Source organism: Coregonus clupeaformis, chromosome 20, assembly GCF_020615455.1.
Source record: "Coregonus clupeaformis isolate EN_2021a chromosome 20, ASM2061545v1, whole genome shotgun sequence".
In the NCBI taxonomy this organism is placed as follows: Eukaryota; Metazoa; Chordata; class Actinopteri; order Salmoniformes; family Salmonidae; genus Coregonus; species Coregonus clupeaformis.
The window spans coordinates 12651168-12795346 of NC_059211.1; the positions used below are offsets into that span (position 1 = coordinate 12651168).

Sequence of the window (144179 nt, forward strand, 5' to 3'; positions counted from 1 at the left end):
TTGAGTGGCTGGAGTCTTTGACAATTCTTTGGGCGTTCCTCTGACACTGCCTGGTGTAGAGGTCCTGGATGGCAGGGAGCTCGATCCTAGTGATGTACCGGGCCGTACACACTACCCTCTATAGCGCCTTGCTGTCTGGTGCCTTGCAGTTGCCATACCAAGTGGTAATGCAGCCAGTCAAGATGCTCTCAATGGCGCAGCTGTATAACGTTTTGAGGATCTGAGGGCCCATGCCAAGTCTTTTCAGCCTCCTGAGGGGGAAGAAGCACTGACGTGCCCTCTTCACAACTGTGTGGGTGTGTGTGGACCATGTTAATTACTTAGTGATGTGGACACAGAGGAACTTGAAGCTCTCGACCCGCTCCACTACAGCCCTGTCGATGTGGATGGGGGCATGCTCACACCGTTTCCTGTAGTCCACGATCAGCTCATTTGTCTTGCTGACGTTGAGGGAGAGGTTGTTGTCCTTGCACTACACTGCCAGGTCTCTGACCTCCTCCCTATAGGCTGCCTCATCGTCGTTGGTGATCAGTCCTACCACTGTTGTGTCATCAGCAAACTTGATGATGGTGTTGGAGTCGTGCTCAGCCACGCAGTCGTGGGTGAACAGGGAGTACAGGAGGGGACTAAGCACGCACCCCTGAGGAGCCCCCGTGTTGATGGTCAGCGTGGCGGATGTGTTGTTGCCTAACCTCACCGCCTGAGGGCGGCCCCTCAAGAAGTCCAGGATCCAGTTGCAGAGGGAGGTGTTCAGTCCCAGGGTCCTGAGCTTGGTGTTGAGCTTGGAGGGGACTATGGTGTTGAATGCTGAGCTGTACTCAATAAACAGCATTCTTACATCTTGCCTCGGTGTGTGAAGAATATGATGGTAAAGGTCCATTACGTGGATTCTATCAGCCGTCACTATTACAACAAAGACAACGCGGAGCGGAGTGGAGAATTTCCATGCATTGTTAAAAAGGTCTAGAGGTTTTAGTTGTTGCACAGCAACGCTATTAAACTCAACCATAAATAACAAGCATGGACATATCTTAACACTTATTCAGGGTTACTTATTTCCGCCACTCAGGAATGTTTCCAATTGTCCTCCAAACCCTGATATGCTTTAGCGATCTAATCTGGTGAATAATGTGGGAATTTGTATGGCTGTCTGACAGTGGTGCCACAACGAGTTTGACAGAAAGCTTGTCTACGTGGTAGAGGGGATTAAAGGTAATTCTCCGCTCTGCATCGCTCTCCCTCATCTGCATACATCCATTCTAGCCCTCCTCTCTATTCAGCTGCACCTACAGGCAGTGGCGGCTCCTGAAAAAATTCTCAGGGGGGGCAATTTTTCTGATGATTTAGGTGACCTACACACATTTTAAAAAAGATATGTCCAGCAACAACATGAAGACAGGGGCAGCATATAAGTCAATACCAGAAGCATTTATTGACTGATCTCAAAAGTGTTGGCTTACCAGGGTTGGTGGAGCCCTCAGTTTCATCTTTGCCTCGCAAAGCTAACTCAAACACTCCGCAAAACTTCACACACTGGATTAGCCGGCTGAGGATGTGGCGGTTCTTGCTAATGTCGTAGTAAATATATTTGTTATAGTGAATATGGAATATGATATGTTGAGTAAAATGTTGTGCTAAGATCTATTTAGGTCAGGAGCTGGTTATAAGTTCTGTTCCTATCCAATAACAATGGACAAAAGGGTCCTATCTTGTCAGCCTTGTCAGCAGGTGGCCAAGGACAACACCCACGCCATAGGCCTCTCAGTTCTTCCAACTCACGAGTTCTTGCTCTGAGGACACACACACACACACACACAAACACACACACACACACATCATCACTGTTAAACACACACACACACACACACACACACACACACACACACACACACATCATCACTGTTAAACACACACACACACACACACACACAAAAATCCCCTCTCTTAGGCTGAACATTTGAAGACAGAGAACCCGACTCAGAGCCAATGCAACAGTGACAGTAGCCTGGAGGGGACCTCGCCCAACTCATCAGGACCAATCAGAAGATCAGAACTACTAGATTCAACCTACTTCATTTATTGCATAAAATGTCTGCACACAATGTTTCGGGGCTCTCTTCAGATAATAATAATAATAATAATAATAATAATTGCCATTTAGCAGACGCTTTTATCCAAAGCGACTTACAGTCATGCGTGCATACATTTTTGTGTATGGGTGGTCCCGGGGATCGAACCCACTACCTTGGCGTTACAAGCGCCGTGCTCTACCAGCTGAGCTACAGAAAGTGGATACTCATGGATGCGCATCGCAATTGTAAAAATGTCAACACAATTGGAGACACCACGTCATTTTTGGAGACATGTTATTGACAGTAAACTATTGTAGATGCGACTGCTAACTAAATAAAACATTTTAGCTGGCTAGCTAATCATCTTAGCTAAATGTGGGGCAAACAATTCAGTTATTTACCGTTAATTTGAAGGATTGGGGTGAAAGAAATCGAGTTACATAGTGATACTTTACGATATACTGTATTGACAATATCGCAATATTTTAGCGCTAGTTGGCTGTACCTGCACCAAAACACCATTATTGTTCCTTCATAGCTTGTTCTCAATCTTTTCACATTGGGAGCCAATTTGTTTTCAGCACTTTTATTTCCATGACTGATCAAAACTCGTTCTCATGGCTTTCTGATCCCTCTGCAACAGACATATGGTGCGCAATAAAATCACAGTATCGAATCGCAATATGTATAGAATCATGAGACTCGCAATGCATATATCTTATCGTGAGGTTCCTGGCAATTCCCAGCCCAAGTTCATTTGCCACAACAAATCTCTTCGCTAGCAAACGCGATGTCTTCTCCAAAACGGCAATGTGTCTCCAGCAATGTTTACTTTTTTGACGTTCTATGGCATCTCCACTTTCCAAGCATATATGACCACATGTAATATTTTGGTAAGTGATGCAAATAGTGAACTATGTAGGGCCAGGATGTAAAATATATGTAGCTGCAGCAATTTCTCTTATCTGATATGGTAAGTAATGGGGCTTAATGTATAGCTCCCTAAGAGTTTGACGAACGGGTCCGTGCACGCGATTCCAGATATCTTTACCTCTGAATAAACTGCCTTTATTATACCATATCCACCCTGTCCAAAGTCTCTACTTGGTCTCAGTTCTCCAGTAAACTTGTGATTATAAACACTAACCTCATCGTTGTGGCGGCGGACAGCTAGCCTGTATCCCTCATCCAGTTGAGTGGCAATGTTATTTTTTTCGTTCAGACCAATTTTTGGAAAATCCTCGGGTGTAGGACTTTCCGCCTTTAGTAGAAACCTGTTGAATTATTAAATTTGGTCTGGGAGGTCCTAATTGTTTCGTTGCCAATTTATCTTGATTTGTTCGCCGACAAAAAGGAACTTCTTTCAAAGAGACAATCGAGTTGCACTGCCATTTTGACAGTAATAGTGAATTGATTGATGAGGCTACCCGCTCTTTTCTTAGTTACGTTCATGGTTATGTTACGTATGACGAAAGCGCGTAAGTGCAAGCCCTCAGACACCCATAGAGATTGTATTGAAAGCTCTGATATTTGAAAAAATAGATTTTACATGGGAGTCTATGACAGACTTCTGGGCGATTTTCAACCTGACTGAAATCGCCCCAAAAGGGGGGGTGGCCATTTGAAGCACGACTTTAGCCTGATTGGACAGATTAGTGGCAGATCACACCAGACGTCTAGATTACAACACTGATAACTACTGTTGCCGTGATATAATTGATTAGAAAAAAAATCCCTTCCTTTTCCCGTTTGGCAGTGCGTCGCCCATATCGCCCTATTGAACACATCGCCCCTGCCTACAGGGCTCTGTGTTGCACAACCACAACTTGATAGCCTCCTCGCCCTGTGGCTAGATTAGCGAGCCGGCGCTGTTATTATTCCATTATTCCATCAAATTGAACGGTGGAGAGCTTAATTTCCAAGAGTGTCTAGTGTGGAGGAAACTAAATGTGTCTGTGTGGAGGAATAGAAGGGGATCAAAGGGCTCTCATTGAGGTGTCACAAAGAGTTACATCACTCCCCGGAGACAAGATGGCTGCCAGTATAGAGATAGTGCCTCTCAGTCGTCACCAGGATGATAATTGGACGATTACCACTGGCTCAGTAATGTGAAAGATGTTCAAGTTGATATCGCTACCTTGAGGTTTTGTTTCAACAAGGTGTGGAACATTGTCACGACTTCCTCCGAGCTGCCTCCCCTCCTTGTTCGGGCAGGCTCCGGCGTTCGTCGTCACCGGCCTTCTAGCCACTGCCGCTCCATATCTCATCATTCCATTTGTCTTGTCTTGTCAATTACACACACCTGGTTCATATTCCCCTCATTAGTACGTATTTACAGTGAGGGAAAAAAGGATTTGATCCCCTGCTGATTTTGTACGTTTGCCCACTGACAAAGACATGATCAGTCTATAATTTTAATGGTAGGTTTATTTGAACAGTGAGAGACAGAATAACAACAACACAAATCCAGAAAAATGCATGTCAAAAATGTTATAAATTGATTTGCATTTTAATGAGGGAAATAAGTATTTGACCCCTCTGCAAAACATGACTTAGTACTTGGTGGCAAAACCCTTGTTGGCAATCACAGAGGTCAGACGTTTCTTGTAGTTGGCCACCAGGTTTGCACACATCTCAGGAGGGATTTTGTTCCACTCCTCTTTGCAGATCATCTCCAAGTCATTAAGGTTTCGAGGCTGACGTTTGGCAACTCGAACCTTCAGCTTTTCCACAGATTGTCTATGGGATTAAGGTCTGGAGACTGACTAGGCCACTCCAGGACCTTAATGTGCTTCTTCTTGAGCCACTCCTTTGTTGCCTTGGCTGTGTGTTTTGGGTCATTGTCATGCTGGAATAAACATCCACGACCCATTTTCAATGCACTGGCTGAGGGTAAGAGGTTCTCACACAAGATTTGATGGTACATGGCCCCGTCCATCGTCCCTTTGATGCGGTGAAGTTGTCCTGTCCCCTTAGCAGAAAAACACCCCCAAAGCATAATGTTTCCACCTCCATGTTTGACGGTGGGGATGGTGTTCTTGGGGTCATAGGCAGCATTCCTCCTCCTCCAAACATGGCGAGTTGAGTTGATGCCAAAGAGCTCGATTTTGGCCTCATTTGACCACAACACTTTCACCCAGTTCTCCCCTGAATCATTCAGATGTTCATTGGCAAACTTCAGACGGCCCTGTATATGTGCTTTCTTCAGCAGGGGGACCTTGCGGCACTGCAGGATTTCAGTCCTTCACGGCGTAGTGTGTTACCAATTGTTTTCTTGGTGACTATGGTCCCAGCTGCCTTGAGATCATTGACAAGATCCTCCCGTGTAGTTCTGGGCTGATTCCTCACCGTTCTCATGATCATTGCAACTCCACAAGGTGAGATCTTGCATGGAGCCCCAGGCCGAGGGAGATTGACAATTATTTTGTGTTTCTTCCATTTGCGAATAATCGCACCAACTGTTGTCACCTTCTCACCAAGCTGCTTGGCGAGGATCTTGTAGCCCATTCCAGCCTTGTGTAGGTCTACAATCTTGTCCCTGACATCCTTGGAGAGCTCTTTGGTCTTGGCCATGGTGGAGAGTTTGGAATCTGATTGATTGATTGCTTCTGTGGACAGGTGTCTTTTATACAGGTAACAAGCTGAGATTAGGAGCACTCCCTTTAAGAGTGTGCTCCTAATCTCAGCTCGTTGCCTGTATAAAAGACACCTGGGAGCCAGAAATCTTTCTGATTGAGAGGTGGTCAAATACTTATTTCCCTCATTAAAATGCAAATCAATTTATAAAGTTTTTGACATGCGTTTTTCTGGATTTTTTTGTTGTTATTCTGTCTCTCACTGTTCAAATAAACCTACCATTAAAATTATAGACTGATCATTTCTTTGTCATTGGGCAAACTTACAAAATCAGCAATGGATCAAATACTTTTTTCCCTCACTGTAAGTGTTCCCCTTGTCCTTGTGGGTGATTGTTTATTGTGAGGATTAGTAGCTCGGTTGAGCTCAGTATTTTGTATTGCCAGGGTATTTTTCCCTGTGTGCATGTTTGTTCCAGTGCGCCTGTTTTGCGCACTGGACTGGTTACGCTGGATTACGGAATAAACTCTGTATACTTTGATTTAACCTCCTGCGTCTGACTTCTTCAAATCACGCATCACAGAATCACCCACCCAAAATGGAGTCAGCGGGAGAGGAGTGCATGCCTGGAGTCGTGGCACGGGTCCAGGAGCATTCAACAATGCTATCCAGCTTGGGAGAAGCGATGGATCGGGTTCTCCAGGTCGTCCAATGCCTGGAGATGAGAGGACCCAATCTGTCGAGAACAGCTGGGCAACCGGATCCAGCCACCCACACCCCAGCACCCAGAGGGATCCATATATCCCGACCACGGGAGTTCGACGGGACAGCTGCTCTCTGCCAGGGATTCCTCCTCCAACTGGAGCTCTACTTCTCAAGCATCAGCCCGGCCCCATCGGTGCGGGAGAAGGTGTCCGCCCTCGTCTCCTGTCTCTCGGGGAAAGCCCTGGAATGGGCCTACGGGGTCTGGAACGAAGGAGGAGCCACGTTGGACAACTACAGGGAGTTCGCTTGCCTCTTTCGGGCTGTCTTCGGACTCAAGCAGCTGGGTCCGGGTGGAACGAACGGGCCCTTATTGACCACTTCCGGTGCAGTCTGTGGGAGGACATCTGAAGGGAGCAAGCCTGCCGGGACACCATGTTGTCCATCACACAGCTGGCCAACCGTTTGGACAACCTGCTGGCGGCCAGAGGATGTCCTGGAGGGGGTCTGCCTGTTCCAACCCCTGCCAACTCGGATCACGAGCTGATGGAGCTGGGTGGAGCCGCGATCCGAGAGAGCGAAGGACAACAGTGCCACTGCACGAAGGGACATTACACCGCACAATGTCGTCAGCGTTATTTTGGGTCTGGAGGCGGCAGGCAGGGCACTCTCGCATCACCTCAAGTATCGAACACCCACACTTGTTCAGAGCCCTCTGCTGCACACTGTACCCTACCCATCCACTTTCCTGATCACATTGTAGTTCCCCAGTATAAGGTGCTAGTCGATTCATGCGCAGCTGGGAACTTTGTGGACAGGGCATTCTCACACAGTCTAGGCATTTCATTGGTTCCCCTATCCATTCCACTCCCCATCAGAGCACTTGACACTCGACTATTAGGGTCCGGGTTTGTTAGGGAAGTTACCGCACCAATCACCTTGGTTGCCCACGAGACTCATTGCGAGCAAGTCACGTTTTTTATTATTGAGTCTCCTGCTTTCTCTGTGGTACTATGTATCCCTTGGTTAGCACTCCACAACCCCACATTCTCATGGCCACACAGGGTTCTCACGGGGTGGTCGTGAGAGTGTCAGGGTAGGTGTCTCAGTGTTTCTGTTGGTGCAACCACGGTGGAAAGTCCAGACAGTACCTCCACCGTGCGCATTCCTCCTGAATACCTCGATTTGGCGCACGCGTTTTCCAAAACGCAGACGACCAAGTTTGCCTCCTCATCGGGCGGGGGATTGCGCGATAAACCTCCGGGTAGACACTGTGCCTCCCAGGAGTCATGTGTATCCCCTGTCACAGGCTGAAACGGAGGCTATGGAAACATACGTCACAGAGTCCCTGTGCCAGGGGTTTATCCTTCCCTCCACTTCACCCGCCTTCTCAAGTAAATTTTTTGTGAAGAAGAAAGACGGCGGTCTGCGCCCTTGCATTGATCATTGATCACTGAACAAGGAGACGATACGATTTAGTTATCCTCTCCTCCTCATTCCTTCAGTGATCGAGTCAATGCATGGGGTGCGCTTCTTCACCAAATTAGATCTCCGGAGTGCATACAACCTGGTGCGTGTCCAAGAGGGGGATGAGTGGAAGACAGCATTCAGCACAACCACGGGGCATTATAAATACTTGGTGATGCCGTACGGTTTGATGAATGCTCCATCTGTCTTCCAATCCTTTGTGAACGAGGTGTTTAAGGACATGCTTGGTCGCGGAGCAATGGTCTACATCGATGACATTCTGGTGTATTCCACTATGTACGCCGAGCATGTGTCCCTGGTTCGTAAAGTGCTGAGCCGACTGTTGAAAAATGACCTTTATGCCAAGGCAGAAAAGTGTCTGTTTTTCCAGAAGTCAGTCTCCTTCCTCAGATACCGCATTACAACCTCAGGTGTGGAGATCGCATTTCAGCCGTGCGTAATTGGCCGACTCCAACCACGGTTAAGGAGGTGCAGCGCTTTATTGGCTTCGCCAACTACTATCGGAGGTTTATCTGGGGCTTTGGCAAGGTCGCAGCTCCCAGTACATCTCTGTTGAAAGGTGGGCTGTCCCGGCTCCGCTGGTCTGCTGAGGCTGACAGAGCTTTCAGTAACCTGAGGGGTCTGTTCACATCAGCCCCGGTACTGGCCCACCCCGATCCATCACTACCGTTTGTAGTGGAGGTGGATGCGTCCGAGGTAGGGATGCACAATGTCCTATCTCAACGCTCGGGCACACCAACCAAGCTCCGCCCCTGTGCCTTCTTCTCTAAGAAGCTCAGCCCGGCGGAGCAGAACTACGACATTGGTGATCGGGAGCTGTTGGCTGTTGTCCGAGCCCTGACCGTGTGGAGGCATTGGCTCGAAGGGGCGAAACACCTTTTCCTCATCTGGACGGACCACCGTAACCTGGAGTACATCCAGGCAGCGAGGAGGCTGAATCCTCGCCAGGCCAGGTGGGCCCTATTCTTCACCCGGTTTGATTTCACACTATCTTACATCCCGGGTACGAAGAACGTGAAGGCAGATGCATTGACACGGCTGTATGACACAGAGGAGAGGCCCAGAGACAACACCCCCATACCCATACTGCATTGTGGCGCCGGCAGTATGGGCAATGGTCACGGATATAGAGCAGGCGTTACGCACAGAGCCATCTCCACCTCAGTGTCCAGCTGGGCAGCAGTACGTGCCTGCTCTTATCCGTGACCGTCTGATCTAGTGAGCACACATATGACCCTCCTCTGGTCACCCAGGTATCAGTCGTACAGTGCGCTGCCTGACCGGAACGTACTGGTGGCCTACTTTGGCTAAGGACGTGAGGGTGTATGTCTCCTCCTGCTCGGTGTGCACCCAGTGTAAGATACCTAGGCACCTCCCAGCTGGTAAGTTACAACCGTTACCATTTCCACAACGACCATGGTCTCACCTGAGTGTTGATTTCCTTACCGATCTTCCCCTCTCCCATGGTAACACCATCATCCTGGCCGTTGTGGACCGCTCAGTCAGCCTGACCTCTGGTTTCCACCCAGAGTCTAATGGGCAGGTGGAACGGGTAAATCAGGATGTGGGTAGCTTCCTGCGGTCCTACAGCCAGGACCGGCCGGGGGAGTGGTCGGTGTTCTTGCCATGGGCCGAATATGCCCAGAACTCTCTCCGTCACTCCTCCACTAACCTAACACCATTCCAATGTGTTTTAGGTTACCAAACGGTTCTGGCACTGTGGCACCAGAGCCAGACCGAGGCTCCTGCGGTGGATGACTGGTTTTGGCACACGGAGGAGACGTGGGACGCTGCCCACGTCCACCTCCAACGCGCCATGCGTCGTCAGAAGGCCAACACTGACCGCCACCGCAGTGAGGCCCCGGTCTTCGTACGGGGTGATCGGGTCTGGCTCTCGACCCGGAATCTACCCCTCTGCCTGCCCTGCTGGAAGCTGAGCCCGCGGTTTGTGGGGCCGTTCAATGTCCTGACGATAATCAACGAGGTTACCTACAGGTTATTACTCCCCCATGATTACCGTATTAACCCCTCGTTTAATGTGTCTCTCCTCAGGCCGGTGATGGCTGGTCCGCTCCAGGAGTCTGAGGTGTGGGAGGTCCCTCCACCTCCTCTGGACATCGAGGGGGCCCTGGCGTACTCCGTCCGTTCCATCCTGGATTCGAGGCGTCGGGTGGGGGGCTTTCAGTACCTCGTGGAGTGGGATGGGTACGGTCCGGAGGAACGGTGCTGGGTCCCGGTGAGGGATATCCTCGATCCCTCCCTGTTGCGGGATTTCAACTGTCGCCTTCCGGCTCGCCCTGCTCCGCGTCCTCCTGGCTGTCCCCGATGTCGGGGTCGGCACACTGCTGGAGCTGCGCGTCAAGTGGGGGTTACTGTCACGACTTCCTCCGAAGCTGCCTCTCCTCCTTGTTCGGGCAGGCTTCGGCGTTCATCGTCACCGGCCTTCTAGCCACTGCCGCTCCAGATCTCATCATTCCATTTGTCTTGTCTTCTCAATTACACACACCTGGTTCATATTCCCCTCATTAGTACGTGTTTAAGTGTTCCCTCTGCCCCCTTGTCCTTGTGGGTGATTGTTTATTGTAAGGATTAGTAGCTCGGTTGAGCTCAGTATTTTGTATTGCCGGGGTATTTTTCCCCGTGTGCATGTTTGTTCCAGTGCGCCTGTTTTGCGCACCGGACTGGTTACGCTGGATTACGGAATAAACTCTGTATACTGTGATTTACCCTCCTGCGCCTGACTCCTTCAAATACGCATCACAAACATATTATCAAAGCGAGACGCTGTTCTATTATAGCTGTTTGTATGTACTCTAAAATGCGTCAGCCATTAGATAAATACGACATACAGAATTATTGGCTTTTAAAGGTCATTGATGAGAGCGCTCGATATCGAGAGGTGCGAGTTCACATGCAGTTTTAGATGGTAGACTAACCCTGATCCCCAAAATGGATGATTATCATGCCTGATTCCTTCCCTGTCAGATATGTCACTTCTATTCAAAGTTCATCAAGATGCCAGTGGTGTAAGTCTTCATCACCTCAACTGTCTATGCATCATTCTACATATTATACTTGTATAGGCTTAATAAAGCATGCATGACAAGAAACTATGCATAGCCATCTTGCTGAGCAGTACTTTCTACAATCAACCTCCATCAGTGCTCCTTAATTAGATAAGGTGACCTGTAAATCCAAACAATAAGAGCTCCCTGAAATGGAAGTCATGCTAGCTGTATTATCAAATTGTTCCTAATAAGCTAGTCCTTATGGTCTGCCAGATGTCCAGAGTCTCACAGTCTGACTCATGTTATTACCAGGCCCAAATGAAGTTAAATGTATGTCAAATGCCACAGCGTGACCATGTTGTTGGCCGGTGATTCCCACACTGTCAAGGGTTCTTTAATCGGTGGCACAGCGACATCTGTATCACAGGGCTTCCATTTGGAGAATGCGATTGTCTCAAAATAGCTCCTTTAAAAAAAAAAAAATGTTTTACCTCATTCCACCGGGCCAAGACGACGCGGTGACCCAAGGGCCGTATCTGATCATTACAGCGGTGGTGACAGACAGTGGCCTGAACTCTGGGTCAACCCCTGTTGGCCAGCTTTTTATGTCTATTAAGGCTGTCAAATTCAATTTGAGTCGAAGGGACGGGTGTTGTTCAACATCCTATTATGTCTGCAAAAGGGGCTTTAACAAAATCTGCCGCAGAGGAAACTGAACATACTATTCCAACCTATTACGACTGCTGGTAATCACTGGGTTCCTGCATAGGTGTGTGTGTGTGTGTGCGCGTTTAGTTACATGAACGTGTTAAATGTATGGCTAGCCCAGGACAGGGAACAAACTAAGAGCTAGAAAAAAATAAAAAATAGAAACGTTGTCATGGATGAACCTGCTCACCTCTGACACGACAGCTTTTCATGCCTCAGACAACTTCCCACTAAACACCACCTCGTGCTCTTGGAAAGCTAGCGGCCCTCGCTGACATGCAGTGAGTGAAGACACTTGAGATTATAAAATAACTCTAAATGTCATTTATCCTTTCACTGTGTCAGGGAGGAGGTAGAAACCTACATTTACTGTAGAAACCACTTCTCTGGTGAGTCGTGACAAAATCAAACAATTATAACATCTACAGTGTACAGTGTGTGATAAGAAATGGCAATATATGACAAAACACTTCTACGATTGGGCATACAGTAGCACTGTTGCTAACGGTGTAAAAAGGACACACTTTGAGGCTTGATTTTAAAAGTAACTTCACTGAACAAGAGCTGGAGAGAGCAACAACCCAGCAATCGTAGCTGTGACCAAGGAGAACATAGCCACAGAATCATCAGGACTCTTTTCCCACATTGATCCAACTGTCAGGGTTGACTCGAACACAATCAATGGCATTGTACTTGTATATCCCAGAGTGACCAACAGAGTCTATTATATCATCCATCCAGTGTGTGCTCTATCCATTCTCTGCCATGATAGCAATGCTATGCTGAAGACCTCACACACATGTTCTGGCTGTACCATTTCATCTGATAACAAACTATTCTTAGAAATAGTTTTTTCTTCTTAATTCTGCTAACCCAATGCAATACAAACAAAGGAAAGAGCCTTCAAGGTCCATTGATTATACTGTGGTATAAATATCCTTTCTATGGAAAAAAGACCAAGGTCTTGTGTTTGTAGCTGCTGCTACTACTACTACTACTACTACAACACGTCCATTTAGATAGAAATCACATTTTATTTGTCACATGCTTTGTAAACAGATGTAGACTAACAGTGAAATGCTTACTTACGGGCCCGTCCCTACAATGCAGAGAGGGAAAAAAGGAGAAATATTATACAAAATAATAAAACAAGGAATAAAAACACAATGAGTAACGATAACTTGGCTATATACATGGTACCCGAGTCGATGTGCAGTGTTACAAGGTAATTAAGGTAGGTACAGTGCATTCGGAAAGTATTCAGACCCATTGACTTTTTCCACATTTTGTTATGTTACAGCCTTATTCTAAAATGGATTAAATTGTTTTTTTCCCTCATCAATCTACACACAATACTCCATAATGACAAAGCAAAAACAGGTTCTTAGACATTTTCACAAATGTATCAGAAATAAAAAACTGAAATGTGACATTTACATAAGTATTCAGACCGTTTACTCAGTACTTTGTTGAAGCACCTTTTGGCAGCTTGGGTATGACGGTACAAGCTTGGCACACCTGTATTTGGGGAGTTTCTCTCATTCGTCTCTGCAGATACTCTCAAGCTCTGTTAGGTTGGATGGGGAGCATCGCTGCACAGCTATTTTCAGGTCTCTCCAGAGATGTTCGATCGGGTTCAAGTCCGGGCTCTGGCTGGGCCACTCAAGGACATTCAGAGACTTGTACCGAAGCCACTCCTGCATTGTGTAGGCTGTGTGCTTAGGGTCATTGTCCTGTTGGAAGGTGAACCTTCGCCCCAGTCTGAGGTCCTGAGCGCTCAGGAGAAGGTTTTCATCAAGGATCTCTCTGTTCTTTGCTCCGTTCATCTTTCCCTCGATACTGACTAGTCTCCCAGTCCCTGCCGCTGAAAAACATCCCCACAGCATGATGCTGCCACCACCATGCTTCACCGTAGGAATGGTGCCAAGTTACTTCCAGACGTGACGCTTGGCATTCAGGCCAAAGAGTTCAATCTTGGTTTCATCAGACCAGATAATCTTGTTTCTTATGGTCTGAGAGTCCTTTAGGGGCCTTTTGGAAATCTCCAAACGGGCTGTCATGTGCCTTTTACTGAGAAGTGGCTTCTGTCTGGCCATTCTACCATAAAGGCCTGATTGGTGAAGTGCTGCAGAGATGGTTGTCCTTCTGGAAGGTTCTCCCATCTCCACAGAGGAACTCTGGAGCTCTGTCAGAATGACCATCGGGTTCTTGGTTACCTCCCTGACCAAGGCCTTTCTCTCCTCGATTGCTCAGTTTGGCTGGGCGGCCAGGTTTAGTCTTGGTGGTTCCAAACTTCTTCCATTGAAGAATGATTCCAGACTTGGTCCAAACTTCTTCCATTTAAGAATGATTCCAGACTTGGTGCATCGGTACCGCTTGCCATGCGGTAGCAGAGAGAACAGTCTATGACTTAGGTGGCTGGAGTCTTTCACAATTTTTAGGGCCTTCCTCTGACACCGTCTGGTATAGAGGTCCTGAAATGCAGGGATCTTGGCCCCAGGGATGTACTGGGCCGTACACATTACCCTCTTAAGCGCCTTGCAGTTGGATGCCAAGCAGTTGCCATACCAAGTGGTGATGCAGCCAGTCAAGATGCTCTCAATGGTGCAGCTCTTCGAATAGTCTATTGGTATAAGAAATGCGTTTCCTGCATGGGACTCCAAGAGCTAAGGAGAGTTTAATAAGGAGAGAGGCCAGCGGAGCAGAGGTGTGTGCGTATTGCGCAAAAGACAGACGCTACAAGTTAGAAGCTTATCATGCATAACCCATCATTAATTAGCTAAATGTAAAGCTAATACTGCATTTAATTTATTACCTGAAAGAGGTAGGCTAGGACATCTGTATATAGGGCTATACAGTATATAAATATAGAACAAGATTATCTATTTTGGATGCAATTTGAATGGGGTTGATGGAGAGAGAGAAAGCGCTTGTTTGCTGAATGTTAAATACAGCAGTCAATAGCACTCATTGGTAGTTTGATAAGAAGAGTGAACACGCAATAGTGGTAGGCTATTGCAGTTATCTATTCAGACCCATAACCATTTAATCTTCGTGAAGAGAAGTGAAAGCCTTCTGCATCTAATTCTAGTCCTATATTATTCAAGGATGTCATTAGAATGATGAAGATAAGGACAATGAAACTTATTTCATTTAACTGTTGAAAACGAGGAAGGAATGAAGCAACAATAGAGAGAGAAAGAGGAGGTAGGCTAATAACATTAGGGGATGTATTATGAAGGGTATACATGCGTCAGCCGACTAATTAAACAAATAGGCCCTATTATATTTCCCAATTAAAATCAAATTTGCTAGCCTATACTTGTAACTTTGTAGGCCGCATGTGCTGCACCAGAATCGCATGTTCTCTCTCTGCTTTATCTTGGTTTGAACAATGTGCATAATTCCAGTCCATATAATACAGTATAATACAATACAGAACAGTAATGCAGTTCACACTCAAAAAGATTAGCCTACTGGAGCTACTTTTTATTTATTTACCCAAGAGAGCATATAGCTAGCTACATCTATGGGTTTTTATGTTTTTCTGTTGTGCGTTTTTGGGCTTGGGCTCATTAAATGTCTTTAATGTAGGGCTCATAAAATGTATTTAATGTATGGCTAATCAGGCTCAGGAGGATCAGGCTTCAATTTTTGATCAAAGCTCTAATCAAATCCAGACATAAGCCTATTTATATGCTTTATAATGCTTTATAATGCTTTGAATGACATTTCTGGTTTTAGAGGGAAATACCGGGTTACCCGGTAGAAAAGTGATTTATTCTTGGGATGGAACCTTTGTAAAATACCGGGAAAATATTCAACCCTAAACCAAATAACTACTCGGACTATCTGTATTGACCCTTTTTGCACTAACTCTTTTGACTCCAGCATGACAACGACCCGAAACACACAGCCAGGGCAACTAAGGAGTGGCTCCGTAAGAAGCATCTCAAGGTCCTGGAGTGGCCAAGCCAGTCTCCAGACCTGAACCCAATAGAAAATCTTTGGAGGGAGCTGAAAGTCCGTATAGCCCAGCGACAGCCCCGAAACCTGAAGGATCTGGAGAAGGTCTGTATGGAGGAGTGGGCCAAAATCCCTGCTGCAGTGTGTGCAAACCTGGTCAAGACCTACAGGAAACGTATGATCTCTGTAATTGCAAACAAAGGTTTCTGTACCAAATATTAAAGTTCTGCTTTTCTGATGTATCAAATACTTATGTCATGCAATAAAATGCAAATTAATTACTTAAAAATCATACAATGTGATTTTCAGGATTTTTGTTTGAAGTGTACCTATGATAAAAATTACAGACCTCTACATGCTTTGTAAGTAGGAAAACCTGCAAAATCGGCAGTGTATCAAATTATTGTTCTCCCCACTGTAAGTAAGCATTTCAATGTTTTTTTTTTATTTGTTCGGAGGACACATGTATTTTTTGTTTTTACAGCTTTTCTGCTACATATGCATGCATTTTACATATACATTTTACATACATGGTACTTTAATATACAGCAATCACATAAAAATAATACAATTACCAAACATAGACTCTCTAATCCCACCCCTCAGCCACTCTCAGCCCATCCCCCTATCACCATAGACCACCCTCATTTGGTTTCCATTTGCCATATATTTTTCAATTGTGCTGTGATGTTTTACAATAATTTTGAACCTTTCTAATCAAATAGTATTCACACGTGAGATAAAGATGAAAACCTTTCCTACGAGTATTATTATAATATTGATGGATTGACTGTGACTTTCCAAGTCGCCCAAAACTGCTATTTGTAAGGTTAATTTCAAGTGAATGTTGTGATTTTGTAACCATTCCTGAACCTGTGACCAGAAACAAGCTACATAGGGGCAATACCAGAATAAATTATCTAGCGATTCTGTCTCTTCGCAGCAAAATCTACAGAGCTGAGATTGTTGTATACCTGATATATATATATATATATATATACAGTGGGGAAAAAAAGTATTTAGTCAGCCACCAATTGTGCAAGTTCTCCCACTTAAAAAGATGAGAGAGGCCTGTACTTTTCATCATAGGTACACGTTAACTATGACAGACAAAATGAGAAAAAAAATTCCAGAAAATCACATTGTAGGATTTTTAATTACTTTGGTCCCAGCTCTCTGCAGGTCATTCACTAGGTCCCCCCGTGTGGTTATGGGATTTTTGCTCACCGTTCTTGTGATCATTTTGACCCCACAGGGTGAGATCTAGCGTGGAGCCCCAGATCGAAGGAGATTATCAGTGGTCTTGTATGTCTTCCATTTCCTAATAATTGCTCCCACAGTTGATTTCTTCAAACCAAGCTGCTGACCTATTGCAGATTCAGTCTTCCCAGCCTGGTGCAGGTCTACAATTTTGTTTCTGGTGTCCTTTGTCAGCTCTTTGGTCTTGGCCATAGTGGAGTTTAGAGTGTGACTGTTTGAGGTTGTGGACAGGTGTCTTTTATACTGATAACAAGTTCAAACAGGTGCCATTAATACAGGTAACGAGTGGAGGACAGAGGAGCCTCTTAAAGAAGAAGTTACAGGTCTGTGAGAGCCAGAAATCTTGCTTGTTTGTAGGTGACCAAATACTTATTTTCCACCATAATTTGCAAATAAATTCATTAAAAATCCTACAATGTGATTTTCTGGATTTTTTTTCCTAAATGTGTCTGTCATTGTTGACGTGTACCTATGATGAAAATTACAGGCCTCTCTCATCTTTTTAAGTGGGAGAACTTGCACAATTGGTGGCTGACTAAATACTTGTTTTCCCCACTGTATATATATATATATATATATATACACAGTGGCTTGCGAAAGTATTCACCCCCCTTGGCATTTTTCCTATTTTGTTGCCTTACAACCTGGAATTAAAATGGATTTTTTGGGGGTTTGTATCATTTGATTTACACAACATAACTACCACTTTGAAGATGCAAAATATGTTTTATTGTGAAACAAACAAGAAATAGGACAAAAAAACAGAAAACTTGAGCGTGCATAACTATTCTTCCATATGTTTGGGGAGTCTCCCACATGCCTTTTGGCGAACACCAAACGTGTTTGCTTATTATTTTCTTTAAGCAATGGCTTTTTTCTGGCCACTCTTCCGTAAAGCCCAGCTCTGTGGAGTGTATGGCTTAAAGTGGTCCTATGGACAGATACTCCAATCTCCGCTGTGGAGCTTTGCAGCTCCTTCAGGGTTATCTTTGGTCTCTTTGTTGCCTCTCTGATTAATGCCCTCCTTGCCTGGTCCGTGAGTTTTGGTGGGTGGCCCTCTCTTGGCAGGTTTGTTGTGGTGCCATATTCTTTAATTTTTTTTATAATGGATTTAATGGTGCTCTGTGGGATGTTCAAAGTTTCAGATATTTTTTATAACCCAACCCTGATCTGTACTTCTCCACAACTTTGTCCCTGACCTGTTTGGAGAGCTCCTGGATCTTCATGGTGCTGCTTGCTTGGTGGTGCCCCTTGCTTAGTGGTGTTGCAGACTCTGGGGCCTTTCAGAACAGGTGTATATATACTGAGATCATGTGACAGATCATGTGACACTTAGATTGCACACAGGTGGACTTTATTTAACTAATTATGTGACTTCTGAAGGTAATTGGTAACACCAGATCTTATTTAGAGGCTTTATAGCAAAGGGGGTGAATACATTTGCACGCACCACTTTTCCGTATTTTTTTTTTTTCATTTCACTTCACCAATTTTGACCATTTTGAGTATGTCCATTACATGAAATCCAAATAAAAATCAATTTCAATTACAGGTTGTAATGCAACAAAATAGGAAAAATGCCAAGGGGGATGAATACTTTTGCAAGGTACCAGTCAAACGTTTGGACACACCTACTCATTTAAGGGTTTTTCTTTATTTTTACTATTTTCTACATTGTAGAATAATAGTGAAGACATCAAAACTATGAAATAACACATATGGAATCATGTAGTAACCAAAAAAGTGTTAAACAAATCAAAACATATTTTATATTTGAGATTCTTTAAAGTAGCCACCCTTTGCCTTGATGACAGCTTTGCACACTCTTGGCATTCTCTCAACCAGCTTCATGAGGTTTACCTTGTTAAAAGTTAATTGGTGGAATTTCTATCCTTCTTAATATGTTTGAGCCAATCAGTTGTGTTGTGACAAGGTAGGGGGGGTATACCCTATTTGGTAAAAGACCAAGTCCAAAATATGGCAAGAACAGATCAAATAAGTAAAGAGAAACGACAGTACATCATTACTTTAAGACATGAAGGTCAGTCAATACGTAACATTTCAAGAACTTTGAAAGTTTCTTCATGTGCAGTCCCAAAAACCATCAAGAGTTATGAAGAAACTGGCTCTCATGAGGACCGCCACATGAATAATAATATGCCATTTAGCAGACGCTTTTATCCAAAGCGACTTACAGTCATGTGAGCATACATTTTTACGTATGGGTGGTCCCGGGGATCGAACCCACTACCCTGGATTTACAAGCGCCATGCTCTACCAATTGAGCTACAGAGGACCACAGAGTGGAAGACCCAGAATTACCTCTGCTGCAGAGGATAAGTTCATTAGAGTTACCAGCCTCAGAAATTGCAGCCCAAATAAATGCTTCACAGAGTTCAAGTAACAGACACATCTCAACATCAACTGTTCAGAGGCGACTGTGTGAATCAGGCCTTCATGGTCGAATTGCTGCAAAGAAACCATTACTAAAGGACACCAAGAAGAAGAAGAGACGTGCTTGGGCCAAGAAACACGAGCAATGGACATTAGACCGGTGGAAATGTGTGCTTTGGTCTGGAGTCCAAATTGTAGATTTTTGGTTCCAACCGCCGTGTCTTTGTGAGACGTGGTGTGGGTGAATTGATGATCTCTGCATATGTATTTCCCACTGTAAAGCATGGAGGAGGAGGTGTTGTGTTGTGCGGGTGCTTTGCTGGTGACACTGTCTGTGATTTATTTAGATTTCAAGGCACACTTAACCAGCATGGCTACCACAGCATTCTGCAGCGATACGCCAAACCATCTGGTTTGGGCTTAGTGGGAATATCATTTGTTTTTCAACAGGACAATGACCCAACACACCTCCAGGCTGTGTAAGGGCTATTTTACCAAGAAGGAGAGTGATGGAGTGCTGCATCAGATGACCTGGCCTCCACAATCCCCCGACCTCAACCCAATTGAGATGGTTTGGGATGAGTTGGACCGCAGAGTGAAGGAAAAGCAGCCAACAAGTGCTCAGCTATTTGAAGAATCTAAAATATATGTTTTATGTCGTAGTTTTTATGTCTTCACTATTATTCTACAATTTAAAATATAGTAAAAATGAAGAAAAATCCTTGAATGATTAGGTGTGTCCAAACTTTTGACTGGTAATGTATATATATTATATAGCATTCTGTTGGTGGTAAGAATTTTGTACAATAATTGAAATTCTCAAAGTGTTGAATCAAGTGTTGTTTGTATCAGTTTTGCAACCTGCATAGCACAGCTATCAACATTTTTGTCATCAAATGAAACTGTCACGATTCTCTAAAGCAGAACCCAGAAGCAGACCAGGACAAGGTGAGTTGAATGAAGGTGAGTATTTATTTAAAGACTTAAATGTGGAAGCAGGAGAATCCAGGTGACGGAGCTGGCAGTGGGGGTGAGTTGGTGGGAGTGAATGGGCAGATCCAATGATGTCTCTGAAGCCACAGACGACCAGGAAGCGGTGGAGTGAATGTTCCGGGAGAGTAACTGTAGACAGAGTAAACGAAGGTGAGTTCACAGCAAGCAAAAAGTACAGAACAGCAAAACTAACTCTTAGTAATCTGAGGCTGATACGCAGGCACAACATACTGTTCATGGCTAATGATCCGGCAGGGAATGGATGTCAGGTCAGAGCTTATGAAGTGGAGAGGTGATGATCAGGACCAGGTGTGCAGATAGCTGATGAGAAACAGGTGCGGTTAATAGAGAGATCTCCCGCCTAGCTTCGTCGCCCGGCAACCAGACAGGGTGCGTTCAGGAACCTCAGGAAAAAAGACTCCAGGACAGAAAACAGGCAACTCAGGCAGAAACAGAGTCAGGAAGCGGGATTCATGACAGAAACTGGTATATTTTTCTATTTATGCCAATCCTTTTCAGCCAATTTGTATCTTTAATACATGGCAGACAAACAAGTTCCCTACCTTCTCCCTCTTCCACTTGCCTCTTCCATTTCTGTGGTAATGCTGCAAACAGTTGGTTGTAACTTTGGATTGAGCAGACATTCCCATATATTTTCAATAGCTGCATATGTGACATACAGTGGGGAAAAAAAGTATTTAGTCAGCCACCAATTGTGCAAGTTCTCCCACTTAAAAATATGAGAGAGGCCTGTAATTTTCATGATAGGTACACGTCAACTATGACAGACAAAACGAGAAAAAATAAGTATTTGGTCAATAACAAAAGTTTCTCAATACTTTGTTATATACCCTTTGTTGGCAATGACACAGGTCAAACGTTTTCTGTAAGTCTTCACAAGATTTTCACACACTGTTGCTGGTATTTTGGCCCATTCCTCCATGCAGATCTCCTCTAGAGCAGTGATGTTTTGAGGCTGTCAGTGGGCAAACGTACAAAATCAGCAGGGGATTAAATACCTTTTTCCCTCACTGTATGGAGGCTGAAAAATTCTGACCAAGTGAGATATACATGGAGGAGGCTTAATCAAACTAGCTGTCTTGACTACTTCCTGGTCTCATTCTTGCTGGCATCAAAAGTTTAAAAGTAGAAATAGGAGACCAAATGAAATCGGACCACCGATCTATTTGGCCTCCACATAACTCTAACAGAATTTCCACATGGACGGGGATATTGGAAATGTAATTAAAGCCTACTGGATGACAATTTTTTCTTAACTATGTCACGGTTTCGGCCGAGGCGGCCCCTCCTCCTTGTTCGGGCAGGTTTCGGCGGTCGTCGTCTCCGGAGTACTAGCTGCCACCGTTCTATGTTTCATGTTTGATTGGTTTTGTCTGTTTGTCACACCTGTTTTGTGTTATGTCTCATTAAGCACCCTATTTAGTTCCTTGTTGTGAGTTTAGGTGTTGTGTGTAATTGTTCCCGTTGTCGTGTTGTTGCGCTACCCGTTTCGGTGCGCTATTTGTAGCTTTCCTCCTTGTTTAATTTAGGAGAGGATTTTCGCACATGTTTTGTGCGCTCGTTTGTTTACGCCTGTGTGCGCTTTTCTCGCCTCCGGGCTGTTTGGATTGTATTTTTGTGTGCTCTACTAAACGTATTTGTTGGACTTAACTTCTGCGTCCTGCGCCTGATTCCACACCACACCAATCTACAGCAACACCTGACAAACTAAGACAAAATATTTTATAATTTACTTTTTTCTGCACATCTTAGGTACAGCAGATCTCCCCTTATTGAATGGGACACTTTTAAATGTACTTTTAGAGGCTATTCAATAGAATACTCATCATTAAAACAAAAGCAGTTTAGGTCAAAATAGATTGGACTGATAAAAACAATAGAAGAAATAACAGCACAGGTAGATGGTAATGGAAACTATTATAGAGGCACAAAATAGGTTAGAGGTAAAACAAAAATAATTGGAGGAAATTTTTCAAAAACGATCAAGTGTAATTCATTACAAAAATAAAGCGAATTGGATGGAACATTTTGAAAAAAATTCACAAAAATGTTCTTGAATCATCAACATAGAAATGCTACCAAAAATAATTTACAGAAACAATTTACAAATGACGGAGTCATCCATGATTCACCAAATGATGTTTTGAAAGAGGAAGCTAAATATTTGAAGGATACGTTTTCGTTTCAGTCTACTCCATCTCCACTGAATGATGTTAACTGTAAGGATTTATTTCCTAATAATAATAATGTAAAATTAACAAATGTACAGAATGACCTGTGTGAAGACAACTTACAGAGGAGGAAGTTTTGAGGCAATTAAATATTTTCAGTCTGGAAAAACACCAGGGATTGATGGTATACCAGTGGAGGTATATCAGACCTTTTTTTGTTCCATATTAGCATGTTTTAATTAGCTCTAAAAAAATGGTAGACTTTCACGTACTCAACAAGAAGGTCTGATTTCATTACTACTGAAACAGGACCCAGGTGGTAAGTATTAAGATCCGGTCCATTTAAAAAACTGGAGGCCTCTTACACTTCAATGTTGTGATGCAAAAATCCTGGCGAAATGCATAGCACATAAAATAAAAAAGGGTTTACAGATATTGTTCATGCTGAACAAAGGACTGTCAAAGGACTCCTGAGTGGCGCAGTGGTCTAAGGCACTGCATCGCAGTGCTAACTGTGTCACTAGAGATCCTGGTTCGAATCCAGGCTCTGTCGCAGCCGGCCGCGACCGGGAGACTCATGGGCGGCGCACAATTGGCCCAGCATCGTCCAGGGTAGGGGAGGGAATGGCCGGCAGGGATGTAGCTCAGTTGATAGAGCATGGCGTTTGCAACGCCAGGGTTGTGGGTTTGATTCCCACGGGGGGCCAGTATAAAAAAATAAATAAAAAAATATATATATATTGTATTCACTAACTGTAAGTCGCTCTGGATAAGAGCGTCTGCTAAATGACTTAAATGTAAATGAACAGACAGGTTTTTTACATTGTCAATATATTGGAGATAATATACGACAATTACTTAAAACAGTTGAACATTATGAAACATCATAGATACCAGGCCTCGTCTTCATAGCAGATTTCAAAAAGGCATTTGATAAAGTATGACTAGAATTTACAGTGGGGGAAAAAAGTATTTAGTCAGCCACCAATTGTGCAAGTTCTCCCACTTAAAAAGATGAGAGAGGCCTGTCATTTTCATCGTAGATACACGTCAACTATGACAGACAAAATGAGAAAAAAATATCCAGAAAATCACATTGTAGGATTTTTAATGAATTTATTTGCAAATTATGGTGGAAAATACGTATTTGGTCAATAACAAAAGTTTCTCAATACTTTGTTATATACCCTTTGTTGGCAATGACACAGGTCAAACGTTTTCTGTAAGTCTTCACAAGGTTTTCACACACTGTTGCTGGTATTTTGGCCCATTCCTCCATGCAGATCTCCTCTAGAGCAGTGATGTTTTGGGGCTATCGCTGGGCAACACGGACTTTCAACTCCCTCCAAAGATTTTCTATGGGGTTGAGATCTGGAGACTGGCTAGGCCACTCCAGGACCTTGAAATGCTTCTTACGAAGCCATTCCTTCGTTGCCCGGGCGGTGTGTTTGGGATCATTGTCATGCTGAAAGACCCAGCCACGTTACATATTCAATGGCCTTGCTGATGGAAGGAGGTTTTCACTCAAAATCTCACGATACATGGCCCCATTCATTCTTTCCTTTACACGGATCAGTCGTCCTGGTCCCTTTGCAGAAAAACAGCCCCAAAGCATGATGTTTCCACCCCCATGCTTCACAGTAGGTATGGTGTTCTTTGGATGCAACTCAGCATTCTTTGTCCTCCAAACACGACAAGTTGAGTTTTTACCAAAAAGTTCTATTTTGGTTTCATCTGACCATATGACATTCTCCCAATCCTCTTCTGGATCATCCAAATGCACTCTAGCAAACTTCAGATGGGCCTGGACATGTACTGGCTTAAGCAGGGGGGACAAGTCTGGCACTGCAGGATTTGAGTCCCTGGCGGCGTAGTGTGTTACTGATGGTAGGCTTTGTTACTTTGGTCCCAGCTCTCTGCAGGTCATTCACTAGGTCCCCCCGTGTGGTTCTGGGATTTTTGCTCACCGTTCTTGTGATAATTTTGACCCCACGGGGTGAGATCTTGCGTGGAGCCCCAGATCGAGGGAGATTATCAGTGGTCTTGTATGTCTTCCATTTCCTAATAATTGCTCCCACAGTTGATTTCTTCAAACCAAGCTGCTTACCTATTGCAGATTCAGTCTTCCCAGCCTGGTGCAGGTCTACAATTTTGTTTCTGGTGTCCTTTGACAGCTCTTTGGTCTTGGCCATAGTGGAGTTTGGAGTGTGACTGTTTGAGGTTGTGGACAGGTGTCTTTTATACTGATAACAAGTTCAAACAGGTGCCATTAATACAGGTAACGAGTGGAGGACAGAGGAGCCTCTTAAAGAAGAAGTTACAGGTCTGTGAGAGCCAGAAATCTTGCTTGTTTGTAGGTGACCAAATACTTATTTTCCACCATAATTTGCAAATAAATTCATTAAAAATCCTACAATGTGATTTTCTGGAATTTTTTTTCTCAATTTGTCTGTCATAGTTGACGTGTACCTGTGATGAAAATTACAGGCCTCTCTCATCTTTTTAAGTGGGAGAACTTGCACAATTGGTGGCTGACTAAATACTTTTTTTCCCCACTGTAAATTCTAGTCATACTTTATCAAATGCCTTTTTGAAATCTGCTATGAAGACGAGGCCTACCATCTATGATGTTTCATAATGTTCAACTGTTTTAAGTAATTGTCGTATATTATCTCCAATATATTGTCAATGTAAAAAACCTGTCTGTTCAGCATGAACAATATCTGTAAAACCTTTTTAATTTTATGTGCTATGCATTTCGCCAGGATTTTTGCATCACAACATTGAAGTGTAAGAGGCCTCCAGTTTTTTAAATGGACCCGATCTTTATACTTACCACCTGGGTCCTGTTTCAGTAGTAATGAAATCAGACCTTCTTGTTGAGTACATGAAAGTCTACAATTTTTTTAGGACTAATTAAAACATGCTAATATGGAACAAAAAAAGGTCTGATATACCTCCACTGGTATACAATCAATCCCTGGTGTTTTTCCAGACTGAAAATATTTAATTGCCTCAAAACTTCCTCCTCTGTAAGTTGTCTTCACACAGGTCATTCTGTACATTTGTTAATTTTACATTATTATTATTAGGAAATAAATCCTTACAGTTAACATCATTCAGTGGAGATGGAGTAGACTGAAAATAAAACGTATCCTTCAAATATTTAGCTTCCTCTTTCAAACATCATTTGGTGAATCATGGATGACTCCGTCATTTGTAAATTGTTTCTGTAAATTATTTTTGGTAGCATTTCTATGTTGATGATTCAAGAACATTTTTGTGAATTTTTTTCAAAATGTTCCATCCAATTCGCTTTATTTTTGTAATGAATTACACTTGATCGTTTTTGAAAAAGTTCCTCCAATTATTTTTGTTTTTCCTCTAACCTATTTTGTGCCTCTATAATAGTTTCCATTACCATCTACCTGTGCTGTTATTTCTTCGATTGCCTTTATCAGTCCAATCTATTTTGACCTAAACTGCTTTTGTTTGAATGATGAGTATTCTATTGAATGGCCTCTAAAAGTACATTTAAAAGTGTCCCATTCAATAAGGGGAGATCTGCTGTACCTAAGATGTGCAGAAAAAAGTAAATTATAAAATATTTTGTCTTAGTTAAGAAAAAATTGTCATCCAGTAGGCTTTAATTACATTTCCAATATCCCCGTCCATGTGGAAATTCTGTTAGAGTTATGTGGAGGCCAAATAGATCGGTGGTCCGATTTCATTTGGTCTCCTATTTCTACTTTTAAACTTTTGATGCCAGCAAGAATGAGACCAGGAAGTAGTCAAGACAGCTAGTTTGATTAAGCCTCCTCCATGTATATCTCACTTGGTCAGAATTTTTCAGCCTCCATACAGTGAGGGAAAAAGGTATTTAATCCCCTGCTGATTTTGTACGTTTGCCCACTGACAAAGAAATGATCAGTCTATAATTTTAATGGTAGGTTTATTTGAACAGTGAGAGACAGAATAACAACAAAAAAATCCAGAAAAATGCATGTCAAAAATGTTATAAATTGATTTGCATTTTAATGAGGGAAATAAGTATTTGACCCCCTCTCAATCAGATAGATTTCTGGCTCCCAGGTGTCTTTTATACAGGTAACGAGCTGAGATTAGGAGCACACTGTTAAAGGGAGTGCTCCTAATCTCAGCTTGTTACCTGTATAAAAGACACCTGTCCACGGAAGCAATCAATCAATCAGATTCCAAACTCTCCACCATGGCCAAGACCAAAGAGCTCTCAAAGGATGTCAGGGACAAGATTGTAGACCTACACAAGGCTGGAATGGGCTACAAGACCATCGCCAAGCAGTTTGGTGAGAAGGTGACAACAGTTGGTGCGATTATTGGCAAATGGAAGAAACACAAAAGAACTGTCAATCTCCGTCGGCCAGGGGCTCTATGCAAGATCTCACCTCGTGGAGTTGTAATGATCATGAGAACGGTAAGGAATCAGCCCAGAACTACACGGGAGGATCTTGTCAATGATCTCAAGGCAGCTGGGACCTTAGTCACCAAGAAAACAATTGGTAACAATTGGTAACACACTACGCCGTGAAGGACTGAAATCCTGCAGCACCCGCAAGGTCCCCCTGCTCAAGAAAGCACATATACAGGCCCGTCTGAAGTTTGCCAATTAACATCTGAATGATTCAGAGGAGAACTGGGTGAAAGTGTTGTGGTCAGCTGAGACCAAAATCGAGCTCTTTGGCATCAACTCAACTCGCCGTGTTTGGAGGAGGAGGAATGCTGCCTAAGACCCTAAGAACACCATCCCCACCGTCAAACATGGAGGTGGAAACATTATGCTTTGGGGGTGTTTTTCTTCTAAGACGACAGGACAACTTCACCGCAACAAAAACACACAGCCAAGGCAACAAAGGAGTGGCTCAAGAAGTAGCACATTAAGGTCCTGGAGTGGCCTAGCCAGTCTCCAGACCTTAATCCCATAGAAAATCTGTGGAGGGAGCTGAAGGTTCGAGTTGCCAAACGTCAGCCTCGAAACCTGAATGACTTGGAGAAGATCTGCAAAGAGGAGTGGGACAAAATCCCTCCTGAGATGTGTGCAAACCTGGTGGCCAACTACAAGAAACGTCTGATCTCTGTGGGTTTTGCCACCAAGTACTAAGTCATGTTTTGCAGAGGGGTCAAATACCTATTTCCCTCATTAAAATGCAAATCAATTTATAACATTTTTGACATGCGTTTTTCTGGATTTTTTTGTTGTTATTCTGTCTCTCACTGTTCAAATAAACCTACCATTAAAATTATAGACTGATCATGTCTTTGTCAGTGGGCAAACGTACAAAATCAGCAGGGGATCAAATACTTTTTTCCCTCACTGTATATCCACTAGTTCTAATGTATCCATGATATTCGTGATCTCCTTAAGTGCATTTCAATATTAGTCTATACCTGTTGTTTATGAAAAATATGACAAATAACATTTGATTTGATTTACAAGCCTGCAGGGACTGCAAGGCTAGTCAGTGTTCGTGGTACAAAAAGTTCATTGACTTGCACGTCTGTTTCATCACTGTCCTCATTTAAACTGGAGAACTTCAGAGACACACAGAGGTTTGAATGCTGAGGAGGACCACGTCCGTAGACGGGGGGAGGGTAATGATTTGATTTAAAAACTGCAGCCATTACTGTGACTGCAGGTTGATTTCTTTTATGAGGGCACCAAAATGGTTGATCCGCTCCGCACTTTGGTCCAAATGGGTCTTGGCAAGAGGTAGAACAAAGAAAAAGAAAATTAGAAGCCAGCTCATTACTCCCTGGGAAGTAATTTGCCATGACAGATGGAGTTAATGAAAAAAAACTGGCATCATCTGAGCCGAGAGAGATTTAACAAACGTTAAATGATGACGTCTGTTCTTAGAGGTACAGGTTTACACGTGTGAACGTTTGAATGACATAATCACCAGCGGTTCCATGGGATAAGCTTTCCCACCACCATGACACCATGTCCATTCTACAGGGCCGAGTCAGACAGCTTTCATGGGCACCCCGTGGGGTAAAAGAAAAAGCTCCTTCAAGGAAGGGCTGGTCACATCAGTAATTGACCTCTCCTCTTGCAGTGACGTGTGTGTGTATTTGTGAGAGGGTCACTGACGTGAAAGGTAACAGGCATATGATTAAAGCTTCAGCCGTGCCCGGCAGATCATGAATAATTCCAGATAAGAGCCCAAACATTGACTTGTGAGGGTCGGCCTCAAAAGTGCCCAGGGAGCAACCCCTGTCGCAGCAAGCCAGAGCTACAATCTGACATAAATTACCCTGGCTCTGTGTGACAATACAGCTCACAACAGATATAGCCCTACCCTACACCCACCACCTCCTCCGAGCACGAGCATGTGTCCGTGACATTGTCCGAGGGGAAGGAGATGAGAGAGAGAGAAGGGAGGGTATGGATTATTTGATTGTCTCTGTATGACAGGTCAAGCAAGCTGTGTATTAAAGGAAGGGGAGGGGAGGCCTATGGAGTGTACAGTATACGTGTCAGAGAAAACAGGTTACTGCCTGTATATTCCTGGTGTATATACATTGATTAATAAGCAGTTACTTAAAGGCATCTCATGAGCTACCGCTAAAATACTACCGATTACAAACCCAGGAAAACAGTACTGTACTAGAGTAGAACTGCATTTAGAAATCAAATATATTTTTCCCCCTTTATTTTCACACCTGAAGAATTAGTTTGTATTTCCCCAGGTCTAGTGATGTACAGACAAGACATCTAGGGCAAGACTTTACCAGGTGCCCTTTGAAGGTTATGTATCGTGGTCCTCTGTAGCTCAGCTGGTAGAGCACGGCGCTTGTAACGCCAAGGTAGTGGGTTCGATCCCCGGGACCACCCATACACAAAAAATGTATGCACGCATGACTGTAAGTAGCTTTGGATAAAAGCGTCTGCTAAATGGCATATTATTATTATTAGTATCTGATAACTAAACAAAAAACAAAACATTGGGTTAATGTTATGTTTAAATGAGAGAGCTGTACTCGTACGACATGTCCTGTACTAACACTGATCTCTCACTTCTACTCCGTTCCTACAGCTCATTCCATATCAGCGTCTGTCTGTGTTAGCTTAGCTCATTGGCATTCATCTGGTTTTTACTGAGTCAGCGGAAATTACATTATTCTTGTCCCTTACCCTTTTGTCTGCTCACATTTAAAATAATGTCATTTGATTAAATAATTCACCAGGCCGAACATCACTTTGGTTCTCGGTGAAACTATTCTGACTCTTTTCTTCCCTTTGTCTTCCACTGCAGGACATAGTCAATTAACAGAGCATGAAATGTAATGGCTCCTCCACTTATAACAATGTGTCATTATTTCAGTGTCAAATGACATGATAGGGGGTTGACTTTAATGTGGCACCCTCCTGTGCAGATGTTAGTCAATCATTTCTCCATTCAGGTGTGACCGCTCCATTCAGGTGTGTGTGGTGAGTTAAGAACACTGGGGGAAGCCTGAGGCTACTATGGACGTTAACCAGCACAGCAAGGAATGATAATAAAACCCAGGTGATTTTTCAGCTGTATCATTTCTGCTCACTGGGGATATGCATCTGTACTGTCAAATTACATTGTTTCTCATTTCACCTACAGTCAAATGGAAATCAAGTGACCATTTTCTTCTTTGTCTCCCCAAAATGGCAGATCTTTATTTACCATCCCCCTCAGTAGACCTCCATTGACCATCCCACCCGCTGACTAACTGCAACTGACATATTGAATGCCTCACATGTTACTTGTTTGGCCCCAGGGGCAATTTAAAGTGTTGACAGGCAGAAAACGGGAACGGGAAACAGATCCCTCAGTCTCCTCCGTTAAAGGTAGACACTCCCCAGGGCACCCCAATCAATAAGGCAATGGGAGATCTCCTTTATTAGAGCGCCGTCCAATCAGAGAGGAGACCCTTAAAGGCACAGGTTTTTTTCCCCAAAGTGTTAGCCGCCAGTTTGAGCGATAGAGGCTAATGGGAATATCGGATACCTGACCACTGCCCTAACCAGAGGGAGGTAGAGACACTGATCCTCATTGACTTGAAACTGAACCATTCCCCCCTTAATGACTTATCGGCACAGTAACCATTTGCCTGACCTTGCCTGACCTTGCCCTTGATGGGACAAGCCTGTAGAACGTGTGCCGTTTACATTGACTGGTTGAGGGGTCCATGTCCTTTGGTTTCAGAGGTGTCCGTCTCTCTAGCTGCTCTGGTCAATGCGCCAGGCTCCTACAGGTTTTGCATGCTGTGCCCACCCTAGCCCATTGTGGTGAACCCAAAACAGTGTTCATCATCTCCTGACGCATCCCCCGCTACTCAGTCCAGCCACAGGTCAAGTGGAACCATTACGGAAAATTTATTTGACATAAACAAGATATTCAGCCGCTCTGTGGATAATTGTGTATTGATTGTAAATAATGCAATGGCTTTGTTGTAGTAGATTATAATGAAGAGCGCACTGCAGCACTTTTCCCCTGTGTGATCTATCCCTGTACAGAGTCAGAGCCAGTGCAGTATGGTAGCTAGTACTCCTAGACCTACAGCAGGCCTTCTACGGGACACTACTGTATAGTGCTTCTCCAGCAACTGATTCTACATTGATCAAATCCCCATATGCAGTAGTGTTTTCCCTACCAGTCTACGACCATGTCTAAAACTTACTTTTGTTCTATTTAAATTGAAAATGTTAATGCTGCCTGGATGCCAGCGGATGTTCCTTCAAGGCTTTTAAAACCCACCCAGAGAATAATCTATGGGGAAACACTGTCACGTTACTGTACTGTACATTTCACTTGCAGTTTCTCCCATATATTCCATTTTATAATCAATTCTAAAGCAGATATCCCTCCAATTTGGAATATGTTCCCTATAATCAGTATTCAAAGCAGTCCACTACTACTACTGACACCTAGTAGGCAATGCAGAATAATGCCAAGAGTAGAAAGTGTCCACATGGTTTCACACTGAACAACCTTAGAGTCAGAAAAAAAGGTACTATCTACAACCTTAAAGGGTTCTTCTAGCTGTCCCCATAGGATAACACTTTGAAGAACCCTTTTGGTTCCAGGTAGAACCGTTTTGGGTTCCATGTAGAACCCTTTCTACAGAGGGTTCTACATGGAACCCAAAAGGGATCTACCTGGAACCAAACAGGGTACTCCTAGGGGGACAGCCAAGGAACCATTTTGGAACCCTTTTTTTTTTTTTCTTATTTTAATTTTTTGTACTTTCCACCCCAATTGGTAGTTACAGTCTTGTCCCATCGCTGCAACTCCCGTACAGACTCGGGAGAGGTGAATGTCGAGAGCCATGCGTCCTCCGAAACACAACCCTGCCATGCCGCACTTCTTCTTGACACACTGTGCTCGCTTAACCCCGAAGCCAGCCACACCATTGTGTCAGAGGAAACACTGTACAACTGGTGACCATGTCAGCGTGCATGCGCACGGCCCGCCACAGGAGTCACTAGAGCGCGATGGGACAAGGACATCCTGGCCGGATAAACCCTCCTCTAACCCAGACGACGCTGGGCCAATTGTGCACCGCCAATTGTGTCAAAGCGGCCGGCTGCGACACAGCCCGGGATCGAACCCGGGTCTGTAATGACGCCTCAAGCACTGCGATGCAGTGTCTTAGACCGCTGTGCCACTTGGGAGGCCCGGAACCTTTTTTTCTAAGAGTGTACTGACTGAACCATCCCATGCAGAAAATCCGTTTTTAACCTCAATCTGTTTATTTTAATGGCCTTTCAGTCTGCCTGGAGTGCCCCCAAACAAGTTGACACAAACAGTGAGTTTTCCAATAGACTAAGACCCACATCTGTCTCTCATGCAACTGGGTTAGCTTTAGCCTAGCGTAAAGCATGGCCGCAATACAGGGTTAGCCATAGCCTAAACGAAGTACAGCTACAGTACAGTACAGCCACTGGGTTAGCTTTAACCTACTGTAAAACACTGCTACAGTACAACCACTGGGTTAGCTTTAACGTACTGTAAAACATAGCTACAGTACAGCCACTGGGTTAACTGTAGCCTGCTGTAAAACACAGCTACAGTGTAGCCACTGGGTTAACTGTAGCTAACTGTAAAACACAGCTATTGCACAGCCACTGGGTTAGCTTTAACCTACTGTGAAATACAGCTACAGAACAGCCACTGGGTGAATTTTAGCTTACTGTAAAACACAGCTACAGCCACTGGGTGAGTTTTAGCCTACTGTAAAACACAGTTTCAGTACAGCCACTGGGTTGGCTGTAGCCTAGCATAAAGCCACAATAGAGGATTAGCCCTAGGCTAAACAAAGCACAGCTACAGTACAGCTACTGGGTTAGCCCTAGCCTAGCAGTTTATTTTGAAGGACCTCAAAGTTTAGTAGACTCATCTCTAGAGTTGCTATGTGAATGACACCAGCATATATTCAACTCCCGGTGCATTGCTTACTCCTCCCAGCCTACCCCTACCTCTTCCTCCTCCACTCTTGAAACCCCCCTTGCAGAATTAGTCTGTATTTTTCATACTCCTTCAGCGCCATAAATGTTTGTAAGCATTAGCTGCTATCATGCGTACCTTGGAGAGAAGGAGGGATGGAGAAAGAAAGAGAGGGAGAAGAAGGAGAGCACACACGATGGGAGACACCAATGTGAGGACCAGCAAACAGGGGATGTATTGAATACCTATATGCTAGTGGGTTGGTTATGCTTGAATAAGCTAGGGGCTTTAGCAGCAGTGGGGAACCATCAAGGCCTTCTACACCTTCAGAGAAGGCCCAAGGATTTATAAAATAATTGTTGTATTTTTTAAATAAATTTATATTTCATATTTTTAATAACAATAATATTTAAATTATATTCTGATTATATTATTATTTTCAATGAAATTCTGATTTAATCTCTTTTGTAATGGGTGGGACCATTTTTACAACAACGTATGGAAACTTCCATATAGCGCAATAGCGAGCACTAGTTTTCACGCGGTCTAAGCTAGCTAGTTTTTGTTGTAGGCTAGTGTGCGGTGGCTGCAATAGCAAGTGTTATCGCAGCCCATTATCTAACTGAATACGAGTGGAGGTGACGAATCTGCTGGTACCAGATTACGTTTGGACCTGGCGAAATGTGGAAGCTATACCGTCCACTAGGGGCAATGTGAGTGCCTATTACCTTCTAGTAGGCTCATGGCTTGCTACAGTTTTGGGGGTGGTGGATGGGTGTTTAAGCCGTCGACTCCTTCTCCAAGGGTCACGTCTTCAATCCCAGTGTTAGACACTCTTTTTCTTTTGTTTTTTGTTTTGAGCCTTTCCCAAACCTTTAACCCTGAATTAATGCCTACTCAGAATTAACCCTATCCCTAATGAATGCCTATAATTTTGTTTTAGTTTCACTTTTGCAGAGTTTGACTGACAGCTAAAATATGGCACCACATGGTGAAATTAAAACGTCAAGCCTTGACGAATTCTTTTGATGAATTCTGTTGCAGCAGTTTCGTCACCGAGGATCGTTATATTTGGAGATTGCGCTATGTTTTCGAAGCGGATGTTGATGCTAATTTGTTAGCTTCGCCCTTTTCAAGATGAACTTTCAACAAGAAGTTGATATAAATGATCATCATCTGGTGAGTGGAGCAGTTTTTTTTAATTGCAGCTCGCTTGCTGTTAGCTATCTCTTTGAAAATAATGATTTATGCTTGTGAAACATTGTTGCATCTCAACTTCAGATCACTGGTTACTTTGTGTGCTGAACGTGAAAACGATGTTTGTAATGGGAAGTAACAGTTCGATTTGGAAATGCTTAGACTAATGGTTCTGTTTTTGTATACTTATGACTGGGACCTACTGGCTTATTTGTCAGTGAATGGACTGCTTATTCTTTAACATCATGCTGTGTGTGACTGATGTCTTTCTATCGGCTTATGTGTTTTACAAAAAGTGTGCTTTGGAGTGTGCAGTTATTACGGTCGCTGTCCTTTCAGCGTCATGAGTCTGTAAAACTCACATCCTTGGATGTGTCACTGTTGTTGCTTTTGGTGATGTTGTTGGCGTTACTCTACCATAGGTTGTGTAAACAGTATGGTTGTTGTTACTGGTAACGTTAATGCGCGTGCTGTCTCTGTGTTGTTCTGGATCTTTAAGTTTGGTATAACATTTTAGAAAACGTTTTACCCCACTGAAGGTCCAAAAGCCATGATACACCACTGTCTAGTAGTAAGGAGCATTTTCTGTTGATCTGTGTCTTTCAGAGAGGCTGTCAAAGAGATCTAAAATATCAGCACAGACTTGAAGGAAGTAGAAGTCTACTGTTTTATGTGTCTTAAAGATGGACTGTAGATGTAGTATACAGAGCTACGGAGCAAGCAGGGAGATGACGAGAGGAATAGAGTCCAGTACAGTAGGAGCTACTGTTTGTGGGGGCTGCTGCTCATGCTCGAATTGCAGGAGTTCTGGAAGTAATTTGTGGGCGACGGTAATTTTATGTACAATAATGCTAACGGGAAGACGAGTACACTTGCCCACACAACGGAGGCACGAAGTCAGTTGATGATGGCAGTGTGTGGGTGTGTGTCGACAGAATTAACTGCTTGTTGCATCAGAGAAAAGTATTTGATGATTCCTCAGTTTCCATCCAACAGTTCTCCTCTTTAGCCTGGCTCAAAACTATAGCCTAGTAGCCTTTCCCTGGTCCAAACCCCTTTTCACTTCTCCCTTCCCTATAGCCTTCTCAAGTAGAGGTCTTCACGGATGCACCTGTACCTGAATACCCAAGACTCAATACGGGACCAGAGCGCGTCCGGATCCAGAATTCTAAATAATATCACGGGTCTGGGTCGGATCTGATTGTCATGGGTCTCAGGTATGTGTAATTTTAACTGACTTGTCCGGAAGGACACGTACAGATTCAAATGTGAATGCTACAGTAGAGAGACCGAGAGAGAGTCATTATGCTTCTGCTCTTTGCTTTTCACGAGAGTGGCGCTTTTAACTTGTTGTTGTTAGCCAATCATAAATCATCAAAGTGGCAATAGGCTACAGTCATAGAGCCTCCGTGTGGAGCAAAAGTTAGGAGATATCTAATCAATGGAAGATGGAATTAAAATGATGGAATTAAAAGTTAAAGGAGAAGGATAGGCTACAATGACCAAGAGCCAACAGGCAGGCTGCTACTTTATATTATGAATGGAGTTGTTGTTGTTTGTAACTGTGTAGGACGAGAAAGCGCATGCAGCCTCAATTAGCCTAGCTAGCTAGCTATCATAACTAGCTTTTCCCGGTTTGATGCAGTCAAGACAGGTACTAAGTAATCATATTGGATGAAAAATAACCTAGCTATGGCATCTATCAGTCTACTATAGCGCGAATCGGCTTGGGTGGTTGCTGTCTCTCTTCTCTCCCTCCCTTCCTCCCTGTTCCCGTGTCACTCGCTCACACTCACAGTAGCCTACACACACAGCTACCTCCTCTCCCTCACGCTTTATCAGCTTTGGTTAATAAAGTAGCTTAAAAATTGACTTTTCTGCTGCTTCCCTCACTCGGATCGGAACGGATCTGGATCCAACTAGGTCTATACTGAACTGGTCTAGTTGTCCTCAGGTCCGTTCGGAATGGGTCTCTATATAAACAAATATTTATATATATGCATATCGGGTCCGGATGGGAATGCCCCGGGTGCATTACAGAACGGGTCCAACAGTAAAGTGTTCATTTACTGTATATCATGAATGGGAATCAGGTTGCATGGTAACATAACATAAAATAACAGTTAACCCATTTAAAAAATCTGATCTTTCAAACACTTCATGGACATCCTTGCAACCTCCCTCTTTGCCTTTTGAAGGCTCTTTCTTCAATGACGAGATTAAGCTCCCCTTCTCCCTGCTCCCTCCTGCTCTTTCCCTCACGGTCTTCCTCCCTGCCCATATCTGAGACCATTTATCATTCCACTACTTCTCCCTTTGCTGCTCATGCTCTAGTGCACCCACCAGCTCCTCAGGTGCTCTCCACCATGCCACCACTGCCATTATCACCATACTAGAAGGGCTGACTCACCGCTGCGCTTAATTACAGAAGTGACTTAAGAGTGTGTTTATGCACCCACTGATTGATATTAACCGTCTTTGCTTCAATCTCCCAGGCCAATAGAACGATGGGATGCCAGGCGGGCGGATCACTGACCGAGAGGAAAAGGGAAGGGAATGAAGTAAGGAAAAGCACACAGTGCCCTCCACTGTACGCTAGGAGAACTGACATGTCTCTCACTGCTGCACCTGCATCTCTTTCTATTATTCTCTCCTTATTAGTTTGTCTTCTGCTTTGTCTTCCTCTAAGATATTGAGGGTTGGTAACAGTCAAACAATCCAGCTCCAAGTTAGTCAACGCCTCTCTAAACCTGTTGAGACTGAAATAGTACAGATAGAAAAATCGTTTCACTAGAAGAAAAGAAAGCTGTCACTTCCAATCAGTGAAAGGGAACAGTTTGGCAGACAGTCTTAAGATTCCTTCTCCACTGATGTAGACGAATCCCGATACCTGCAGTAAATCTGGTTACCTTTTAACCTCTGAGCCCTGTTGATTTAATGGGGTCACCTTGAAGCTGATATGCAGGGCATGGGGGAACGCCGTGTAACTGTGATTTGCTTCTGTGGAAAAGGTTTGCCTCCGGTCGATGAGAGGGTCACACAAGCACAGGCATAGAGGGGAGGATAAGCACATGCTCAATGTCAGGGGCTCATTCAATCACTTATCTCAGCCACAGGCTCCAAGGATATAAACTAGGCACTGTTACTGTGTATACATTAGGTTACAATGCAGCTGTTGGTTGTATTGTACATTGCAATATATCCATGTTCAGGTTCACCGACCTCCTCAAATAAACACCAAGAGTCAAAGGGAGGTAGTACAGGAGCAAAACGGCAACATACCGTAGTATCAGCTAGACAGCTGCTGTAACATTCAGCAGCTGTATTTTCTTGAGGTGTATGTGTGTGTGTGTGTGTGTGTGTCACACCTGTAATGTGATTTTTCTGTGGATCATGCTTCAGTCAACTGCAGTGCTAATTTCCCAGTACTCCATGTGGTGATGGTCTCATTTGACTATGCAATCGGCTGCTTGAACAGGTGGCAACGGTGAGAGCCAGGCTCAGCATGTGACCCCTCTCCAGGGTCTACCCACAATTCAACAGGATCACCAAGTCTTCCCGCTGGGCTGGCTGCCACACACTGCGTTAACGACCCCCAGCTCAAGTACACTCCCACACTCCCACACCAACCATTGTGCACGCAATCTTCTCAAATGTACACCTGTCACATGTTGTGATACTGACAATGGCAATGTATGCCTACATACATAAGTACTGGTATAAAAATAAGAGTATGGGTACTGCTAATAGTAGAAGTATAGAACAGTGTATACATTTCTGTGAATTGCACTGTGTTGTACGACACACTCCCCCCATCAACACAACCATACAACCACCGGCCACTTTGAACAAGTGCAACAGCTGTGCTCTGTGGATGCAACAACAGCACTTAAAAACATATATCAGGTACTTTATACTTGTCAGATCAATCCTACTAGGCCAAGGCCTGGTATATCTGTCACCAAAGAACCAAACGACAGCCAGATTGATGGTCAGATCTCTGGACATTTTAGATAAAGCTAACGGGGCGGTTCTGGAGTTCCTTTCTGGTTTTTGGCACTCAGGCTATAATTGTTAACCTTGTGAAGGCCAGAGGGGTCATACATCAGCCTCTCCATCACTCACTGTCGGAAATCAGGAAATGGAGGGAGGGAGGGAGGCTGAGAAACGAAAGGCCTTTTCCAATATAGCCGGGACCCAGCTGAACACTAACTGCTACTGAACTGGCATGCAGCGTGGCTGTAAATCTCAGGCTTTTGCCTTCCCGTCTTCTAGCTAATTAGAATAACTTTTAAGTGCAAACAAACTGTCTGTCATTAGTGGAAAAGGCAACATCTAAAGCTCTACAGACACACACACACAAATTATTTGCATTATAACTGGACACAGTTTCACATCTCACAAGACACACACAAACACATACAATTTAGACCGGTGTTTGAATATCTTTTGAAATGGTTGTTACCAAATCTTCAGCTAGCATTATTATTATTATTATTATTATTATTATTATTATTATTAGAAGGCCATGGTCCTTCTGATCTAAACTACTGGTCATCCTCCAGATGAGGAAGTGTCTCATGGTCATTCTGATCTAAACTACTGGTCATCCTCCAGATGAGGAGATGTCCCATGGTCCTTCTGATCTAAACTACTGAGTCCCCTGTAGCTCAGTTGGTAGAGCATGGCGCTTGCAACGCCAGGGTTGTGGGTTCGTTTCCCACGGGGGGCCAGTATGAAACTGTATGCACTCACTAACTGTAAGTTGCTCTGGATAAGAGTGTCTGCTAAATGACTAAAATGTAAATGCATTAATGCGACAGAATATGCAGGGAGGCAAAGGTTCAGCATAATTTAGAGTGATACCAAAGAAGCAAGGGAAAATGGATCAGAGAGACATTGAAAATAAGAGAATATCCCTCTGCATCAGGTTGATAGAAATGACTGCAGTGAATTGAATAACCAGTTGATAATAGACATCTCCAGGAATTCCTGCTTTTTATTATAGGTTTTATTTTGTAAGAGGCTATTTTGAATTAGAATAGCAGAGAGATGGGTTTGGGTGTGTGGGTATGTCAGCGATAGATACACTACACCAGTGAAAACTACTGTATATCAAGGCATGTAGTTGTATCAGGTCTTCAATGCAGAGTACATTTCTTCAAAAAGGTCATGGTTTGACATTTACTCAGACAACCATATAAAGCATGCATGCGGCCATACTGGGTGGACGCGGCTTTATCAGTGCGGCTCTGGGGATGAAACAAGGCTTTGTACCTGGGTGAGGCAACAAATTACCTTCAGAAGTCACATAATTAGTTAAATAAAGTCCACCTGTGTGCAATCTAAGTGGTGTTCCCATGACTTTCAAAGGACAAGATGCCGCTGTTACCAACTGCTCTGCAGTTCTTCACTCTGTTTTATTGTCAAATGATACGCTGACATACCGGTATACCAATTGGGCTCTTACTTTTCCTGTAAGAGTATAATGTACGGATCTCTTCCCATAACAAAATGGAGTTGTACCCAATTCAGGGTCGCAGACAGGAAAAGGAACGAATCAAGACTAGGCCAAGACTTTACAAAACCCCAGGCAAAGTTTCCACTCAATTCAGGCTCAATCCAAGCCTACTAATCCCTTTGGCCTAGGTATTTTACAGGTCAGACCTTCAAGTCAATGTCACTCCATATGTGAGCCAACAGTGGGCATCATCAGTCAATCATATTAGCTCTGTTTTAGTGTGTGCTGTATGTGTGAGATGGGGGTGTTGGGTATAATATGATTGAATGGACGAGCGCTGCTGGGTACGTCCCCTATGGGGCCTATTTGATTTATAGAGTGGCCTTTGAGTACAGACAGAGAGAGGTAGAAAAACAACCCCCCAGGGTTTCCCTCTAGTCTGGGGGTCCAGCGGGGCCACATTAACAGTCGAGGGGGAAAGCACTGAGTTACAGTAGCAGGGCCTGTGATTGCTCACACACACACACACACACACACACACACACACACACACACACACACACACACATAAACACACCTGACAGGCAGGAGGTGGAGGGATGGTGGTGGCAGAGGGGGATGGGAAGGAGGGATATAGGGGTTGGCCCTCAGGTGTCCAGTGGTTTCCTCTCTGCGGGGGGCAGCGTTTGCACCAATTAGTGTGTGTTTGCGCAGAGATGTTCCTCATCTCCGCTAGCGTCCAGGATGAGGAGGAGAAGCGAGGTGTGAACCCAAGGAAGAAAAGCCTGTAAAGCCTATATATGATTTTCACCTTGTTCTTGTGCTGGTATCTTGTTGCAACAGACATTGTCCGTGTACTACACCACAGATAAGAGTGATCAAATCTCTTTTGCAGCCTCCAAAAATAAGCATGTAAACAGTAGGAAGGCGAACTTGTGCAAAGAAGTACTGTAGCCTGTATGACGTGTTTTTCCCAACCCCTGTGAAACCACTGCAATCTCTTCAATCCCTTTTTATTTGCTCCAAACCCACAAAAATGTACAAACATAGAAATTAGAGATTGACTCAGTCGTGTGTGAGAGGGTCCAGCTAAGCCTGGCCTGTGTGTGTGTGTGTGTGTGTGTGTGTGTGTGTGTGTGTGTGTATTTGTGTGTGTGTGTGTACACACCTGCTGCCGGAGCCAGCCAAGCAGAGCAGTGGTGGCCTGGCCACAGTGCGGACTTGGTGCCTGGAATCACACGGGCGAGGAGAGATAAAGCGGCAACTCAATTCCACAATAGCACACAGTCCCAAGCCAAATGACAGCTTCCAGGAGCTCCTCTAAGCCTCTTACCAGGATGAGACGGGTGGTGGGCAGAGGGAACGTCAATGCAGTAAGCAAAGCATGGTGGAGATAGTGGTTTACAAGCAGCGGAATTTGCCGAAAATTGATCAAATAAAAGCGTGCAGAAGTCAGCGAAAGAGAGTAGAAAGTCATGTCGTGAGGACAGTGAGTCGAAAGTCCAGACATGCAAGTTGAGAGAAAGAGCACCCAGGGCAACAACACAATAAAACCCCCAAGAACACATCAGCCTGGCAGACATTAGGCACACGCCACAAAAATACAGCCGGGGCATCGGATTGAAAACAGCAGTGATGAAGGAATGGGATCTTTGTCTTAAATCTTCCCATAATGCATTGAGCTACCTGTGGGATTTCCTGTCTGTCTTGCGCCACCTGATCATTTCACGGACAAATACACAGCTCATGTCTGGTCTGGCAATCCCTCTAGTAAGGCAACCATGGGGGAATGGCACCTAATGGAGAAAAAACATGCATTTCTGGGAAGGGGGTTTGGGAGGATGCCTTTTCTTCTACGGTATCAGTTTTGGAGAAAAGCGGTATAAATTGGATAGTGTGAAGGTTGCAGTTGAGTGACAGGAAGTGTCCAGGTGGGCTGAGCGATGGCTATGCCACCTCTCGTCCAAAGCTCTGGCCACGGGCCTCAGGGGTCGCATTAGCTTCCAGAAATCTGCATTTTCAAAATGCATGGCATCAAAAAAGCTGCATTTTAAACCATTTCACCTGCGTTTTATATTGAAAGTCAAACCAGCTCTCAAAGTCCCACGTCAGAATTAGACATTAATCCATGTTTCTCAAACGTAACATTTTGAAGTTGTTCCAAATGTCAAATTTCAAAGTGTTTAAGGTTAAGTTCCAAGATACTGCTTTGCTTTATCTTGGCCAGGTCGCAGTTGTAAATGAGAACTTGTTCTCAACTGGTTTACCTGGTTAAATAAAGGTGAAATAAAAAAATAAAAAAGTTTAGGCATTAACTCTGAAATTTTAAGGTTTGGCATTAACTCCGAATGGTTAAGGTAAGGGTTAAGGTTTGGGATAGGCTTCCAAAATAATTTTTTCTCGCATATATATATATATATATATATATATATATATATACACATACATACATATACATTTCATTTAAAAAATAATATATTTCCCTTTATTACTTTCCAAGCCCACCATCCCTTCCCTAATTGGAGTAAACTAGTGAACAACAATGCTTAGGCCTCTACTTCCAGTTTATACATACTATATACATTTTATGGACACAGTCAATTTTACAATACTTCTGTTTTGTTTTTTTTACTCCTGAACTTCCTCTACCCTCAACCTCTCCGATCATTTTCATGATGTCCATCCGGTTTGCTTCTATATGCCATATCTTTCTAACTGTGCTCTTTCACAAAAGCTCTCAACCTATAACCTATATACTTATAGATAGAATGCCTGTTTGTGAATGCGGGAATTTGATTGGTCTGACGATGAGAGCAAAGATTTCTCATTCGTGTGGAGAAGTGCAACTGAAACACAAAATCTGAAGCTGAGCAGAAATTACAATAAGAAGCATATCTTATGCATTGTATCTTTTTGTGTGTGTGTAAAAAACGCATAATTCTGCATTAACTCGACCCCTGGGCCTGTAAATCACCTCGCCCAAAGATTTTTAACAGACTGCCTGCCATAAATTTCCCCCCAACAATTATTGATTAAAAGCTTTCTCCCAATAATGAAAGGGATAAATCTCCCTTTCTAAATAGACAAGGTATATAATCTAATCAAAGAGTTACATGCCCTCCAATCCCCACAGCTCAAAAAGCCAGAATGATACAATAAAGAGAGAGAGAGAGAGAGAGAGAGAGAGTGATTGTTTAGGGAGGATGGGAGAAGAGAGGGAAAGAAAAGGGAGGGAGAGAAGGAGGGAGGAGAGCATGTGATGAAGATGTTGTGAGGGAGGGATAGAGTGATGAGAGAGAGAAGAGAGCAAATGGGATATAAGAAAAGAGGGAGTGGAGGGAGGTAGCGAGAGAGAGAGAGAAGAATGGAAGGCTTGTATCTGCAACCAACAATGGTATTAGTAATCAGAGGGTCTATTGCACAGAGAAGCCAGAAAAGTACTTATTGATCCCAGAGAACTGTGTTTTCTTTACATACAAAAAAGACGGAGCACACAGACATGATATAACTATATTATTTAAAAAGGGAGTGGATGGTTATGCCTGTAATGTTTGATCAATGCTGATGGGTGGGCAGGGACAGATCCATATAAGTCTGGATAGGTCAGATAGTAGAATTAATCACCCACACCTGGGGCTCGTTCAGTAGGGCACACTGTAAAAAAATGTTTTCAACCAACGAAAACCAGAAATTAGACAAGTTATTGGACAAGTTCACTCCAATATGTTTTATCTCCAGTGGACACGACCCACGTACACAGGTACACAGTTGCCATACCAGCATGTGGATTGCAGTGTATCCTTTGAGCACGGCACCCATTTTGATGACCAGGCCCGTTTTCCCGAAAGCGATTGAACTCAGATCAACTTTTCCATTTAAATCTTACCTTAACATTAGAATTACTCCACAGTACTGACAACTGATCAGCTCTTAGAGAGATATTACCAGCTATGGCTGCATATATTGAGGCAGTTTATTATGTTTACCCAATAATAATGCACTAAATCACAGATTCGGCACATCATTGCGCTGTTGTTAGACATCATTAAATATATTGAGGCAAAAATTACAGTAGCGTATTGGCAAAATAGAACTCAAATGACTGAACATGAAATTGATTTCAACATGATTTAAATATATAGGCCCATGTAGAGCCCGTGATGTACAGTCATCTCAGTTTCATTTTAAGCATATTTTTATCCTTCACTTGTTTTTAACAATTGCACAGACTTTGGCAACTTTGTATTTGTAGTCAACTTCATTCTGAAGTTATCAGCAGTCACAGTCAGACAAACATCTTGATTCTATATTTAGCGGAGATCTTCTGCAAATAAAGTGACGCCGAGGAGGCAAGGCTACACACTTAACTATTCTACGAGTGGTCTGAGGCAGTCGGTATATAGCGAGCATTTTCAAGTGCAGCTTTAGTAACAATGGTTTTGGTAAACGGCTCGGATTTAATGATGCTCCTACAAAGGTTCTAACGATGAACTTCGCCTTAAGATGCTTTTGGGAAACCAGACCCATATTAGATAAGGCGAGCTCTAATCATGCGGAACCTCCAGGTATGATTCACAACACGCCAGTATTATCAATTATGTAGGTGGCCTATGCAGACGTACAGATCTGTTACAAAGAGATTGGTTTTATGAAAATCGCCATGTGACCAGGGCGGCCGGGGTATCAGAGACAGATGACTAACTCCAATGATGGGAAATTGCTTTTTCTACTGTTTTACCCCCCAACCCCCCTCTGCTTTCTCATAGAGATGAAGTCCATGTATTATAATGCTGGACGGCGGCTTGGCGCTGGGACTGTATTGGCAAATAGGAATAACAGGGTAATGAGCTGGAGATATCCGTAAGCTCCCTATCTCGGAGCCTCAATCAAGGATAGTCCCTCTCATTGTGTGGGTGGTGACCCGCTGCAGTCTGAAGGCCAACGAGACCCTCTCTCACGCCTCACTGAAAGTTATCTGACCACAACAAACAATGAAAAGTATCACCCCTCTCGACCCACACCACACACACAACCGCCTCCTTGAAGGATGCCGGTCAATCAGATCTTCCCGGAAGTGGGAGGGAGGGTCAGCGGCGAGCCCTTGGGACGCAGCCACTAGAGAGAGATGGGAGAGCTCTGGATCGATGACTAATCTTCAGCCATTTAGGTTTCCCAACCCTTAGACAAGGAGGGGTTAGCCATTTTCACAGATGCCTCCCAGTCAGATGTAGAGGTTGGTGGTGGCTGGAAGATGTGGGAAAAGGGGATTGTGAAACGATGGGGGAGGGCTGGAAAAAGTGAGGATTGTTGCTGGTAAACAAACACCGTCTGAGAGTCCAATCAATGGACATGGCCACATAGAGATATGGATTAAAGTTTGATGGTCAAAGTAAATGTGATAAAGAGAAATAAAGCTACACAGCCTCTTCCTCTAGCAATGTCACACTAAAGCGGAAGAACCCCATACTGGATTTCCTAATGCTTCCTTCTATTGCCCTTTCAATGCTGTTTGAATGGCTGGCTGTTACCCAAGTACAATTCTCACAAGAGTAAGTCACAAAAGCCCACTCCTCACCGCCTCCACCGTGACAATGGCTGTGCCTTGCTGGAGGCAAAGACTCAGCTGAAGTTATAGGAGAGGGGGGGGGGGGGAAAGTGCACACTACTGTGGTGTTTATTTCGGTCCTGAAATGAGGTGGATGTGCACTGGCAGTCATGGCTGGCTGGCGTGCAGGCTGGGAGATTTGTGCGGTTCCAGTGCGATAACATGATTTGTCCAACATCCAAGAAAGGAAGTCCATATCAACGAAAGTGACCTCCTACGGCAGCGACAAAGGAAGAGCTCTGCAGAGCCTGGGAGTAGAAGGGATTGGGTCTGGCCATGTGGATGGGAAGGGTCTGGTTTTACCATTACTGCGAGCCGAGGGGAGGCTAAAAGGATCTATCGTACTGTTCTATTTTCATCCTTCCCCGGGTTGATGGACAGATGACTTCTGTGAAAAATGGCAAAGTCGTCTCTATGCTGAAAATGGAAATCAGTGTGATGTGTTATTATAGAATCAGATGCCTGTGCTTACGCAGGTGTTCGGTATGTTTGCATGTATGTAGAGAATGTGCGAGTCATTTTAGGGTGTGTTGTCTTTTAGGAGGACTGATTGGAGGAGATGTACCTTACACCACCCTTGAGTCAGATAGAAGAAGGGTGCCTACATGTACCACCAAGCCCAAATTAGCCCAGCTGTTGAATTTCATTTTCATAAAATCATTATTTGTTCCGTAATGAGGGATCCCAGAAGCGCTGAGGGCTTGCGTACCTATGTAAATTTGATAAGGCATTCTCTCTCTCCGTGCTGTCGAGCCAGCAGAGAGGAACTGAGCAGATGCAGATCAAGCAATGGAGAGAGAATCTCTGCTTTTGTGTGTGTGTGTGTGTGTGTGTGTGTGTGTGTGTGTGTGTGAGAGAGAGCGAGATAATCGTGTGTGAGCGAGTGAGAGAGAATCATAAATATCTCCCACTATCCAAGAGACCTGATCTCCTCGAAATAACATTTAACGCCTGTTAATACAAAAGAGGAAAGAGTCATCTCTAAAGAGGCAAACACATTTCACGTATCCAAACAGCTTTGCATGAGCAAACGATAATAGTAGTAGAAATAATATTTAAAAAATACCACTAATAGAAAAAAAACGAGAAAATGAAAATCCAAGGACCAATGAGTTGAAGTGCTTAAGGGCTTATGTCACTTTTTTCCCTCAAGCCAAGCTTTTTGAAAAGCTAGATTTTTGCCAGCTCTTTGAAATAACTAAAAAATATCTCTCCCTTTTTTTTGGGTGGGGGGGGGGTGAAATCACATTCATTGTGGCATTATCCACATGGCCAGCTCGGGTAGCTGGGGAAGATAACCCTGGCCAGGCTTTCCTCCCTCTCTGAAGTGATTTGTCCTGCTGAGTGCCACCCCCATGGTCTCCTAGCCTTTGAGCTCCTGAAGAAAGGCAGAGTGCAGCTAGGCTGACACGCACCCAACACAAGAGACCAAACACAGTCTACAACACAGACAGACAGAGGACGAAATAAAGCCAACAACATGTCAGTGACACAACACAGAGACACCCAAAGCAACATCAGTGAGACCTAATCTAGATCAGAGGATCTAACAGTCAAAATGCACCTGGAAGGGAGTCAGCCAAACATCAAAAACATGTCGATTACAAACAGTCGATTACAACAAAAGAGAGACCTATCTACCTCAGTCGACAGATCTAACAGGGTCCATAACAAGAGAGAGACCAGATACTCAATAGCACACAGTCAGATGAACAACACAGTCAAAAGCAACCAGAACAGACCAAACAAGATCATTAAGCGTCAAATAGACCTAACAATATCCCCTTCAAACCAAAGAAGAGTGGGAAGCTTGCTGTGATGATATGATTGTGTTGTGTGTTTAGTAGGTCTGCCTATTTTGGTAACCAAGTTTATTCCACACCACGTCATTTCAATGTGGAGAAGTTGGAAATATTTGGGCGATAGGTTGATCAATGAGATTACAACCTATTTTCACCCACTCAAAAAGACAGCAAAATATTTGTGGAATTCCCAATGTGTTATCACTATTATTTCAATCATCTAAAAGCACAACCAAATTCCAATGGAAAATCAATGTCTGATTTTTGGTTTAGTTGTTACCTAAATGTGATATCGTTGCACTTTCAACCATTTTGTTTATTTATACAATAACTTAATGTGTTATCACTGTGCTTCATCTAATAGCACATCCTGGATGCAAACCTGGATGCAATTGAGATTATTCAAGTGGTCAATGCCGTTTTGAGATTCTGCACAGATTATTATAGCAATTGTGAAGATCTTCACAGACCTGCAACATTTGCATGCTATCTTGAACATGCACACTTTCTATGATTGCATAAGAAGACATTTATTGTTACAGTAACCTCAAAACGTGGCCAGGGATGTGTTATTCATTTTAAAGTTGAATAAATGCTGTTATATTAGTTTGTAATATAGTCTTAACTTTAGGCTATTTACTGTATTACAAAAGTAATATTGAATTGTGTTTGGTTGACAACACAACCAAATATCATAATTTAACTGCTTGGATAGTTCCATCTGAGCCACTGGCTTAATCCTATTCTTTAACTTACATTTTTGATGGAGACCTGAATCCAACATATGTTAACTGGTCGACAAGTTTAATAGGCTATTTACTGTATTTCAAAAGTGCAAAGGTGGACATCAAGGCACTGGAGTGACGAACCGCCCTTGCTGTCTCTGCCTGGCCGGCTCCCCTTTCTCCACTGGGACTCTCTGCCTCTGACCCTATTACATTAGCTCAGTCACTGGCTTACTAGTGCTCTTCCATGCCGTCCCTAGGAGGGGTGCATCACGTCGTGCCCGGCTTATTTCGCTATACTCGACTTGAGTGGGTTGAATCAGTGATGTGATCTTCCTGTCCGGTTTTACATTTACATTTCATTTCAGTCATTTAGCAGACGCTCTCATCCAGAGCAACTTTCAGATAGTGAATGCGAACCCACATCCCTGCCGGCCAAACCCTCCCCTACCTTGGACGACACTGGACCAATTGTGCGCCACCCATGGGTCTCCCGGTTGCGGCCGGCTGCGACAGAGCCTGGACTCGAACCAGGATCTCTAGTGGCACAGCTAGCGCTGCGATGCAGTGCCTTAGACCACTGCGCCACTCGGGACCAGAGCCCAGTATAATCCGTCTGTCTGTCCATCCTAGCGAGGTGGAGGATTTTGCGCCCCTTGGAGCTCGTGTGGTGGAGGATTTCTTCATGGGCTATACTCAGCCTTGTCTCAGGGTAGTAAGTTGGTGGTCTGTTGATATCCCTCTAATGCTGTGGGGGATGTGCTTTGGCAAAGTGGATGGGGTTATATCATGCCTGGTTGGACCTGTCCGGGGGCATCGTCAGACCGGGCCACAGTGTCCCCCGACCCAGCCTCCAGTATGGCTGTCCTATCTGGTGAAATTCTCCTGTCTTTTCTGGTGTCCTGTGTGAACTTAAGTATGCTCCCATCTCTCTGTCTCTCTCTCACTCTCTCTCTCTCTCTCTCTCTCTCTCTCTCTCTCTCTCTCTCTCTCTCTCTCTCTCGCTCTCTCTGAGCCATAGGACCATGCCTTAGGACTACCTGGCTTGATGACTCCTGGCTGTCCCTATTCCACCTGGTCGTGCTGCTGATACAGTTTCAACTGTTCTGCCTGCGGCTATGGAACCCTGACCTATCCACCTTCTCTCTCTCTCTTTACCGCACCTGCTGTCACGAACTTCTGAATGCTCCGCTATGAAAAGCCAACTGACATTTACTCCTGAGGTGCTGACCTGTTGACCGCTCGACAACCACTGCGAGAACGATCTGGCCTTAATGGCCATGTACAGTGGGGAAAAAAGTATTTAGTCAGCCACCAATTGTGCAAGTTCTCCCACTTAAAAAGATGAGAGAGGCCTGTAATTTTCATCATAGGTACACGTCAACTATGACAGACAAATTTCCAGAAAATCACATTGTAGGATTTTTAATGAGTTTATTTGCAAATTATGGGGGAAAATAAGTATTTGGTCAATAACAAAAGTTTCTCAATACTTTGTTATATACCCTTTGTTGGCAATGACACAGGTCAAACGTTTTCTGTAAGTCTTCACAAGGTTTTCACACACTGTTGCTGGGATTTTGGCCAATTCCTCCATTCATCTCCTCTAGAGCAGTGATGTTTTGGGGCTGTCGCTGGGCAACACGGACTTTCAACTCCCTCCAAAGATTTTCTATGGGGTTGAGATCTGGAGACTGGCTAGGCCACTCCAGGACCTTGAAATGCTTCTTACGAAGCCACTCCTTTGTTGCCCGGGCGGTGTGTTTGGGATCATTGTCATGCTGAAAGACCCAGCCACGTTTCATCTTCAATGCCCTTGCTGATGGAAGGAGGTTTTCACTCAAAATCTCACGATACATGGCCCCATTCATTCTTTCCATTACACGGATCAGTCGTCCTGGTCCCTTTGCAGAAAAACAGCCCCAAAGCATGATGTTTCCACCCCCATGCTTCACAGTAGGTATGGTGTTCTTTGGATGCAACTCAGCATTCTTTGTCCTCCAAACACGACGAGTTGAGTTTTTACCAAAAAAGTTATATTTTGGTTTCATCTGACCATATGACATTCTCCCAATCCTCTTCTGGATCATCCAAATGCACTCTAGCAAACTTCAGACGGGCCTGGACATGTACTGGCTTAAGCAGGGGGACACGTCTGGCACTGCAGGATTTGAGTCCCTGGCGGCGTAGTGTGTTACTGATGGTAGGCTTTGTTACTTTGGTCCCAGCTCTCTGCAGGTCATTCACTAGGTCCCCCCATTTGGTTCTGGGATTTTTGCTCACCGTTCTTGTGATCATTTTGACCCCACAGGGTGAGATCTTGCGTGGAGCCCCAGATCGAGGGAGATTATCAGTGGTCTTGTATGTCTTCCATTTCCTAATAATTGCTCCCACAGTTGATTTCTTCAAACCAAGCTGCTTACCTATTGCAGATTCAGTCTTCCCAGCCTAGTGCAGGTCTACAATTTTGTTTCTGGTGTCCTTTGACAGCTCTTTGGTCTTGGCCATAGTGGAGTTTGGAGTGTGACTGTTTGAGGTTGTGGACAGGTGTCTTTTATACTGATAACAAGTTCAAACAGGTGCCATTAATACAGGTAACGAGTGGAGGACAGAGGAGCCTCTTAAAGAAGAAGTTACAGGTCTGTGAGAGCCAGAAATCTTGCTTGTTTGTAGGTGACCAAATACTTATTTTCCACCATAATTTGCAAATAAATTCATTAAAAATCCTACAATGTGATTTTCTGGATTTCTTTTTCTCAATTTGTCTGTCATAGTTGACGTGTACCTCTGATGAAAATTACAGGCCTCTCTCATCTTTTTAAGTGGGAGAACTTGCACAATTGGTGGCTGACTAAATACTTTTTCCCCCCACTGTATTCTTATAATCTCCACCTGGCACAGCCAGAAGAGGACTGGCCAACCCCTCAGAGCCTGATTCCTCTCTAGGTTTCTTTCTACGTTCCTGCCTTTCTAGGGAGTTTTTCCAAACCACTGTGCTACATCAGCATTGCTTGCTGTTTGGGATTTTAGGCTGGGTTTCTGTATAAGAACTTTGTGACATCTGCTGATGTAAAAAGGGCTTTATAAATAAATTTGATTTGATTTGATTTTGTAATATTCTTTAACTTAGATTTTTGGTTGAGATGGAGACGTGAATCCAACATATTTTTGTACTAACTCGTAGATTCCATTTTAAATCAACCAAAGCTTGAAACCCTAGGCCTATATGTATTGTCAACTTTTAGTTGAAACCTGGTTTGAATTTAAACAATAGCTGTTGATGACTTCCAAAATGCTATATAGGCCTAAATAGCATCATTGATGATTGATCAAGTTTGGTTACATTTCATTTGCTCTGTTAAACCTACCCTTTAGAATTACTTTGATAGCAACAGTGAATCTATTAAGTGAACATTTCTTCACAACCATTCTCACAATAGCGCTCTGGTAACAGTCAGTGACAAATATCAAAGCTAAGCAGGACTGGACTTGGTTAAAACCCTGGATGGGAGACCAAAGGGTAGCTGTAGATAACTCTCCAGTAGGTGGTGCATCCCAGCCTATAATTTTTTTCCTACAGTGGATATTACATTGAAGATCTGACGTTGCTTCAAAGGTACAAATTCAACATTTATTCAAGTTTTATCAATGTTGAAAATTGGTTATGACCATGATGACATAATCCTGTGGTTGAAATGTCACCCTCAAAACAACAGTTGATAACTTTTTCAAATCCATTGTATTTTCCACGTAGATTCCACGTCACAATACGTTGACAAATTATGTTGATTTAACCAGTTTGTGCCCAGTGGGATAGGCCTAACAATATTTCCAGTCTGTTGCAAAGTAGGAAATGGGAGTGTTGCTTGTGGTTTTCGTGTTGTGGAAGTCAGTCAGACTGAAAAAAATCCAATGCAGCTGTTTTTAACTTAATATAGAATCATTTCTGGGAAACAATTAAGTACCGTTCTGTGATTGTTATCAATTAAAATGGTCAAAAAGAAACAAATAGCTTCTTAGCAAAGAGCAATTTGTCAAGCAAGAAGTTTGCTAGGACTGTCTGGGAGTGGTCTGAGTGGGGTGGGGAAAACTGAAAACTAGCTGTTATTGGCAGAGCGGTTTGGAACTCTCTTTTTTATTGGTCCATTAACCAACTTACCTCATGGTTATGTTACCAGGCAGGCCAAAACGCAATCCCACCAAAACAGGCTGAAATTTCAGCCAGTCTTTTAAACAGCTTTTACACTATTTTATTTATTTTTATTTAACCTTTATTTAACCAGGTAAGCCAGTTGAGAACAAGTTCTCATTTACAACTGCGACCTGGCCAAGATAAAGCAAAGCAGTGCGATAAAAACAACAACACAGAGTTACATATGGGGTAAACAAAACATAAAAGTCAAAAAATACAACAGAAAATATATATACAGTATGTGCAAATGTAGTAAGTTATGGAGGTAAGGCAATAAATAGGCCATAGTGCAAAATAGTTACAATTTCGTATAACACTGGAATGATAGATGTGCAAAAGATGATGCGCAAATAGAGATACTGGGGTGCAAATTAGCAAAATAAATAACAATATGGGGATGAGGCAGTTGGGTGGGCTAATTTCAGAAAGGCTGTGTACAGGTGCAGTGATCGGTAAGTTGCTCTGACAACTGACTCTAAAAGTTAGTGAGGGAGATAAGTGTCTCCAGCTTCAGAGATTTTTGCAGTTCGTTCCAGTCATTGGCAGCAGAGAACTGGAAGGAATGGCGGCCAAAGTAGGTGTTGGCTTTGGGGATGACCAGTGAGATATACCTGCTGGAGCGCAGACTACGGGTGGGTGTTGCTATGGTGACCAGTGAGCTAAGATAAGACGGGGATTTGCCTAGCAGTGATTTATAGATGACCTGGAGCCAGTGGGTTTGGCGACGAATATGTAGTGAGGGCCAGCCAACAAGAGCGTACAGGTCACAATGGTGGGTAGTATATGGGGCTTTGGTGACAAAACGGATGGCACTGTGATAGACTACATCACTAAAAGGGCATTATCATAATTTTCACAATTTCACAGTATTATTCTAACCTCATGGTGTGGAAATATAAATAAAACACAGGATAATCTAGTTTTTGAATGCTCTGCGCCTTTAAGACTTATTTAAACTTGAATAATTAAAGAATTTAATCAGGATGATGCAATGTCCTAGCTTATAAAGACATTCACCAAACTAATGACTCAATTTCATCATCTATAATAACTAGGCCTAGCTCTGATCAAACGGAATGTCCAATTCAAAGAGTTCTGATGGAATCAGATGTTTAAATAGATTATAAACATATATTTTTTCAGTACCTATAAGGACCCATGTTCACTTTGCACATTAGATACTAATTGGCAAACCTTTCTCTATAGGAAAATGACAAGTGGATGAATATTACTATGACCAATTTGAGAACTGTGTGGTCCCTCAGTTGGATTTAATCCCTTCTCCCTCATACTTACAGTACTCTCTCCCAACTATGCAATGTTGAGTTTAAATGATTGACATCGTAATAGGCTCAGCTAAATTATGATAAGGTCAAATGAGAATTTAATCATCAATTTTTTTCCCCTCTACTCCAGGGCAAAATGAATAAACATGATTTTCAACTAGACTGTGACTGGCGTGGGTTGGTTTCACAGAAAATCGCTATAAGCTTCCCATTTTTCTCTTTTGTTGCAGCAGTGTGTGTGTGAGTGAGACATGGTGAGAAAGGGAGTGCAAGAGAGGGAGGGACTGTGTTCAATTGGCAAGTTTCCAAAGGAAACATGGCTTCTAAACCTTTAATACAGTTTGTGTCTAACAAAACCCTTTCTTCTTTCACTAGACCTGAAATTCATTTAGCACGGGAGCAACAGTTGAACCTGCCACTTTAACCGGAGGTTGTGACACGAGAGGAGAACCACAGGGCAAACATACATCTTTTATCACAGATACATCCATGATGTTTGTTTGGTTGATCACAATCATCTATAGCACCAGACTGATATGAAGTATCCCAAACTGTATTGGCTAACCATCCAAAACGTCCATTAGTGGATCGACAGTATCAATGATAATGTAAGAGTTGGTGATTATTGTAGTAGTCAACCTGGAACTGCAAAATATAGTTAAAACCAGTGTAACTAAGCAACATTTTTGTTATTCTGCCCTTTTAGACAGTTGATCCAATAAAGGTAATGGAGGATGGGACATGTTTGTTTTGTCTTGTGGGAGCTCTACTCAGAGGATGAGTATTTGTCGGTGGTGTCGTCGGATCCACTTAAGAAGGTGGAAAATAAATGCCTGCGATATATTTAATGCCCCAGATTGTGTTGCGGTGGCCTGGAGTACACAATCGTTCATAAGGGCTTACCGCATCAAATAAATAAATAAATAAATATCAAAGGAGTGAAGCATAATGCTTTAGTGGGCAATAAAACATGTGGCTATCAGGGATGGCGGCTGCCGCCAACGGAGAGAAGAATACCCAGAGGGCCATGGGGAAAGCTCTGGGACCAAGGAGAAAGGGGATATACATTTCACAGCAAATTAACTCGCCCTGTTGAATGCACAAAAGGCCACCCAGGTGATTATTTCTGGGGGCTCCGCCTCTGTCAGGGATGCTACAAGAGGCTATTTCTGCCTTTGTGGAGGGCTAGTGTAGTGGCGACTGGGGAAAGGCCCCGTACGGTGACATTGTAGTAGTCACTGCTCAATTAGCTATTTATTTTATTTAATCCTTATTTTACCAGGTAAGTTGACTGAGAACACATTCTCATTTACAGCAACGACCTGGGAAATATTTACAGGGAAGAGGAGGGGGGATGAATGAGCCAATTGGAAGCTAATTCATTCATTGTTGATTAAATAATGTCACCCTTCAATAATCTCAGTCATGCGTTACCCACGGCGACAGAGTATGAAGTGAATCCGATTCAATACCTTGTACTGAATCGCTAGGTTGCTTGGTAGTACTGTACTGACAATTTGACAAATTAGGTTTTCATCGTAAAGAGTCTGAGCTCGACCAAATGGAACCCAAAGGAAGTTATTTGCCATCAAATATAGGGTATACATTTGAATAGGCTTACTATGCATCAGCTACTAATTGCACTCTCACTCGTAATGGGCCTCATCTCTCCCATCAACCTAATTTCATCAATAACAAGTGAAGTAATTGTAGAGTCATTTGTCCTTCTCTGTGTTCTGTGGCTTGGTGCAAGGCCTCACTAGTGTATATATGTCAGGCCTGGTGAAAGAGAGAAGAGAGGGGTGAGGGAGGGAGGCTGTATGAGTCTCTCTCAGTAAGGAGCTCTCTGACAGCTTGCATCCAGCAGTCCATGAGTCAGACGGGCCACATCCACATCAAAGCCTGGTACCTTCAAAGTGGGCATCCTCCGGCAGGTGTCCAGATTGGCATGGGCACCCTTCCAATGAACTACCTTCCTGTAATCAAATGTTTGAAATATGTACAACAATGTAGGGTTTTGTTTTGTTGAGAGAATTCTATTTTATCCGCATCCACAATATGGAGGAGGGTTCCACATGATGTGTACTGAATCTCAGTAGGTTCATTATGCTACAAAGCCATATTATGTAATCACCGGTTGTAAAACACAGAGAGCACTCTGGCAAAGTAGAACCGGGAAATTATTCATTATGGCTGCCAGATTATGCATTGATGAAGAAAATGGAAATGAGAGAAAGAGTATAGGCGTCTATCGCTTTATGCAACGTTGCTCATATCAATTTGTATCAATTTGTGTGTGTGCGCTTGCATTTAAGGCATTAGTTGATCTGAATGTGTGCACAATCCAAAGCAATAACCATCAAGCCCATATGAAAGCCACCAGATGGCTGTTTGATTAAAGTAACAGCCAATGATGACTAAGATTCCCTGGTGCAGCACAAAATTGTATGTACTGCATGATACAAAACAGCTTTTCTTGTGGAATGTCTTCAATAAAACCACAAATAAAAGAAGGACATGCAAATGCTAAACAAATTGCTGTTTGGCTACCTAAATACAAGGTAAATGTGGCCACAGCTGACCCCAATTTGGAGATAAACCTATAGACAGAGCAAGACGATGCAGCAAAGCTTGAGAGAGCGGGGGCTTGGTAACAGGCGCCTTGAACAACACTTGGTTGCTAGGGATATACACAGGCAAGGCAATCAATAGAGCTCTCAGGAGGGCGGTACAGTCACAGATCATCTCCAGAACCATATTCATAGGTAATATGTTGGAGAGTTTCATGATGAGATAGTACTAATTCACACATCATTTAAGATATAAACTGCACCTTTTGGAAAACTACAGCAACAGGAAATGTGAATTATTCTGTGGATTATAATTAATGGACATTTTTGTAGGGGTTGATGCATTTTTTGTTAGGGAAAATCAAGTCTGAAATGTTAAAGTGGAAATTATAAACTTTAGAAGCCTTTTTAAAACTAAAATACACTACAAGTTTGCATTTCCTGCTATGCGGAGTGATCAAATTAAGATAGTACATCTGTATGGCTCACATAAACAAATGGTCAAGTATCGATGGCATAACTACTACAAAGTCAGTGCTGCGGTTTGAAATGTTAGTGCAGTTGGAAAGGTGGGAGATTTAACTGAACATTTTGGGAAAATAGCTTGCTGAATTGTGCAACTACTGAAGGCTCCCTCCCAATGCTTTGGCACAATTGTACTTGAATTGGGAATGTTCAATACTATTTCAATTCAGCATATTTTTTGATAATGTACCATTATATATGCAATACAATACATCAGACACTACTTTGGGCAAGACATCTGTTGTGTGTGCAGTGTGCATAGGGCCTACTTCCAGACATCGTAGGCATCATTTTAGCACACAAAGCAAAGCAGCTGTAATTGCATGAGTAGAAAGTAAGGGAGAGGTGTGGAGGATGTATGTTAGGCGCAGCAAGACTGCTAGATTAGCGCTCGGCTCCGCATGCCTCCGCAGGGCCGGGAGACATGGATCACACTGGCAGGTGTGCTCAGAACACAGATTACATGCTAGCGGTGTCCAGATTCTCCGGCGCGATTACACTACCGGAACAATCAAGCTGTGAAGCTCTCTGCCTCTCCGCCGTTCTTCTCACAGAGAGCTCCTCCGCCAGCCCTCAATCTCTCATCTCCGCCAGCCCCGCTTCTCCATCACATCCCCCTCCACCGCCTCTTAGTTATCCCCGTCTGCTACTCCATCTTTACTGCTTCCACCATGCCTACGCTTTGGAAAGGAAAGAAGATGAAATGACTAATGTACACGTTTCAAGATATTAACTATAGAGCGATGTTACTACTGAATTCTGACAGTAAAATCTTGATTAGACCATGTGGGCTTCCATAACCTCAAAGGGGTACATATAGCAGCTGACAGATGGGTACTGGCATTACGGCGGTTGGAAGATGAACCACCGAACGCCTCATCTATAACATTCATTTCCATTTTGATGAGTTCCTGATTAATAGAAGCGGTGGAATCTATGGGACTTTATCATTAGCTGTTAAATTAGCCCTTTACATGCACAGCTCTGTGAGTGCATCACTTTTATCATCTTTGGCACCCCTCTCCACATGTAAGTCATCCCTCTATCCATGTTACCTACAGCGTGAACGCGGGCTAAACAACCATTTTAATTAGGACTAAACACACATTCAAGTTGGAGCAAGGTAATACAATCGCATCCAAATATTGGACATGACAAACCTAATATGATTTCTACATATGACACCCGATTATTTTTCCATCCTAATGTGCAGAACATTAATTGTAACCAGTGTTGGGGGTTACACGTTACAAAGTAGTGGGCCTACTCAGGTTACTTTTTTATTGTAACGAGTAACTTAACGCAATCGTTTTCAATTTAAGTAACCAGATACTTAGTTACTTTTCAAATAAGCAAGTCGATACTTTGACAATATTATTTCCCTTTTTCCTTTGTTGGCGCAAATAAAATAAAATAAATCCTCCCCCACGTTCGCAGCAGTTCGCGCTCTTCCTGTTTCTCCACAAACGTTGTGGCGGGTAGCTGGTAGCTAGCTAGCTAGCGAGCTAGTGAGATGGCAGAGACAATAGTCAATCAATCGTGGAAGTATTCTCATTACTTTGAATTGGTAGGGGAAAAGGACAGGAACATCACAGTAAAATGGAAACTGTGACTCGAGGATAAGCGCCTGTCAGCTGTGAAGAACTCCACTTTAAATATCATCCTGACTCCAAAGAGGAACCGGCTCTCAGACATACGTTTTGAGGGACTTCTTCTCCTGCGGTATAATCGCTACTTTGGAAAGCAGTGAAATAAATAACCATCGTGTGATTGAAAGTGAGCTCTTTTATTTTGACTTTGGGTCATGTATGTTGTATTGTCCATAAGTTTTCCTTTTGAAAAGCCTATGCTCCTGTAATTTTTATGTAAATAATTAATCCCGTTTTTTTTCCCGAGACGATCTGGTTGTGGTTCATGAATTGCATGTAGCAATATGTATTTTCAGTTTTCCTTTGGAAAGTGCTATTGCTCGTGTTAACTTGTGTTTTCATATCTCTCTGCCCAGTTCGTATCTGTGTGTAAAAACAGATTGGTAGGCAGTTGTCTTTGTATTTGAGCTCTCCTTTTACTGTGCCCATTTGTTTTTATAGAGTTATAGATTACGACGGTAAGGTAGGCAATAAATCTTTGAAGGTAGAAGCCACTAGCCCTATCAGTCAAGTCAGTCAAGCCATTCAAAGGTAGTGTGCTCCATCTACTGGGCATAAGAATGACGCAAGACATCGTCAGATATTTTTTTTTTTTTGGTAACACAAAAGTAATGTAACAAGTTACTTTCCACAGTATTGTAAAGTAACAAGCTACATTTAATGGAAGAACGTTGTAACTTAGCTATTTACTTTTAAAAGTAACGTTCCCAAACACTGATTGTATATGCATAGTATTTTAACTTCATAAATCTTGTCATATGCAGGATATAGGTCTACTACCAGGTGTTATCACATTATGGGTCACTATATAGTCATATAAGACATCATATAATATAAGTTGTACAGGACATCTTACAGTAAAAATACATACATATGTTTTACTGTCACATAGTGGCCGATTCAGACTTAGGAAATGTACGACTTTCCTACGCACGCCTTTCCTACGCACTTTTCAGTATTTGGTATTCAGACTTACCTTATTCAGTCGCGTAACACCCTCTGCAGGTGTGGCTAGCTTGCACGCTCTGAATAATAGGGTTTTCAGTGCATTTATCTTAAGCCATCCCTTTAAATATGGTGCACCTTTAAGTTAGAATTTTGTCGACTGACTCACTAGAATATCGAGAGAACGGGTTCAGAATATTAGGGATCAATTAAAGAAAGCCATCTAAATACTGTATATGCATATTCATCTCTGTTTCAGCACCAATTGGTAGATTTAAAAATACTCTGATCTTGTAGATTATTTATGTTTAGGAAAGTATTTATCAATCATTAACAGGTTTGGAGAGCCTTTATGGAAAATATATATTGATGAATCAAAAATAGAGTGATTTGATTCATCCTGAAAGTTGCCATATTCAGTTCTTCAACCCATGATAATGTTGGAAGATTAGTGTACATATAATTATAATAGGGAGAATAGTGTACAATAGTAGGCTATATCCTCAATGTAATTAGATGGAATGATAATATAGGCTATACCAACTGAAGGGAACTAGGTCTACTGACGGTCGATACTGATAGTGGCATATATTTATCCTGATAAAAATAGGAAACAGAGAAAGTTGGGGTAGCCTATAATTAAGACATTCGAGAGTGCCCATCCCTGCAAGTTAAAAGGCTGTACAATTTAAATTCTGCATAATGGCACAGCATTTCATAAACTATACTGTGGGTAAGTTGATATGTTGATATGCTTCAGTTTGCTGCCATATGACTGGTTTCACATTTGTCTCCAGCGATTATAAGGTCAAATACTAAATCTAAAACAATTCTAATTTATATTTACAATTCCCTTATCCTAAAGGATTACTCATTTACCCAGCTTTAATCAATAGCTCTTATCAAGTTGTAAATTACAGTCCATGGAGAATGGTGTTGTTTCTATCGGACAAAACTAAGTACTGTCGTGGTCAAAAGTTTTGAGAATGACACAAATACTAATTTTCACAAAGTCTGCTGCCTCAGTTTTGATGATGGCAATTTGCAAATACCCCAGAATGTCATGAAGAGTGATCAGATGAATTGCAATTAATTGCAAAGTCCCTCTTTGCTATGAAAATGAACTTAATCCCAAAAAAAAACATTTCCACTGCATTTCAGCCCTGCCACAAAAGGAAAGGCTGCCATCATGTCAGTGATTCTCTCGTTAACACAGGTGAGAGTGTTGATGAGGACAAGGCTGGAGATCACTCTGTCATGCTGATTGAGTTAGAATAACAGACTGGAAGCTTTAAAAGGAGGGTGGTGCTTGAAATCATTGTTCTTCCTCTGTTAACCATGGTTACCTGCAAGGAAACACATGCCGTCATCATTGCTTTGCACAAAAAGGGCTTCACAGACAAGGATATGGCTGCTAGTAAGATTGCACCTAAATCAACCATTTATCGGATTATCAAGAACTTCAAGGAGAGAGGTTCAATTTCTCCCGAGTGGCGCAGTGGTCTAAGGCACTGCATCGCAGTGCTAGCTGTGCCACTAGAGATCCTGGTTCGAATCCAGGCTCTGTCGTAGCCGGCCGCGACTGGGAGACCCATGGGGCGGCGCACAATTGGCCCAGCGTCGTCCAGGGTAGGAGAGGGAATGGCCGGCAGGGATGTAGCTCAGCTGGTAGAGCATGGCGTTTGCATGCCAGGGTTGTGGGTTCGATTCCCACGGGGGGCCAGTATGAAAAAATAAAAAATAAAAATAATGTATGCACTCACTAACTGTAAGTCGCTCTGGATAAGAGCGTCTGCTAAATGACGTAAATGTAATGTAAATGTTGTGAAGAAGGATTCAGGGCGCCCAAGAAAGTCCAGCAAGAGCCAGGACCGTCTCCTAAAGTTGATTCAGCTGCGGGATCAGGGCACCACCAGTGCAGAGCTTGCTCAGGAATGGCAGCAGGCAGGTGTGAGTGCATTTGCACGCACAGTGAGGCGAAGACTTTTGGAGGATGGCCTGGTGTCAAGAAGGGCAGCGAGGAAGCCACTTCTCTCCAGGAAAAAACATCAGGGACAGACTGATATTCTGCAAAAGGTACAGGGATTGGGGTAAAGTCATTTTCTCTATTCCCTTTCCGATTGTTTGGGGCATCCGGAAAACACCTTGTCCGGAGAAGACAAGGTGAGTGCTACCATCAATCCTGTGTCATGCCAACAGTAAAGCATCCTGAGACCATTCATGTGTGGGGTTACTTCTCAGCCAAGGGAGTGGGCTCACTCACAATTTTGCCTAAGAACACAGCCATCAATAAAGAATGGTACCAACACATCCTCCGAGAGCAACTTCTCCCAACCATCCAAGAACAGTTTGGTGACGACCAATGCCCTTTCCAGCATGATGGAGCACCTTACCATAAAGGCAAAAGTGATAACTAAGTGGCTTGGGGAACAAAACATCGACATTTTGGGTCCATGGCCAGGAAACTCCCCAGACCTTAATCCCATTGAGAGCTTGTGGTCGATCCTCAAGAGGCGGGTGGACAAACAAAACCCCACAAATTCTGACAAACTCCAAGCATTGATTATGCAAGAATGGGCTGCCATCAGTCAGGATGTGGCCCAGAAGTTAATTGACAGCATGCCAGGGCGGATTGCAGAGGTCTTGAAAAAGAAGGGTCAACACTGCAAATAATTGCTTAAAGAAAAAAATAAGCAAACACGTTTGGTGTTCGCCAAAAGCCATGTGGGAGACTCCCCAAACATATGGAAGAAGGTACTCTGGTCAGATTAAACTAAATTTGAGCTTTTTGGCCATCAAGGAAAACGCTATGTCTGGCGCAAACCCAACACCTCTCATCACCCCCCGAGAACACCATCCAAAATAACCCTATAACTACTGCAAAATATGGTGGTGGATCTTTGATGTTATGGGGCCATTTTGCTTCCACTGGTCCTGAGGCCCTTGTTAAGGTCAACAGCATCATGAACTTTACCCAGTACCAGGACATTTTTGCAAAAAACCTGGTTGCCTGTGCCAGGAGGTTGAAACTTGGCCGCAAGTGGATCTTCCAGCAAGACAACCCCAAGCACACACCAAAATCCACAAATAAATTGTTATTGGCCACAAAATAAACATTTTGCAATGGCCATCTCAGTCTCTGGACTTGAAACCCATTGAAAACCTGCGCAGACAAAGGATATCAAGGATGTGGAAGGATTCTGTATGGAGGAATGATCTAAGGTCCCTCCCAATGTGTTCTCCAACTCATAAAACATAACAGTGCTATTATCCTCGCAAGGTGAAGTACTGAAAGGTATTGAAAACAGCGGAGTCTATACTTTTGACCCATACCTTTTTGAGAAAAAAACTATTACGTGTTTAATTTATGTCTTTTTTACAGTCATTTTTGCTAATTTTATCAAAGGAGTCAATCATTTTGTTTACTATTATTATTATTTATCCTGCTATATTATTTACTATTATAATTATTATTTATCCTGCTACCAGTCACTTACTCCTAATCCCTGCCTACATGTGCATACTGTATCTACCTTAAGTACTCTGGTATCCCTGCACATTGTACATTTGGTACTGGCACTGCCCCTGCACTGCCCCTGCACTTTCCCTGCATATCGTTTTTTTTCTTTCTCTCTAATTTCTTATTTCTCTAGTTTTTTTTTGGTGATACAAGTTTGATATTGAATACTGCACTGTTTGGAAGGGCTTGCAAGTTAAGCATTTCACTGTACTTGTGCATGTGACAAATAAAACTTGAAACTTAAAAACTTGGGAGGTGTGTGTCTGCATGAAAGTGTGTGGGCCCTGTGCATGTGTGTGTTTGGGGGAGGTGAGGGTTATTTCTAAGCGTTTCACACCAGGCGGTACCTCAATCATCTTGCCTCAGCCACCCCTGTGCCCCGGCTGTTAAATTACACCCCAGCAGCCCAACACCAGGGCTCAGTATCCATCCTGCAATTCCAGATGTAGACCCCTACCGGGCCCTGTGGCTCCCTTTCCTCTGCACCAGACTATACCGCTGGGAAAACTCGCCCAGCTGGAAGTGCACTTGAACACAGATAGCAGGTGTCCTTAATTATGTGTCACATGTTTGCCATGTCCTATCGCTCAGTATAAAACAGAGGTCGAGGGCCTATATATCTCCTACAATTTCACAAATATTCAAAACAACTGATTGATGGCACTTAATCATATGCCTTAAAAGAGATGTGGGTACAATGTGATTTTAAAACTGTATTACAAAAACATAACAGAAATAGACCATTTGCTATGAGACTCGAAATTGAGCTCAGGTGCATCCTGTTTCCATTGATCATCCTTGAGATGTTTCTACAACTTGATTGTCATAAATTCAATTGATTGGACATGATTTGGAAAGGCACACACCTGTCTATACAGTGGGGGAAAAAAGTATTTAGTCAGCCAACAATTGTGCAAGTTCTCACACGTAAAAAGATGAGAGAGGCCTGTAATTTTCATCATAGGTACACATCAACTATGACAGACAAAATGAGAAAAAAAAATCCAGAATATCACATTGTAGGATTTTTTAAGAATTTATTTGCAGATTATGGTGGAAAATAAGTATTTGGTCAATAACAAAAGTTTCTCAATACTTTGTTATATACCCTTTGTTGGCAATGACACAGGTCAAACGTTTTCTGTAAGTCTTCACAAGGTTTTCACACACTGTTGCTGGTATTTTGGCCCATTCCTCCATGCAGATCTCCTCTAGAGCAGTGATGTTTTGGGGCTGTCGCTGGGCAACACGGACTTTCAATTCCCTCCAAAGATTTTCTATGGGGTTGAGATCTGGAGACTGGCTAGGCCACTCCAGGACCTTGAAATGCTTCTTACGAAGCCACTCCTTCATTGCCCGGGTGGTGTGTTTGGGATCATTGTCATGCTGAAAGACCCAGCCACGTTTCATCTTCAATGCCCTTGCTGATGGAAGGAGGTTTTCACTCAAAATCTCACGATACATGGCCCCATTCATTCTTTCCTTTACACGGATCAGTCGTCCTGGTCCCTTTGCAGAAAAACAGCCCCAAAGCATGATGTTTCCACCCCTATTTTGGTTTCATCTGACCATATGACATTCTCCCAATCCTCTTCTGGATCATCCAAATGCACTCTAGCAAACTTCAGACGGGCCTGGACATGTACTGGCTTAAGCAGGGGGACACGTCTGGCACTGCAGGATTTGAGTCCCTGGCGGCGTAGTGTGTTACTGATGGTAGGCTTTGTTACTTTGGTCCCAGCTCTCTGCAGGTCATTCACTAGGTCCCCCCGTGTGGTTCTGGGATTTTTGCTCACCGTTCTTGTGATCATTTTGACCCCACGGGGTGAGATCTTGCGTGGAGCCCCAGATCGAGGGAGATTATCAGTGGTCTTGTATGTCTTCCATTTCCTAATAATTGCTCCCACAGTTGATTTCTTCAAACCAAGCTGCTTACCTATTGCAGATTCAGTCTTCCCAGCCTGGTGCAGGTCTACAATTTTGTTTCTGGTGTCCTTTGACAGCTCTTTGGTCTTGGCCATAGTGGAGTTTGGAGTGTGACTGTTTGAGGTTGTGGAGAGGTGTCTTTTATACTGATAACAAGTTCAAACAGGTGCCATTAATACAGGTAACGAGTGGAGGACAGAGGAGCCTCTTAAAGAAGAAGTTACAGGTCTGTGAGAGCCAGAAATCTTGCTTGTTTGTAGGTGACCAAATACTTATTTTCCACCATAATTTGCAAATAAATTCATTAAAAATCCTACACTGTTTTTTTTCTCAATTTGTCTGTCATAGTTGACGTGTACCGATGATGAAAATTACAGGCCTCTCTCATCTTTTTAAGTGGGAGAACTTGCACAATTGGTGGCTGACTAAATACTTTTTTCCCCCACTGTATAAGGTCCCACAGTTGACAGTTCATGTCAGAGCAAAAACCAAGCCATGAGGTCGAAGGAATTGTCCGTAGAGCTCCGAGACAGGATTGTGTCGAAGCACCAATCTAGGGAAGGGTACCAAAACATTTCTGCAGCATTGAAGGTCCCCAAGAACACAATGGCCTCCATCATTCTTAAATGTAAGAAGTTTAGAACCACCAAGACTCTTCCTAGAGCTGGCCAAACTGAGAAATCGGGGGATAAGGTCCTTGGTCAGGGAGGTGACCAAGAACCCAATGGTCACTCTGACAGAGCTCTAGAGTTCCTCTGTGGGGATGGGAGAATTTTCCAGAAGGACACCATCTCTGCAGCACTCCACCAATCAGGCCTTTATGGTAGAGTGGCCAGGCGGAAGCCACTCCTCAGTAAAATGCACATGACAACCCGCTTCGAGTTTGCCAAAAGGCACCTAAAGGACTCTCAGACCATGTTCTGATTAAACCAAGATTGAACTCTTTTGCCTGAATACAAAGTGTCACATCTGGAGGAAACATGGCACCATCCTTACGGTGAAGCATGGTGGTGGCAGCATCATGCTCTGGGGATGTTTTTCAGCGGCAGGGACTGGGAGACTAGTCAGGATCGAGGGAAATATGAATGGAGCAAAGTGCAGAGAGATCCTTGAAGAGAACCTTCTCCAGAGCGGTCAGGACCTCAGACTGGGGCGAAGGTTGACCTTCCAACAGGACAACAAGCTTAAGCACACAGCCAAGACAACGCAAGGGTCTCTGAATGTCCTTGAGTGGCCCAGCCAGAGCCCGGACTTGATCCCGATCGAACATCTCTGGAGAGACCTGAAAATAGCTGTGCAGCGATGCTCCCCATCCAACCCGACAGAGCTTGAGAGGATCTGCAGAGAAGAATGGGAAAAACTCCCCAAATACAGGTGTGCCAAGTTTGTAGCGTCATACCCAAGAATACTTTTTATTTTTAATACATTTGCAAAAAATTCTAAAAACCTGTTTTTGCTTTGTCATTATGGGGTATTGTGTGTAGACTGATGCGGAAAAAACACAATTCAATCAATTTCAGAATAAGGCTATAACGTAACAAAATATGGAAAAAGTAAAGCGGTCTGAATACTTTCCGAATGCATTGTATAAAGAAAACATATATCCAATAATGCATGTATATGAGATATCTTCCTGGCTGTGAGTCCTCCCTAAAACCAATATTTTGAAGGTGAGAAAAGAACGAAGTTCTAAAGACTTGGGGGTATGCCATCTTTTAGATGCTGACCATAATGTATGGGCATCTTCAAGGCCGAGACATAATACAATCCATGTACAGTATTGTCCATATCCCAAGGCTTTAGTGCTTTTTATTTTCAACAAATCAGACATTTATGAATGAGTAGTTGTGTAACACTATATACACTGAAGGACATGCATCCAAATTGTGTGATGGATAATGGTAATTTGACGCAATAATTGAATTCGGATTCAATCTACACAATGAGTGAGTCAGAGTATTTGTGGAACTGGACCATTAAGTGTGTGGTGTTTTTTTTTAACAAAGAAAGCATCTGCCTGGCCCACATCGTTCCTCATTAGTGGCCTTGCCTCATTATTGGGACTCAGAAGTGAGCTGGGTGCATTCTGGATGACTGCAGTGGGCCCGAGTGGGGGAACAGATGCTCCTGTGAGTCCTTCAGGAGCCATGTAATACGATAAAGAAACCATCTGATTGCTCCTGCTGTCAAGCTCCTGCTCTTTGCTCTCTCCCTCTATCCATCCTGCGTGTTCGGTCTTCCCTCCCTCTCTTTGACCTCTCTCTCGTCTCGCTGGTCTCCCCACCTGAGCTGGTAGTCTCAAGTGAGGCCAGTAGAGTCAGAGGTCGTCGTTGTTATTTTTGTCAGACAAGCTGTGAGGAATTCGGATCAGCTACGGCTCATAACAATGCACAGAAAAGGTGTGTCAAGAAGTGTTGAAGTACAGGTACACAGCAGGGAAGGGAAAGGTGGCGGTGATGGCAGTAGACGCGACAAAGCCTGAGAATCCTCTAGATGAGCCACTAATGAGGAAAGAACAAAGTAGAAGCAGGTAAAGGGAATGCAGCCAGGGCCTCTACAGGTTACCAGGTCTCAAGTACGTAAGAGATGCAGAGGAGCAGCAGGTGGGGGAAAAAGTTAAAAGACTAAAAGCAGAGATACACTTGTTTTTTTTTCACCTCATGAGATACCGTGCATTAAAAAGCCTGAGATTGGGGGATACTAATCAAAGTCCCATCACTCGTCCTTTAGGAGAAGCGGGGGAGCGACCCCCTGATGTCAGCCACAGTACCAAGCATCCACTCAGGGAGAAAACATGAGCTTGGCATGAGCTTGTCTCATTGCCAGGTGTGTGATCAGGGAACGCATCTAGTCAGGAGTTTGTCACTTTGAAGAGGAAAGATTTCCAATCTCGTTTGATAAATCCCAGTGGCTTTGGGAAGTCATACCTAACAACATGTTAAGATGACTTCAAATGATTAACTTTAATCACACAGAGGGAGAGGGGGTTGGATTAGGTGTCATTAAGGAGGGGAATAAAAAGGCAGAATGGGCGCCAATCAAATAAAACATGAAATTGGTAGTCTAATCCACATACAGACCTCTCTTAATAAAATGGTGTAAATGTGTTCTGAAAACATCCACTGCACTGTACTGAAGCCTATCACTGCAACGCATTGCTCTGCAGTAGCTCAAGTCATTTAGAAGCATGTCAAATATCCTGCCTGGACCCTTCAGCTGAGAACAAACAAATACCCACGATACACAAGGTTGAGCTCCACTATGTGTTAACAGATTAACCGAGTACAGTGCATGTTTCCCGTAATATCAAAATGTAGCATTATCTGTATGAAAAATCATCCCATAGCTGTCAGTTTTAATATTAGATTGATACATACTTCACCCAGGGCATTGCCCCATTATTTTTACTCTTGGCTTGGCGTTGATGTCATTATCTCCATCAGTCTTTTCTTACTCTTCAATTAATCAGGGCTTTTCCATGGCTCATTGAGCTGCTCCAGGACCCATAACATTTGTCTGAGCAGAGAGGACACATAGACATCCCAGCACACCCACAAGGGGAGGAAGATATAAGCAAAGGGAATAAGGGATAATGACAGTGTTTTGGTGAGTAGACTGAGTATAGTACATATCTTGTCCTTACAAAACACAATTAGATTATGTACTAAGATTCACAGGAATGTGCATTGTGAACACATCCTACAAGGCCATAATAAAAGGTTGCTACCACATGGTACGTTGCTGACAATGAGATTTCCTGATGTGTAGCATGTCATATGCAGGAAATAACTTTTGGTAACGTGTGAAAAGAAACAGAGAGAAGCCTTTCCACAGAGTCCTTATCCATACAGTTGAATGCTGTACATTTCAACCAGGGTATTATAGGATTAAATTAACAATGCCAGACATTTAGTTGATCCCATTCCCATTGTGTACATCATCAGGTTTTGTTGCGATGTTGGCCTTGAAATTATTAGGGGCAATGTTTACATTTCATCCCATATGTAACAAAGTTAAAAGAAGGAAGTTCTCCCCAGTTGTTGGTTTTTACAGTCAGTAGGCGGCCAGCCGGCCACCAAGACAGAACAAACACATTTGGTTAAAATAGTACACAGCTTTTATTCAACCAATCAGCTAAATGGAAACACTTGGTAGGTGGGATTCACGTCCCACCTGTTACATTATGCCACATTTGTGAAAACTATGCAAAATGGTTTACTTTAACCCATTAAAATGGAATGGCAAGCCCAAATCCGGTGGGATAAAATCACTTTAAAATTAACTTATGAACTTCAACTACGTGTTTCCAGATCTACCACCCCAAGCTACATACGTGTCCTTTACTTTAAAAGCCACCTGTGGAGTAAGTACAGAGGTGGACAACTTTCTTTTCAGATCCAGAGAGGAAAAACCCATTTCCAGATGGCGCGGGATAAAAAAAACAACAACAACAACAACAGTGAGAGATGGAGCAAGGAAAATCCATAGATCCATAAATGAGGATGAGACTAGCGGGCTGGCAAAGTTGTTCGGCCCCAACATGTTTCCTGTGTGGCGATCGATCGGTGTAGTGATTAATGAAGTTGTCGCACAGAGGAAAGAGCTGCTCTCTCTCTTCTCTTATCAGGCAGGCTCTCAGTGAGTACATTGCATCTGTCTCCCAACGGAAGACCCCCTGACACACAGAGGAACTGAAACACCTGTGGTGAGGAGGAACAGGGGTGGTCTGCCCAGTAGAGCTACAAAGGACCTCGAAGAGGTGCAAGTTCAGCTATCTGTAGTTGACTCCCGGTTGTAAGCTCAATGCACATCGTACAGCTAGACTGGAAAGTTAAATAATGAGTCATTGGGCGTGACTTCAGGTGGGTTGCACCAATGCAAGTGTTTGACAAATATGATCCAAGTGTTTTTATTGGTTCATAATCAGTGATGAACAAAGCATGTCTTTTTCTGGCCATTATAGGATAAAGAATAGCCTACCCTGTATCATTCTGTATCAATTTCTTACAGAGAGGTACCACTTGGGCGTATGTTGGAAACTATTCATGTTTTTCAAACCACATGGTGCACTGTAACATTAGTAGACTCAGCAGGTGTGACACCACTGCCAGTGTCTGAGACAGACACCCTGGTGGGATATTTTCCAGCACAGGGTTGCTGTTCATCTTTAACTTCACTAAAACATGCTCATCTGTAGTTCTCGAACGGTTCCCAAAACTTTCCCAAACTCTTAAACCACCGTCATTCCACTCCCCGAGGATTGCCAGCTAACGAGAAAGACTGAGACAAATCGAGAGACAGCAAAAGAGTTGAAGCAAGAAGACAATGGGAGTCGGCTCTAAAAATAGACAACAAGAACCACCAACCTTCAGAATAAAGGAAAATAAATCCATTCAGCGGGATTGGACATGTAAAAGCGGCAGTAGGTCTGAGCGTGTGCAGGAATTGAAAGGGAGGCTTTCTGTGAAGCAGGAAGGCTGAGGCTCCTCTCCAGAGACACACTGCTGTGCTGTTTGGGGTTTTCATCGGGAACTGCTCTTTAATGAAAACTATATTTCATACCAAAAGCGATGAAACCGCTCACACAGACACACATACGCCCTCTCTCACACGCTAGGCGTCTGCTTTTTTTCTCTCCTGAAGCACCCACCCTCCACCATCGTTGGCACGCGTAAGAGTGGCAGCCATTGATTAGGTGCAGTCAGATAACTTGTTTGTTCGAGAAGGATGCATGAATGCTTGGTGCTTTGCTTCATTTGTCAGAGAACTGGGATTGTCACTCAAGATATGGGATGTAGATCAAACGCTGGTTCATTCATTGTCTCTTGTCTTGTTAATGGAGTGGTCATAAAAGATCTCCATAATTGATGTCAAATGTAACAACAGGTAATTGTCTATCTATGACAACTGAACCTTCACTTATGATTACAGCTTTTTTTCAAGGCTGACATGGTGAATATTTGAGGCTTTGATTGCATCAGTTCATGCTTGTTAATTCACCCCAGATGTAGGGACGGAAGAAAGAGTAACAGTAGCTCAGGCATGCTCTGACCTCACCGCCTCCTCTCACTTACATTGGGGGGGTAACTGTCCTCTCTTATTTTCAATCATCAAGAACAGATTGGAACAGAGGCCTAAAACCCATCTCATCCGTTGTCACGGTGATGGGTACTCTTAAACGATGGAGCTGTGATGTCCCACTGAAATCAGAGCACAGCCTGATATCCCAAAGTGGATCGTCTTCCCACTTGACGTCAATGACATCGAAGATCAAAGGGGAACACAATGTGAAAGTATCCCTCTATATATCGCATATCACAAGCTATTGCAATGGGCAAGCGATCTGGCACGATTTAGCTAGCACAGATTATCCACTCAAACAGAGGTGAGCATGTTTAGCAGGTTGCTAATCCATCAAGAACACTGTGACAACCCATTCGAATCCAAAACAGAGCTACTTCACAAACCCGCCTGTATGTTTGTTCGTTTGCAGACTTAGAGAGAAAGAGAGAGAGCGAGAGAGAGAGAGAGAGAGAGCGAGGGAGCTACTGTTATTTTACTGCTGCTCTTTAATTATTTGTTATTTAAATTTTTTACTTATCTATGTTTTACTTAACACTTATTTTTCTTAAAACTGCATTGATGGTTAAGGGCTTGTAAGTAAGCATTTCACTGTAAGGTCTACACCTGTTATATTCGGGGCATGTGACAAATACAATTTGATTTGATTTGAGAGAAGCTTGGGAGTCTCTTGCAAAGAGAAGAAGACAGACACACACTCGTCAAAAGCTCCAAAGTAGGTTGAGGGGAATAATAAGAATCTACACCGTTAGTTCAATGGCGAGGCGCCACAATTCCTCGCTCTAGCAGGGCTGTCGGAGATAAAGCCTATAACTCGGCTGACACAACGAGGTCCTTTGAACTTGACATGTCTTCCGTCAACCTAATGTGCAACAGAAACCTTGCTGAGGAAGTCTAATTGTAGGGGGAAAATGAGACGGGATGAGAAGTGTGACAACAAGACCTAGTCTGCCGCTATAACACTTGCTTGAGGTTTGAAAGACTTTCCCCTGGTCTCATGCGGCAGGTGTCCATAAACGCCTCATTTGTTCCTCATATTGATTTTTTGACTACAACAATAGAGCTTGTGCAAGAAAATAAAGGGAGGCTTTCTGTGAAGCAGGAAGGCTGAGGCTCCTCTCCAGAGACACACTGCTGTGCTGTTTGGGGTTTTCATCGGGAACCACTGCCTGCTCTTTAATGAAAACTATATTTCACACCACAGGCAATCAAACCGCTCACACAGACACACATACGCCCTCTCTCACACTAGGCATCTGCTTTTTTTTCTCCCCCGAAGCACCCACCCTCCACCATCGTTGGCACGCGTGACAATTGCAGCCTTCAATTAGGCGCAGTCAGAGAACTTGTTTGTTCGAGAAGGATGCGTGATTGCTTGGTGCTTTGCTTCATTTGTCAGAGAACTGGGATTGTCACTCAAGATATGGGATGTAGATCAAACGCTGGTTCATTCATTGTCTCTTGTCTTGTTAATGGGGTGGTCATAAAATATCTTCATAATTGATGTCAAATGTAGCATCAGGTAATTGTCTATCTATGACAACCGAACCCTACACTTATAATCATAGCCTTTTTTCAAGGCTGACATGGTGAATATTTGAGGCTTTGATTGCATCAGTTCATGCTTGTTAATTCACCCCAGATGTAGGGACGGAAGAAAGAGTAACAGTAGCTCAGGCATGCTCTGACCTCACCGCCTCCTCTTACTTACATTGGGGGGGTAACTGTCCTCTCTTGTCTTCAATCACCAAGAACAGATCGGACCAGAGGCCTAAAACCCATCTCATTCGTTGTCATGGTGATGGGTACTCTTAGACGGTGGAGCTGTGATGGCCCACTGAAATCAGGGCACAGACTGACATCCCAAAGTGGATCACTTGGCATCAAAGATCAAGGGGGAACACAATGTGAAAGTATCCCTCTATATATCACATATCCCAAGCGAGTGCAATGGGCAAGCGATCTCGCACGACTTATCTAGCACAGATTATCCACTCAAGCAGAGGTGAGTATGTTCAGCAAGTCGCTAATCCATCAAGAACATTGTGACAACCCATCCGAACCCAAAACAGAGCTACTTCACAAACCTGCCTGTGTGTTTGTTCGTTTGCAGACTTAGAGAAAGAGAGCGAGAGAAGCTTGGTAGTCTCTTGCAAAGGGAAGAAGACAGACACACACTCGTCAAAAGCTCCAAAGTAGGTTGAGGGGAATAATAAGAATCTGTGCCGCTAGTTCAATGGCGAGGCAACTTGTCACGCCGCCACAATGCCTCGCTCTTGCAGGGCTGTCAGAGATAAAGCCTATAACTCGGCTGACACAACGAGGTCCTTTGAACTTGACATATCCTCCCTCAAACTAATGTGCGACAGAAACCTTGCTGAGGAAGTCAAATTGTAGGGGGGAAATGAGACGGGATGAGAAGTGTGACAGCAAGACCTAGTCTGCCGCTATAACACTTGCTTGAGGTTTGAAAGACTTTACCCCGGTTTCCCGCGGCAGGTGTCCGTAAACGCCTCATTTGTTCCTCAGATTGATTCTTGACTTCAACCGGAGAGAGAAGGATTGGTCGTGTGGGAGTGAATTCCGTGGCTTTCTCTCCCGCTTTGTCTTTCTGTTCAACCAACGCCATTGTCGGTTTATGTTTCGCCTACATGGTATCCTGTTGAAAACGTTTACCACACAAGCAAAACCCTGTCAGGGTAATTCCATGACACAGTTTGACGGTTCTTCCTCGACTTATCTAAATTAAGCAAGATAATCTGCCATCATGCTCATTTGCTCTGTTTGAAATTCTAAGCATGAGAGGACAAAAGGCTCTTTGGCGAAGGTGGATTGTTCTTTAGCCAGCACACTGGCACTGATGCTGTGGTGTTCTCCCATCGGAATCAGAGGTTAATTTAGAGTTCATTCCAAACTCATACAGAACTTTTTACCAATTAACCAAAGTGCAAGGACTTGGAAATGCCTTTAATTAGAGTTAAAGGTCCATTGTTTTCATAGGTAATACCTTGGCCCTTGAAGAGAAGTGGGACCCGGTGCACATTAATACAGTCCATTACTTTTGTTTCCACATTATTCCAATGTTGAGGGCTGTAACTTTAGACGAAATGAAAAAAAAGCTTCTTCACTACTTCAAGACTATTCAAATTCACTATTTACAAATTCAGTTACTAAAATCACTGCATCGCATGCCTTTTAGATAAATGGTGATGAATATGTATTTTTTTATCCTCTCCACACAAACAGAGAGATTTGTGGTAAATCTTGATTTGGAGGTGATGGAGGCTCATGCTATTTTCAGTAAATCTAGGACACTGTTTTCTTGATTCTTGCTATGGTTACTGAGTCTGACAGCAGTACAGTCTCTCTCTGCTGCTCGCTCTCTCGCCTCCCGGTCTGTTGAGTCCCAGTGCTGACGGTCTGAAAGCAGAGGCCATTCATCCTCCCTGCCCTGTGTTGTTAACCTTGCTAAAACGCGTGCACATCACTCACTAAGCATGCCCAACTTGTACAGTTTAGAGAGGGCGTGACAGATCACAATGTGCATAGGTGCCTTCTGCTCATCCCTCATGGCTGTGTATTATTTGGGTGTTTTCTTTCACGCATCTGTCTCTCTATGTACCTCAGTTCCTTTCTGACAGCCTACAGGGGAAGCAAGGTGGTGTGTGTGTGTGTGTGTGTGTAACCTCTTGTCTTCACATTGTACCTACACACACAAATGGAATTGAATACAGATCCATCCACAGTAAAATAATGCTGGAAAGGCCAACTGTGAAAATTACACTAGCCCACTCAATACAATGTTCTGTGAACAAATAATAAAAGTAGGTAACAGGAATGACAGGCAATTATTTTACCGGAGAATCGGCATGCCTTGTAAATCCCTGGGTTAAACTCAAGTTTCCATAGTCTGTTTGAATGCAATGCATTACTGCCACTGAACTGAAAGAACACCATTCCCAAAATACATCCATGCACAGCGGAGATAATACCTGATCTGGACCTTGTCCCATTGGTCAACAAATGAAGCAGGCATTTTATACTCTCTAATCAATTTAGTCTGAAAACAAATTAATGACAATTGAATCAGCGGTGAGGGCCTGTGTTTTGTTTTATAGCCATTCTAAAAAAGCCAAGTGTTCTGGATAGTCTCCAGACAGAAAAGTCTTCCATTAGGAGATAAAATAAGTGGTTTGTCATGACTAAGTGAAAATATGGATGAAATGTTCCATATGCATCATTTATAAACCAACAAGGCCATCAGATGAAACTGTGTGTTTAAGCAAGGTTGAGTTGAATGCAAGTTTCATAACATCAGCAACGATAAGCATCATTTACTTTGCTTCTGCTTCCACAAAAGTCAAATGACTTGTTTTGTACAATAAGGAGGATAACAAGTATAATGAAACCATGCCAAGCTCCCCGCAAAAGCACCATGGTGACTGCTTCCTGGTTAGTTACTCGAAATCTTTTCTTGTCTTCAATAAAATAACAAGCTCAGTCACAGCAACCGAAAAGGTTACACCTTTATCTAAGCTTCCGGTTGAAGCACATTGAGGACACATGAAAAGGATCCAAATGAAAAAGTAAAACGAGAATCCCTCAAGACTACTCTTTATATCAAAATGGCACAAATGAGTCTTTACATAGGCTATGTCTACTTTCATCAACAGTTAAAATAAGAATCCTCAATTGTGCTTTAATAATCAGATCTACTGTATACTGGATGACATCCATACATCCATGAGATCCCAAGTGTATCTATACCCACAGGCAAGATTAAATAACAGCTTTTTCCCCCGTATAGAAAAAAAAGGAGAAAAAAACCTCAGCTGCCACTTTGTGAGGGTTGAAGCCATGCTGCTGCTGGGTGGTGCCATCTCATGGTGCCATCATTCTGAATAAACACTGCATGCTTCAATTAAACATGATCAAAGCCTTGGGAGGCTGATTGTGATTCCGCTGTTGGAGTTGCCTCAACTGGAAGATTGGGAGCCATCCATGTCATGGGATTGGGTTGAGGGAGCAGAGAAACATGTCTGACAATACAGCAGAGAGTATTCAATGGACATCCAGCTAATCCAAGGACAAAAACAACAGCCAACTGTTATGGTGGTCAACCTTGAGATCGCCTTTCAAGGTGATGTGGGAGTGCATTGTTAATGAACAGAAATCCCCTCAACCTTTCTCTCCAAGATCAACCAAAGCTGTTGTTGCTTCAAAGGCCATTGTCCTTTTCAGAGGTCTGTGAACCTTCACCCCTGACCTTCCTGGAGGGTGAACTCGCTAAGGGTGGAATGTATCAAAGACTAACAATACTGGGGGTGGTCTGGCCAGGGGCAGAGTGAAGGATCTGCTATTCCTGAACCGTTTCAGAAGGGAATGGTATAGCACAGAGTTGTATTTTTAGGTGGAAGGATGCTGAGGTGTAAAAGACAGTGTTATGCAACATACAGCCACCGTGTATCTGTGTAACTGTGTGTCTGTGCGTGTGTCTGTGTAACTGTGTGTCTGTGCGTGTGTCTGTGTAACTGTGTGTCTGTGCGTGTGTCTGTGTAACTGTGTGTCTGTGCGTGTGTCTGTGTAACTGTGTGTCTGTGCGTGTGTCTGTGTAACTGTGTGTCTGTTGTGTGTCTGTGTAACTGTGTGTCTGTGTAACTGTGTGTCTGTGCGTGTGTCTGTGTAACTCTGTGTCTGTGCGTGTGTCTGTGTAACTGTGTGTCTGTGCGTGTGTCTGTGTAACTCTGTGTCTGTGCGTGTGTCTGTGTAACTGTGTGTCTATGCGTGTGTCTGTGTAACTGTGTGTCTGTGCGTGTGTCTGTGTAACTGTGTGTCTATGCGTGTGTCTGTGTAACTGTGTGTCTGTGCGTGTGCGCGTGCGTGTGTGGCCTCTCCTCCCTTTCTTTACTTTTGCAATCCTCGTCAGCGGAGAAGTTATTACTCAGATGCGGGGTCAGATGCAATCTTTTAATGCCACAAGTCCCAGCTCTCCTCTATTCATAGCCATCCACAGGCTGCAGGCAGCAGATTCAGCAAGGACAAGGAGGTCACTGGCACTGCTGCGAGTGACCTCCTTGTGACTGGACAATACCATGACCATCACACACCATGACAATGATACCTTAAAGCCTCAGTCACACCATGACAATGATACCCCCCCGCCGTGTAGCACAGGATATATACAATAAGCCAATCACACACACATGGCACACAAGACATACACACATACAGACTCACACTACAAGTCACACTACTCATATCAGTAGCGCACATAGTGCTATACTGACAAACCCATGTCAGAGTAATTCCACTGGTGATTAGTCTAAATTGTAGTCAAAATCATGACAGTGGTGAGACATGAGCCAAGCCATCAAGTGTATTTTAGACCACAAGTGCATGGGATGTTCAGCTGTGGATGCTGAATTTATTTCAGTACGCGTTTTCTGACTACTTGGCATGCTCATCTTGGCCGTGCACGTTGCTTATACTGCGTTTTATACTTGCAAAGTAAAACACAGCTTTAGTGATCAGAAGTGCACACCTTGCTTACTCTGCCTCTCAGACTGGCTATGCCCATCATCAAAGACACAGAGCAGAGATGGGGGTGGGGGGGGGGAGAAAGAAGAAAACATATTATTTTTGAGTTTCCATGGAAACTGTGTGGGCATCTCTATCAAACAAGACTGCAGGAGATTAAATAAAAAATGGAGTGTGTGTGTGTGTGTGTGTGTGTGTGTGTGTGTGTGTGTGTGTGTGTGTGTGTGTGTGTGTGTGTGTGTGTGTGTGTGTGTGTGTGTGTGTGTGTGTGTGTGTGTGTGTGTGTGTGTGTGTGTGTGTGTGTGTGTGTGTGTGTGTGTGTGTGTGTGTGTGTGTGTGTGTGTGTGTGTGTGTGTGTGTGCGTGTGCGTGTGTGTGTGTTTTAGAGCTGGGCAATATGGACATAAATCCATATCACGATAAATTGACAATGTAAATTGAACGATATGTTTATAACATTAATGTGCACCACAGTTATTTTTATTTTAGCCTTAATACCACTACTACTATACTATTACTTTGAATGTTATAGCTATCAATTGGCCCATTAATAATCACCCACATTAGCAAACATATAATTTAAAAACTTCACATTTCTCTAGCACGGCCCTATACTGTAGGTTATTTATTGCAGTGAACGGTATTAACAAAATGTCCACGATAAGTAGTCGGTTTGGTCGGTGTCGATAATTTTCGGTTTATCGTTCCAGCTCTAGTGTGTGTACGTAACAGAGAGGGAGAGAAAAAGAGAGGGTTTGTTGGGGTAAAAGTGAGAGAGCATGTTGTTTGAAGAAATTGAGTACGAGTGCTTCTGAGACGCAAGATAGCGAAGTGGACATTTTCAAAGTCAGGCGTCTGTAACAAATGCAATAAATGTCACTTGTCTGATACTTTCATCCGGAACACCATTTCATTTGTGTTCCTCTTACCTGTCTGTCTGTGCAGAGTGGCACACTGGATGTCTCTTAAATGTGCAAAGGAGGAAGGCTAGAAGGGTGCGTCCCAAAAATATATTATTTCTCCCGAAGTGTGCACGTATTCACCACCCTTCATGGATTTCAAAGGAAATGACTTAACTTCCTCTAGCCCCTGCCTACACCAATCCAATTATTTAACATTTGTGGGGAGTAGTGAATGAGTGTACACTTCTGGGAGGAAGGACAGGTAATTGGGGCATAGCCACAATCCTTCACTGGGAGCTTTAGCAGCAAGCCCAGCTAACCAGCAGATTAAGGAGCAGCAGCTGTTTTGGGGGTCCCGCTAGTCAAGTTCTGTACTACCAAATCTAGTCAGGCAAACAGCAGTTGTCACCGGGGGGCTTGTGATTAGACATTGGCGTGGACTTGGCGTCGATTGCATAGAGCTGATTTGGGATCAGCAGGGGGGCCTGCTGTAGAGCAGTAATACAAGCTCAGAGGCTGTACACACGACAGGTTGCTAGAAAACCTAAAGTAAAGCCCCCTTCTCGTATTATTTTCCCATTTCTGCAACACAACTGATTAGTCATTGACTGCGGAGCAGCCAGTGGAGAGAAAAAGTGCTGTGACGGTGGTATTTGATCAAAACTAAGGGGCACGCAGGGCGACAGACGTGCCATTTCAACACTGCTCTCACCCTCATCATCATTAGCAGAGCCAAATTAACCTCCCCACTAGGCACAGACGTCAATTCAACGTCTATTCCACGTTGGTTCAATGTAATTTCATTGAAATTATATGGAAACAACATCGATTCAACCGGTGTGTGCCCAGTGGGTCTGTTCGAATTGAGTGAGGGGAATGGGAAAGCGCTACAATGTGTTTTTTGTGTAATAGCTTTCTTTGTGGGCTATAATGAAGCTGCTATCTTGTTTTTATCCTATTAAGCTGCCATCTTGTTTTATCCTCTCACTGCAATAGAGTGTGGGACTGGGAGGAAGAGAGGGAAATGTTGGCCAGCTTTACCTTTAAAGGTCACGGTTGCACCTTGGAGTGACATGGCTTCCCATCCAGGATTGTTTCCTGTAAAGAGGATTGTGGGTACTGGGTAGGCTGGCGGTGTCCTTCCCTCTCCCACACTGGCTGTGGTAGGTGGGCATCTCAGTGGGGCTAATCACTGTCATTCTACTCAGTGTGTAGGCCCCAACGGTACACCCTTGATACTGCACAGCACTGACCAGAACACACACAAGCACACAAGCGTACAAGCACATGCACACAAGGACGCACCAGGATCACACCTCCCGAGTGGCGCAGTGGTCTAAGGCACTGCATCGCAGTGCTAGCTGTGCCACTAGGTTTGAATCCAGGCTCTGTCGTAGCCGGCCGTGACTGGGAGACCCATGGGGCGGCGCACAATTGGCCCAGCGTCGTCCAGGGTAGGGGAGGGGAATGGCCGGCAGGGATGTAGCTCAGTTGGTAGAGCATGGCGTTTGCAACGCCAGGGTTGTCGGTTCGATTCCCACGGGGGGTATAAAAAATACTAACTGTAAGTCGCTCTGGATAAGAGCGTCTGCTAAATGACAAAAAATGTAAATACCAGACCATTGAGTCTGCCAGTATTCATTTAGCACAGGGTTTCCGAAACTCAGTCCCGGGGCCTCCCCCTGGTTGCACGTTTTGGTTTTTGCCCTAGCACTACACAGCTGATTCAAATAATCAACTCAACATGAAGCTTTGATTATTTGAATCAGCTGTGTAGTGCTAGGGCAAAAACCAAAACGTTCACGTGGGGGGGGGGTCCAGGATCGAGTTTGGGAACCCTTGATTTAGCAGACACACTTACAGGAGATATTAGGGTTAAGTGCCTTGCTCAAGGGCACAGACAGATTTTTCACCTAGTCAGCCTGGAGATTCAAACAAACAACCTTTCGGTTATAAGCCCAACACTCTTAACCGCTAGACTACTGGCTGCCCCACTGTGACACACACCTGAAAAACACTCAAAACCTGACAAAACCTTGACAGACCTAATCATTCTTGTTCTTGGCTAATGTTACTGTCCACACTGCTATCCATACTGGGCCACACATTAAAAACAGAATGGGGATCTATTCCAATGCACTGCAAGAACATACCACCCTATACATTGGTGGCAGACTCAATCCAAAATCTCAAATTAATTCATGAGTAACACTGTCTAACAGTAGACCAAAAACATTGGGACCAAAGAAGAGCATTGTTGGCTGGCTGGATGTTAGGCTTCAGAGGGCTGTCCCGGGTCAGCTGTTATTCAAGGTTATCTCCAGTCCTTCCCCTGTTCTTCCTGTCCGCTGGTTCTGGGTCAGCAGTAATAGGAGGGTGGAGTGGACCGCTTGTTTATCATTTATCTCCCAGTGCTCGTCATCCATGAAAAGTGCTGGAAACGTGGGCAGAAAATGGCATCTGGAATCCCGGGGCCCTGTAGCGTTATGCCAGAGACCCATCCATCACCCTGGCCCTATCGCTGGATCTTAATAACTACTGGCAAGTCCTCGCACAGGGGTGGAGAGGAGAGAGCATCCTCTTTGCCGGGGAGACGATGATGGATGGAAGATATAGGCAATATCGATGAGAGAGGGTGTGTGTGGAGGGTGGTGTGTGTGTAGTACTTAACGTTTACGTGAGTCAAATTGTACATGAGCAAATGCAAATTACGTTGTAGTAATAGAGTACTTACAATAACTTAGTATGCAGTACTATAAATCCAATATTTGTAGTGTAAACTCTAATAGGCAGCATATTAAAAGTTATTATCGTATTCTCTCTGTGGCTGTGTGTGCATGTGTGTGTGAATGTGCCTGAGTGTGAAAGGCTGCTAGGTGGTAGTTACGTTTTTATCTCTGGGGGCAATTAAATCTATACACTACAAGGTGTCTGAACCCAACACATAATCTTTGCAGGAGAAAATCATCCCCAACTCTTATCCTTCTCAGAAACCACACACTGTGCCTTCCACAGCTAAATATAGGATGTCTACAGCAGGTCTCAAATACATGCTTCACTACAGGTGCACCAACAGAGCTAACCGAGCTGCCACTCAGAGACCATCATCTATCTGAGAGTCCAAAGAGAGAAAGATAATGAGTGAAAAGGGAGAGAAAGAAGAAACAGTGGGATAGACACAGAGAAAGAGAAAAATGGTGAGAACACGGAGAGACGAAGGGGGGTGGGGGTAGAGGGGGAGAGAGAAAGCGAGAAAGCAGCACACACTGGTAACCAGGGACATGGTGATAAGCTGATAACCCCCTTAAGCATAACAGGATCCTTTACAATGGCCGATAATTTGGCTGCTTTTGTCTCATATTTATCCACTCTCCGTCTCTGGTGCTGTCGAGCTGCTGCCGAGCTCCCTGCAGCCCTTAATTGTGTGTCGGTTTCATTCTGTGAGTTATCGGATGTGGTGTGTGTTTGTGTGCAATAGAGAATGAAAGGGATGGAGACACAGGTTGAGAGAGAGAGAGAGAGAGAGAGAGAGAGAGAGAGAGAGAGAGAGAGAGAGAGAGAGAGAGAGAGAGAGAGAGAGAGAGAGAGAGAGAGAGAGAGAGAGAGAGAGAGAGAGAGAGAGAGAGAGAGAGAGGAGAGAGAGAGAGAGAGAGAGAGAGAGAGAGAGAGAGAGAGAGAGAGAAGCTGGCCGAGCACATCCCTCACCAACTGGGCTTAACTTTTTAAATTGGACTCATATTAGAGCTGCATACGGATGCAGAGTGGAGATGGAGGAGGTGAGGAGAGGAGGGACGGAAACGGGTGAATTGGTTAGGCCTTCATTAAGCCAAACAGGTAATGAAGCATCCAATGTATTCCCCCATGCCCCCCACACCGTAAAATTGAATCCATGCCATAGAGGAGGGCATTAAGCAATGAAAGGATGTTTAGCTGCTCTGGAGCGTGGGGACTGGGTGTGGTGGCGGAGTGAAGCGGGAAGAGGGAGTGGAGGAAATGATTTATCAAGAGCTGCGCCGCCATGACCGGCTAATATATGAAAAAAAGACTGTGTTACATCGACTCCTCTGATGACAGAGCTCGCCAGCAAGAGAAGAGAGATTAATGAATCTCTGCTGTCAGGACCGACATTTGCATTTTAGTCATTTAGCAGACGCTCTTATCCAGAGCGACATACAGTAGTGAGTGCATACATCTTCATACTTTTTTTTCCCCATGTTGGTCCCCTATGGGAATGAAATCCACAACCCTGGCATTGAAAGCGCCATGCTCTACCAACTGAGCCACACGGGACCTGTAGCAGGTTTCATACGTTTGAAACATGTTTCAGGCAGGGAACGTTTTGGAAATGCTGCCAGAACCTCAAGACAACGCGGCCATGACATCAAAGTGATGACACACACATACACACTCCCTCGAGGCAGCACGGCCACATGGGTACATAAGTCATATGCTTCCGTTATGTGGTAGGGATCAAAGGCTTTATAGATCAGGGATGGGCAACTCCAGTCATCGGGGCCGAAGTGGTGTCACACTTTTCCCCCATCCCTAGCAAGCACAGCTGATTAAACTACTTGCATTCGAAACTGAAGATCATGATTAGTTCATTATTGGAGTCAGGTGTGTTAGCTGGGGCTGGGTCAAAAGTGTGACACCAATCAGGCTCCCAAGGACTGGAGTTGCTCATCCCTGTTATAAATCAATGGAGCTCGACTCTCTGGCTCTCTGAGAGTCTATCTGAACAGAGGGTCAGAGCACGACTGAGGGATGGTGACGGGGAAGAGGGTGCTTCACTCAATGTCACAGCAGTCTATGTCAGGGCTCTCCAACCCTGTTCCTGGAGAGCTACCCTCCTGTAGGCGAAAAGCTTCAAGTTCCTCGGTGTACACATCACTGACAATCTGAAATGGTCCACCCACACAGTCCACCCACACAGTCGCCTCTTCAACCTCAGGAGGCTGATGAACTTCAGCTTGGCCCCTAAGACCCTCACAAACCTTTACAGATGCACCATTGAGAGCATCCTGTCGGGCTGTATCACGGCAACGGCTCCGCCCGCAACCACAGGGCTCTCCAGAGGGTGGTGCGGTCTACCCAATGTATCACCGGGGGCACACTGCCTGCCCTCCAGGACACCTACAGCACCCGATGTCACAGGAAGGCCAAATAGATAATCAAGGACATCAACCACCCAAGCCACGGCATATTAACCCTGCTAACATCCAGAAGGCGAGGTCAGTACAGGTGCATCAAAGCTGGGACAGAGAGACTGAAAAACAGCTTCTATCTCAAGGCCATCAGACTGTTAAATAGCCATCACTAGCTGGCTACCACCACGGTACTCAACCCTGCACCTTAGAGGCTGCTGCCCTATATACATAGCCATGGAATCACTGGTCACTTTAATAATGGAACACTAGTCACTTTAATAATGTTTACATACTGCTTTACTCATTTCATATGTATATACTGTATTCTACTGTATTTTAGTCAATGCCACTCCGACATTGCTCATCCTAATATTTATATATTTCTTAATTCCATTCTTTTACTTTTAGATTTGTGTGTATTGTTGTGAATTGTTAGATACTACTGCACTGTTGGAGCTATGAACACAAGTATTTCGGCTACACCCGCAATAACATCTGCTAAATATGTGTATGTGACCATAACTCCAACCCCTGTTGTAACTAACCTGATTCAGTTTATCAACCAGCTAAATCAAGTACACTAGATTGGGCTTGGAGCGCAAACCTACAGGACGGTATCTCTCCAGGAACAGGGTTGGAGAGCCCTGGTCTATGTCATATCACATCTGCCTCTTTTAGGTAGGACATTAGCCCCTGCGTCGCACCTCCCGTACAGGGCTGTCTCGTAGCGTAGCACCGTAGCCTTGTCCTTACACCTCCGGCGCCTGCCAAATATAACCCCATTGTCAGTGAATGATGATGATATGAATAATGGGCCATCCCCTGTAAATACGACAAGCGTTCTGCCTAAACAAATGGCCCTTTGCGCTCTCTGGAGAGACTGGAGAGAGAGCGAGAGGTCGGTAGCCAGCGGTCAGAGCCCAGTGTGCTGGGGCTATGGTTGTGCTTCTGCATTCTGGAAATAGAGTGTCACCTAGAGGGAGCTGAAATATGGCAGCCTCCCAACGTCCCAAGGCTGGATGGAAATCTGGGGTCGTATGTACAGTGGGGAAAAAAAGTATTTAGTCAGCCACCGATTGTGCAAGTTCTCACACTTAAAAAGATGAGAGAGGCCTGTACTTTTCATCATAGGTACACGTCAACAATGACAGACAGAATTATAAAAAAAAATCCAGGAAATCACATTGTAGGATTTTTTATGAATTTATTTGCAAATTATGGTGGAAAATACGTATTTGGTCAATAACAAAAGTTTCTCAATACTTTGTTATATACCCTTTGTTGGCAATGACACAGGTCAAACGTTTTCTGTAAGTCTTCACAAGGTTTTCACACACTGTTGCTGGTATTTTGGCCCATTCCTCCATGCAGATCTCCTCTAGAGCAGTGATGTTTTGGGGCTGTCGCTGGGCAGCACGGACTTTCAACTCCCTCCAAAGATTTTCTATGGGGTTGAGATCTGGAGACTGGCTAGGCCACTCCAGGACCTTGAAATGCTTCTTACGAAGCCACTCCTTCGTTGCCCGGGCGGTGTGTTTGGGATCATTGTCATGCTGAAAGACCCAGCCACGTTTCATCTTCAATGCCCTTGCTGATGGAAGGAGGTTTTCACTCAAAATCTCACGATACATGGCCCCATTCATTCTTTCCTTTACACGGATCAGTCGTCCTGGTCCCTTTGCAGAAAAACAGCCCCAAAGCATGATGTTTCCACCCCCATGCTTCACAGTAGGTATGGTGTTCTTTGGATGCAACTCAGCATTCTTTGTCCTCCAAACACGACGAGTTGAGTTTTTACCAAAAAGTTGGATCATCCAAATGCACTCTAGCAAGCTTCAGATGGGCCTGGACATGTACTGGCTTAAGCAGGGGGATACGTCTTGCACTGCAGGATTTGAGTCCCTGGCGGCGTAGTGTGTTACTGATGGTAGGCTTTGTTACTTTGGTCCCAGCTCTCTGCAGGTCATTCACTAGGTCCCCCCGTGTGGTTCTGGGATTTTTGCTCACCGTTCTTGTGATCATTTTGACCCCACGGGTGAGATCTTGCGTGGAGCCCCAGATCGAGGGAGATTATCAGTGGTCTTGTATGTCTTCCATTTCCTAATAATTGCTCCCACAGTTGATTTCTTCAAACCAAGCTGCTTACCTATTGCAGATTCAGTCTTCCCAGCCTGGTGCAGGTCTACAATTTTGTTTCTGGTGTCCTTTGACAGCTCTTTGGTCTTGGCCATAGTGGAGTTTGGAGTGTGACTGTTTGAGGTTGTGGACAGGTGTCTTTTATACTGATAACAAGTTCAAACAGGTGCCATTAATACAGGTAACGAGTGGAGGACAGAGGAGCCTCTTAAAGAAGAAGTTACAGGTCTGTGAGAGCCAGAAATCTTGCTTGTTTGTAGGTGACCAAATACTTATTTTCCACCATAATTTGCAAATAAATTCATAAAAAATCCTACAATGTGATATTCTGGAGAAAAAAAATCTCAATTTGTCTATCATAGTTGACGTGTACCTATGATGAAAATTACAGGCCTCTCTCATCTTTTTAAGTGGGAGAACTTTCACAATTGGTGGCTGACTAAATACTTTTTTTCCCCACTGTATCAAGCATCTCAGAATACAAGTGCTGATCTAGGATCAGGTCTTCTCTGACAATGGAACCTTTTTCATTGTGATCTAAAAGGCAAAACGGATCCTAAATCATCACTCCTACTCTGCGACACTTGATACATGCTGACCCTGATCATTTCTGCTACTAGGGTGAAGTGGAAATCGGGTAGAAAAACATCCAACAACTTTTTGTACTGAATGGCGATTTCACAAAGAGAAGTTGAAGATTAAACATCTTGGGTGTGTTTGCGGGGCATAGAGACTGTATTGAGAGAGTTCTGGAATATACAGATTACAGTTAATGGGAATTATTCTCATTCATGGTAACCATTTTGTTGAGCCGCCCCTGGTCATGATAACTTTATTCAGCTGTCAATTATTTCACCAAACAAATCTGTTGGGTCTCCAATCTAAATGAATGTTATGTTACTAGGCAACAAGACACAGATAACTAGCCTGGCTCATGTAGCGGTATGCTTGCCAACAATCCCTGGCATGTCAGCTGTACTGTAGCTAATTAAGTAAGCTAGATCGCTGCAGGTTTCATGACTGTATTTGTTTGGAAGTGACATGGCTTGTAAGCACTGCTTAGAGCATGGAGCATGTCGACACTGTCACGGCTGTGTATATGTTGCCGTTACTCAGCAATGATGGTATGAAGAGGATGGTTAATAATGATGGTAAAGTGTCATCCCGTCACTCAGTCTCCAACGTGGTGTTGATATCTAAAGCGGTGTAAACTACTCCTTGAGAGAGTGAGAAAAATATGTGAAAGATAATGGTTTGTCTAAATCATAAACCATGACAGTGTCGTTCAGGTGCAACATTATGCATGCTGAAATGTATAGTAATGAACACGTCAAAAAGCACATTAAAGGAACTGTGGGGAGATGTTACTGTACAGTAATAAAGCTATTTTCTCTCTGTGCTGAAGTGAAGCCATTGAGCAGTAGAGAAAGGGGAGATATCTACACTTGCGTGACATGCAATAAAAGCTGGAAGAGTGCCTTGGCCCATTAACAACAAAAGAGAACTGGCAAATGATAGGCACACTAATGCATATTAAGCACAACTGCATTGTGCGGAGCTGCTCTCTAGTCTTTGAGCAATACTTTAATGGATAAATGATTAAGCAATAAATTAGCACACTAGAAACATGCAAATCAAAAGTGTGAGGACGTGCAATTTCTCACTTGCGCTACTCATCTGCAGATAGATGGGGGTTGTCTTCGTCCCTCGAGGACCCTGGGTTTGATTGGTGTTGTGCTCAGAGAGTGGGAGTTTCTGTGTGTATGCGTGCATGTGTTCACTGCTGAGAGCCCAGCTGTGTTTCCTCAGTGGACCATTCCATTTTAGGAGTTCATTATCATACTCTCCTAACAGACAAGTCTCTGTGTCACAACTGCTGTGGAAGACAAGCTTGGAAGACTGGCTTCAGCAGTGCCCCTCTAAACCAGTCATTCTCTACCTCACAGTAGTGATTATAACCCACTCATCTGCATGTATGTAGCTGACCTACACCCATCATACAATGTTCAAACAATGGAGCCAATAGAATTAACAGCAGACACTATTGAATTCACTTCTAATTACCTGACCCTTAACATGCATTCATTGAACCATATGGGTCACCCAGATCAGGTGAAGGTCAACATGACACAAAATGGACCTTTGTGTATTTTATTGACACCTGGGGTGATGCTTCCTGCACCTCTACTGGCCGGTGCAGGACCCCTCCTTCCGTCGTAGCAAAAGGGAGAGAGGAACGGATAAAGCCAGCAGACATTTGACATTTCTCTGACATTTCCTTTCTACTCACTGCATTCTTTTGGACATTCACCCACTTGTAAACAGTATGATGGCTTTGTACAAAAGCTACGACTTCACAATAGAGACTGGAAAGCACTAACCTTTCACAGTGCATACGGAACAAATGGTACCACTCCAAATCACTCACCCTTTGGTCCCCCCCCACCGTACTAAAGTTTGTGCCTTTGTCACAATTGGCAAGATCATTACGGTCAGGCACTGAAAAACAACTAAGCTCTTTTGAATTAAAACCAAGGGAAAGACAACTTTGTTTTCATGGTTGCGACAGCACGCTGGAGATATTTGATTGGAAAAAAATATCGGTGTATCAATTCATCATAGCACTGGCCGAGGGGAGGGAATGATTGGATGCCTCATATGCTTTGTAGCAGATGTGTGTGCTCCCAAACGCACGCACGCAAACCATTAATTAGTCATCAGCTGCCTCTGCTACCATAATTATGCCATCACATCAAAGCCTGGGAAGTGGCTTGGCGTAAATGCAAATTAAGTATAAGCGCTGGCTTTGTCTTAGCCGCTTCACAGTCTTACACCATTCAAAAGGTCACCGTTTCCTTGGCAGTATCTGCAACATGGAATGCAACATGCATATTTTAATCCTCCAAATATAACATCTAAAGATGTTCTTTGTTTCTCTTACATGGTGTTACAGTATCTTGGTTTCTCTTACATGGTGGTACAGTATCTTTGTTTCTCTTACATGGTTTTACAGTATCTTTGTTTCTCTTACATGGTGGTACAGTATCTTTGTTTCTCTTACATGGTGTTACAGTATCTTTGTTTCTCTTACATGGTGTTACAGTATCTTTGTTTCTCTTACATGGTGTTACAGTATCTTTGTTTCTCTTACATGGTGTTACAGTATCATTGTTTCTCTTACATGGTGTTACAGTATCTTTGTTTCTCTTACATGGTGTTACAGTATCTTTGTTTCTCTTAAATGGTGGTACAGTATCTTTGTTTCTCTTACATGGTGTTACAGTATCTTTGTTTCTCTTACATGGTGGTACAGTATCTTTGTTTCTCTTACATGGTGTTACAGTATCTTTGTTTCTCTTACATGGTGTTACAGTATCTTTGTTTCTCTTACATGGTGTTACAGTATCATTGTTTCTCTTACATGGTGTTACAGTAACTTTGTTTCTCTTACATGGTGTTACAGTATCTTTGTTTCTCTTACATGGTGTTACAGTATCTTTGTTTCTCTTACATGGTGTTACAGTATCTTTGTTTCTCTTACATGGTGTTACAGTATCATTGTTTCTCTTACATGGTGTTACAGTATCTTTGTTTCTCTTACATGGTGGTACAGTATCTTTGTTTCTCTTACATGGTGTTACAGTATCTTTGTTTCTCTTACATGGTGTTACAGTATCTTTGTTTCTCTTACATGGTGTTACAGTATCATTGTTTCTCTTACATGGTGTTACAGTAACTTTGTTTCTCTTACATGGTGGTACAGTACCATTGTTTCTCTTACATGGTGTTACAGTAACTTTGTTTCTCTTACATGGTGTTACAGTATCATTGTCTGATATTTGTTCATACATTTGGAGTGTGTGTTTTACTGTAAGATCAAATGGCACAAATAATTTAAGACAACAAAAAAATATGTTTCATAGAGGAAGCGAGAGAGCTCAGGTTGCTGCCTAATGCGATTTATTGCCCTGCGCTCAACAGCCTAATGGTCCATTGGCTGCAAACAGGGAGAAAAACAAGAGGCTCAGTAATGAACACTGTCTGAGGGAGAAACAGGTAGAGAGAGGGGCTCTCTAAGCCCGTCTGTGCTCACTCCTGACCAGACCCAACCTGGAACCACTTAAATCCCCCAGCCCACTATCTATGAGATCAACACAGGTAGGCACACAAACACACATACAGGCAGGCACACACACATGCACACAAGGATGTGAACACACACACACAGTTGCCAAGCACAATTAATCTTTGGTGTTGCTGCTTAAATGCGTCAACACTCACCCAGCCATTTGGAGAAAAGCTTCAGCCCTTCTTACTGTATATAAAGCCTACCTACCATTTGTCACAATTATGGCTCAAAATTGTCATGCAGCCATATAAAGCCACTGGCTGATTAGGTCATAACTTTCTCATGTCTATGATATGACTTAAAGATAGAAATACAGTCAAAATAGATAATGGTGAAGGTGCATAAAGATGTACTTACCACAAATGTCTTGTTTGCTAAGTTTTCCATATTGTACATTGCTCTCCGTTACTCTTTTTTTTGTATGGGCATTAGTGCAGTATACATGATCCCAATTCTAGCGCCAAGACGGCAGCAATTTGAAAAAGTAGATTGCGCTGATTTACTGGCATATTGAACCATGTTGCGTGCCGTAGTTTAAGAACTCTGTGGGTATTGCTAAAAACAATGACATAATATCTGAATTCCTCCATCTTTTCGCACCTTCGCCATTGCATGACGAAGAGAAACAACACTGCATGAACAAAAATGGACTGGGACAAAAATTCAGCCCTGGCATTTCAGCCGCACTGCACACACTGTTCCAGTGACCAGTGAAACATAGTCCTAATCCTTTTTTAACTAGCTCTTTTTAACCAGCTCATGTTTAAGACAAATACAACATGTAAAAGCACCACTGGAGATACAAATCATCACTATAACTGTGACTCTGTTGCCTCTCTGTTGTGCAGTCTGTCTCTACATCTTGTCTGCTGTCACTGTCTCTGTATGTCTGTCTGTCTGTCTGTCTGTCTGTGTTTCTCCCTGTGCTCCACTGTTGTCTGTCTGTCTGTCACTCTGTCTGTTACTCATAAGTGTTCATTGCTATTACATATAGTGCCAACATATTAAGGAACTGGCAGTGCATCTGTGTCTCTCTGTTTTCTTCCAACTCCACTGCACTCACCTCTGAGCTATCTCTGCTAAGCCTAGGATCCTTTCCCACAGCACTGGTACCAGAAGACCTGTGTTGGGCCCAGCAACATCCTAGTTGTGAATGAATAAACACATGTATTATAAGAAGAAAGATTACTGAATAAATGTCTAATAGATGACCATAGGCTCATAATACCTTATAAAAGCCTAACTACTTATATTGCAAATATAAGTGTCTGGCTATCAAACATGTCCCCCCTATCCTAAGGGTTAATTACTAATACATATATAATATAGAGCCAAAATATCAATAAACATGCAGTACATGTGTCAGTGTCTCTCTCTCTCTCTGTGTTTTCTCCCTACGTCCACTACGCTTGACTGCTGCAACAGTAGCTGAGATGTCTGTGCTGCTAAGCCTAGCATCACTGGGACCAGAAGACCAGGGGACCACACTGCCTGTGCTGGGACAAGCAGCCCCCTAGGGTAACACTTTATTTTAAGGGTCCATAATAAACCATTTATAAGGCATTTACAAACCATTTTCTCACCATTTATTAATCATTACTCCCACATCTGTAAATGTTAGTAAGCTAGTTATTCACACATGTATATATAGTTCCTTAAACATCCTGTGTTGTGTGCTTGTTCTTTTACCAGGTACTGCAGGAATGTCTACCAATGGCATGCCCATCTTTTTGTGAGAAATTACACTGGTCACTCAAAACATTTATAAAGTATTTATAAAGTATAAATAGCACTCACTTAGATTACGGACTGCAAAAATATTTAAAATAATTAGTAAATGGTTTATTAATGTGGAAGTAGTGATTAATAAATGGTGAACCCATAATTTATAAATGCCTTATAAATGTTTTATTACGGACCATTAAAATACACTTGAAATGCACTAATTTGAAACATGCAGTTAGGCTGTTATAATATATTATATAAGCCAATGGTCATCTATAAGGTATTTATTCAGTGATTTTCTACTTTGCCTAATATATGTGTTTATTCATTCACAACTAGAATGCGAAAACAGAGAGAGGGAGCTGGGAGAGAGAGACTGCCAGTTCCTGAATATTTTGGCTGTGGCCAATGGCTACATTAAGGAACTGGCGTCTCTCTCTCTCGCCCTCTCTCTCTCCATTTTCTTCTGTTGAATTGGACTTACAACCTTCTGTGAGAACAAGTGGATGATAATAGATTTCCAGCTCTGTGCTTCGTCTGACAGTGCCGTGTTCGTATGCGTATCTTTCTTTCAGGGAATGAAAAAAGCGGGAGATAGGCGGGACTTTCCAGCCTTCTGTGCTAGTGGCCATGTAATGTAATCCGACACCAGAGTCACTTGTTAATACAGCTCATAAACTCACTCACTGGGCTGAAGAGACTGAGATTCAGAAGCGAATAACCATTGATAAAACAATTAAAATACACAGTCCCCGAATTGACCTTTATTGTAATACATGATGACTTGTGTTTAGTAAAAAGCACTGTATAAATGTCTAGTAGATGGCTATTGCCTTAACTATGTGTTATAAGATAAAATAATGTATGCACTAACTTTAAGTCGCTCTGGATAAGAGCGTCTGCTAAATGACTAAAATGTAAATGTAATAAAAGCCAATCTAACGACTTGTTAGGCTGTATTGCAAGCAGCCTAGTGTTTAAATGTCCCCCGAATCCCCCTTCCCCAATTATCCTACTATAGTAGGTATAACATATATTTCATACAATATACAGCCAAAATATTAGGCCTAACTGCCAGTAGTAGGCTACATGATCTGTGTCAGTGTGCGTAAGTGTGTCTTTCTCTATTTTCTTCCTACCTTGACTGCACCACAGCAGATGATCTGTCATTTTTTACTGACACAGACACAGCACTCGGACCAGCAGAACCAGAACTTTCACACATTTAGCAGCTTCTGCCTTTTTTTTTGTCTCTCAAAATGTTTCGCCACTACCGTTCCGTTTTTCTGTTTTGACTGAGTGACTGACGGTCAGAGCGGGTCTCACTCTCTTTGATGATGCACGTTTGACTTTGAATGTGAATTTGCGCTACTTCAGCTGAGCCAATCAGAAAACCGGGCCGGCCCATCTTGGTAGGGGGGCTCACCAGTCAGCCAAATGCTCAATTTGGGTATACAAAACATTAAGAATACATACTCTTTCCATGACATAGACTGACCAGGTGAATCCAGGAGAAAGCTATGATCCCTTATTGATGTCACTTGTTAAATCCACTTCAATCTGTGTAGATGAAGGGGAGGAGACAGGTTAAATAAGGAGTGCAACTCAATATTAGGAAGGTGTTCCTAATGTTTGGTATACTCAGAGTAGATTACTATGACAACAGAGAAATAGCGCAAAAGTAATAAAAACAGGCTAATTTCGACCAGCCCACCCTAATAAAAGATGCCCATGTACTGATGAGATGGCCCACCCTCAATAGATAAAACGTTTAAAACATTGCTGGAAAAATACACTCAATCCCCAGACTAGGGCTCTTTTTAGCAGTACTGTGGATAAGAGGAGCCCCCTCCAAACCCTCCACACTTACCCTGTCAAACTATCCCCCTTCCTCTCCCCTCTAGCCTACTGCGGCTGTTGGCTTGTAACAGCAAAAAAGGGACTATGATACAAATAGTTTATCTGAGAGTGATACATCTTCCCCATGTTGACGTGCTATGCACTGCAAAAGCATGGTCTCGTGGGACGGTGTGCCTGGGGAGCAGTCCCTATAGCTGTTGTGTAAGCGAGCTGTCACTGCCTCCATGGAGCAGAAGTCAGAGGGGGTAAATGCAGTCGTTGCCAGGAGGATGTAACAGTGGTTATGGGGAGTGTGACGGTTCTCATCCCGTCACCATCTAGCATAACTGATTACAGATACAAAGGTACTATTTAATTGTTTATTGAGCACCGGTGTGTGTAATGTGTAGCAGAGCGCCGCATGTGCAAAGTGTTGAGGTTCGGGGCAGACACACAACAGGCTGTAACAGAAGAAACACACAACAAATGTTAACGGTCTCTTGTCCATTATTAGACAGAGCACCTAGTATTGTTAAGAATCGTTATATTGTGCTCTGTGTGTTAATATCTGTTCGCTAACTGTGTTTGTATTTCAGAAGCTGAGATGTGTACTTATCTTCATGTGCACATTCCATTCACTTCCGCATCTCATCCTGGGAAGGAAGTGACGTCGCATTCAGACCCTTTTTATGAATGGGTTCCCGCCACTGTTGACGGTAGGCTAGTCCAAGTTCATGAGTGAATTGTAATCATGTAATTTTCTAATTACTCAGGAAGTTAAAAATTATTTTTCAATGTTGGATAAATGATCAAGATTAACATGTGAAAAGAGGAAGTATGTAACATGACATTTCAAGCTAATTGATATGTTGGTTTGTTCCACATCTGCATGGTATAAGAGCCTGACCAGGCAGGGCCAGTTAGAGCTGACGTGCCAAGAGGGCAAGCTGGGCTGGGCTGGGCTGGGCTGGGCTGGGCTGCCTCGCCTCGCCTCCCCTCCCAGCTATGCTAAGTCTAAAATGCTAAGCTAACGCAGTGCAAGTGTTCAGTTAATCCTTTGGGTTTTTTGTCTTTATGTTTGGACAAGTTATTTGAAGTTTATAAAAAAAATTCTACTTTATTTTCTACGCTTTTCTGTTTAGTTTTTTGTTTTTTTGGGACTCTGGCATTGTACAAAGCCATTCGTCTTTGTTTGAAAATAAAATAAAACTAGTTGCAACTGTCTACCATCCTCCTGTCCAGTGCTTTGGCACCTTAGACTCCACTCCAAACGGTCCGCCTCCTTACAGGGAGGAAAAACACTTTATCAGTGTTCAACAGTAGCTTAGCAGTGATTAGTACTGTCTTAATATGGGAACAATAACACTTTGAAAAATGATACACGTCTGATTGAAACAAATATTTATCTGTCTTTGAGGTTGGCTTGTACTCATATCCCCCCAACTGTGCAAATTAAAGATAGTTATTATGAAATGTCAGGAGGATATTTCTCCACTGATGGAGGCCATTTTGCTGCACATCAGAATGCCAAGATGGAAGAGTGACACCCAGTGGTCGTTTCAGTCTCTCTCCTCATGAGGGAGGAGGTCTGTGCATTTACTGCTGGATACCTGCTGACAGGATCACGGCAGGGCCTCAGCTGCTGCATGTATGAATAATAATTAAAATAGATCATGCATAAATGCATACATATGAGATAAATAAAGTCCCAGATCCAATCATTTTTGCCAGCTCTCTCTCACGGGCTACGTATCCATAATGGATTCCCCTCTGAAGTCATCTCCAGAACTCTGTTTTATCCATTCCTCCATTTGCAAGCTATTTTTATCACAAGGCAGTGACGCAGACGTGCAGTATCAGACTCATCCACCCCTCTCTCCCAACCCAGTACCCATTTCCCACTTCATACCTCGGGCTCTAGCAGAACCATTCCTCACTCCACCCACTCTCCCACATCCTTCACTCCACCCTTCTCTTCCAACCCAGAACCCATCTATCATTCCACCCCTCTCCCACCCCAGAACCATCTCTCTATACCTCTCACTACACAAAAACCCATGCCTCACTCCACTCCTCTCTCCCTCCCACAACCCATCTACCACTCTGTATCTCTAAGTCACTACCCCAGAACCGATGCCTCATTCCATACCTCTACCACCCCAAAACCCATCTCTCACTCACTCCACCGCTCTTCTTAACCTAAAACCCATCCCTCACTCCACCCCTCTCACCCCTACACCACAACACATATACCACCACCTCCCTTTCTCTCTCCAGCCCCAGGACCCATCTCCCACTCCATACATCTCACTGCCCCAGAACCCATCCGACACGCTCCATTACATACTGCGTGTTCCAATTAAGCCTGACTCCATTAGCTGTCAGAGCATGGCGCTGCCCTGCGGAACGGGAACCCTCCCCACAACTGAGGGGGGGCCTGACACTCAGTCAGTCAGGGGATCCTCGACGGGAGGGGGGAGGTAGATGTGATAGACAACCAGGAAAGGCATTGTCCCACACCAGCACGGTTACCAGAGTAGAGAACTACAGACACGCTGCTGTAAATGTCATCATGGCAAAAGGGGGGAAGCATTTAATGGCACACAAGCACTGATTGTAGCTTATGGCAAAGATCTGTCTATGTTTTTCTGCTTATGGGTGGTGAGGTTGACGTGTGGCCCCACTATGGGTATTCTCTATTAGAAAACATGGGATACACCTCTGTTGCAGACAGTATTGGCCAACGGCTAAAATCCATAAACACATTATTTAAAAAGCCCATTCATAACATAAATGTAACAACACACAGGACAGTGAAGTGGAATCATGGGTATTTTCCACTCTGAGAAATTAGACAAAAAAAGCTAATCAAAAGCCATCTCCCCTGACAAAGCAGTTAAAACGAAGTTGTTGAGAGGCTCAATATGTTCCCTCAGTCCCAGAGTGCACTGAAGCCCACTGATCACCCAAGTCCAACCTGAGGATTACTAGGGAGGGGAGAGGGTAAGATGCATTAGACGGGACTCAAATGGGTAATGAATGGAACTAATGAGTATAGCCAAGGCTCCCATTCCAGCCGGGCCTGACTCAATGAATGCATGAGGTACAGTACAGTAATTTCATTTGCTATGAGATGGATCTGGAGATCGAGCATTTTAAGCAGCTAGGCTGGCAATCTGTAGAGAAAAGGGTCATACTAATTCAACTTAGTCTGGTCCACACAGTCTGCAAGTACCTATTGAATTATTTTACTTATATTAGATATCTCCACCAATACAACAACAGAGCCATGGAACACTAGTCACTTTAATAATGTTTACATATATTGCACTACTCATCTCATATGTATACAGTGGCTTGCGAAAGTATTCACCCCCCTTGGCATTTTTCTTATTTTGTTGCCTTACAACCTGGAATTAAAATTGATTTTTGAGGGGTATGTATCATTTCATTTACACAACATGCCTACCACTTTGAAGATGCAAAATATTTTTTATTGTGTGAAACAAACAAGAAATAAGACAAAAAAACAGAAAACTTGAGCGTGCATAGCTATTCACTTTGTAGAGCCACCTTCTGTAGCAATTACAGCTGCAAGTCTCTTGGGGTATGTCTCTATAAGCTTGGCACATCTAGCCACTGGGATTTTTGCCCATTCTTCAAGGCAAAACTGCTCCAGCTCCTTCAAGTTGGATGGGTTCCGGCGGTGTACAGCAATCTTTAAGTCATACCACAGATTCTCAATTGGATTGAGGTCTGGGCTTTGACTAGGCCATTCCAAGACATTTCAATGTTTCCCCTTAAACCACTCAAGTGTTGCTTTAGCAGTATGCTTAGGGTCATTGTCCTGCTGAAAGGTGAACCTCCGTCCCAGTCTCAAATCTCTGGAAGGCTGAAACAGGTTTCCCGCAAGAATTTGCCTGTATTTAGCGACATCCATCATTCCTTCAATTCTGACCAGTTTCCCAGTTCGTGCCGATGAAAAACATCCCCACAGCATGATGCTGCCACCACCATGCTTCACTGTGGGGATGGTGTTCTCGGGGTGATGAGAGGTGTTGGGGTTGCGCCAGACATAGCGTTTTCCTTGATGGCCAAAAAGCTCAATTTTAGTCTCATATGACCAAAGTACCTTCTTCCATATGTTTGGGGAGTCTCCCACATGGCTTTTGGCAAACACCAAACGTGTTTGCTTATTTTTTTCTTTAAGCAATGGCTTTTTTCTAGCCACTCTTCCGTAAAGCCCGGCTCTGTGGAGTGTACAGCTTAAAGTGGTATTATGGACAGATACTCCAATCTCCGCTGTGGAACTTTTCAGCTCCTTCAGGGTTGACTTTGGTCTCTTTGTTGCCTCTCTGATTAATGCCCTCCTTGCCTGGTCCATGAGTTTTGGTGGGCGGCCTTCTCTTGGTAGGTTTGTTGTGGTGCTATATTCTTTCCATTTTTTAAATAATGGATTTAATGGTGCTCCGTGGGATGTTCAAAGTTTCTGATATTTTTTTATTACACAACCCTGATCTGTACTTCTCAATGGAAATAAGTCGATGACTTTCAGTAATATCCCTGTCAAGTTTTTAAAATGTATGTACTGTGAGTTTGTGTTTTTTTTAACTGGCAAATAAAATCAATCAATCAAGGCTCAAAGTGGAGCTTCCCATATTGTAGCAAAACCTCAAGATTACTTTCTAAATCTATTGATATGGTGTGAATGGTGGGATAGTCTTACTTTACAAAGTAAGACTATCCCAGATTCGCATAGAGAGTCTGTCACAAATCTGTGATGGTCACAATTAGGGCCGGAACGATACCTGTATTGCCATACTTGTTAGTATAGTGGCAAAGAAACAAAACAAGAAGCAGATTTTTCATCTTTAGCAAAAATAGCCCTAATGTTAGAAACAAACATCATTATGCTATCATTGGGAGTCACATTTATTTATTTTCCAAACTATAGCACACAATATTTTACATACAGCAGGTTTTTAAAGGACCTAAAGAGTTTAGTCTGGTACGTGTTTTCATTTTTGACATGGAAAAAATATTGCGATACTGGTATCGTCACAGCCCTAGTCACAACCTGGGCAAGCAACATTGGCCTGAATACTGTAATACAAAAGGGATAGAAAAATCAATAGCACTGCCTGGTCCTCTGTAGCTCAGCTGGTAGAGCACGGCGCTTGTAACGCCAAGGTAGTGGGTTCGAACCCCGGGACCACCCATACACAAAAAAATATATATATGCACGCATGACTGTAAGTCGCTTTCGATAAAAGCGTCTGCTAAATGGCATATTATTATTATTATTAAACACTCACATCAGTAGAGTAAATGGTTTTATGGTGTAGCCATCCAAGATTGGATCCTTATATCTTCATTCAAACCCAAGGCTTGGATGAGGGGACCCATTTCTTAGTAGTGCAAAACATTTTGCCCTCTTCCGTTTGTCAGAGTTTGGGTAAGCAACAACTGGATACAATACACAATGTGGGTGATAAAAACAGGAAAATCTAAACAAATGTTATTTGTCACATGCGCCAAATACAACTGGTGTAGACTTTACCGTGAAATGCTTGATTATGAGCCCTTCCCAAAAATGCAGAGTTTAAAAATAAAATAGCAACACAAGAGGAATACAATAAAATACACAAGAATTGAGCTATACAGTGCATTCGGAAAGTATTCAGACCCCTTGACTTTTTACGAATTTTGTTACGTTACAGCTTTATTCTAAAATGGATTGAATAATTTTTCGAAATATCACATTTACATACAGTACCAGTCAAAAGTTTGGTTACCCACGAGACTCATTGCGAGCAAGTCACGTTTTTTTATCATTGAGTCTACTGCTTTCCCTGTGGTACTAGGTATCCCTTGGTTAGCATTCCACAACCCCACATTCTCATGGCCGCAGAGGGTTCTCACGGGGTGGTCGCGAGAGTGTCAAGGTAGGTGTCTCGGTGTTTCCGTTGGTGCAACCACGGTGCAAAGTCCAGACAGTACCTCCACCGTGCGCATTCCCCCCGAATACCTCGATACCTTTCTCATATATCAAGTCTCACCTTGTGACTCATTCCACACATCTGTTATTTTCATGTAGACTAAGAGGCTGTATCTTTGCTATAAAATATATTTTTGTCAAGACTGTTGGGCCAACCAGCCTCACCTATTACTTTATTGAATATTTTTGAATAAAGTAATGTCCTGATTGGTGATTGACCCTGTCTCTCCTCATTATTGATTAGAATTTCCACTGCACACTGCATCTCAGTGCTAGAGGCATCACTACAGACCCTGGTTCGATTCCAGGCTGTATCACAATCCAACCGTAATTGGGAGTCCCATAGGGCAGAGCACAATTGGCCCAGCGTCGTCCGGGTTTGGCCGGGGTAGGCCGTCATTGTAAATAAGAATTTGTTCTTAACTGACTTGCCTAGTTAAATAAAGGTTAAATAAAAAAATTGATTGGCTCAAATGCATTAAGAAGGAAAGAAATTCCACAAATTAACTTTTACGAAGGCACACCTGTTAATTGAAATGCATTCCAGGTGACTACCTAATGAAGCTGGTTGAGAGAATGCCAAGAGTGTGCAAAGCTGTCATCAAGGCAAAGGGTGGCTATTTGAAGAATCTCAAATATAAAATATATTTTGATTTGTTTAACACTTCTTTGGTTACTACATGATTCCATATGTGTTATTTCATCGTTTTGATGTCTTCCCTATTATTCTACAATGTCGGAAATAGTAAAAATAAAGAAAAACCCTTGAATGAGTAGGTGTGTCCAAACGTTTGACTGGTACTGTAAGTATTCAGACCCTTTACTCAGTACTTTGTTGAAGCACCTTTGGCAGCGATAACAGCCTTGAGTCTTCTTGGGTATGAAGCTACAAGCTTGGCACACCTGTATTTGGGGAGTTTCTCCCATTATTTTCTGCAGATCCTCTCAAGCTCTGTCAGGTTGGATGAGGAGCGGCGCTGCACAGCTGTTTTCAGGTCTCTCCAGAAATGTTCGATCGGGTTCAAGTCCGGCCTCTGACTGGGTCACTCAAGGACATTCAGAGACTGCCACGAAGCCACTCCTGCGTTGTCTTGGCTGTGTGCTTAGGGTCGTTGTCCTGTTAGAGGGTGAACCTTCACCCCAGTCTGAGGTCCTGAGCACTCTGCAGCAGGTTTTCATCAAGGATCTCTCTGTACTTTGCTCTGTTCATCTTTCCCTCGATCCTGACTAGTCTCCCAGTCCCTGACGCTGAAAAACATCCCCACAGCATGATGCTGCCACCAACATGCTTCACCGTAGGGAAGATGCCAGGTTTCTTCCAGACATGATGCTTGGCATTCAGGCCAAAGAGCTCAATCATGGTTTCATCAGACCAGAGAATCTTGTTTCTCATGGTCTGAGAGTCCTTTAGGTGCCTTTTGGCAAACTCCAAGTGGGATGTCATGTGCCTTTTACTGAGGAGTGGTTTCTGTCTGGCCACTCTACCATAAAGGCCTGATTGGTGGAGTGCTGCAGAGATCGTTGTCCTTCTCGAAGGTTCTCCCATCTCCCCAGAGGAACTCTGGAGCTCTGTCAGAGTGACCATCGGGTTCTTGGTCACCTCCCTGACCAAGGCCCTTCTCCCACAATTGCTCAGTTTGGCCGGGCGGCCAGCTCTAGGAAGAGTCTTGGTGGTTACAAACTTCTTCCATTTAAGAATGATGGAGGCCACTCTGTTCTTGGGGACCTTCAATGCTGCAGAAATGTTTTGGTACCCTTCCCCAGATCTGTGCCTCAACACAATCCTGTCTCTGAGCTCTACGGACAATTATTTTGACGTCATGGTTTGGTTTTTGCTCTGACATGCACTGTCAACTGTGGGACCTTTCCAAATCATGTCAAATCAGTTGAATTTACCACAGTCCACAGGTGGACTCCAATCAAGTTGTAGAAACATCTCAAGGATGATCAATGGAAACAGGATGCACCTGAGCTCAATTTTGAGTCTCATAGCAAAGTGTCTCAATACTTATGTAAATAAGTTATTTCTGTTTTTTATTTGTAAAAAATGTGCATACATTTCTAAAAACCTGTTTTCGCTTTGTCACTATGGGGTATTGTGTGTAGGTTGATGAGGCTCTTATTTTATTTTATCAATTTTAGAATAAGTCTGTAACGTAACAAGATGTGGAAAAAGTCAAGGGGTCTGAATACTTTCCGAATGCACTGTATACAGGGAGTACCAGTACCAGATCAATGTGCAGAGGTATGAGGTATTTGAGGTAGATATGTACATAAAGGCAGGGTAAAGTGACTAAGCATCTGGATAGATAGTAATAAGAGTAAAATTAAGAACAGAGCAACAGCAGCAAATGATGAGTGTGCAAGTGCGTGTGCATGTGCATGTGTAATGTGTGTGTCACGAATTCAGCCAAGGCTGCCCCTCCTCCTTGCTCGGGCAGGTTTCGGCGTTCGTCGTCACCGGCTTACTAGCCACTACTGCTCCATTTATCATCACTCCATTTGTCTTGTCTTGTCTTGTCTTGTCAATCACACACACCTGGTACTCATTCCCTCATTAGTCTGTGTATAAGTGTTCCCTCTGCCCCCTTGTCCTTTGTGAGTGATTGTTCATTGTGAGAGTGAGTAGCTCGGTTTCATTGTATGTAGCCAAGGTGGATGTTTCCCTTGTGCTCGTTTTGTTTTGACACTTGCTGCGCTTTATTCATGTACACTGAATAAACTCTGGATTTCGGTGTTTTACCTCCTGCGCCTGACTCCGTCATTCACACCTCATCACAGTGTGTGTGTATGTGTTTGTGTCGGTCTGCATGTGTGTGTTATGTGTGTGTGGGCGTGTGTAGTGTATTTGAATGTGTGTGTGTTTTGTGTGGGAGTGTCAATGTAGTGTGTGTGAGTGACAGTGTGCATATTGTTTGTATGTTTAGTCTAGTGACCATACGTAGGGTCAGTCCAAGATATAATCAGTGCAGATAGGATAGGATAGAATATTATAGAATATTATAGGTCAGGGGTAACTCTGACCCTACGAGGTCTGGCGCCTGCTGGTTTTCTCTTCTACCTGATCATGAATTGCACCCACCTGGTGTCCCAGCTCTAAATCAGTCCCTGATTAGCGGGGAAGAATGAAAAAAAGCAGTGGAACTGGCTTCAAGGTCCAGATTTGAATTTGAGGGCTATAGGGTTGCAATGTTATTTTGGAATACTTGGTCCATGGTGCACCATGGTGTACGAGGGGCTTGTCATAAACAGAACTGTATACTGGGCAGAGAGCATTGTAATTAATGGCCCAGAATGCATGAATCCGTGACTTTGGCTTGTCAATAAAGCATGTACAGCATCATTATAAGCAATCCCTGATCAATAAATAATGCAGGGCCACAGCTTTCAGCCAAAAATAGCTTTAATTGTATTTTTCACCCCTTCCGGTTGTGCTGTGAGTGAGTTTGGAAAAATAAAACACCTCCTGAAACCCGTTTTAAATGACTAGGGGATATCGACAGGGGTGTGTATTCATGGATGCCAAAGGAAGCCAGGCTTCCCCAAAAAAATTTACCAAGAAAAAATTAATATATATATATCTGAGCATCTGAGCGAGCGAAACAGCGCCCCTCTGTCTCTGTATGTGTAGGCCATCTATCTGATGCTGTCTGGTCGAAAAGAGTATGACATTGTTGCCTTCCGTAGCATTGAATGCACGGGAAGGCAGCAAGCATTTGGCCTTCCTTGATAAAAAATAAATAATAATAATAGCTAATCAGCATTGAGCTAAACTGAGTGAGCTCAACTGTGAATGGTCCTGGCGCACCAAAAAAAAGTGTCAAGGGAAGCCAGTTTGGATTTGCCATCACTCCTATCAAATCGCATCGAGAGCATACGTCATTGACAGAAACAACTTGAATTGTTTACTCTACAAGTAAGCTGAGTCAACATGTTTTTTGTACTTGCACGAACGCTCATGCACGCACACACACAGAAATCAGAAACATGGACAGCCACATCATATTTAGCTTACGTTGATTGAACTAAATAGTTTTTGGAATCTTTTACTTGCCACTGTATTAGACTAAGCTTAGGTGATTTGATGATGTTGAAATGTTGAAGTTGAAATGGTGCTGGAATAGTGGAGGCATCTCCTGTTTTCTTTGCGACTTGCGGTAACTCTCTGTGGTTCTAAATCAATAGTTGTTTAGTGGTCTGAAATGTCGGAAACATTCATTTGCTTGACCATGCTCTAGGTCATGTAACTGTTTGTTACATGCAATATGCTTTGTGGACTTCACCGGACAGAGGTTGCTCTCCGGTTTTGTGATGAAACAAAGGTGTGGTTGAATTTATTCTGCCACTGTGTCTTCTTATTGTCTCAGCCTTTAGGCTTATACTGTATATCATGGTGGCAAGGCATTTGAACTAACAGGTTATAGAGCAAACAATGCAATTATCACAACACATAGGTTGTAATATGGCTTGCACCGCTACTCTCTGTGTGTGTGTGTGTGTGTGTGTGTGTGTGTGTGTGTGTGTGTGTGTGTGTGTGTGTGTGTGTGTGTGTGTGTGTGTGTGTGTGTGTGTGTGTGTGTGTGTGTGCGCGTGGCGGAGGCGGAGGCGGGGTACGGCCTGTACAGAAACACACTATTCATTCCCTGCCTGCCTTGTATCTGTTAACTGCTGAGTTGAGAAGCAGGAACTTATTTCTGACAAGACACTTTTTCTGTAACCCCCCCAAACCCCCCCCCCCCCCCGACACAAAGCGATCCCTTTCTGCTGACTGGCCACTTCCAGGAGCAGTGGTAAAGAAATAAATTATCAAGGAAAAAAAGAGAATCAGTCCACTGAGAAGTTTATGTCCTCCCTCCACTCCTCACACTCCTCTGTTCTCCCCTCAGTGTCCCTATGTATGCAGAAGGGATTACTTTTATCACCTGTGTAGTTTGTGTCCATAGGAGAGGTGTATCTTTTTACGGACACAAATGACTCATACTCTGCAGGTACTATGATAACATCGACAGTACCACAGGAGCTTTCTAGAGCATTTCCACATACAGGGAAAAATTGTCACATTTCTCCACCTGTACTGAAGTGCTGTGTCTTCTGGGTATCCTAACCCCTCATAGCACCCAAAGGAAACACAGCTGAGAGGATATTCAGTCAAGGAGCGGGCATTTACCTGAGGTATACAGGAGTGGTTATAGCACTGTAGAGGATGAAAGAATGTGAATGCAAAGCAATGGTCTTTGCAAACACAAGTTCTCTCCCTGTCGTCCTCAGGAAAAAGGCATTGCTTTTCATTCTATAATCAGATTGGACTGAGTGCCACTTTCTCGCTCTTTTTATGCTTTAAAAAAGGTAGTGCATGCATCTATGATCCCTGTACCTGACATGCATCGAAGATTGCCAAGCAAGAATAGGGGAAACAAGGCAGTTGGATACAAGGGGGTTGTTGGAAACATCCCCAAGGAGCCAGAGCCTGCACTCTGCAATTATGTGGATCAGATGGTGTGCATGAGGATTTGAGCTGAACATGGAGGTATCACAGAGGGGCTGTCATTTTCCATCTTGATGGGGTTGGCTGGGGATTATCTATAGTCACGTGATGTGACACCCTTACCCAACCAGCGGGAGGTTGGATCAATGGGTAGTTGGAGTGGAGAGTAAAGCACTAAGCAGGGCATTGACTGTTGTCTTATATGTATCAAATGCAGAGCGGAAAGCATCTATATGCTGAGATTGAAATAACCTACTATGTATCGCTGTTTCTGAAATGGAGATAGAACGGAGATACAAATTCTAACTTACTGTCAAACAGACTCATTTTCAAAGACATTACACATAGTAGGAACCAGTGACATGCAGTGCTGGGTAAGCACTGGCTATTATCAAAGCTATATTTACTCACAAATAAACCTTGATGAATCCCAAGTTCACCATACAACAGATAGCTCCAACAACCAGAGAGACATAGGCTATTAACCAAAATTGACAAAAAAAATCACCAAATGTAATACCAACGTAGCCAAGATACACAAGTGATAGCCTCTGATGGCGGCATATTTCATATCATCCGACAAAATGACACACTGATAAACTCAGCTCAGCCATCCGTTCACAATGGATTTACAATTCATGCGCGGCACACATATACACTGAGTATACAAAACATTAAGAACACTTGCTCTTTCCATGACCAGGTAAATCCAGGTGTGAAAGTTATGATCCCTTATTGACGTCACTTGTTAAATCCACTTCAATCAGTGTAGATGAAGGGGAAGAGACAGGTTAAAGAGGAAATTTTAAGCCTTGAGACAATTGAGACATGGATTGTGTATGTGTGCCATTCAGAGGGTGAATGGGCAAGACAAAATATTTAAGTGCTTTTAAACAAGGTATGGTAGTAGGTGCCAGGCGCACCGCTTTGTGTCAAGAACTCCAACGCTGCTGGGGTTTTCACGCTCAACAGTGTCCCTTGTGTATCAAGAATGGTCCACCACCCAAAGGACATCAAGCCAAACTGTGGGAAGCATTGGCATTAACATAGGCCAGCATCCCTGCAGAATGTCAAAAAAGTGTCTAATAAAAACGAAATTCTAGCTTGGTAAATCAAATTCATTCAAAGGGATGTTGTATATTCTCATGATTCAACAGTAGCCTAACCCGCAAATTGCAAAGGAAAAGCCATTAAGGCCAACCTTACTTGCAAATTAAGTCCATTCTGTGTCCTTCCCTCTCGGTGACAGCATTGTAGAAATCACAGCAAAACCCCATTTCCATTATTTTATTCTGCATGCATACAGCAGGCCCACTGGAGACGCATCCCCAAAGCCTCGTTCGGTTCCATTTTCAAACTGACATAAAAAGTCATTCCCATTCCATTACGTCCACAAGGCAAAAGTAAATGTCCAAGATGTGTAAAAGTCCAGGTAAAAAGTATCTATTGGTAATGACATTTCATTCATTGTACTCAAGTGGACAGTCCAGTACTCACTGTTCGCCTGCCCGACAGTTAGCAATGAAGGAGATGGTGGTTGCCTGTCATGTCACATATTGTATGCTGCCTCTGTCTGATATTAACTTTCATTATAGTTGACATTCCACTCTTCGAACCCTCCAAACGGCACGTTACATTATACCAACTTGGAAAATGTAAAAAATGTAAAAGGTAGTTTTTTCTAGATAGTTTGTTCAATTCAAGGGATGCGAGCACCAAATTATATTGACGCCCAAATGTGCAGAGTTTACCTGACAATACCCACACAACATGTTTAGGTAATATGCATGCACAAATCGGCTTAATGCAACGAATGAAGCTACTTCAAGCTTGGCTAAGCTCATCCTGCCCATTAACAGTGCCTGGAGTCAGGAACGACCGCGGTGCCAATGATTTGAATGGATTTGAATGGCTGGAAAGGATGGCATGAATACCCTGGCGCCTTTCCTGAGGTTTTGATGGACTTTTAACACATTTTTAGATTTTTAGCATAAAAACCACCAGAATCATTGAGAAAAAAACATTAAATAACAATAATACAATATATATACAAAAGTATGTGGACACCGATTCAAATTAGTGGATTCAGCTATTTCAGCCACTCCAATTGCTGACAAGTGTATACAATCGATTACACCGCCATGCAATCTACATAGACAAACATTGGCAGTAGAATGGCCTTACCGAAGAGCTCAGTGACTTTCAACGTGGCACCGTCATAGGATGCCACTTTTCCAACGACTCAGTTCGTCAAATTTCTGCCCTGCTAGAGCTGCCCCAGTCAACTGTAAGTGCTGTTATTGTGAAGTGGAAACATCTAGGAGTAACAACGGCTCAGCCGTGAAGTGGTAGGCCACACAAGCTCACAGAATGGGACCTCCGAGTGCTGAAGTGCGTAGCGCGTAAAAAACGTCTGTCCACAGTTGCAACACTCACTACCGAGTTCCCATCTGCCTCTGGAAGCAACAATAATTGTTCGTCGGGAGCTTCATGAAATGGGTTTCCATGGCCAAGCAGCCACACACAAGCCTAAGATCACCATGCGCAATGGCTGGAGTTGTGTAAAGCTCGCCGCCATTGGACTGGAGCAGTTGAAACGCGTTCTCTGGAATGATGAATCATGACCATCTGGCAGTCCGACGGACGAATCTGGGTTTGGCAGGTGCCAGGAGAACGCTACCTGCCCCAATGCATACTGACAACTATAAAGTTTGGTGGAGTAGGAATACTGATCTGGGGCTGATTTTCATGGTTCGGGCTAGGCCCCTTAGTTCCAGTGACGGGAAATCTTAATGCTACAGCAGACAATGACATTCTAGACGATTCTGTGGTTCCAACGTTGTGGCAACAGTTTGGGGAAGGCCCTTTCCTGTTTCAGCATGACAATGCCCCCATGCACAAAGCGAGGTCCATACAGAAAAGGGCCCCACAAACTGGGGGCTCAGCTTCCAGCAGGGCAGGCGGAGCGGAAGGTTCCTGGTGGAGAGCCAGACGCGATTACCAGGATGGAACACGGGAGCCTCACTGCGGTGGCGGTCCGTCTGATCCTTCTGATGGCAGACGGCGTGCTGGAGCCTCACGTGGGCGGCGTTCCACATCTCCTCTGCACGCCGGAACCACTCGTCCACTGCAGGAGCCTCGGTCTGGCTCGGAGTCCATGGAGCCAGGGCCGGCTGATATCCCAGCATGCACTGGAAGGGAGAAGCCCGGTGGAGGAGTGTCAAAGTGAGTTCTGGGCGTATTCCGCACAGGGAAGGAACCGGGCCCACTCCCCCTGCAGGTCCTGGCAGTGACTCCTTAGGAACCTCCCCAGCTCCTGGTTGGTCCTCTCCACCTGCCCTTTGGACTGAGGCCGGTACCAGGATGTGAGGCTGACCGTGACCCCAGCTTTTCCATAAAGGCTTTCCAGACCCGTGACATGAACTGGGGACCACGGTCGGAAATGATGTCCTCCGGAAGGCCACAGTACCGGAAGACCTGCTGGAATAGTGCCTCAGCGACCTGGAGAGCAGTTGGTAGACCAGAGAGAGGGATAAAACGGCAGGATTTAGAGAATCTGTCAACAACAACCATAATAGTGGTAAAACCATCAGAAAGGGGGAGATCAGTTACAAAGTCTATGGACAGATGTGACCAAGGTGGTGATGAGGAAGGGAAGGCTTTCCTGGTGCTTCGGTCCCACGGTGAGGGTGAGTGGTGCTGTGATGTGCGTGATTGTGCCGGATCCCAATGGTCGCTTATCCAGGGCTTGGACCGAAAAAGGAGAGATCGTGTATGAGGTGATGTTCAGGGAGGAGGCGAGGGCCTTGTCAATGAAATTCCCTATGGCACCGGTAACATACAGGGAGACAGGAAGCAGGTGCAGAAAGTGAGTTTAATAATGAACCGATACAGATTAACAAACATGAGAAGCGTACTGAACGTGAGAGAAAACAATACTACCTAATGACTGATGTCAACTGAGGGCTAAATAAAGGGGGAGTAATGATGGGGAACAGGTGTGCGTAATATAGTTGCCAGGGCCGGTGGTTAGTAGACCGGCGACGTCAAGTGCCGGAGGGAGGGAGCAGGAATAGGCGTGACATAACATTTTATTAGATTATCACAGGGTGAGCACTGGCTTCCCTGCCTACCCTGACTGCATGTCACTGGTAGTAACTCTCTCTGAAAATTACATAAGACAACATCTGAGGCAGTTTGCAATCATTGAGCACAGAGTGTATTCAACATCTTGAAATCCTGAGAAGAAAATAATAATTGAAACACTAAGAACAAACCCTACTGAGAAGGAAATTACCATTCAGCATCTCCAGTACAACATTGGGCAATCAACCACCCTTCATTTTCAACAGTATTACATTTCTCATGACGGCGTAATCACACAGCGAGTTCACAAGAGGAACGGGGCGACTTCTGTCGCAATCTATTTATTTGTTTGATTGTGTGGTTTCCAGATGCAAATGTCGGCTGTAAGTCAATCGTGTTAGAAAAGGATGAAGGGCTTTGCGAGGCAAACGACAGACTGAAACAGGAAATAAAAATAGCATGGCCACCCATGGTGAATGCATGAGGGAAGACGGGAGGATGGGATGAAAGTGAGGCGCAAGGAGATAAAACATAAAAAGAGGTAAAAGTCAGGATTCTTTTTTTCCTTTTTCTTGGCTCTCAAGTCAAAGTCTTGGGAACACTCTGTACATCATCAGAAGGAGCCGGCCAGGGAGGGAGGGATGGTGGGGTCGGGGTTTATAAATAAAGAGCGGATGAGCAATCTTTCCTGGTGCTTATCAATCACCACATAGAGTTGAGCACCGTGCACTGAGCCCCAGAACCATGATTCACTCACTTTGGCAGTAAATAAACTAACCCAAAGGGGCCGCTTCCCACAACACACTGCCCCCGTTCCATCATTCCCGTTCCCCAGGTCAGTGACCGAGTGTGGCGGTAGGTGCTTATTCCAAGACACGCTCGAGTAGGCACTCTGACTAATGGAGAATGATTCAGTCAATAACATGTAATCCAGGATGTCAAAAAGGCCCTCTGGTTTTTCTTGAAGTATTTCTGCGAGCTAAATGAGCAAGTGGAGAGTTCAACCAGAGAAAATGTCTTGGCTGCTGTTGTATGGCTGATGAAGGAATGACCTGCCGCCTGGAGACAGGTAAAACCTAACTGTACTGCTGAATCCATTAAAAGGAAGAAAATTAAATTAGTGTGGACCTAAACACATTGAAGACTACAGTTGCATCTGAAATGGCACCCTATTCCCTAAATAGTGCACTACTTTGTACTATGGCCCATAGGGAGAAAGTAGTGCACTATAGGAATAGGGTGCCATTTCGGACGCAGCCAGTATGTAATGAAAACGTGTATACTTTCAGTTACTCCTGCAGAGGGAGAAGCAAAACGGCCATACTGTGTTGGGATTTTATGTCTCCACTGCAGGCCCTGAGTGCACTCACATCTCACATCACAAGTACAGTTGTGGTCAAAAGTTTTGAGAATGACACAAGTATCGGTCTTCACAAATTTTGCTGCTTCAGTGTTTTTAGATATTTTTGTCAGATGTTACAATGGTATACTGAAGTATAATTACAAGCACTCCATAAGTGTCAAAGGCTTTTATTGACAATTACATTAAGTTTATGCAAAGAGTCAATATTTGCAGTGTTGACCCTTCTTTTTCAAGACCTCTGCAATCCGCCCTGGCATGCTGTCAATTAACTTCTGGGCCACATCCTGACTGATGGCAGCCCATTCTTGCATAATCAATGCTTGGAGTTTGTCAGAATTTGTGGGTTTTTGTTCGTCCACCCGCCTCTTGAGGATTGACCACAAGTTCTCAATGGGATTAAGGTCTGGGGAGTTTCCTGGCCATGGACCCAAAATGTCGATGTTTTGTTCCCCTAGCCACTTAGTTATCACTTCTGCCTTATGGCAAGGTGCTCCATCATGCTGGAAAAGGCATTGTTCATCACCAAACTGTTCTTGGATGGTTGGGAGAAGTTGCTCTCGGAGGATGTGTTGGTACCATTCTTTATTCATGGCTGTGTTCTTAGGCAAAATTGTGAGTGAGCCCACTCCCTTGGCTGAGAAGCAACCCCACACATGAATGGTCTCAGGATGCTTTACTGTTGGCATGACACAGTACTGATGGTAGCGCTCACCTTGTCTTCTCCGGACAAGCTTTTTTTCCGGATGCCCCAAACAATCGGAAAGGGGATTCATCAGAGAAAATGACTTTACCCCAGTCCTGCCTACTTTAGACCCAATCCTGCCCTTCTTGACACCAGGCCATCCTCCAAAAGTCTTCGCCTCACTGTGCGTGCAGATGCACTCACACCTGCCTGCTGCCATTCCTGAGCAAGCTCTGCACTGGTGGTGCCCCGATCCCGCAGCTGAATCAACTTTAGGAGATGGTCCTGGCGCTTGCTGGACTTTCTTGGGCGCCCTGAAGCCTTCTTCACAACAATTGAACCTCTCTCCTTGAAGTTCTTGATGATCCGATAAATGGTTGATTTAGGTGCAATCTTACTAGCAGCAATATGCTTGCTGTGAAGCCCTTTTTGTGCAAAGCAATGCAGACGGCACGTGTTTCCTTGCAGGTAACCATGGTTAACAGAGGAAGAACAATGATTTCAAGCACCACCCTCCTTTTAAAGCAGAGTGATCTCCAGCCTTGTCCTCGTCAACACTCTCACCTGTGTTAATGAGAGAATCACTGACATGATGTCAACTGGTCCTTTTGTGGCAGGGCTGAAATGTTTTTGGGGGATTAAGTTCATTTTCATGGCAAAGAGGGACTTTGCAATTAATTGCAATTCATCTGATCACTCTTCATAACATTCTGGAGTATATGCAAATTGCCATCATAAAAACTGAGGTAGCAGACTTTGTGAAAATTAATATTTGTGTCATTCTCAGAACTTTTGACAACGGCTGTTGCCTGGCAGGACCAGGGTGTAACTTAGGCAAAACTTTTAAATGATCTAATTATCGACCAACTGGGGATAAATTGCCAAGCTGAAAAAGGCAACCAGATGCCAAAAGTTATTTAAAAGGCTGCTCTCTTCTGAGAGAGCGGTTCAACAAATGGGGGAGTAGTAGAGTGACAGGAGAGAGGGGTAGAGGGGAAGAGTGCCTCCAGCGAGCCGGAATGGACGCGTCATCTGGGTGTAATTACCACACAGATTATGTTTAATGAATGTGACCCTTTCACTAACTGACACTGATGGGAAGAGACTGGGGAGGGGGGATACATATGTGTGTGTGTGTGTGTGTGTGTGTGTGTGTGTGTGTGTGTGTGTGTGTGTGTGTGTGTGTGTGTGTGTGTGTGTGTGTGTGTGTGTGTGTGTGTGTGTGTGTGTGTGTGTGTGTGTGTGTGTGTGTGTGTGTGTGTGTGTGTGTGTGTGTGTGTGTGTGTGTGTGTGTGTGTGTGTGTGTGTGTGTGTGTGTGTGTGTGTGTGTGTGTGTGTGTGTGTGTGTGTGTGTGTGTGTGTGTGTGTGTGTGTTGTGTGTGTGTGTGTGTGTGTGTGTGCGTGTGCGTGTGTGAGTGCGTGTGTGCGCATGTGTGTAAAGAGGGGAGGAGGGGTATAGCAAGTGGTCATAGGCCTGAGGAGGTCCAAGAACATGCAATTTGAAGCTTATTTTCGTGGAGCAACTTTTGTGCCCCTGGAGTCAAGCATCAAACCAAGTTCATGAAATCATGGCCCTCCTGCTGGCAGAGTGAATGTAAATGGATGGAGAGAAAAGGGGAGGAAGAGAGGAAAGAGGATAGAAAGCTGCCACAGCCTTCTAGCTGAAAGTCTAGGAGAAGAAAAAGAAAAAGAAAAATGAGAGGAGGAAAAATATCCTATGGACATGAAACACGAAAGAGCAGAGCCAATTTCACTGGTTGTACAGAAACATAATGGATTTTTCTTCCTCCGTTTCCCACATCAGTTGAAACATGCTTCGTTGGCATAACACCCTCTCCTAGTCCTGCCACGGGAGTGACAGCGCATTAAGGGCATCACCAGTTAACATTATGAGCGCTCTTATCGCGCCGAAACATCTTGGCACTTCTAATGCTTAATATTGAATAATCACTCCTGTTCGTTCTCCCCTCTCAGCGCAAAAAAAAAGAGATGATTTAGCTGTGTTTTATTGACCGAATGAAAATCAACGCTGTTAAGAGAACAAATTAGGTCTGGAAAAGGAACATCCCCTCTGGCTATAGGACTTCAATTACAATGGATTGCGTGTTTGCAAAAATTGTCTGGTGGATTTGCAACTCCCCGTTTCCGGCGAATCAATGTGTCATGTTCAGGAACATGAATGTATGAGAAGCAATCTATTTCACATTCTAAAATAATAACTTATTTCCAAATTCCATTATTGACATTTGAGCTGTTTTTTTATGTGTACAGGGCCTCTAGGCTTGGCAGCACAACCGAGAGGTCGATTAATCATGAATATGATTTGCATATTTACAGTGTGCTAAGCTGATTAATGCTACTCCAATAGCAACGGTTTCAACAGGGCTTAGCATGACACAACTTGATGAGGATTCGGGGCAGTTTTAAGGGGAATAGAATAATTTCCCTGTAAACCAATTGACTAATAAAGACCCTGTAATCAATTACCTTGATCCCTTTTTGGTTATGAATAGGGTGACCACATATCCAAGATTGTGCAGGACAATCAAACAATCCCGCGTTGTCCCGCATTTGATCAACAAATTCAAACACCACTAATTTAGAAAAAGAGTCAGACATTCCAAACTGTCTCTTGGAGTCACGTTGCATTTGTGACAAGATATACTGTATATCAGGACGTGGTAGTGGTGATGTTAAACACTTCTCCGATCGTTGTTGAGATATTCAACGTAGCGCAAGACCAGAGGTAGGCCAATGTCATAGGCCTATCATCAACCAATCACATTTCTCAAATCCGTTCAGGTTAATACATTGAGCTATACATGGAGAGGACATTTAGGACTAACTACTAACAAACAGCGTGCTTTTGATGAGCTACAGAAGTAGGCCTAAGTAAATAGCCGTATTACACTGAAATAAATAAGGTAATTTCGTTAAACTTGTGAGGCTCTACATGCTCATTAGTTAATCTACTTCACTCAAGCCCGTTATAAAAGTCTCCCTTCCTAACTGTTTTAGACCAACCAGAAATTTTTCCTTGTTCAAACATTCCCATATTTTCATAAAACAATCACACAGGTGGTCTCGTTTCTGCATCAGCAAATTTTGCACAAGGCAAAAGAGTAGGGCGCTTCAATTAGCTCGTTCCGTGCATTAGGAGCAGGGCTGTAGTGCTGCTGGCGCGCACCGGAGTGTCAGTGTCGCTCCGCCACTTCTGACAGTGGTGCTTGTTTAATAAAGTTAGATCAAAGCTGAATCAATGTCTTAGAAGATCACATAATGATTAATGAGTATTCTACATAACAGAAACTAATATAAAAGCATATAATAGCATGTTACGTCAAAAACACCACCTAATTTCTCATGAGATTTTAGGATGGTTAACTGAATAGTCACACTTTTTTTTTCATGCGGCCAAAACTCAACCTTGCGCGCCGCTAGGTAGAACGTGCTTGGATTGAAACAAAATACAGGAAGGCTAGGCTATAGTTTGTTACCACCATCTGCTTTAGTTTGTTCACGAAACAGTAATTAAAGTTCTAAATGCATATTCCTATGAAGCTGATTTAGATAAAATGACTAGCATGGAGATGCAGTTAGTTAGGACGTTTCACCGGTAAAACGTGATGAGAATTATCATTCAGATTGACAATGATGATGGTCTATTTTGAAATGAGGTATGCCTAACTTTGTGTTTGAGGGTATTAAAAATATAAAATGTTATTGAGACAATATGTCTGGGCATAGGCAGATGTTGCAATTGGAGGATGTATTTTATGCATACTCTATATTGAGATTCAATAGGATACACCTGTCAGAAAGTAATGTACTTGACACTGTCCCACGAAAGTCAGCAAAATCATTCTGTTGTCCCACATTTGGGTATTGTAAATATGGTCACCCTATGAACATCATCCAAAGTCCAGCTAGGCCATTTCTGGTGCATTAGGCCACTACTGGGTATTTGTATGGGTCATTTCGGTCTCTCTCTCTTTGTGTGCAGTTCTGCAGATTCACTGCTGGGCAGTCACCTCACCCCTCCGGCTCCATAAAATGGGACAGAGGGAATTACGCAGGTATTAGGTTATAGTCAGGTTTAATTCCACCCCCTGGAATGAGATCCACACTGAATCCAAAGAGAAGATTGCTCACAAGCCCCTACGACAGACAGAGCAGCATCTACTGCACAGTCAACGTGTGTGTGTGTTTGTGTGTGTATGTGTGTGTGTGTGTGTGGGTGGGTGCGTGTGTGAGACAATTCCGAACAAAGAATCCGTATCTATACCTGTGAGGAGTGAGGAGTGAGGATAAGCTTCAACCTTGAGCACTAGTTATCTCTAGATACAACAACATACCCATTGCCCTATCCACCTTCTAGCATTCACCTCTTTGATCTAGCAATTCCACAGAACCTTGGCACATACAAAGATGGGATAATATATTCAAGCATTAAGAATGAGTGCTGTATACTGTACTCAATCCCTTTCCCTCCCTAGGTGAGAGATACTGGGTGTGTCTGTGTAAGAGAAATGGATATGGGGCGTGAGGCACCGGTTGTATACAATTCAGTCATGTCATGACTTTCAGAGAGAGAGGGAGAGAGAAAGCGCCTGCCAGCTTCCCTGAGTATAGGGGACCAGCAGATGGAAGATAATAGCATTTAGAGATGTTCCATTTAGGAGATTAAAATGCAGCAGCGCCAGCGACCCTTTAACTTTCAGACACAGGGCTGCCGAGGCTGGGAACATATGCCTGCTGGGGACGGCACAGCCAGTGCAGCCACTACACGTGTCCTTGGGCTGTTTGACCCCGGGCTCTGGCAGGCAGGCAGGCACCCAGCTAACAATTCTAGGGAGAGAGAACGTTTTTGTAATGTTACCCGTAATGTTCCCATAATGTTTGAGTGTCCAGTTTTCCATTAGTTAGGCGGACATTTTATATATGTTAGCAAAAACCTTCTATGAACCTTTTTTGCATATTTTGGTGTTAAAGTTAGGAGAACATTCCCTTAATGTCAAACAGGATTTATATAGAACGTGGTTACAATGATTTCAGAATATACAACATTAATGTTCTAGATGCGTTTAATGGGAAGTTGAAAGAACATTCATGTGTCTAGTTGTCTGAGAGTTAGGAGAATATTCCATCAATGTCCCACCAAACATAAACATAACATTGTTGCCATGTTCTCCAGAATATACAATATTAATGTTCTAGACATGTTCCATGAGAACGTGTCTAGAACATGTCTAGAACATTAATAACTGATGTTCAGAGAACATGGCAACCATGTTCTGTGTATGTTTGGTGGGATGTTGATGGAATGTTCTCCTAACCAACAGAAAACTGGACACATGAATGTTTTTGCAACGTTCTCATTTAACATGTCTAGAATATTAATATCTTATGTTCTGAGAACATGGCAACCATGTTCTGTGTATGTTTGGTAAACTGGACACATGAATGTTCTTGTAACGTTCCCATGAAACGTTTCTAGAATGGTCTCTTGGAAACATTCCTTACACATCACTGGAACAATCCTTATGAAAATGTTATTTAATGACCTAATGAGACTCTTCAGGGAATGTTCTTTAAAGTCGTGGGAATGTATGTTGTTAGCTGGGCAGGTAGGCACACACACACACAATCCAAGGCTCCAGGCAGCCGCATCGGAGAAGTGTGTGTGTGCCTATGTGTGCATGTTCATGTGTGTGTGAGTGTGTGGCCCTAGCCACATGGATAACGCAGTGCACTGATGGCTCCACAGGCTAGTGAGGCAAGGCTGCCCATCTCAACTGGAGCCTGTTGGCCATCTGACAAGCTCTGCCCTCTTCTCCTCTTCCCTCCCACTCTCTGTGCCCTTTCTCTGAGTCACGACAAACTTGCATCCCACAGTGGACTCTGGCTGTGCTGAAATGCCAGCCTTACCCAGCTGTCTTTGTCGGGGAGCGTTGACAAAAATATGTCCAGTTTGACCAGGGGAGTGGGTACATGAAATTGTTGCAGCTACTCCAGACACAAATACACACCAGCAAAGCCTTGAAATACATACTATGTTGCAACTATGACAACACATTGTTCAACAATACTGTACATCAGTAGGTCATAACAGGGGGCTATCAAAACTGTTGAGGGATTGAATACATATATACCACACCTGTAGATCATACTGTAGCTAAACATGGGACATGGATAATTCAATGGTATTCCTCAAAGAGCCACTATAAAAGGGAGCTGTGCTCAGATCAGCCTGAACTGACGGTCGGCCTCCCAGAGAACCACTGCAATCCAGCTGGGAGGGATGGGCCAGCCATTTACGTCCACTTCCCCAACTCCATTAATCACCTCATTACAAAGGGCTTCTTTTCCTTAAAGGAGGAGCTTTGTCTTGCTATCTCGCCTTTATCGCATTACCGCTTAATGAAGAATTATGTTGGAGCATCTTGGTTTTAATTATGTGAATGCCCATCCCATTTATAAAGTGGGTAGTGGGAATGGGAACAGGCTGTAGCCTTTACCAATGTGACTGACGGTAATTAATTTACAAGGCCCCCGCAAACGGGGTAGACCTTAAATAAGATTAAGCCCTTTGGAAAATGAACATTGATAAAGTGGATGTGGGAAGGAAGCATTTGGTTTCTTTCAAATAGCAACAAAAACAACACTCCCACCAAAAGGGGCGACGACGCGGAGGTGGTAGGAGTGTTGGGTGTGATAAGGAACGAATGAGGGAGGGAAGGAAAGAGGGAAATTCTGCGATCGCAGAATAGAGAGCTTGTCCTCCCAGGGTGCAATCTGTCAGAGAGGGAGGAACAGCCAATTAGATCCACTGAGAGTGGATGTCTCCATTACCACTTGGGGTGCTTCCGTTCAATGCCTCCAGACAGTTCATCTGTTCTGGCAGTGTCACAGTGCTGCTCTACTGACTGGTGCCATTCACTGTGGCTCTGCCAGACAGGCAGGGGAGACAGACAGGGGACTGTCACTTGTGGCAATGTTAATGGAGGAGGGCTCTGTTCAATTGAATCTTGTTACTGGGTTTCTGAGATAAGAAAAACAAAATTTCCCTTATGGCAGTAGAAAGCATATTTGGATACGTGTACAATGTTTCCAGAGTGAAACAACGGTCTTATCAATGTCTTATCAATTCCAACATGCTTGCTTGCTGTGCAAGAAGAATACTAGAAACCCAGTTGTCAGGGCCTTGAGTTGCACATCCTGAACAGGGAAATGGATAGCAACAGGGAGTGAGCTAGAGCGACAAAAACTGAATGGGGAGAGAGTACCTAAGGAATGATTATTTAATTGTATTCATACATAAGTTAATCAACTTAATACCTGTCCCCCCCATGTTATCCCACGTTTGCTTGTTTTAATTCATTTTTCTAGAATGTTGACCTGGGAAGGCTGCAAATATTTATTGTGCTCTCTCTTTACCTCACTCTCACTTTTCTCTCCCCCTCTCAGCACGCTGATTAAATTCAATTTTATTCAAATGAAATCCCTTCCATGCTGTTGGAGGAGAGTCATGAGTGTGTGGCGGCAGATAATTAACGTGAGGAAAGTGTTTCCTTTCCTCCTTTGTTTTTTTAATTACGACTCCAGCTCAAAAGTGCTGAGAGGAAATGCACAGAAAATGGAGGCTTTCCTCAAGGGGAGATGTCATGTTTGGTAAAATATGTACACATATTCCATGTTTGTGTTGTGTCAGGGCTTTCGTTTCTGATTGAATACATGTTAGCATGTTATTACAGAAATATAAGAACTATAACTCAATAAAGAAAATGTGCACCCTGTACTGTGTTCCAGTTACAAGACTAGCCGGTAGCTAGTGAAACATGGATGCATCAATGACTACAGCAGTAGTGCATTCCCCTATGAACACATCACCCAGACTATTCAATATTGAACACAATCACAACTATCAGTAGTAATTGACATATGAAGACATTGGGGAGGATTGCATGGAGTCAGAATAATGGATTGAGTTTAAAATATCTAGAGCTGGAACAAATGTTATGACAGTCAAACATTGTTGTCACTGGGCTTTCTGTTCCTGGCTGGCCTGGTTCCCCTCTTCATCTATGATGGCGGGCTTCTTGGTGTCTCACCTTCAGGCACCTGAGCTCTTAGTGCATGCTAATCACCAGTGCTGCAATTATGTGACTCCTCTCCTCCATCTCTGCATATATTATGATATGGGGGAGCTGAGACACGCTGGGCTTAGAGGGACTGAACACGGCAGTGTTGCTGAACCATCAAGACTCTCACACTCTCTAACATAAAAGGACATACAATCAAGGCTTCTATTCCACTTCAGGACCAAAGGTATATAACACTCCAAAAAGAGTGATGCATATTGGGGTCGAGATCACTACAACGACACACAGTGCAGAGCTGGATGTTGGGAGGCTGTGAATATGATATTGTGTCTGTTTCTTGGTTATAAACGCAAAACTCAAACACTCAGTCTACACCAAGCTCTCATCCCGTTCAACATTGGTCACAAACTAGACCTTTGGTGAAAATAATGTTTCAAACCCTAAGTTTAGATACACATGCACTGTGCACAACTCCAACCTTCATGCTCATCTTCCATTAACAAAAGGCCAAAGAAATCTTTTTCGTCTTTGTTTTTGCCAAATTAAAACAGTCTTCATCATGCCACCAGCGCTGCAGCACAAAGCTTAAAACGGCAGCCGATGTTGACGCTTTTCCAGGTATTTCTTTGAAGCCTCTCCCTTGAAATGTTATTAAAACTACTTTCAAATAATGAATAAAAGGCTTCAGCAGCATTGATAACCCTAGCATGCCAACAACTAGGGGTTTTAACAGTAGTTAGTAGGCCTTAAAGGGTAGGAAGCATTTTTATTTTGTCATTTAGCAGACGCTCTTATCCAGAGCGACTTACAGTTAGTGAGTGCATACATTCTCCATACTGGCCCCCCGTGGGAATCAAACCCACAATCCTGGCGTTGCAAGCGCCATTCTCTACCAACTGAGCTACAGGAGTAAAAGCATGAGTTTTTACTCAGCAAAGTAACAGTACAGTGTGGTCAAAGACTTAGTAACTTAGTTGTAGTCATGATCTGGTTACCTATAACTACAAACATAGTTATGTTTTTGCATGTTTGCATATTTATTAACTTGTTTATTCAGAACTACCCACAATGCACTATTTCTCAATGTCATATGGAGAACCGGTGCTACGTGGCTAGTTCCAGCTGGCTAACGTTAGCTACTAGCCATGCTAGTATGTAATTACATTCTAAACCAAGTGTTGGCGCTGTTGAGCTACTATGTACATCCACGAAGAAGAGACCATATAGCTAAATTAATGCGAAAAACTGAATCTGCTCTTCTCCTGTGCGTAGTGGTAGTGTTAGTGGTTGAGTGCAGTAATACCCAGAAGGACAAGGTTACAACTAATTTGTGGCCCAAAAACTAGAAGCTAGCTTTGAAGTGGTACTGGTTTGTCCAGTTGAAGCAAGCGAATTGGAGTAACGTTAAGGGAACCCCAGACTCGTCTACTGTATGCAATGCTTAATTCACCCAGCAGGACTTCGATGGCTATAACCAGTAGAAGGCAGGATTCGAAATGAGACTCTGACTGAAACCAGGTGCTGTGCAGAGCGTGAATTTGAAGCCTGCAACCTCTGTTTCCTACCGACCTACAGGTACATCGCGAGTGTCAGCAGTGATGGAGATAAACCGAGTAAGTTCAATGTGGTAATGTGGCTAACTAACGTTTATTAAAAGGTGTCTACCTGTATACTAGTAACGTTACAGGTAAGGCTACACTGCCTGCAATGTTTTTGACCAAATAACTTAGCTAATGTGTCATAGCCCCCCCACACCTCTCTGTACCCCCCCCCAGTCTGAAGTGCCGGCCGCATAACCTGCATTGGGACCAACTGGACCGTGTCATAAAGGCACACAGGTGTCATTTCTAATGCCACATACAAGAAGCATTGTTGAGTCATCATCTTATATATCTGCCCTAGTTACTTTGGATTGGATAATGTGTTGCTTTGTCCTCTCATAGATCACATTTATACACATTTATACATTCACCTCATGACCAGGAAGGTTATTGTGAAAAAGCTGTCAATACCAATCATGTATTATCATAAAACCTGAGCACATTTAATTTGTGTGCATATACTGAAATACAGTGGGGGAAAAAAGTGTTTAGTCAGCCACCAATTGTGCAAGTTCTCCCACTTAAAAGGATGAGAGAGGCCTGTAATTTTCATCATAGGTACACGTCAACTATGACAGACAAATTGACTTTTTTTTCTCCAGAAAATCACATTGTAGCATTTTTAATGAATTTATTTGCAAATTATGGTGGAAAATAAGTATTTGGTCACCTACAAACAAGCAAGATTTCTGGCTCTCACAGACCTGTAACTTCTTATTTAAGAGGCTCCTCTGTCCTCCACTCGTTACCTGTATTAATGGCACCTGTTTGAACTTGTTATCAGTATAAAAGACACCTGTCCACAACCTCAAACAGTCACACTCCAAACTCCACTATGGCCAAGACCAAAGAGCTGTCAAAGGACACCAGAAACAAAATTGTAGACCTGCACCAGGCTGGGAAGACTGAATCTGCAATAGGTAAGCAGCTTGGTTTGAAGAAATCAACTGTGGGAGCAATTATTAGGAAATGGAAGACATACAAGACCACTGATAATCTCCCTCGATCTGGGGCTCCACGCAAGATCTCACCCCGTGGGGTCAAAATGATCAGAAGAACGGTGAGCAAAAATCCCAGAACCACACGGGGGGACCTAGTAAATTACCTGCAGAGAGCTGGGACCAAAGTAACAAAGCCTACCATCAGTAACACACTACGCCGCCAGGGACTCAAATCCTGCAGTGCTAGACGTGTCCCCCTGCTTAAGCCAGTACATGTCCAGGCCCGTCTGAAGTTTGCTAGAGTGCATTTGGATGATCCAGAAGAGGATTGGGAGAATGTCATATGGTCAGATGAAACCAAAATAGAACTTTTTGGTAAAAACTCAACTCGTCGTGTTTGGAGGACAAAGAATGCTGAGTTGCATCCAAAGAACACCATACCTACTGTGAAGCATGGGGGTGGAAACATCATGCTTTGGGGCTGTTTTTCTGCAAAGGAACCAGGACGACTGATCCGTGTAAAGGAAAGAATGAATGGGGCCATGTATCGTGAGATTTTGAGTGAAAACCTCCTTCCATCAGCAAGGGCATTGAAGATGAAACATGGCTGGGTCTTTCAGCATGACAATGATCCCAAACACACCGCCCGGACAACGAAGAAGTGGCTTCGTAAGAAGCATTTCAAGGTCCTGGAGTGGCCTAGCCAGTCTCCAGATCTCAACCCCATAGAAAATCTTTGGAGGGAGTTGAAAGTCCGTGTTGCCCAGCGACAGCCCCAAAACATTACATTTACGTCATTTAGCAGACGCTCTTATCCAGAGCGACTTAAAGGAGCAATTTGGGTTAAGTGCCTTGCTTAAGGGCACATCGACAGATTTTTCACCTAGTCGGCTCGGGGATTAGAACCAGCGACCTTTCGGTTACTGGCACAACGCTCTTACCCACTAAGCTACCTGCCGCCCCAAAACATCACTGCTCTAGGGGAGATCTGCATGGAGGAATGGGCTAAAATACCAGCAACAGTGTGTGAAAACCTTGTGAAGACTTACAGAAAACGTTTGACCTGTAACATTGCCGACAAAGGGTATATAACTAAGTATTGAGAAACTTTTGTTATTGACCAAATACTTATTTTCCACCATAATTTGCAAATAAATTCATTAAAAATCCTACAATGTGATTTTCTGGATTTCTTTTCTCATTTTGTCTGTCATTGTTGACGTGTACCTATGATGAAAATTACAGGTCTCTCTCATCTTTTTAAGTGGGAGAACTTGCACAATTGGTGGCTGACTAAATACTTTTTTTCCCCACTGTATGTCTAGGATGCCAATCAATCAACACTATGGCGCAACCCCAATTTGTGCAATGCACATCAATTGGAGAAGATGAAGAGATGGACCTGGGTTTGGAGGAGTGGAACAAGGAAATCTATGGTGATGGAAAGGACATGGAGGATGAGGACTACATCCCAGCTGAGGATGAGGAAGATGTGATCATTGGGTGAGTACATATTTTGAATTGTGAACACAACTTTGTTCAGCGTCTGTAAAAATGTCTGATGTTATATTTTATTCACTCATAGGGAGCCTGAGGCTTCAGCCAGTCTGAACAAGGAAGATATGTTTATTGTGTTCCAGTCCCAACTGATTTTCCTATTTTTTATTACAGTCTGCCAATATTGTTGAAATTCCTGTTTATTAAATGTGTCTTCACAGACTACGCTGCCAAAATATGAAAGTTGTGGTTTCCTCTTCTATACTCACTTACTTCTGCTAAATCCTTCTCCCTCCTGTCTCCTGACTCCTCATCTTTGACCCTACTCACCTCCCTTTTTGCATCCTTTGTTTCTCACTGTCCCATTTCCTCCCGGCTGGCCTGACCTTCCCCTCCCGCTCCGTGGCTGGGGCACTCACTGTGTGCTAACAGAACAGGGCTGCAGGCGTCTGAGCAGAAATGGAGGGAAACTAAACTTCCGGAGGAACAATCTTCCTTTCACTCCCTCTCTCTTCCTCCGTATCCGCTGCTAAAGCCGCTTTCTATCACTCTAAATGTCAAGTTTCTGCCTCCAACCTTGGGAAACTCTTCCCCACTTTCTCCTCCCTCCTTAATCCGCCACCTCCTCCCCCTCCCTCCTCCCTCTCTGCGGATTACTTTGTCAACCACTTTGAAAAAAAGGTTGATGACGTCCGCTCCTCTTTCACTCAGCCTACTGAGTCCACTGGTCCCACTCACACAGAACTACCCTACACCTTGACCTCTTTCTCCCCTTCCTCGCCAGATGAAACCACGTGCTCTCACTACTGGTGTCCCCCAGGGCTCGGTTCTAGGCTACCTCCTCTTTTCTCTTTACACCAAGTCACTCGGCTCTGTCATATCCTCACATGGGCTCTCCTATCATTGCTATGCGGATGACACTCAAATGCTCTTCTCCTTCCCCCCTTCTGACACCCAGGTGGCGACACCCATCTCTGCGTGCCTGGCAGAAATCTCGGCTTGGATGTCGGCCCACCACCTCAAGCTCAAGCTGCTCTTCCTCCCGGGAAAGGCCTGCCCGCTCCATGACCTCTCCATCATGGTTGACAACTCCACGGTGTCCCCATCCCAGAGTGCAAATAAATTTGCCGTGGCCCTGGACAACATCCTGTCGTTCTCTGCAAACATCAAAGCAGTGACTCGCTCCTGCAGGTTCATGCTCTACAACATCCGTAGAGTACAACCTTTCCTCACAAAGGAAGCAGGCAGGTCCTAATCCAGGCACTTGCCATCTCCCGTCTAGACTACTGCAACTCGTTGTTGGCTGGGCTCCCGCTTATGCCATCAAACCACTGCAACTTATTCAGAATTCAGCCCGCCTGGTGTTGAACCTTCCTCAGTTCTCCCATGTCACCCCGCTCTTCCGCACACTACACTGGCTTCCAGTCAAAGCTTGCATCGTCTTCAAGACCCTGGTGCTTGCCTACGGAGCAGCAAGGGGAACTGCACCTCCTCACCTTCAGGCTATGCTCAAACCCTATATCCCAACCCAAGCACTCCATTCCTCCCCCTCTGGTCTCCTGGCCCTCACACTCAGCTCCCGCTCAGCCCAGTCAAAGCTCTTCAAAGCTCTTCTCTTTACTGTTACCCCAATGGTGGAACAAGCTTCCCCCCAAAGTCAGGACAGCGGAGTCCCTGCCCATCTTTCGAAAACGTCTGAAACACTACCTCTTTGAAGAGTATCTTAGTATTAGTCAGACCCCAGGATCCTGGAATCACCTCCACCACTCTGTAGCCAGTTTCATCGTCCCACGAAAGACCGGGCAGTGAGGGAGAATATAATGTAAAGTGTAAGGCTTTTTTACATGCAGGTGGCTCTCCTCATGCCTCAGCTTCTCCGGCCTGCTCTGGAATGGCTTGAAACAGTACTCATGCAGTAAAGTATTGTTCTTATCTCATTGGTAATATACTGTGTCATAATATGATTCAAAGTCTAAATGTTTTACAATACGTGAGAACTTGAGTAACATCGTAATTAAACTCTTCCTCTAGCAACCTGAATACCACATCAGTCCAACATCAGCCTTCTTATGTCACACTGCCATCAACACACCTGCATCCAGCCCTAAGCTGATTTTTGTCTGTCTGCTAGGGTAGAGCTTGTTCCCTTGTACCCTCTGCCCTGGTTTACTTCCCATTACTGAGCTGAGATAATTGGATAACTGTAAGCAGCACCTTGAGCCGGTAATAGGCATAACTCCACACCTCCACACCTACCACGGTCTATGTTCATCGGACGTTGGGCTCCTTGACATTCCTGAAACAAAGTGCTGCACGTCTCTGCTGCTGCTGCCAAGCTTTCAATCATCCATAAAGAAAAGTATATATTGTATTTCAAGACCCATGACAAAAGTGGTGTACCAGTATTACATACACAGAGTATACCAAACATTAATATAGAAACATTAGAATATGTACTTTTTACTCCCATACATTTTCCCTGACACCCAGAAGTACTCGTTGCAATTCGAATACTCAGGCAGGACAGCAATATGGTCCAATACATTACATTTACATTTTGCAGAAGCTCTTATCCAGAGTGACTTACAGTTAGTGAGTGCATACATTATTTTTTATAAAATTTTTCATACTGGCCCCCCGTGGGAATTGAACCCACAACCCTGGCGTTGCAAATGCCATGCTCTACCAACTGAGCTACATCCCTGCCGGCCATTCCCTCCCCTACCCTACCCTGGACGAATTGTGCGCCACCCCATAAGTCTCCCGGTCACGGCCAGCTACGACAGAGCCTGGATACGAACCAGGATCTCTAGTGGCACAGCTAGCACTGCATCACCTTAGACCACTGCGCCACTCGGGAGATTACATGCACCTATCAATATAACGTATTGTTATCCCTCCTGCCGCTGATCTGGCAGACTCACTAAACACAAATACTGTGTTTGTAAATCATGTCTGAGTGTGGGAGTGTGCCCTTGTCTGTTGTGGCGTCTGGTTTTCTAAATATAAGGAATTTTAATGTATAGAATTTACTTTACTTTTTACTTTAACTCAAGTATTACAATTGAGTACTTTTTACACCACTGTATTTAAGTACATTTTAAACCAGATACTTTTAGACTTTTACTCAAGTAGTATTTTACTGGGTGACTTTTACTTTTACTTGAGTCATTTTCTATTAAGGTATCTTTACTTTTACTCAAGTATAACAATTGAGTACTTTTTTCACCACTGGGGGTACTTCAGGGGTACTCTGGGTAGAGCAAAATTCAGTTGGTGGTACAGTAACCGAGAAAGGTTGGGAACCACTGTTGTAGGCCGTGCGCAGCACATTGACATCCAGGAAGACCGTGGGAAGCCAGAATGTTGAGTTATTCAACCCACTTCTTCCTCTCACATTGTGGACAGCACACAGACTCATGGCTGTCGGCATGGGAATACACCTGCTGCACAAGCACCTACAACAAGTTATTTTGACATGGTTCAGACGTAGTTACGAAGGAAGTGACATTATAGGGTATATTCTCAGTAGCAAATTAGCTAGCCATATTACCAATCAACATTCCCCACACGTGGAGCCGCATCCTGCACTACAAATTCAATCCCAGCACGCTCTCGTTCCTTGCTTCGGGCTCAAATCGAAACGGGAAACTGATCCCTGCCTCAGCTGCCTGTTCTGTTACCACCACCTCGTCTTCATCAGATTCTCCAAAAAGGTCAGGCTCAGGGGAGACATTGTTCCTGCTATGCTCGGAGTCGCTGCTTTTGTCTGACATTTTGACATTTCATATCTGGCGGAAGTTTCCTCTGCAGTGATATGCTAGCTGGCAAGGCTAGTTAGCTGGCTAAAATAGCTAGCTAGGCTTTTCACATCGGAAGTGCCTCACTCCCTGGCTCTCACTTTGTTTGGTAGCTAATTCAGCCTACAGTCCTTACCATGATAGGCCCCAGTCGTCAATATGTAAGTATGTTTTAACTGCTGGAGGGTTTTGTTTTAGTTATGTTCTGTGGGTTACTGCCTGTGCTCGCTGGTCTTCATTGTTGTAACGTTAGCTGGCTAGGTTAGCTAAGATAATGTTAACTGCATATAACATTATTTGATAACTGGATAGATGTGGTTTTGTATTTAAAAAACGTTGTTTTACTTTAATGTAGCTGTAAGCTAGGTATTGATAGCAACTAATGAAGTGCTAACGTGACGTTAACAGGCTGGTAGGGCTAACATTAGCAGGCTAGCAGGGCTAATATTAGCAGGCTAGCTGGCTAGCAACCTTGCAAGCTGATTTGTAACAATGCTTGTAAGTTGGCTGAAAATTGAATTGAAACCAGTAGTCATGAGTGCAAATTATTTGATTTAATTTGAAGTTATACATTTGAAGTAATTTTTGTTGGAGTTTACATTATTGGGAATAGGCTGGCTTGCCGGGTCCTCCATATTACGTCACACCCCACAAATTGTTTTTTTCTGGCATGACTTCGGCATTCTTCAGCATTCTTCTGAATTCTGATCAGTTTTATGTAATAACTCGAAAAATAGAAAAGTGAGGTGTAACTTTGTATTGGGACATGTGATACAAGTCAAATCCATATGTTACATGTCGTTACATTTATGCTACCTACCCTTTAATAGAAGCGTTCAGGGCCTGTAATATGTTTTCTCCAGTAAACGATCAGAGAATTCATTTTCTTGCCCCAACAACAATCTCTATCAGTAAAGTGAAATTTGCTAAAAGAAATAAAGAAAAAAAATAAAGAAAAAACACCACAGCGAAATTCTCCACAGGCTAAAGGCTAATTGTGTCTGAAATGAGATTTTAAGCTACTGAATTAACAGAGGGCACAGTGTACAGAGCAAGGGGCTGAGATACAGGGGGGGAAACGAGGGAAATAAGCCTGGGTCAAAAGCCACACACAGATAAGCATGCAGACTCCCCGGAGCACTTGTGTGTTCTCTTTACCTCACAGAGGACTGAGTATGCTGATCATACCAATAGCCGACTTACTGAACAATTGGCTTTATTCTCATGTGCATATCTGAGTGAAAGTGAAGAGAGAAAGTGTGAATGTGTTTATTGTATGTGGTTCAGCTGCGAGGGGATGATGGATACAGCCCAGGCCCTGAGAGACAGAGAGAGAGAGAGAGAGAGAGAGAGAGAGAGAGAGAGAGAGAGAGAGAGAGAGAGAGAGAGAGAGAGAGAGAGAGAGAGAGAGAGAGAGAGAGAGAGAGAGAGAGAGAGAGAGAGAGAGAGAGAGAGAGAGTCTGCTCTAAGACTAATTGGATGATTAAGAGCTTTGCAGGGCAGCTATTTGTTTGTCTTCCCTGACCAGATAAAGATGCACTTTATTAATATGCCACACTCTCACCAGCATTGTTTTTCATTTAAACTTGCAGGGCCTCTCTTTCTGTTCTCTCCCTGATGAGCAAAGGCACTCAGTGCTGTCTGCCATAGAGAAGTGAGGAGAAGTGGGAGCGACCGAGTGCAGCGCAGAGATAAACATGTATGGATACTTATTTCCAATAGTCACTGGAGCTTGACAGATGTGATTGTGTGGAAAAGAGAAAGTGAGGAGAAAGTTGCCACATTCTCCTCAAAAGTAAGCCTGAATCAGTGAAATCATAGACTGAATTGATAGGTTGCTGATCAAGGTTGTCTAATGGGGGTAGGACCAATCCTCATGCAAACCATGGCTAGTCACTAATTCTATTTAACTGATCCAGTGACCAGAATGAAATGTACAGAAAGCAATTGTTAAACAGTGAGTCTCTGTCACAAATGTCTTTAACCCTGGGTGGTTATTTGATGATTATACAACGGGTAGGTCTAATACTGAATGTTGATTGGTTAAAACCGCATTCCAGCCGGTGTCTATTTCACAAGTTACTATGACGTTAAAATGGCTGTTTACTCTGTTCCATCTGATCGCTCAATCCACTGTCTCATCAGCCCAGCCAGGCACTTTATAAACTTGATCTCCACTATAAAAAGCATCTAGACATTATCTCACATTTCTTTTAGACTAACATTTAGTTTTCAACAGCGGAGATTTGTATAAACCTTGCTGTCTGTCTCTCCGACATTTGCAACATTGTTTCAATATTCGATCTCCAGCTGTCCCATAGTAATGAACATGTTGGTAGTCGGGACGAGACAGACAGGCAGGCAGCGTTTCTCAGCCAGTCGAGATCATGAATCAGCTATCATCATTTGTATGGAAATAAAAAACTGAAATATCACATTTACATAAGTATTCAGACCCTTTACTCAGTACTTTGTTGAAGCACCTTTGGCAGCGATTAAAGCCTCAAGTCGTCTTGGGTACAACGCTACAAGCTTGGCACACCTGTATTTGGGGAGTTTCTCCCATTCTTCTCTGCAGATCCTCTCAAGCTCTGTCAGGTTGGATGGGGAACGTCGCTCCAAAGCTATTTTCAGGTCTCTCCAGAGATGTTAGATCGGGTTCAAGTCTGGGTTCTGGCTGGGCAACTCAAGGACATTCAGAAACTTGTCCCGAAGCCACTCCTGCTTTGTGTTGGCTGTGTGCTTAGGGTCGTTGTCCTGTTGGAAGGTGAACCTTTGCCCCAGTCTGAGGTCCTGAGCGCTCTGGAGCAGGTTTTCATCAAGGATCTCTCTGTACATCTTTCTCTCAATCCTGACTAGTCTCCCAGTCCCTGCTGCTGAAACACATCCCCACAGCATGATACTGCCACCACCATGCTTCACCGTAGGGATGGTGCCAGGTTTCCTCCAGAGGTGACACTTGGCATTCAGGCAAAATAGTTCAATCTTGGTTTCATCAGACCAGAGAATCTTGTTTCTCATGGTCTGAGTCCTTTAGGTGCCTTTGGGAAACTCCAAGCTGCCTTTTACTGAGGAGTGGCTTCCGTCAGGCCACTCTACCATAAAGGCCTGATTGGTGGAGTGCTGCAGAGATGGTTGACCTTCTGGAAGGTTTCCCATCTCCATAGAGGAACTCTGGAGCTCTGTCAGTGACCATCGGGTTCTTGGTCACCTCCCTGACCAAGGCCCTTCTCCCCCGATTGCTCAGTTTGACCGGGCGGCCAGCTCTAGGTAGAGTCTTGGTGGTTCCAAACTTCTTCCATTTAAGAATGATGGAGGCCACTGTGTTCTTGGGGACCTTCAATGCTGCAGAAATGTTTTGGTACCGTTTCCCAGATCTGTGCCTCGACACAATCCTGTCTTAGAGCTCTACGGACAATTCCTTTGAGCTCATAGCTTGGTTTTTGCTCTGCACTGTCAACTGTGGGACCTTCTATAGACAGGTGTGTGCCTTTCCAAATCATGTCCAATCAATTGAATTTACCACAGGTGGACTCTAATCAAGTTGTAGAAACATCTCAAGGATGATCAATAGAAACATCATTATGGGGTATTGTGTGTAGATTGATGAGGGGAAAAAATAATTTAATCCATTTTAGAATAAGGCTGTAACGTAACAAAATGTGGAAAAAGTCAATGGGTCTGAATACTTTCCCAATGCACTGTATACAGGGAGTACCAGTAGCAGATCAATGTGCAAAGGTATAATACTGTACATTTCCTTGAATTTGTCTTGGACCTGGGGACTATTAAAAGACCCCTGGTGGCATGTTTTGTGGGATAAGTGTGTGTGTCAGTGCTGTGTGTAAGTTGACTATGCAAACAATTAGGAATTTCCAACACATTAATGTTTCTTTTAAAAACAAGAAGTGACAGAGTCAGTCTTTCCTCAACTCTTAGCCAAGAGAGACTGGCATGCATAGTATTAATATTAGCCCTCTGATTACAATGAAGAGCAAGACGTGCCATTCTGTTCTGGGCCAGCTGCATCTTAACTCGGTCTTTCTTTGCAGCACAATATGACTTGACAATAATCAAGATAAGAGCCTGCTTGGTGGAGTGTGGTGTCAAAAAGGTTTGTGGAGTGTGGTGTCAAAAAGCAGAGCATCTCTTTATTACGGACAGACCTCTCCCCATCTTTCCAACCATTGAATCTGTATGTTTTGACCATGACAGTTTACAATCTAAGGTAACACCAAGTAATTTAGTTTCCTCAACTTGTTCAACAGCCACACCATTCATTACCATATTCAGCTGAGGTCTAGAACTTACCGAATGATTTGCATCAAATACAATGCTCTTAGTTTTAGAGATGTTCAGGACCAGTTTATTACTGGCCACCCATTCCAAAACAGACTGCAACACTTTGTTAAGGGTTTCAGTGACTTCATTAGCTGTGGTTGCTGATGAGTATATGGTTGAATCATCAGCATCCATGGACATACATGCTTTGTTTAATGCCAGTGGCAGGTCATTGGTAAAAAATTGAAAAGAGTAGAGGGCATAGAGAGCTGCCCTACGGTACACTACACTTTACATGTTTGACATTAGAGAAGCTTCCATTAAAGAAAACCCTTTGAGTTCTATTAGATAGATAGCTCTGAATCCACAATATGGCAGAGGTTGAAAAGCCGTAACTAGGGCTGTTGCGGTGACCGTATTACCGCCACACCGTCGGTCACGAGTCATGAAGGCAGTCAAATTCCACGTGACCGTTTAGTCACGGTAATTAGGCTTCTCCAAGCTCTGATGCTGCTGCCTGGTACTCAGCACTCTATTGTTCCTCTAATCACTCTGACATCAATGCAAATGTAATAAAAAATCTAATCAAACACCTCATGAGAGCCCATGAGCTCATGTTGAGCAACATTTCATAGGCTATGCAATTGCGCAAGAAAACAGAGTGATGGCCTCTATTAAAAAGAGGATGATCCCATCAGCTTCCTATAGGCTAGGCCTACTATATTTATTTATCAACTTTCCTAATATTAAGCGCATTGTTTATATTTACAACAGGAGTATAGCCTACCTGGCTGGCATGAAAATGAACCACACGAAAAGCGTCCTCCATTCGCTATTTAAGTGCATAGATTACATGTATTTTTTTCCACTGCGCCTGTTTCGAATGGTCCATTCTAAATCAAAACAAATTTCACACATATACATTATTTAGTATATGTAAAGACAAGATTAAATCAAGAATAGTCTGATGGGTGACAATATTAGCCTGTCACTTGTGCATGATATTTTATCACTTGTGAATGATGCCTAGCATAAGAATGTCACGGATTCCGCCGAGGCTGCTCCTCCTCCTTGTACGAGCAGGCGTCGGCGGTCGCCGTCCCCGGAGTACTAGCTGCCACCGATCTTTGTTCTGTGTGTGATTGCTTTTGTCTGTCTGTCACACCTGTGTCCAATTGTTTATTGATCACCTGTCCTATAAGTTCTGTCTGTTTGCTTAGTAGGATTGTGTGTTGTTGTTCGCCTGTCGTAGTGCTGCGTGTTTCGTTTCTTGTTTTCTGTTTTAGTGTTTTACGCATTGTGCGTAATGTTCGCCTCTGTGTTTTTCGAGGCAGTTTGTTTACCGTTTCCTTGTTGGATTATTTGAGTAAACTCTGTTGGACTGAGCCTCGGTGTCCTGCGCCTGACTTCCACCCCACTTACACCTCACCTCTTGACAGAACAACACACCATCATGGAGTCAGCAGGAGCAGTAGCGGCACCCAGGTTGCTGGGGGAGCAGTTACGCTATCAAGACAGCTTGTTCCAGCAACTTGAGGCCGCCCTTGACGAGGTGTCCAACAAGATGAGTCGCTTGGTGACGAGGGAAGTGCCCACGCCATCACCCACGATCCCATCACCAACGACCAGTCCTCCTCTCTCAGCACCGGAACCCAGTGGCATTCGGCTCTCGCTCCCGAGGGCATATGACGGTTCTGCAGCCGGGTGTCAGGGTTTCCTCCTGCAGATAGAACTATACCTGGCTACTATACACCCAGCGCCCTCGGGATACGAGAGCGTCGCCGCCCTCATCTCCTGTCTATCCGGTAAGGCGTTGGAATGGGCCAACGCCGAATGGAGGAGAATAGACGCAGCTACCATCACCTACGCTGAGTTCTCCCGCCGCTTCCGGGCAGTCTTCGATCACCCACCTGAAGGGAAGGCGGCGGGGAGCGTCTGTTCTACCTCCGACAGGAGAAGAGGAGCGCACAGGAGTTCGCACTGGAGTTCCGGACGTTAGCTGCGGATGCGGGATGGAATGAGAGGGCCCTCATCGACCAGTATCGGTGTAGCCTGCGAGAGGACGTTCGTCGTGAGCTGGCCTGCAGGGACACCAACCTATGCTTCGACCAGCTGGTGGACATCTCCATCAGGCTTGACACCCTGCTGGCCGCCCGCGGACGTCCCGAGTGGGGGGTCGTCCATTCCATCCTCCAGCACCTCTGAGCCCATTCCTATGGAGCTCGGGGTGCTGGCGCTAGAGAGAGGAGGAGGGAGAACCCGAGGAGGGCCAATCCCTGCACCAACTGTGGCCGTGGAGGACACACCGCGGCCAGGTGCTGGGGAGGGTCTTCTGAGAGAGGGGACAACAGGTCACGCACTGGGGAGTCATTTCAGGTGAGTAGGCGCCCCACTTACCCAGAGCTCTCTGTTGGTCACATGAGCATTCCTGTGCGTTTTCCACAGGTGGCACCTCATTCCCAGCATAAGGCGCTAGTAGATTCAGGCGCAGCTGGGAACTTTATTGATCGGGCATTTTGGTGCTAGGTTAGGAATTCCCCTTCGGCCGGTAGAAGTTCCATTCCCTGTCCATGCGTTAGACAGCCGGCCGTTGGGGTCGGGTCTAATCAGGGATGTCACGGCACCGCTGACGATGACTACGCAGGGGGGTCATGAGGAAATCATTCAGTTCTATCTGATTGACTCTCCTGCGTACCCAGTGGTGTTGGGGCTTCCCTGGTTAAGCACCCACGATCCTACCATAGCGTGGCAACAGAGGGCTCTTATGGAGTGGTCTGCCCAGTGTGTAGGGAGATGTCTAGGTGTTTCCATAGGGGCGACCTCGGTAGAGAGTCCGAACCAAGTGCCCGCACTGCGCATTCCCCGAGTATGAGGATTTAGCACTAGCGTTTAGCAAATCGAGAGCAGCACGGCTACCTCCTCATAGACAGGTGGACTGTGCGATAAATCTCCAGACCGGAGCAGCTTTTCCCAGGAGTCGTGTGTATCCCCTGTCTCAAGAGGAGACTGCGGCTATGAAGACTTACATAGCCGAGTCCTTGGCACAGGGATACATACGGCCCTCTACTTCTCCGGTTTCCTCGAGTTTCTTCTTTGTGAAGAAGAAGGACGGGGGATTGCGCCCGTGTATTGATTACCGTAGTCTCAATCAGATCACAGTAAAATACAGTTACCCACTTCCACTGATTGCGACGATGACGGAGTCATTACGCGGAGCGCGTTTCTTCTCAAAGTTGGATCTCAGGAGCGCGTACAATTTGGTGCGCATTAAGGGGGGATGAATGGAAAACAGCATTTAGCACCACCTCGGGTCATTACGAGTATCTCGTCATGCCGTATGGGTTAATGAATGCTCCTTCAGTCTTCCAATCCTTTGTTGATGAGATTTTCCGGGACATGCATGGGCAGGGTGTAGTGGTGTACATTGACGACATTCTAGTGTATTCTTCTACACGAGCCGAGCATGTAGCCCAGGTGCGCCGAGTATTGAGACGACTGTTGGAGCATGACTTGTATGTCAAGGCAGAGAAATGCCTGTTCTTCCAGGAGTCCGTCTCCTTTTTGGGTTATCGGTTGTCCGCGTCTGGCGTGGAGATAGAGGTAGATCGGGTATCAGCTGTGCGTAATTGGCAAACTCCAACCACCGTAAAAGAGGTGCAGCGGTTCTTGGGTTTTGCTAATTACTACCGGAGGTTTATCCGGGGTTTTGGACAGGTTGCAGTTCCCATTACGTCCCTGCTAAAGGGGGGGGTCCGGTGCGCTTGCGGTGGTCAGCTGAGGCGGACAGGGCATTTGTCAAGCTGAAGAACCTGTTCGCTTCGGCCCCGGTGCTGGCACATCCGGATCCCTCTTTGCCTTTCCAAGTAGAGGTGGACGCGTCCGAGACCGGTATAGGGGCAGTCCTGTCACAACGGTCCGGCACGCCACCTAAGCTCCGCCCCTGTGCGTTCTACTCCAAGAAGCTCAGCTCGGCGGAGCGCAATTATGACGTTGGGGACAGGGAGCTGTTAGCTGTAGTCCAGGCCCTAAAGGTGTGGAGGCATTGGCTTGAGGGGGCTCAACACCCTTTTCTCATTCTGACTGATCACCGCAACCTGGAGTACATCCGGGCAGCTAGGAGATTGAACCCTCGTCAGGCTAGGGTGGAACATGTTCCTAACCCGGTTTGTGTTTAAGATCACATACATCCCTGGGTCCCAGAACGGTAAGGCAGACGCACTGTCCCGACAGTATGACACGGAGGAGAGGTCCATTGAGCCTACTTCCATACTGCCGAAGTCTTGTCTGGTGGCTCCGGTAGTATGGGAGGTCGATGCGGAAATCGAGCGGGCGCTGCGTACCGACCCTACTCCCCCCGAGTGTCCTGTGGGGCGGACGTACGTTCCGCTCGAGGTTCGTGATCGGCTTATTTCGTGGGCTCATACATCACCCTCCTCTGGACATCCTGGTATTGGTGGGACGGTGCACTGCCTTAGCGTGAAATACTGGTGGCCAACGTTAGCCAGGGATGTGAGGGTTTATGTCTCCTCCTGCTCGGTGTGTGCCCAGTGTAAGGCACCTAGACATTTGCCCAGGGGTAAGTTACATCCTCTGCCCGTTCCACAACGACCATGGTCCCACCTATCTGTAGATTTTGTGACCGATCTACCCCCTTCTCAGGGGAATACTACCATTTTGGTCGTTGTGGATCGGTTTTCTAAGGCCTGTCGTCTCCTCCCACTGCCGGGTCTCCCTACTGCCCTACAGACCGCCGAGGCCCTCTTTACCCACGTGTTCCGGCACTATGGGGTCCCCGAGGATATTGTGTCCGACCGAGGTCCCCAGTTCACCTCCAGAGTCTGGGGGGCTTTTATGGAACGCCTGGGGGTCTCGGTTAGCCTTACCTCGGGGTACCACCCAGAGAGCAATGGGCAGGTTGAACGTGTTAACCAGGATGTGGGTAGGTTTTTGAGGTCCTATTGCCGGGACCGGCCGGAGGAGTGGTCGAGGTATATCCCCTGGGCAGAGATGGCCCGGAACTCTCTCCGCCACTCCTCCACCGGATTAACACCTTTCCAGTGTATTTTAGGGTATCAGCCGGTCCTGGCACCGTGGCACGAGCCAGACCGAGGCCCCTGTGGTGGACGAGTGGATTCGGCGCTCAGAAGAGACGTGGGACGCTGCCCATGTCCATCTGCAGCGTGCCATCCGTCAACAGAAGGCGAGCGCCGATCGCCACCGCAGTGAGGGGCCGGTGTACGCACCGGGAGATCGAGTCTGGCTCTCGACTCGAAACCTGCCCCTCCGCCTGCCCTGCCGGAAGCTGGGTCGGCGGTTTGTGGGGGCCCTTCAAAGTCCTGAGAAGATTGAACGAGGTGTGTTACAGATTACAACTGCCTATTGAGTACAAAAATATTAACCCCTCGTTCCATGTGTCTCTTCTCAGGCCGGTGGTAGCTGGTCCACTCCAAGAGGAGGAGATAGGAGAGACCCCTCCACCCCCCTTTGGACATCGAGGGGGCACCGGCGTACAGGGTCCGGACTATATTGGACTCGAGGCGCCGGAGGAGTGGTCTCCAGTATCTCGTGGAGTGGGAGGGGTACGGTCCGGAGGAACGGTCCTGGGTGCCCAGGAGGGACATCCTCGATCCATCCCTCCTGACTGAGTTCCACCGTGGGCATCCCACGCGCCCCGGGTCCGCGTCCTCCTGGCCGTCCCCCGAGGCCGGGGTCGGTGCACGGCTGGAGCCGCGCGTCAAGGGGGGTACTGTCACGGATTCCGCCGAGGCTGCTCCTCCTCCTTGTACGAGCAGGCGTCGGCGGTCGCCGTCCCCGGAGTACTAGCTGCCACCGATCTTTGTTCTGTGTGTGATTGCTTTTGTCTGTCTGTCACACCTGTGTCCAATTGTTTATTGATCACCTGTCCTATAAGTTCTGTCTGTTTGCTTAGTAGGATTGTGTGTTGTTGTTCGCCTGTCGTAGTGCTGCGTGTTTCGTTTCTTGTTTTCTGTTTTAGTGTTTTACGCATTGTGCGTAATGTTCGCCTCTGTGTTTTTCGAGGCAGTTTGTTTACCGTTTCCTTGTTGGATTATTTGAGTAAACTCTGTTGGACTGAGCCTCGGTGTCCTGCGCCTGACTTCCACCCCACTTACACCTCACCTCTTGACAAAGAAACGATACCTTTTTTTTGCTACTTTTTCGAAACATAGTCGCACACCTCATGTATGAAAAAAAAAAATGCACTCACTAACTATAAATGCTAAATGACTAAAATATAAAATGTATCCTAGCACATAGGCCTATATGTTTTGATAAGGTTTGTATCACAACTAAGGTGGCCAAAGAACTAAAATTAAGCACATGATTCCGCTTTACAAGGGGTCTAGAGCCTAACTGGCGTACATAAGCAGCGTGTAAAAATGCACCTTTATAATAAAAGAATTACATGCATAATTGCATTTGCGGTCACTTTTGACAATGTTGTTTTCCGCTAATGGAACATTTGCGCTTATAGCCTACTACCATGTGCGCATTGCTGCGCTTCTAATGTGAAGAAATAGCCTAATAGTTTATCAACATTTTAAGCTAAACGTTCTGATCTGTTGCGTCAGCCACATTACGTAAAAAAGTTATTTTTGATGCTGGTGGTTATATTAATTTGGGATCTATCGCATCCCACAACTGTCCCAGACTATGTTTGGAATATTTATTTCTCGCACAGAATAGAATAGGTCGACTTTTGTACTATGGGGGACAGTAGATTGACATAGACTTGTGCTTTTGTTGTTCGTTAGGCCTACTCATCTTGTTGGCTGACGAAAAGTAAATGTGGACAGTTCTTCCAATATCTTCAATATGCACCTCGGAATTGGATAAGGATGCACGCAGTTGCAACCCCGAGGTGTCTGTCTTCACTTGTAGCCTGTGAGAAAGACCTGATCAGGTGATGGAGACCCATGTGAGTGAGAGGTCATTCGGCGCGCTCAGCACTCAGGGAGAAGGGCACAACGGCCAATGGCCGCAAAAGGCATGGATTTTTTTAGGGTGCATTACAGGGTTGTGACTGTGAAATTCTAGGCATTATCAAGTGCTTGTCAAATTGTGAGTGAGTGACTGATGTAGTGTGTACAGCCTGCGCAAAAAACAAAGCAGACCTCATGCCTTTCAAGCAAGTTTTTTCAAATAATCATTAGAGTCGCATCATGCAGCCTTACAATGTATTACAAATCAAAACATATAGCCCAACATTTGTAGAACAACTAAAGTTACATTAATAACTCTAAATAGGAATACCTATTTATTTGTTAACCACTCAACACAGAATAGCCGTATGTGCGCACTCCCTCAAATTATTTTATTCAGCTTTGTTCAATTGTATTCTTCATACTATAAAATAATGCCACAGAATTCTAAGCAAATCTTGTCTGCTAAATGAACTAGTGTAGCCCACAGCCATTTTGCATAGCCAGATCAGGACCTAAAATAAGGACAACTCAGAGTATGCTGTTCTGTTCTTCTGAAATAGACTACATTTTCTTCATATCATGCTTCTTTAGGCCTCTCTAAAATAAATAATGGATTTATTGTGAAGGTGTAGGCTATATTATATGGATTTATTAGACTTTTTTAAATGTAGATGTTCCAAAGGTCTGCATCAGTGGCTTGTAGGCTATGTGTGGAAGCCAGGAGATGCTAAATGTGTTTATGTTTAATTACGGTCAATTACCGTGAGACCGACACTTATTTGCTTGACAATCACCGGCTGACAAAATTTCGTGACCGCCACAGCCCTAGCAATAACACATACGTTTTTGTCAACAACAGGTAACGGTCAATAATATCAAAGGCTGCACTGAAATCTAACAGTACAGCTCCCACAATCTTCTTATTATCCTTTTTTTTTAAACCAATCATCAGTCATTTGTGTCAGTGCAGTACATGTTGAGTGCCCTTCTCTATAAGCATGCTGAAAGTCTGTTGTTAATTGGTTTACAGAGAAATAGCATTCTATTTGGTCAAACACCATTTTTTTCAACAGTTTGCTAAGCACTGGCAGCAAGCTGATAGGTCTGCTGTTAGAACCAGTAAAGGCAGCTTTACCATTCTTGGGTAGCGGAATGACTTTGGCTTCCCTCCAGGCCTGAGGACAAAGACTTTCCTCTGGGCTCAGATGAAAGATATGACAGGTATAGAGTCAGCTACCATCCTCAGTATCTTTCCATCTAAATTGTCAATGCCAGGAGGTATGTCATTATTGATCGATGACAATCATTTTTCCACTTCTCCCACACTACCTTTACAAAATTCAAACTTGCAATGCTTTTCTTTCATTATATGTTTTTTGTGTGCATGAGAATGATGGCTCACTGTTCGTTGTTGGCATTTCCTGCGTACTCCAAAGTTTATTTTCCATAATTTATATAATTGATCTTGGCTTCATAATACAGTTTCTTCTTCTTTTTGTTGAGTTTAGTCACATCATTTCTCAATTTGCAGTAAGTCATACAGTCAGATGTGCAGCCAGACTTATTAGCCACTCCTTTTGCCCCATCTCTTTCAACCATGCAGTTTTTTAATTCCTCATCAATCCATGGCGCCTTAACAGTCAGTTTCTTAACAGGTGCATGTTTATCAATAATTGGAAGAAGCAATTTCATAAATTCATCAAGTGCAGCATCTGGATGCTCCTTATTAATCACATCAAACCAAAAAATATTTTTAACATCATCCACATAAGAGTCACAGCAAAATATTTTGTATGATCTCTTATACACTATTTTAGGCCCAGCTTTTGGAACTTTGGCGTTCCTGGATATAGCCACTATATTGTGATCACTGCATCCAATGGGTACGGATACAGCTTTAGAACAAAGTTCTACAGTATTAGTAAAAATTTGATCAATACATGTGGATGATCTTGTTCCTGTAGTGTTTGTAAACACCCTGGTAGGTTGTAAACCCATAAATAAATTCAGGTGGTCTTTTCAAACAGCTCTTACACTAAAAGGGTATTATCATTATTTTGTCAATTTCACAATATTATTCCAACCCCATAGTGTGGAAATATTAGTGCCGAGTGATTAACCTGTTTTCAGACTTACAGCCCTACACTTCGCCTTATAGCTATGTCTGAAAACCATCTCATATGCTGTTATGTGCCGTGCAAGGCAAAGTAGGCCCAAGCAAAGTAGGCCTATCACTTTGTCAACATGGAAACGAATGAACTAAAAATTGAGTTTTTAGCTTTGGTGAGTCCTTTGTTTTATCTATTGAGTTGACAGTAAAATAAGTTGGTTGCCGTTATTTGATGTGCCCAATGTAGTATATGTTTCCCAAAGTAAGACTGACTGGGAATACCTGCACTCACTTCTATTTTCAGATACATCATTGGATTGTGATGGATAATGTAGATCTTTCAGAACAAGCCAACAAGTCAGCAACAGGTAGGCTTAAGAAGTGCTATTGCTAGGAGTCATCTATGCACTTATTTTTAAGTTTCATTGGGGTAGCTGAGTTTAGGCCTTGTTTATGCTTTTTGTGAACATATAATAAACAGTGTTTTCTGGAAACACCTATGGCCTATATCACAGCATTGAATCCCACCCCAATTGTCACCCACTGTTTGTGGTTGCCGAGGGTTTCATATGTAAATAGCTTACCACCTTTGGCTAATGAGCTCACCGCAATTCGTACTTGGAGACTTCAACCTCCCGATGTCTGCCTTCGATTCATTTATTTCCAACTCTTTCTTCCACCTCCTCCTTTGACCTCACCCTTTCCCAGGCCCTTCCCACTCACAAGGCAGGCAATATGCTTGACCTCATCTTTACTAGAGGCTGTTCGCCTACTAATCTCACTGCAACCCCCTCCAGGTCTCTGATCACTGTTTCCTTTTCTGTCTCCCTGCCCACTCGACCCCATCCCCTCCTCCCTCCTCCAGACCATCTCTGGAGAATTTCTCCCATTCCTCACTTCCCTCATCAACTCATCCCTGGCCACTGGCTGCATACCCTCTGATGTCAAAAACTACAGACTGGTATCCCGTCTTTCTTTTATTTCCAAAACACTTGAGCGTGCTGTCTCTGACCAACTCTCTCGCTATCACTCTCAGAATGATCTTCTTGACCCTAACCAGTCAGGTTCAAGACGGGTCACTCAACCAAGACTGCTCTTCTTTGTGTTACGGAGGCTCTCCGCACTGCCAAAGCTGACTCTCTCTCCTCTGTTCTCATCCTCCTAGATCTATCTGCTGCCTTTGACACCGTGAACCATAATTTCCTCCTCTCCACCCTCTCAGGGCTGGGCGTCTCAGGCTCTGCACACTCTTGGATTGCATCCTACCTGGCAGGCCACTCCTACCAGGTGACATGGAGTGGATCTGTGTCTGCACCATGTACCCTCACTACTGGTGTACCCCTGGGCTTGGTTCTAGGCCCTCTCCTCTTCTCTCTATACACTAAGTCACTCGGCTCCGTTAAATCCTCACATGGGCTCTTCCATCATTGCTATTCGGATGACACTCAACTACATTTCTCCTTCCCCTCTTCTGACACCAAGGTGGTGACACGCATCTCTGCTTGCCTGGCAGATAGCTCAGCTTGGATGTCGGCCCACCACCTCAAGCTCAACAAGACGGAGCTGCTCTTCCTCCCGGGGAATGCCTGCCTGCTCCAAGACCTCTCCATCATGGTTGACAAGTCCACTGAGTCTCCCACCCAGAATGCAAAGAACCTTAGCGTGGCCCTGGACAACACCCTGTCATTCTCTGCATACATCAAAGCAGTGACTCGCTCCTGCAGGTTCATGCGCTACAACATCCGTAGAGTACGACCCTACCTCACACATGAAGCGGCGCAGGTCCTAATCCAGGCACTTGTCATCTCCCGTCTTGACTACTGCAACTCGCTGTCGGCTGAGCTCCCCACTTGTGCCATCAAACCCCTGCAACTTATCCAGAATGCTGCAGTCCGCCTGGTGTTCAACCTTCCCAAGTTCTCCCATCTCCCCCCACTCTTCTGCACACTCCACTGGCTTCTAGTCGAAGCTCGCATCCACTACAAGACCACAGTACTTGCCTATGGAGCAGCTAGAGAAACTGCACCTCCCTACCTTCAGGCAATGCTCAAACCCTACACCCCAACCCGAGCACTCCGTTCTGCCACCTCTGGTCTCTTGGCCCTCCCACCCCTATGTGAGGGCAGCTCCCATCCAGCGCAGTCCTAGCTCTTCTCTGTCCTGGCACCCCAATGGTAGAACCAGCTTCCCCCTAAAGCTAGGACAGTAGAGTCCCTGCCCATCTTCCGAAAACATCAGAAACCCTACCACTTCAAAGAGTATCTTAAATAATCCCACAGTACCCCCCCAGAAAAAAGTAGCTTTTGTGAACTAACACTCGCACTTAACTTTTTTCCCCTTATTAGCTCTGATAGCTAGTTTATTGAGGAAGAATGTACTTACTATGACTGTGATATGTTGTTGTCCCACCTAGCTATCTTAAGATGAATGCACTGTAAGTCGTTCTGGATAAGAGCGTCTGCTAAATAACTAAAATGTAAAAATGTAAATGTAAAATGGCAAATATTTTTTCTGCTGAGCCTACTAGTTTGATATGACTCAAAAATGTCAAACTTCCCAAAAACTGCAATCTTGTCTGTAGTGTTATACTCTATAGGCCTGTTGTTTGATGTAGATACTGTTAGTACTGTACTGTATATACATTTTCTTAAGCAGATGTTAAATGGAGCTCAGGAGTTGCAGGCCAATTATATCTGAAGTGACCTCTCTTGCTCAACACCACCCAGAGAGATACAGTTGAAGTCGGAAGTTTACATACACCTTAGCCAAATACATTTAAACTCAGTTTTTCACAATTCCTGACATTTAATCCTGGTAAAAATTCCCTGTCTTAGGTCAGTAAGGATCACCACTTTATTTTAAGAATGTGAAATGTCAGAATAATAGTAGAGAGAATGATTTATTTCAGCTTTTATTTATTTCATCTCATTCCCAGTGAGTCAGAAGTTTACATACACTCAATTAGTATTTGGTAGCATTGCCTTTAAATTGTTTAACTTGGGTCAAACGTTTTGGGTAGCCTTCCACAAGCTTCCCACAATAAGTTGAGTGAATTTTGGCCCATTCCTCCCGACAGAGCTAGTGTAACTGAGTCAGGTTTGTAGTTCTCCTTGCTCGCACACGCTTTTTCAGTTCTGCCCACACATTTTCTATAGGATTGAGGTCAGGGCTTTGTGATGGCCACTCCAATACCTTGACTTTGTTGTCCTTTGGAAGTATGCTTGGGGTCATTGTCCATTTGGAAGACCCATTTGCGACCAAGCTTTAACTTCCTGACTGATGTCTTGAGATGTTGCTTCAATATATCCACATAATTTTCCTTCCTCATGATGCCATCTATTTTGTGAAGTGCACCAGTCCCTCCTGCAGCAAAGCAAAGCAGTTGAAGTTGGAAGTTTACATACTTAGGTTGGAGTCATTAAAACTCGTTTTTCAACCACTCCACAAATTTCTTGTTAACAAACTATAGTTTTGGCAAGTCGGATAGGACATCTACTTTGTGCATGACACAAGTAATTTTTCCAACAATTGTTTACAGACAGATTATTTCACTTATAATTCACTGTATCACAATTCCAGTGGGTCAGAAGTTTACATACACTAAGTTGACTGTGCCTTTAAACAGGTTGGAAAATTCCAGAAAATTATGTCATGGCTTTAGAAGCTTCTGATAGGCTAATTGACATAATTTGAGTCAATTGGAGGTGTACCTGTGGATGTATTTCAAGGCATACCTTCAAATTCAGTGCCTCTTTGCTAGACATCATGGGAAAATCTAAATAAATCAGCCAAGACCTCAGAAAAACAATTGTAGACCTCCACAAGTCTGGTTCATCCTTGGGAGCAATTTACAAATAACTGAAGGTACCACGTTCATTTGTGCAAACAATAGTACGCAAGTATAAACACCATGGGACCACGCAGCCGTCATACCGCTCAGGAAGGAGACGCGTTCTGTTTGCAAAAAGTGCAAATCAATCCCAGAACAACAGCAAAGGACCTTGTGAAGATGCTGGAGGAAACAGGTACAAAAGTATCTATATCCACAGTAAAACGAGTCCTATATTGACATAACCTGAAAGGCCGCTCAGCAAGGAAGAAGCCACTGCTCCAAAACCGCCATAAAAAAGCCAGACTACGGTTTGCAACTGCACATGGGGACAAAGAGCATACTTTTTGGAGAAATGTCCACTGGTCTGATAAAACAAAAATAGAACTGTTTGGCCATAATGACCATTGTTATGTTAGGAGAAAAAGGGGAACGCTTGAAAGCTGAAGAACACCATCCCAACCGTGAAGCACGGGGGTGGCAGCATCATGCTGTGGGGGTGCTTTCCTGCATCATGAGGAAGGAAAATGATGTGGATATATTGAAGCAACATCTCAAGACATCAGTCTGGAAGTTAAAGCTTGGTCGCAAATGAATCTTTCAAATGGACAATGACCCCCAGCATACTTCCAAAGTTGTGGCAAAATGGCTTAAGGACATCAAAGTCAAGGAGTGGCCATCTCAAAATCATTCTCTCTACTATTATTCTGACATTTCACATTCTTAAAATAAAGTGGTGATCCTAA

At 43.9% G+C, this 144179-nt stretch overlaps 1 long non-coding RNA gene across 2 annotated transcripts; it reads left to right on the top strand.

Moving 5' to 3' along the window:
- Positions 1-33635: 33635 nt before the first annotated feature.
- LOC121533761 lies at positions 33636-93921 on the top strand. Of its 2 annotated transcripts, XR_005994493.2 has the most exons (5): positions 33636-33995; positions 35094-35230; positions 36509-36574; positions 90576-90668; positions 93311-93921. It is a non-coding gene; the product is annotated as an uncharacterized LOC121533761 (long non-coding RNA). The 2 variants fall into 2 exon arrangements; XR_005994494.1 differs by lacking the exons at positions 90576-90668; positions 93311-93921 and adding an exon at positions 53460-53843.
- The last annotated feature ends 50258 nt before the right edge of the window (positions 93922-144179 follow it).